The sequence below is a fragment of the Taudactylus pleione genome, unplaced genomic scaffold, assembly GCF_031769625.1.
Source record: "Taudactylus pleione unplaced genomic scaffold, aTauple2 ptg000019l, whole genome shotgun sequence".
Classification (NCBI taxonomy): Eukaryota; Metazoa; Chordata; class Amphibia; order Anura; family Myobatrachidae; genus Taudactylus; species Taudactylus pleione.
In genome coordinates this window covers 33,364,116-33,508,294 of record NW_028284421.1, presented here as the reverse complement: position 1 = coordinate 33,508,294, position 144,179 = coordinate 33,364,116, and the positions used below count along the sequence as shown (strand labels likewise).

The 144,179-nt window shown below is 43.6% G+C and overlaps 2 protein-coding genes across 5 annotated transcripts in view; both read right to left on the bottom strand.

Moving 5' to 3' along the window:
- Positions 1–51, bottom strand: part of LOC148540508 (stimulated by retinoic acid gene 6 protein-like) — a 110,506-nt gene extending 110,455 nt beyond the window's left edge. For all 3 annotated transcript variants that reach the window (XR_015869553.1, XM_088444096.1, XM_088444101.1), the window contains exon 1: positions 1–51. This exon is cut by the window's left edge and continues 22 nt beyond it. Coding sequence is in view for 2 of the 3 variants with exons in the window: in XM_088444096.1 (XP_088300222.1) it covers positions 1–4 (4 nt within the window). In the remaining variant the exon portion in view is untranslated.
- A 50,488-nt stretch (positions 52–50,539) lies between these two features.
- IREB2 (iron responsive element binding protein 2) lies at positions 50,540–131,047 on the bottom strand. 2 transcript variants are annotated; one of them, XM_088446711.1, is made up of 23 exons: positions 130,821–131,047; positions 115,235–115,295; positions 115,033–115,122; positions 102,955–103,120; positions 100,698–100,835; positions 99,453–99,668; positions 99,297–99,366; positions 96,910–97,093; positions 96,334–96,473; positions 88,714–88,885; positions 84,897–84,994; positions 80,518–80,634; positions 78,768–78,927; positions 69,854–69,989; positions 68,675–68,759; positions 68,426–68,582; positions 63,901–64,025; positions 63,702–63,806; positions 63,253–63,395; positions 62,982–63,129; positions 58,015–58,137; positions 51,427–51,612; positions 50,540–51,138 (listed from the first exon to the last, which is right to left on the bottom strand). In XM_088446711.1, exons 2-23 carry the CDS (start codon positions 115,257–115,259, stop codon positions 51,028–51,030), a joined length of 2,895 nt encoding a protein of 964 aa, XP_088302837.1. In that variant the 5' UTR covers positions 115,260–115,295; positions 130,821–131,047; the 3' UTR covers positions 50,540–51,027. The 2 variants fall into 2 exon arrangements, with proteins under 2 accessions (XP_088302837.1, XP_088302836.1); XM_088446710.1 differs by lacking the exon at positions 130,821–131,047 and adding an exon at positions 128,544–128,627.
- Between the last annotated feature and the right edge of the window lie 13,132 nt (positions 131,048–144,179).

Genomic DNA, 144,179 nt, shown 5'->3' with positions numbered 1-144,179 from the left:
CCATAGTGTCGCTGCTGCTGCTGCTGCTGCTGCAATGGGTCACAAGGTGTGACTGCAATCTGCTCCTAGCCAATATGAAAACCAAAGGACAAAGAATGTGTTATCAGCAGCGAACCAATGACAACATTTCCAGAATGACTGACTAAAGGCACTGGGGACAGATTTACTAAAAGTGACACCCATGTGTGCTTTGTGCATTCAAGTGAAAATTGTATAGAAATGAGACATAAATGTCCTATATAGATGTAATCTCAAGATAAAATCTAGAATTCTAAATATACAAACATCAGCAGATGGAAGAAGTCAGGAGCTGCTGTGTGTACTGCATATGGGTGCTAGCAAAAATGTGCAACAAGCCCATGGTTAGGGTGCCCAAACTGTAGTTAGGGTGCCCCCAACCAGGACTTTAGATGGATTTAGCTGTTTTACAGGGCTTAACCCGGTCTAATTGGTTGCGATGACTGCGATAATTAATGGGTACCCAAAACAATTGAATTGCAATACTGGGTCCCCATTAATTATCGTTGCCCACAAAACAATTGCATCACCCCCTAAGAGTCTTGTTAGGTCTGCACATGTTCATTAGACTGTAATAACCATATACATGACATTGATTCATTTTATACTCAGTAAAAGAAAAAATACACTCTACAGCATAATCCAGCTCAGGATCAGAATCAGGTTACTACCTAATATTTAGATAATTTATATACATGCCGTTAGGTATACAGTGGTTAACGTGTGACTGCAATTGATGCTGCTCATTTCTCAGGGTTTTGACTATGTACCTGATTCAGAGCCGGACGCAATTAGCGCTCGCTCGTCCAGAAAATAGGGGTGGCTATTCAAATGAACCGTTCGCTCTTTGCGGTCTGTTCACACCTCTAGGTCTGAACGAGCTAACAAAACTTGCGGTCATTTTTTGGAAAAATACACCCCCTGGCCGCTCGCATCCTACGTCATGTCCACTATTTATTAGATTAATCGAGTACATCGACCAGCGTATGAACTGCTCGCAATTCTTGTGGTTGGTTTGTGCTACCACAATCTTGTGAGCAGTTCTGGCTATAAAATAACCCAGTGACGTGGTCAATGACGCTGCTGTTTTAATTATGCACACCCATAAAACGCCCATTTTGACCTTTAAGCACGCCTGCATTCGGATCTCCACTCCCCGTTTTCAAGCACCTTCCCCTGTTACCACCCACATACGCCTCATTCTGTCACTCAAAATAGCAGGCATTCGCTATTTAGCGAACAAACGAATTTCGGCCGCACTGACTGGTTCGCGCATGCGTATAACGATCCGTACGCATGCGCAGTTGGGCAAACATCGCTCGGAGCGAACGAGCGGCCGCTTATGAGCGGCTCTGAGTCAAGCCCTATGGTCATGATACTTTATAGCTCTTTTGTCCCAGCAGAACAAAATAGCTACTTTAATCATTTACAACCCCCTCCTTTTGCAACACATGAAACACCTGCCAGGCGTACAACAGCCAATCAATCTCCATGGTTCAGGGCAAAAACAGGGCAAAATCCCTTTTGGCCCCCACGGTGATGAGCGGCGGTACACTCTGCCAATGCAGAAAATAGAAATCCAGATAGAATCTGGGATAGCAGAAAAAATGTTAGTCCTGCACTGAACCAAATTACACTGAATATAGCTTGTTCCCCGCTCCCTAATTCCTTAAGATTCCCTTTTCAGGTTGTAAGTGGTAACCAATTTTACATAAATTTCATTTATTATGTCCGTTGCTGTAGTAAAGGAAGTGGTGCTACCTTTTCCACAATATACAATTTTATACAAAAATAGAAAGGAAGAATGAGATTCATAGGTGCACTCTGGGAGCTGTTTATCTCTTAGCTCTGCTGATATTTACTTTTATTTTGTGTATGTATTTTAATTTCTAAAAGATAGCTTTTAATATTTAGTAATTAAAATAAGGATGGGTACGATTTTTTGCCCTGGGGAAGCTGGATATCCGGTAAAATGTGCATCTGCTGAGTCAGTCGTGTGTATATAATTTGTTAATAACTGTCAATCACTATAGCTAATGTGTGTGTATATCATAATGTATTGGAAGTGCCCGAGTCCCGGCAACAGCCAAGAGGTAAGAAACTGATATTTAATGTGCGGCGCTATAGTCTTATGAAGGAACAGTGTGTAGCGGTGGACAATACGGCCACATTTAAGAGGGGTCTGTGCAGCTTTGAGCCTAACGGGAAGCTCCATTTTTTGTCAGTTACAGACGCTGTGAGTAATTGATAATAAGGGGCCCATTTATCAATGATCGCTTTTGCAACGTGATCAGGGCACGCCAGTAACACCCATCGCAAAAAGTGATTCTATCGGCCGGATGTATCATCCGGGACATGCAGGGACACGGGCTCCGAGAGGAGCCTGTGAAAGAGCTCCAATATTGACTTATCTCAGTGCCATTAGATAGGTATGCAAGGGCCAGAAGATTTAGATTTTAAATAGCTCAAAACTTAAACAAAGGAACAAGCATGAATATAATAGGAGCTACAGTAGGATATAACACCTAGCAGGGTCTCTTGTTTTAGGCCATGTGGATGTGTGGGGGTTTGAGCTGGTGCAATGCATGATGGGAAGAGCCATATAAATTTAATTCTTTTATCTTCTGGGCGGAGAGATATGTAAGGGAGAATGGTTTAGTGCAAACTGCAGAGAGACAGTGGGGTCGGATTAGGTGGTTGGGAAGGAGAGGAATGAAGTGGGAACAACTAGACACAAAAATTGCTAGGGCAGCTAGGCAATACGAATATCCAAGGAAGATAATATTGCACTTGGGGGGATACGACTTGGGCAAGAAAAGTTTCTGAAGCCTAGTCAGGGCAATCAAAATAGACATAAGCAAGGTGCACTCATAGTTCCTAGAAGGCAGTGGCAGGCAGCAGCAGGGCCAGCTATGCACAGGACAGGGTGGAAGGTAAATAAGATAATAGGCAAATTCATAACCAAATTAGGAGGTAGGGTGATTACTCATCCTCGAATAGTGGCTTCGCTGGAATCACTATACAGGGCGGATGGTGTACATCTGTCAGACTATGGAATGGCCTGGTTGATAGAGGATTTACTAGCAGAGGGCGGTGAGTAGGCGGTAAGTTGGTGGCGGGCTAGTTCCTAAAGAGGCTCTAGCTGTGGCCGGAAATGCAATTGCAAACTAAATCATAATTAAGTTACAATGATAATCATGTGGTGCGAGGATGATATGTCTTCCGAGGACAGTGTAGTGATTTTGCAAGTGATTTGGCTCGTCTGCCTAGCAACGGGCACCTATGTCGATGTGTGACACCTTCGGCTGTGTATGCAGCAATGCTGCTGTGATTTTCACGGCCCCCATTGATATTGAAGATTGTGAAGGCTCCTCCCAAAATGAATCGGTGCTTGAGTCTAGATACAGACTTTACACTGCGTAGCGAGGGAGGTTTTGACTGACTTCACAATCAGTTGGATTGGAAGAACCCAATCCGTGGGTAGGAATACCCACTTGGTTGACCAAATTTTGAGTAGTACAGTTTGCAATTGCTTATCCTAGGCCACCAACGTTATGGAAGTGATAAATAAAATTTGGACCTTCTTCCTGCCAGCTATGGTGTGTAGCATCTTTATTTTATTGGGTATTAAGAGGTAATGATGAAGGAATCTATAGGTGGCTGACAAATTATGCAAAAACACGGAAGCCATCATACTTAAGCGGCTTATGCGTAAGCAGGGATCTGCAAATGATACCGATGCAGATAAGCGCTGTAGGATTGTGGGGATAGTGTGTAAGAGTTGTTCGGCTATCTGTAGTACACATGAAAGGAAGTAATGATTAGTGTGTCAGGGGACAGTGACTGCAGGAAAATGCAGGGTTAAAGGTGGAATTACTAGACAAGGGAGGTCCAAGGGGGAATGGAAGGGGAGGTGACTTTGAAGGACAAAAGGCTGATGCACGGATTCATCATCCTCTTTTACAAGAAATCTTTTAGAATGCAACTTTTAGAATGTAAGCTCTTACGAGCAGGGCCCTCTACCCTCTTGTGCTTCTCCCTACTTAGTTTCATCTACTTCTTACTCCCCACTAGGGCACCTAACACTTGGCTGCTTTGCTCTGTTGCTTATCTGGGTGTTATGGTCGCTAATGTAGCAATATATATTATCCATGTCCTGGTCCTGTATTGTTCTGTAAGTCGCTTGTCTACAATTTGTTTATGTACTTTGTAAGGCGCTGCGGAACACTTGTGGCGCCATGTAAATAAATTATAATAATAATAATATCTACATTCTAGTATCCTTCTAAGCATAAAGAAGGATAAAACACACCTGGTTAACAATAAATATTTTGTGAATTTTCTTGGCAATTATATAATCAGAGGAATTTCACCACTAACTGGATATCAAAGAACATATCCAAGTTACTTCTCCTCATAGAGCAGTCAGATAAACAGCACAATAGTGTACAGTACACAATTGGCAACATTGACTATTTTAGTAGGAGAGCAACAGTGTTACCAAAACATTAGCTATTGAGACAGTTATCACCATAATAGGAAAAACGGGATGTAGTTATCCTGACAGCGTAATCCGGGCAAGGGATTTAACATAGGTGTCGAAAAACCAACGCCTATGTTAATCCCGACGCCAGCCCGAATGAAGGTAAATCCGGGGCGCCCTTAGTGTTAGCCACGGGGAGCGGGAGGTTTAGGATTAGGGGCTCTAGCGGGGTTAGTGTTAGGTTTGGGGGGGCATTAGGGTTAGGCATCCCTAGGGGGCAGGGTTAGGGTTAGACACCACCAGGTGGAGGTTAGGGCAAGGCACCCACCCGGGAGGGTTAGGTTTAGGGTGCGGGGAGGAGGGGGGTTAGGTATAGGCACCCCTAAGGGAGGGTCGGGAGTGGGGGGAGGGTTAGGCAACTTTCCTGATGCTGTCGGGATCATCCTCTCAGCTGACACCGCCGGCATTTCAATCCCATTCCGGAAAAACAGCATAATAGTGGAAAGCATCAACTGAAAAAAAATAAGCATTGAAACAAAGGGCATAAAATATAGTAAAACATGTTGAATCATATAGCTCTCACTGTATATAGAGAACTGTGGGCTGTATATAGAGAACTGTGCAATAAAATACACATAAAGACACAAACTCAGCCGTTGGTGTAATTTTAAATCACTTTATTTCCATTCTATATACACTTTTGTTATATCTATATTTTTATTAAGATATGTAATAGGGATATAGTACCCCACCCTTATTTTAATTACTAAATATTAAAAGCTATGTTTTAGAAATTAAAATACATACACAAAACAAAATAATAGTAAATATCAGCAGAGCCAAGCAATAAACAGCTCCCAGAGTGCACTTATGAATCTCGTTCTTCCTTTCTATTTTTGTATAAAAGAGTCTGGGATAGTGTAAACAAGAAACGGACCTCCAGTGTCCCAATGCCATGATCAGATATACCGGAGGCCTGTGGAGGAGCAAACATAGTGACCCACCCCCAGGAGATTAGGGGGCTTCATAATCTTTAGGACACACTGTTGAGACAGCATACCATGCTGGAACAGAATACAATGCTGAAAGACCCGACTGAGCAAAGACCGTGCCCGGGGAACCACCAAGATGCACCAAACATGAGCGTGATTCAATTCAATGCGATGTTGAATAGTCCCGGGAGGGAGCTCCTGGAGCTTTTCAATTCAGCGTGCTGTTAAGTAGGAGAATGCCGGTTGACGTGACTCAACCTGGGTGTTTAGTCGTGAGAATCGGCATTCTCCGACTAAAGTGCCGGCCGTGAGGCTGCTAGTGCCACGCTAAGTTGGAAAACATATTGTCGGATTTCCCCTCGCAGCCCAGGAGGGTGCGAGAAGAAATCCTTTAGCCCGCCCAAACATCGCGTTGAATTGAATAGCTTCCAGAGCTCCCGGCGCTATTCAACAGCGCATTGAATTGAATCGCCCCCCCATGTGTCCTCAACTGAAAATCCAGCCAACAACCAACCCAAGACAGCACCATCAGGCAATAACAGGAGTCAGCACAGGGATGCAGAGTAGCCCCATGACCATAGCCCAGCTGGCCAGGCCCCGAATGTTGCAATAGCATCAGGCCAGTAGACCACATCAAAGGTGGGATGGTACACCAGAACTTGGCAACAAATTTGCAGATGCAATATGCCCCAGGACAGGCCACCGTAAAGGCGAGATGCAACTAACTGTACCCATAGGGAAAAACAAGTGGCAAAAGGGCAAAACCAAATGAACCAGCGATAATGGGTTATGAAGAAAACAACGCCGCGATCCAACTAAACTGCAAGACTGTGACCGGGGATCCAACAGGATGCATCAACCAAGTGCGCTCAACCGTATATACAGACACCAAGAGGCCTGGGAATACATGGATGTAGGAATTGTTACATGTTCATTGTTGATGGAGTAAATCACTGAAATATGTGTGTGATATGCTGATTTTTAACTATTGTACATTGTGAGTGCAATTTATTAAATTAGTCAATTTTTTTTATACAAAACAGGATTGCGCTATTTGTTATGTTTTTTTTATATTTTTGGATATGCTGGGAGATATGAACATTATAGCCTTTGGATCTTTGAGTGATATGCCTATAATTCAAGACAAGTGAGGGTATTGAATCTAGCTATCCTTCATTCAGCTTTATTCATCACCTTCTGGGAGATGGAGGACTTTTCCACAATATTATTTCTAGTGGAATCACCAGTGGTGGAATTTATACAGGTATTGTATATAACCTTTGTTGGACATATTACACTATTATATTTTGCATGTACATGTGGTGCTTTATTGCATTTCATTGGAGAATTTTGTAGAGGGGACACAACACTGAGTGAAAATCACCATATATATCACCATATATATTATAGCCTTCAATTCAGGTGTGTATCACCAGATTTTTTTTTTACACATACTCCCACACTGGTTATCCAGTTAATCCACTAAAGGCTATTGTAGTACTTGAAGTGTTTATTTTAATTTATGGCAGGGATGGTGACTGATTTAAGTGCAATATAAAGTGCATGTTGCTCCCGCTAGACTAGGGATGGGCAATAAGGGGCAACCCAGCTGTTGTAGAACTACACATCCCAGCATGCCCTGCCACAGTTTGCTATTTGGCCATACTAAAACTGTTGCAAGGAATGCTGGGATTTGTAGTTCATCAACAGCTGAAGGGCTTCAATTTTGCCCACCCCTGCGCTAGACTGACTCGAGAATGAGAGGGTTATAGAAGCAAGTATTCTCCCTTCTTCCGGGTTTCTGCTGGTCTTGTGGATCTGTGTGTCCAGTGAAAGGGAGAGACAGTGAAACCTGCAATGCAAGGAGAGGAGCTACTGATTTATTAACACGCGCAGTATAGTGTTGAAGATGTAGAGGATCTAAGTAATGCGAATGTTTAGGTGACATGCTATTGAATCTTGAAGGGCACATTGTTTATTTCTTAGCATGAGACAAGTGACTGATAACAGAGAACAAATAGTTTATCTTAGCTACATAGCAAGGTTATATTCAATATCAAACTTTGTATTTAAGTTATGTATTCATTGATATTAGTTGCTCTTTTATGTAAGACAGCTCATATTTTATGACATGTACCATTAAATCAGCCAGCGCTCTCCCCGCCACAAGCATGTGCACTACATAAAGTCAGAGTACGTGGGCTGAGGTCCTCTAATAAAGGATCAGTACACTCTTCTGACACTGAGTGACGGAGGCTGAGTGATACATGAATCTTTACAGTATCAGGAAGGAGGAGGAATAAGCAAGAGGTGTAGGAGAAAGGAAAAGAAGGGTAACTCCACCTGCTGTCCCTTGGTTCCCTACACAGAGAATTATTTGACTGGGCCTCATTGAGATCCTGCCTTGTGTGAATGGATGGGCCTGCAGACTTTTCAAATGTAGTGCAATGATACCTGTACATGGTTGAAGCAGAGAGAAAAGGTAGATGGAATCGGGTACTCCAGACAGGCAAGTAATTGTGTTGAACTGGATTTAAGTGTATTGACTGTGCCCATCACTAGGATGTTTCTGTACTGTTAACTCATCACTAGGATGCTTTCTGTATTGTAGGACAGAAACTAGGATGTTGTCTGCATTAAATGGCTGTCACTAGGATGCTCTTTGTATTGTTTGGCTGTTCCTGCAATGATCTCTGTGCTGTATGGTGGTCACTGAGATACATGTGTATTGGATGGCAGCAACTAGTATGCTCTTTGCATTGTATAGTGGTCACTAAGATGTTATTTGTATTGTATGACAGACACTAGGACACTGGACCTCATTCAGAGGCGATCGTTAGTTGCAAGCGGTCGCCCTGAATCAGGGCGGCCGCTTGCATCCTGAACGACTGCCTCCTTGTCGATCGCTAAGCTGTGGGTTAACACCCACAGCTTTAGCGACCGACATGGGTGATGACCATCGGGGCTTATGACCAGACCCTAAGGTTGGGTCTGGGCACTCGTAAGCCCCAGGGAGCTTCCTGCTCTGATCGAGCAGGAAGCTTCCGACTGACATCAGCAATGATGTCAGTGGGACCGCCCCCAAATGGCAAGCATTCAAGTGGGAACGCCTCCATTTGGGCAGGCACACCCCCTGCCCACCTCCCAAACAGGGCGCTGTCACTCACCATCGACAGCTTGCCCCGTCTGCTGTGAGACCCCTAGCAACGGAGTGTCCGTCTCTAGCCAGGTCTTGAGCATGCGCACGCTCCATCATGTGCATGCCCAGTGGGGCAGCATCGAGTCGGTTGCGAGCGCTCAGTGCTTGCAACCGACTCTGAATTACCCCCACTATTTTTATTGTAAGGTGGTCATTTAGATGCTTTCTGTATTGTTTGGCAGTCATTTGTATACTCTCTGTATTGTATGGCGATCACTGATGGTCTCTATAGTGTATGGTGTCATTGAGATTGTCATTTAATTCTATGGTGGTCACTGGGATGCTCTCTCTTGTATGGAGTTACTGCAGTGCTCTCTGTATAGTATGGTGGTCACTAGGGTTCTCTACTAACTTTAGGGTGGTCACTGGGAGACTCAGTTTATTGTATAGCAATCAGCAGGATTCACCCTTCTCTATTCAATATATATCACTAGTATGCTTGTTGAGTGTGTATGTTTGACTGTGTATGTATATATATATATATATATATATATATATATATATATACATATATACACACATACACACACACACACACACACACACACACACACACACATATATATAACTAGGATTGTCTCTGTCTTGAATATCTGTCCGCAGCATACAGTACACTGCAATAGACAATACGATGCAATGCAGGCACTGAGGTTATATTTCTAATATAAATTAACTATTTAATTTTTTTTTAATTTCAGTCCATTCCCAATTGTAAAACTTTCCTTCCCTTTTCCCTTCTTTTTTTCTGTACACCTTGATATTTTGAAAATATATTGGTGAAGATGTTGACATGTTGTCTGTCGACATAATATACCAATCCCATTAGTCCAGGTCCAATTGTGAAAAAATCTTTCCCATATGTATATTATGCTCCTGTAGTTGTTAATTCACAGTGCAAAGCAATATATAGACTTTTAATAAATCAGTGGAAAGAAACTTAAAGATAGTCCAGAGTCTGTTACATAGGTGTAACTACCATTGGTGCAACGGGTGCGACTGCTACAGGAACCAGGCAGCCTCAAGGGCCTGCCGTTTCCCCTGCACTCAGTAATAAGGAAAAAAAAGAGGGAGAGCTGGGAGAGAACATAAAGATAAAGAGGGGAACGAGCAGGAGGAAAAGGATGGAGGAGGAAACACATTGGGGTAGAGACACAGAGGAGTACATTTATCAAAGGTTGATTTAGCATTTCGAGTGATTTGAGGTGCTATTTTCATTCGATTTGTATTCGATTTTGCTTTTGGGTATTTACTAAAGGCCAAATCGAATGTAAAATCGAATTTCAAATCTAATTTTTTGTCAAATTGACCATCGGAAAAACATTGGTACTTTTACATAGCCCAACACACAGAACCCTTATTTACTATCATTCGATTTGAAAGCGACTTCAAAATCGGACTTCAAATCACCAAATGAATAGACCTGCTTCATGCTTTCGATTTGAGCATGATCAGGTCGGAGTTACACAGATACATGCAGACATCAGTGAGATGCCTGCATGTATCTGACTGTAAAAAGTAATTAAACAGTTAAAAGTAAAAAAAAAATTGACGTGACTCACAGACGTGGCTTCCTCCTTTGAAGGTCCGGGTCTGAGCGTTCATTGGCTGAGAGAGGTCAGGTGCCGCCTCTCAGCCAATGAACGGCTCCCTCCATTGAACTCAATGGTGGGAGCCGCAGGGTAACTAAAGTTTATCTTGCGATTCCCACCCCCTGGAGAGGGAGACCCCTTTATTGGATGGGTCTCCAACTCCCCAGGGATCCCTGGCCTGGGCTGACTAGTGGTCAGGGCTGATGCTGTGGCTGGGGGGCCCGGTGACAGGGCTCCCCTGGCTGTGGCATCAGTCCCCCATTAGAAAGGGTCCAGGGCTGGTTCTGTGAATTATAGGGAGACCCTACACAAATTTTTCTCTGTAATTCCAGAACCAGCCCTGCTTCCCACGCAATTTTTTCCCTGAACTTAGTCAACTAGACCTGAGTTTTAACAGTCCGGGGCTGGTTGTGTTTTGGGGGGGACCTCAGGTCATTTTTTTTTAAGTTTTAACTCTTTATTTACTAATTACAGTCAGATACATGCAGGCATGTCACTGATGTCTGCATGTATCTGTGTGAAAACGAACTGCTCATGCTGAAAGTGAAAGCAGTTCTATGCTGTCGGGGATTTGCAGTTCGTTTTGAAGTGTGATTTGCCGTTCGATTTGTAAATGAACATGCCAAATCGAACAGCAAATCACTGTTCAAAACTGACTCAAATCGAATTAGTTTTGCAAATCGCAAAACAAATCGAATAATAGTAAATCTGGCAAAATCACTGGCTGCCTCCACAATAGGAGGAGGTTAACACAGCCCCAAGTAGGGTAATATTAGGGATAGCTGTTGCCGCACACCCTTCCCGAGCCCTGCTTCCCACTTTTTCCTAAAAAGGCTATTAACACAAAAGGCACTATTAAAATTACAGTGACGTTTTATGGTATATGCTTCAACTGTTTTATTTAGTTATTTTAAACATTTTATTTTTTTATTCTTTTTATGTATTTTATTTAACCTCTTTTTATTCCTTTACATTCTTTTTAACCCTTCACCTATCTACCTCCCTATAGCGCTCAATAGCATTTGAACCACTTAATATTAGATTGATTTGAGTTGCTTCACAATACACGAGCGCAGCACTACTACCTTCCCCATAGTGCATATACTGTAGTTAGTTAACATTTTCTGTTAGTAGATCTTGCACTGTGCGTGTGTTTGTGTATTACAAATATATATATATTGGGAGGACCGAAAATGACACAAAGTAAATAATAAAATGATGGTTTTGGTGTAGGAGAGAAACTGACACTAAATCAATACATAGAGGTGTGTGGGGGTAGATGTGGATGTGGACATTGCGTACATATTTGAATCAGGGATTGGCTATTTTTCTGTACATTCTGTATATTATTCTCAATTAGAGCACAGAAATATGTTCCATGTCCCTAAGAACTTCATCCAGATAAGGGTAACCACATAAGCCTATCCAGTATCTCTTATCTTAATGATACTCATGAAGTCATTAGTCATAACCGCTGTGGTAATACTGCAGTTATAATTGTAATATATTCTCAATTATGGCTATTTATAGGAATTATGTTATAGATTCTCAGTTAGAGATATTATGATCCGTAGTACTGGTTTGGTATGTGTGCACCTGCATTTTCTTTTCCATTCATGGCACTACAAGTCTCAGCATGGTAGCACCTCTTACATACTTCTCCTTCTACCAGTGCAATGCTTTACCTACTTGTTTGAGCTCCACCCACCAAGCTCATCCTACAGTTGCTTTGCCATCACCTACTGAGTTACATTTGCCTTGCTTACCATTGCTAGAGAGAACACTGTGCTATCCACCACCTACTATTTGTGTAGACCACCAGCTAAAGTTGATTTGAGCCTGCCAGCATGAGATCACTTTCACATTGTTTCCAGGGCCACTTTAAAGAAACTTGGCTCATATACAGAAAACAACGTTGGGCCTGATTCAAATCTGCACAGAAAGCGGCCATGGTCATTATTTTTTGCCGAGTCTGTTGAGGTGCACATTCCCATCTTTGCGGATCTGCGGGGATATTCAGAGGTGCACAGAAGTCAGCTGAGTCTCCACATGTAGCTAAAAGGGTGCAGCTGCTGTGGGGCATTCGCTATAGCATATGTTTGCGTGGGAGTGTCTTCGCCAGCTAAACAAAATCGCAGGCCTTATATATGCAACAAAGACCTCTGGATTTCTATTACCATGTAGTATTCAAGCCTTTTTGCTGTTTTTTTTTGCAGTGTGCTGTAGGGAAACTTTTTTCTGTAGTCCAGAGTAAACCCCTCCCTTTACTATTGCCTTTCAGAGTTGAACCTATGCAAAGATGTGGTCATTTCTGATGGAACTTTTGCAACCAGGATAGGGCTGATTCAGATCCATGATGATAGTGAGGACAGCTGCTCTAACATGAGGATGTAAAAGGGTGGGGCGGCCACAGAGATGTGAACGACTGAATTCAGGCAAAAGTCTGTGGCTATTTTCGAGCATGCAATGTGTCGGGAGATGCGGACGCTCGTGTGCTGCTGTGGAACATGCCTTTTGTAGTTTTCTGGAACGTGAGGTCATCATTAGAGTTTCTTACACACATTTGGTACCGCTATGATTTATAGAATCAAATTTCAGTTATATTTTCTGGGTTAAAATAATTGTGTGAACGTAGGAAATGGCACAGTTATGGATGTGTATTTTATTTTGTTTTGTCTGATTTTTTTTCCATGTAATCCCCATAAATTAGAAATAGGTTTACTTAAACATACCCTCATCTCCCACAATTTCTTATCTATTGACATCACCAGCATCTTCTCTAGCCCACAAGTTCACTGTCTTGGAACTTGACTCCTCCCTCTCCTTCAACTCACATATCCAGTACTTCTCACATTCCTGCTGTTTCCAACTGAAAAATATCTCCAGGATTAGACCCTTCCTCACCCTGGAGGCAACTAAGACCCTCATCCACTAACTGATCATCTCCAGACTGGCTTACCGCAACATTCTCTTATCTGGCCTCCCTGACTCCCACCTGTTTTCACTACAATCTGTCCTCAGTGCTGCTGCCCGGCTCATCTTCCTCTCTAAACGCACTACATCCCTCTCCTTCATAATTCATGGCTATGTGGCATACAATAACTTTGGTGCACAGCTGTGTGGCATATGTATTGGGGGCACAAATGTGTGGCATATTATGTATTGGAGGCATTGATGTGTAGCATAATTATGAATTGGGGATACAGCTGTGTGGCATATAATGAATTGTGGAACATAACATATTATGAATTGAGTGCAGTGTTATGCGGCACAGTATGATTTAAGGTCTCTGCTGTGTGGCATATTATAAATTAGCATCACTTATTGGAGGGAGCAGGGGCGGTGGGTGAAATGTTGCCTAGGGTGCCCTTCACACTCCCGCCTGCCCACTTTGCTTTGATTGGCCCATCCTCCTTGCTGAATAATTCCTCCCACACGCACATTTTGTCAGTGCTGCTCCTTACCTCTGGAACTCTGTCCCTCTCCCTATCAGACTCTCCACCATCAAAATTCAAATGGATTCTCAAGGCCCACTTCTTTATCAAGGCCTTCCAGCTCTTATCCTAAATCACTGCCCCATGATCCTTGCTCACTGTCTCTCCACTCTGTCACCCCTGTCTGTCTGCCCTCCTTTAGACTGTAAGCTCTCACAAGCAGGGCCCTCTTCCTTCATTTCTACCACCATCTCCTCCCCACGGCCTACAACAGCACCCAACATTTGTGTTCTACTGCCCTGCTGCTTATTCCATGTTCTGCATTGTATGTCACTTTCATTACTGTTTTGTTCATACAGTCTCTGTTTTTGTACTATGTAAGGCATTGTGGACCCCTTGTGATGCCATATAAAGGATAATAATAAACATGGTTTCAACAAAAGGCACACCAATCCTGAAAAAATCTATATGGTATTAGCTTGGGTAGAATTGTTTTCTGCCTGGTGAAACCTATGTAGCACACAATTTGCACACTTCTGCCAGCGAAAAGGGTTAAGTGCGATAAGTAATGTGGTCGCTTTGGTGGAATTCCCAGTGGGAACAACTTTGTATATCATACAGATATTTCCTCATAAATCATGCCGTTTCTGTTTGCTAAGTTATACAATGTTATCACCTATTAGCAGCAAATGCCACATACACAGTATTTCTCATATTTCTTTGTTGACTTTTCTGATGTGGCAAGAAAGCTTAACATCCGCTCATGTTTGACTAATCTAATGACTTGTCCTACTCTATTCATAAACTCCAAACCTGCTTGATAGATTCATAAAAAAATACACCGGAAAAGTCACACATTTGAAAAGCAACATTCTTAATGACTTAAGTACTTTAAATAACACGTTAACTATAAAGATAAATTTGCAGAAATATGGAATGCATGTTTACATTATGGAATACACATTAGTAACAGGACTTAAAAGGCAGTAAGCACTATTATTATCCAGGCACTTAGCCCTTCAGAGTAACAACTCTGCAATGAAACATATGGTGCTAAGGGCCTGATTCAGACCCGGACGCAAGTGGCCGTTCGCACGTACGAGCGGGAAAATGTAAATTAAACCGCTCGCTCGTATTTTCATTCGCAGCTAATCTTCCGCCCCATAGTCTCCCAACCCCTCCTCTAGCTAGCGAACGTTCGAAATAGCGACCGTCCGTCTCCTCTTTGGTTGCAGGGAACGCTCGCACAAGTCAATTCCGGAAGTGGCCTTGTCAGTTTTCGATTGCCTGCTATTTCATTCTGCCCACATACTTGAATCGATTAATAGCAATCAGTATATTCATTGGCTTAATTGGTATTCACATCTTTGCAATCCGTTTTTTTTAACAATGTCAATAAACTTTATTATTGTTCGTGTGTGTGTCATTCCTTCCGCAGAATACGTACGTTTGTACCAAGGGGATGGATTTTCAAATTTTATAGTTTGTTTGAATGCTACTATTGTTTTGCGTTAGTTTATATGCTGATTTTTCATCTTTATTAATATTATTTAAATTAGCTTACGCATGTCACTGCATCAAGCCTATCATAATTCACATTATATTTGTGAGGGTGTAGGTCACATGACTCATACAATAACCAATACAATGCGTTCTGTTATTTTTCAAAGTACATTAGCCAATCAAATTTTTTCTGGGACCTTTATTAAAACTGTTTTTTGTTGAAAAAATCATTGCCATCATGAGAGCCGCAGCATTTACACTTAGAGAACTCCTGGTCCTCACAGATGTGATGGACCGGAGAATCACTGATCATCAGGCCCCCATCACAAACCTCCGCAAGCGGCTCGCCTATGCGTAGGTGCGGCGCCGGCTGCGGAATTTGGGCTTCTGCCGCAATATCGACCAGCTTGAAAGGCGGTGGTCGGATCTCCACCGCAGGTCCCCACGCCTTTTGGCGAATTTGCGGGTGCAAATTAGCGAAAGTAAGTGCTTTTTGTAACATTTTAAATGCAAGCATACCTGCATGTGCATGTTTTCCGTTTAGCCCTGTTTGTTTATTTAGGACATACCTGCGTGTGCATGTTTTCCGTCTAGTCCTGTTTGTTTATTTAGGACATACCTGCGTGTGCATGTTAACATTTTTTTTTTTTGGGGATATTTAAAATTTTGGGGTGTGTAAATTGTTAACAAAACCAAAAGAAAAAAAAAATCCTTAAAATTTTATATCCATCATTTAGGGATGGAGCGCAGACTACGACGTCTAATCCGACAAAGTCGTCAGCCTCATCCCCTATCCCCCACTCCCACCCAATCCTCCTCTCCCCAACCTTCCCCAAATTCCCCCTCCACCCCAGACCGGCCAGTCCGTGAGGCCCCTCCCTCTCCTAATCTTCCCATCCCTCAAAATTCACCCTCCCCTCCACCCCCTCTCTTTTCATCACCCTCCCCTCTCTTTTCCTCCCCCTCCACACCTAGTCAAATATCCCCTCCTCCATCGGACCAGCACTGGCCCACCTCAGAGGAGGACGATGTCGGGCCTACAGGACCAGGCATCAATATGACCAGTAGGTTTCCCTTTTAAACTATGGTTGCTTTGGCATTTTTTGGTTTTTGGGTGATGTTGTCCTTTTGCCTGTGCATTTCCAATTTGTTAAGTATTTCTAATGTTTTGGATATATATCTTTGCAAAACAATGTCTAGGATGTTTTCCCCTTACACATATCACACATGTCCAAACACTCATACTTGTGTCTTTCTAGTTTACGGTACCAACAAATGTAGTGTTTTTGCGTACTTCGCCCTTTTTTTGGTTGTCTTTTTATGTGTAATTTTTATAGTTTGTATTTATACAATCTTTGTGTTTGCCATTACTTTTTTTTTTTTTGAATTTTAGATCTTTTTTTAAAGTATTGTCTGAATTTTAAGTTGTTTGGTAACATATAAATTAAGGTGTCAGTTTAGTAATCCACACTTTTTTTTAACCCACAGAGGACCAGAGGCATTTGCAAGCAATGCAGGGAGGCTTGCACACGTTGAGGGGCCTTGTCATAGGGATGCTTGTGGTCCTGGATCACATGTTGGCGGTCCTGCGGCACTCATTTTTTTGTTTTTTTCCCCCTTATAAATGTTAAAAATAAAATATATTTTGATTTATTAAAGTCTCATTCCTTGTCTGTAAATATTAGATTGTTTAACCTTACATAAGTCAACTATTGGAGCATGTTTTTGTAAGTATTGTAAATTTGATTGTAGAAAGTTCAAGTAAGTATGTAAGCTGGCACATTAAACACCTAACAATACCAATAGGTTTGTAGAATTACCAGCATTTTTTTTTTATTTTTTTGGGTGGGTAATGTAAATATTAAATCAAACCTGCTTAGGCCTTGATTAGAAAACATACTGATTCACCATAATACCTTTGGTGTTTTGTTTGTTTTTAGCCACAAAGCATGGTAAAATACTTTACAATTTAACACATTACAGGATTAGCCATTAAGAAAGTTTGCCTTTTTTGGACCAGGTTACACTTGCTTGTAATTTTCCAAGGAAAAGTCTTTTTAACGTAAACCAAAAATTTAATCCCCACAAATAATAAACACAAAGTGAATTGTGACAATCAATTCACACAGTGAAAACACACTCCAAAAAACAACCAACACCAAAAAAAACCCAACAACAATCAAGAACTGTTTGAAGAAGTAGCAGGCCAACATGAATCCACAAATGAGGCGAAGAAATAATTGTTCCAGAAGTTATATCCAATGTGGCCACATGAAGACAATTTTTGGGATCAGGTAGTAGGCATCGTTTTTTCGGGTAATTTTATGGAATAAAAGACACAAAAAACAAACAAAACACAAATTAAAATTGGGCAGTAAAAATATCTGGCCACCACATCATCGCGTATGGCCCCCCCACATACTGACCTCCGACCAACCTCGGGGGGGCCATCCTCAGGCAAGGCATCCTCTGGCTGCATTGGGACACCACTCCTTATGGCGATGTTGTGAAATATCCCACACAGGACCACAATTTTTGAAACCATATCCGGCAAATACATGAGGTCACCACCAGAGCGGTGGAGGCATCTGAATCGGCCTTTTAAAAGGCCGATACAGCGCTCCACCACCTGCCTGGTGGCTGTAAGTGCGGAATTATACTCACTTTGTAGCCCTGGTGTGGGAGCCAAATAAGGAGTGAGCAGCCAGGGCGTGCAAGGGTAACCACTGTCTCCTGTCAAAAAAGAAAAACAAACATCAGGACCAGTGTGTAACAAGCATTGCAGTGATTGCAACAGAAGGTGTCAACTTACCCAGAAGCCACACATCACCAGCTTGTAGGTTGTCTAATTTGTGCCAAATCCCTGATTGCCGGGTGACGAAGGAATCATGTTCACTCCCGGGGAATTTGGCATTCAGGGACAGGATCTGGAGGGAGGCATCACATACCACCATTACATTCAGTGAATGAAAGTGTTTGCAGTTCCTAAAAATAGCCTCCAGCCTTGCTGGAGGCTGAAGTGGTATGTGAGTGCCATCCACAACCCCTATGATGTGTGGGAAGCCAGCTATTTGGTAAAAATTGCCCTTCGCCACACACATTTGATAAAATGATGGAGGTGTTTAAAAATGGCCTCCATCACTGCCCTCAGGATCCTTGAAAAAGAGGATTGGGAGATTCCGGCAACTATTCCCACCGTGGTTTGAAAGGATCCTGAGGCACAGAAATGTAACACCGACATTAATTGCGTAAGTGGTGGTATTGCTGTAGGACTGACAATTTGCCGTTCAAGATCACTCTCTATTAATGAGAGTGTCTAGGATGATTTGTGGAGGAAGACGGTATCGTCTTAATACCTCATCATCTGGCATTCCAAAAAGGGTGACATGTGTTCTATATATCTGGGGCCTTGCATGCCTACGAGGCCTACGCCTGGGACAAAGTTGAGGTTGGTCGGGTTCTGGAACCATGGCCAATATAATACGACCAACATCAACCTGAAATGGTAAGCCAGGTAGTTATTGTTTTAGACAAATGTGTAAAGAAAAATATACTTATCTTTTTTAAGAAGTCCAAAGATGCTTACAGGCTGGGGTCTTGTCATGAGTAGAACAACTTACATTTCAAAAGTAGAAAATATTTTTAGTTTTTTTGGGAAACTTGGATTGTTAACACATTTTTTAGGGTAAAAAAAAAAAAAAAAAAGAAGGGAGCACACATTAGTTTGGAAAATCGCACGCTACATTTAGTGGTAAAACATGATTTTACACTGCAAAAATAAAAACACATCAGTTCGCTAAATAGTACACATTTTTTACAGTTAAATAAGGGGACAGTGCGTTAAATAGTACGCTACTTTGACAGTTAAAACAAGACACATTAGTTCGCTAAATAGTATGCTACTTTGACAGTTAAAACAAGACACATTAGTGCGCGAAATAGTACACACTTTTTACAGTTAAATAAGGGGACATTAGTGCGTTAAATAGTACGCTACTTTGACAGTTAAAACAAGACACATTAGTTCGCTAAATAGTACGCTACATTTAGTGGTAAGACATGATTGTTCCCAGAAAATAAAACATTACTTTGCGAAACATATGCTAAGAACAACACATCTAATTTATAAAATCATGACAACAAAAACACTTACCAAAACCAGACAAATATCCCAAAGTTCAAAAACGTCATTGGGGCAATGCCAAAATAACTGTCAAGCAAAATAAAAAAATATTACAAACATTTCTAAACTATTTACTATTATTTTTGACGGTGGTTTTTTAAAATACTTACTCAAAAAATCACCAAAAAATAGCCAAACACTAAAGAAAATAAGCAACGGAAAATAAAGAAGCTAGAAATAAACCAAAAATTTCCTCCTTCTACTCAGTCAACAGCAAAACCTCAAAAATATGCCTACACCAAACCTCCAACAAACAACATGCCACATCGACTCCAGTCATACCAAGCCATAAATAGTCTTTATTTTCCCGCTCAAATTAAGGACGGACAATAGGAGCGCACAGTCAATGATGCGGCCGAATAATGCTGACGCATGTATAAAAATGTCACTGAAAAGCCAAATCGGTCTGCTGTAGTGAGACCTGAAAGTCCAAAATTACTACAGAGCAGCAAAGCACTGGCCAAGAGGCGCCAGGTAAGTATTTCTCTTTTTTAGGCTAAAGGATTATGTTTAAGAATAATTGTGTAAAAATGTTACATTTAAAATTGTAATCCCATTTTAAAAAAAGGAGTGGAGGATGCCATGGAAGAAGCTGCTGGGCCTAGTAGGCCAACTAAACCCCCCAAAAAAGGCAGCCACAATTCACAAGAAAGGAGATGGAGGTTTTGGTGCAAATGTGCAATGACAACCTGCCACAGGCACCAAGGAATATGGGTGCAAGCCAGAAATGGAAAATGTGGGATGACAGCCAGTGGTGTCAATAGGGTGGGTGATTGTGAACGTTCAACCCGGAAGGTCAAACGCCGGTACGTAAAAACTACATTTTAGTAAAAAGTGTTTACAGGTCCAAATACTGCAGGAATAATTCCAACTTTTTACCCCACAGATGGAGCGACTTCAAATATCATCTTAAGCAAAAACTGGCTGATAGGGCTAGGCATGCAGGGGGGACAGGTGGGGGTCCCACTCCTGTGTCACTGGAGCTCACAGATTTGGAGGAGCTGGCCCAGGGGTGTGTGCAGGATGAGGAGGTGTTTGGCGTGTCGAACATGGATACCGACATGCCAGACTTTGCGGCTCCTCATGTTGCCCCAGGTAAATGTAATGTTAACAACTCAGAAATGTGTTTGGGACAATATCTAGATTATAATGTTACTCTTTTCTCTTTTTTCTCACAGAGACACAGGCGGATGAGTCTGCTCCAGAGGGGAGCTTTGGCCACATAATTTCTGCTGGCTCTGCAGGGGAGGAGCAGTAGATCCGGCTGTGGACCCTGTGGAAGACAGTCCAGGGCATTCTCCCTCGCAGGCAGTGGGCCTCCTCAGTGATCTCAATATTAAAACGGATCAGCAGACAGAGATTCTGCTGAGGATGGACACCAATCTGCTACGGGTGGCGGACGCCCTGGAGCAAAGTGCTGCGGCCAACGTGACCATTGCTAAGGCCCTGGCGGAAAATACTGGGGCCAACGTGCGAATAGCAAATGCCCTGGAGCAGCTCGTTTGCCAGCACATGTTGGAGCCGGCCTCACTTCCTGCCAGAACATCAGGACCTTCCACCTCTGGCACAACAACAGCCATCCCTCCAAATGTGCCTAGCCCTATGCCTAGTCCAGAGGCCACAACATCTGCCTCTGGCCAGGCCAGCAGAAGGACATCCCGGACCCGTTCAGGCTCCCTCCCTACCCCCGCCAAATGGGCCAAAAGGCGATGACAGCACTGGCTAATTTTCCCACAATCCTTCTCTGTGTTTGCCCCATATTCCTTAATGCCCAAAATCTCCCTCTCCTTTCTTGTGAATTTTTTATTAATTGTGTTTGTTTGTGGATTTCAAATGCCACTTATTTTGTTTGTGTGCTTTTAAAATCAGTTGTTATTTGTTTTTACGTTATCAAGTTTTTTTATTGCCCCAAAATTGGTTGAGAAATAAACAAAAAAATATAAAAAATACTGTTGAAAATCTGCACAATTCTATTGTTAATTTATTCAAAAACTGGTTAAAAGGTAATCCCGCAAACAACATTACAAACAATACCACGGAAATCTAATCATTTTTTAGGGAAAAATAATCCAAGGGTTAAAAACAATTTATGAGTTTTAATTAACACTTAGCAAAAAACAAAAGGACGATTGTTTTCTTGGGCCCTAAAAAATGAAGAAAAACAACAAACCTGCGTACAATATTGTTGCCCGGAAAAATAAAAAAAACAAATTTGGCAAAAACACGCAAATGTAAAAAAAATTTGTAAGCTAATTGATTGTCTAACCCAGAAATTAGCAGCTGAGTAGTTCACCTGCGTACGGTTTTTTGCTATTAAAAAAAGGCTATTGGCTAATTCAAAACTGATTGTTTTTGAGGCCTCAATTGATAAATTGGGAAACCATCGATGAGCCTCGGGAAGAACGAAGAGACCATCATCATTACGGTAGAGAACACCAGACCACAAGCTGAGCGAGCAGTTTGAATGGAAAGTGGATCAGACAGTGACGTAACACTTGTTCCGTTCACATTGGCCGTTCGCATCAGATAATTTCTGTACGCCCAAAAAACGCCTCGACACGCCTGCATTTTCCCATCTCCACCCCCATCACCGCCCCAAAATGGACAGTTCTGTCAATCACATTTGACATGTCACTTCCTGTTCGCTATTCGACGAACGACTGAAAAAATTATCGCAATCAGCCGTACGCACATGCGCACTGTTACACCGACGCATGCGTGGTTTGACAACATCGGATGACTACGAGCGAACGTCCGTTTACGAGCGGCTCTGAATGAGGGCCTAAGTTCAACAACACAGTTTTCGTTTGGTCTCTTTTAGATCCAATTAGAAAGCTACTCACGGTTAACAGAGTCCAGACCAATGATTCATTGGCCAATGCTTTTGAGCATAGTGCACACATGTCCCAAAATGTTGGTGATACATTTGTTATAACGTAATTAAACCTTGTACAATCCTGCCTATACCTTTCTAAACCTTTATATGCTCCTGCCTATACCTTCTAGGTTGACGCTATTTGCGTATGCAGTCATACAGTAAAATAAAAGCCTTCAGACATTGAGAAAATGTGTTTCCAACGCACACAGTATATTATTCCACAAAAAAACAGTAGGTTACACGCTGTGATCTAAAGACAATTTAGCGCAAAGAAATTATACAGACCCAAGGTACAGTTATACATACGCACATGCACTGGAACCAGTTTCCGGCATCAACAAGAGACCTCAGTCAACAGCATCAGCAAGAAGACTCCAGATTGAAGTCTGTATGCACATTTATACCATTGCAGGGATTGGGAATACAATAGATAAGTTTGGCGTGATTCCATTGGTTCTTCTTAAAGTTGTCTTGGTTACAGGATCATTTACTGGACAATTTCAAATGGATACAAACGGTCTCCAACCTTCCTTTGTATCTTTTTTCCCGCCGCATGCAAATCTAGTCTGCCAACATCACAAAGTACGTTTTAGTGTTTTAACATTCTACAGTCCATAAGTTGAGAATGCATGTTGCGATCTTCTCCCTAATGACACCGGAAAGCTGTTGAGACAGTAGATCAGTACAACACCAAATACGGTTTGCTTATCATGTACTAAACCTTAGTTGCAGAAAACAGTCATTTCTTTACACGCTGGCATTGTGAATGAGTCATGTAATAATAACCCTTTTGCGCTACGGAACTATTGCTTTAAGTGTATGTATGCAAGGGAGAACGACGCTAAATAGCGTTGTGGGGTACTTAGCGAGCAACACTAAGCTAGAAAGGTATCTCTGAGTGTACGGGACTAAGTCGGTATTGGTTGTGTTAAAAAGCTGAACGTGCTAATAATTAGCTATTTTGCGTTGTGCACTGTTTAACAGCACGTGTATGTGTTAATGTAAATGCAGGGAAAACACCACTAATTTGCTATTTTTAGTGCTGTTCATATTTAAGTCTGTGGTGATTTTAATGTGTTGGAAAGTCATTTTTATGTATGTCTGTGTTTATTACACAAAATGCAACCATATAATTATACATAAAAACACATTTTACAGTATTTACATATTTACATATAATACAATACGTTGCTTCATCAAATCAACAATGCATCCCAATACATCATATCAATAACCCTTACTCCTACCCTCACCGCCCCCAACTTCACACCCCTGACCATCCTCCCTCCCCCTCACCCCCCCCACCAACTCTCCCCTCCATCACCAACCCAAGTAGCGAAAAGGTAAGTCAATCATCCAGATGTATGTAAAGCACTCCTCTATAATTTAGTTAATACAAAGTGAAGGATAGGAAATGACAGAAACCAGTTACAAAGGACTCAGGACCGAACTTTCGCTACCCATTCAAGGGGGCCTCAGATGTCGCCACAACCGTGACCAACTGACGGCGTCCATTCTTCCTTTGTCCATGTCCATCATCCGTTTCACCTCATGCAAGATTTCCCCAACAACCGATATCCAGGGAAGGACTTTACCCCTAATACCCAATTGACAGCGTGCGTTCCATGTGTAATACCGTACTACTAAGCTAACTAAAAATATTGTGCACAAATCAAATCTCCCATACCCCTTGAATGCCCCATAAGCCCATTCAGGGTAACTCAGCCCCGAAAGGCAAGGAATACGCAAGCGCCTTGAAACTCCTTTATAAACCTCTATGTTATAGGGACACTTACAGAAGAAGTGGTCCATCGTCTCCTCCTCCCCTAGACACTCCTCATGTAGACAACCACGATCATCGGCACTTCTTACTTTAAGGTTACCTCTAACGTAGAGCCTTCCATGGAAGGAGAGCCAGGCGATGTCTCTAAATTTCAGAGGAATCCTCTGAGAATTAATCAGTGCCAATCCCTCCGAACACATCTCACCTGGGCAATCCTTTAGGGCCAGCGGAACATAGAAGTAGGTCTGCAGAATTCTTAACCCCATCTCCCTCCTGGCCAAGCCTCTCACATCACCAACTTCCAAGCCCCACCGTCTCATCACTTTCAGACACAGGATCATGTAGATCGGGAGGTAGCCTCGCCTAACTCGGGGTATCTTAATTCGACCTCCCTCCATCCATTCTTTGAGAAAGGGAAACGCCCATTCCCCGAGACCTTCTACCCATTGAGGGAGAGTCTCTAAAAACAGACTCCCTATGTTTAGCTTACAAAAAGTTGTCACAAAAAATACTACGGGGTTGACCATACTCTGGCCTCCCTCTTCCCTCAATTTGTAGGTGATACCTCTTTTGATAATATTCATCCCATTTCCCCAAAACATCAGGAAAAACAATGAAAAACAGACATAACTGACATACAAAAACACTGGAATCAAGTAGGTTTTGCATAAATCAACCCTTTCCCTATAGGAAGACTTCCATCTTCTCCAAACAGATACTTTCCGGGATGCAATTTCCAGCTTTTTCTCCAAATTTAGGGTGCCATAATCACCGTGGTTGAAATAAATTCCTAGAATTTTTATCTGTGGACTGGCCCGAGGGAGGCTGTCCGGAAGGTCAAATTCTGTCCCTTCCTCCCCCATCCAGAAAGCTTCACACTTCTCCTGGTTTATCCTGGAGCACGATGCCTCAGAATACATCCTGATGAGTTCTTCCACCCGCCGTGCCTCTGCCTCTTCAGACAGGAACACCGTGACATCATCTGCGTAGGCTACAACTTTCAGTGCAGGCCCAGGGCCCAGCTGCACCCCCTCCACTGCACCATACTCCAACCTCCTTATGAAGGGGTCGATAGCAAATACATACAGAAGAGGGCTCAAGGGACACCCTTGACGAACCCCAGAACCCACACCAAAAGTAGCACCCACCCAACCATTCACAAGTGGGAAGCTTTCAGCCTTTCTGTATATTGTTTTTAGCCAATTCACCACCCTCACCGGAAATCCATACCATTCCAGTACCCTCCATAGGTATTCATGATTGACTCTGTCAAAGGCCTTGGACTGATCCAATGCTAGCAAATACTTTCCCCACCTCTCAGCACGGCACCGCTCAATGGCCTCCCGGACACCAACGACAGCACTAAAGGTACTACGGCCTTTCACCGTACAATGCTGAGAGGCTGCAAGCAGCCATTCTGTAAATTCAGTCTGTTAAAAATTATTTTTGCCAAAATCTTCCTATCTGTGTTGAGAAGAGCTATGGGGCGCCAATTCTCAACACACAGGGGATCCTTACCCTTGGAAAGCAATATAAGTGCAGACAACCTCATGGAAGGGGGAAGACATTCTTCACCCAAACACTCATTAAACACTTCCACAAGGCGAGGGGCCAAAATATCAGAAAAGGTTTTATAAAATTCTGACGTTAACCCGTCCGGGCCCGGAGATTTTTTAACGGATAACCCATCAATCGCTATCCTAACCTCCTCCACACCTATATCACTCTCCAAGCAGTCGAAAGAGACATCAGGCCTCACAAGCCCAGGTGTTCCCCTCAGAAAGACCTCCATCCTTTCTCTAATAAGTAATTTCTCTGATAAAAGGTCAGAGTAATAATCCACAATGACCCTCAGAATACCCTCTTTTGTTTCCTGAAGGGTACCCTGGTTATCACGCAAACCTCTGATCTCTCTCATCTCAGACGTCATCCTACAGTTCTGATAGGGATCTGGTGAGTGGTAATTCCCATAATCCCTCTCCAGAACCAAAGATGCCAACCGGTTATACTGAAAATCTTTCATCAGAGCCTTTACTCGGGAGATTTCCCCACTATCTCCCTCTTCAGAGATTAAGAGGTCCAATTTCCTTCTCAAAAAAGAGTAGGAACTATTATTTCTCAAGTTCTTCTTTGCTACGGATCGCCTAAAGAAACTCCGAGTTCTCTTTTTGACCTCCTCCCACCACTCTGATCTACTCCATCCTGCCTCCAACAGCGATTCCTGTGCCTGGAAGAAATCTCGAAAGGATTGTCTGACTCCCTCCTCCTTTAGGAGGTCTGAGTTAAGACGCCACATCCCCCTGCCCTTCTGAAGGGATTGTGCCGCATTCAAGGTTACACTCAGAAAACAGTGATCCGAAAACTCCACCAACCTTACCTCAGGAGGCAAGGTCTTCAGAGTTTCCTTAACAAAAAACCTATCTATTCTTGACCTATGACTGCCACTAAAATACGTGTACCCGGTGAGATCTGGCAAATGGCGAATATGCACATCGACCAGACCAGCCTCCCTAATCATCCTAACTAGATAATTTGAATCATAGCTCAACGTTGTCCTTGCGCCTCCCCTGTCTTTAGGCCGAATCACAGTGTTAAAATCACCTCCAAAGACAATTTGCTGAGCTGTGAAGAGGAACGGTTTTATCTCTCTGAAGAGGCACTTCCTATCCCATGCCTTCTGCGGACCATAGATGTTAATGAACCTTAGGTCGTGCCCCCTCAGAGTGACATCCAAAATGATACACCTGCCTACTTGTAACTCTATAATCTTGTGTATGGTTACCATGCCAGTAAAAAGCACTGCCACCCCACCGTACAGCTCGGCCGCAAGAGACCAGTAAGATGGACCCCTCCTCCACTCCCTCTTAATCCTATGGAGGGCGTCCAACTTACTTATCCTTGTCTCCTGCAAAATCAAAAAATCAACCTCAATTGTGCTGAAAAAATCAAAGGCCATAAAGCGAGCACGATCGGAAATAACGGAAGCCACATTAATCGTGGCACATCGTATGGGCTGGGGATCCATATTTCTAGATTATAGAAAGCAGAACCGACTTTACCTTTTCCTTACTTTTCCCTAGGGGGGGAGCCCTCCCCCACACCCTCCACTCTCGCACCATCACCATCCCCAACACACATCACCACTCCCAGCTCTCCTGGATCCGGAGGCTTAGGATCCACAGACCCCTGAGGAACTTCCTCAACAGGGTCTACATCAATTCCTTCCTCGTTCCTTTCTTGAGGAACTTTCTCCTTCTCCTCCCATTCTGCCACTTTACTTTCCCTTCTCCCTACATCACCCTGCAACTCTGTTCCCATTTCATCCCATTCCAAATCATGTGGGTCCTCTTCCGCCCTCCCTTTCTTCCCTTGCCTTTTTTTCCTCCTTCTCCCCCTCCTTCCTCCTCTTCACAGTCCCTGATCCCTCTCCCACACTCTCTTTCAAGCCACTTTTCTTTCCCCTCCTTCTAGCTACTTTAGGAGAAAAAACCAGCTCCCCCTTCTGTCTTACTATTTCCCCCTCCTCCTCTTCGTCTGTTGAAAACACGTCAAATCTATTTGCCATAATTAAACCCTCTTCCACCTTCCTTTTCTTATTATTTTTCCTCTTAACCTCCTGAAAACCACCCTCCACCTTTTCATCTTCTTTCCTCTGCTCTGCTGCTCTCCATCTTGTCACCCTCCTTTCTTGCACCTCCACCGACCCCCTCAACTTCCTACCCTCCACCTCTACCTCCTGTTCTGACCCTTCATCCTCACATATGTCAGCCTCTGGGCACCTGCTGTATGGATGTCCCTCCTGCCCGCACAGGTTGCATCTGACACTGTTACACATCCTTGAAGTGTGCCCTATTTTCCCACATAGTGTGCATTTGGTTACTCCGCAGTCTCCACTCAAATGACGTGTATCCCCGCATCTAAAGCACGTTTTAGGTTGACCTTGATAGAATACCTGAATTCTGTCCCTTCCTATATAAGTGGCAGATGGTAGATGATTTGCCCCAAATGCAGTGCTTAAAATTCTCACCTGAACCGTATACCCCCCCCACACCCCCTTTGTATAATCTGTTTTCGTTAACCCTGAAAGAACCTCGCAGTGCCTGGATAACCAGTATTTTATGTCGTTTTCCGGAATCGACTCGTTCCGGACTAATATAGTTAATTTTACAACATCATGCCTGGATACTAATGTTGCAACATAGTCACAATACGGCTTCTTTTTACAGTTAACCACATACTCCAAAACTTTTGCATGCCATAGTTAGTTTGGAAACTAACGTCAAAGTCTCTTGACCTAGGGGGGTGAATACATGCAAACAGATCTACAGCAGAGATATTCAGAGTAAACATCATATTCAAAAATCCTTCCTTTCCCGGCACCTCCCCCTCCCCTTCCCATTTAAATTGGATTACATTCCTTCTTTTAATTCCTTTCCCACTCTCGGTTCTATAAAAAAATTTCCTCCCCTCACTCTTCTCCCCTGGTAACACACCAGCATAAGATTTTTTAGTCACATTTTGTCCTTCCAGGGATTCATCATTCTCAGCATGCAGACCCGCATCAGTCTTATTCATTCCAGATACAGATGCTCCTTTATTAACATTACTACTGTTCATCTCCTTCCGCGTTTGGTTTTTACTGATAAGTTCTAAAGCAGCTTTAACCCTGGCTGGGGTCTCCAACTCCCCGTACATTATATTCAACAAAGCTCTTTCTTTAGGCTGTAATAGCTCCTTTTCCATACACGGCATTCCTTGTGCCAGAATACCAGATTTTGTTTTACTTGCCACCTTCAATGTATCTTTAACTGTCCCTATAGCCACCACGGACCCTGAGGAAACCACAGGACCCGTTGGCCCAATAGGGAAACCAGTCTCCACATCTGCCTGCGCCCTTCTCGTCCCCTCTCCCCCGGTCCGCACCGGGCGCCCTTGCCTACCTATCGGAATCACAGCAGAGGTATCTGGACCCTGGAAAACATCCCCTAGCACGGTGGAGACACCCTCCGCAATCCAAGCGGACCTCTCCACCGTGCCACGGGGGTCCCCCACTCCTCCACCTACCTGCCGTTCTGCCGCGACGCCCTTCACGATCAGCCGATCCAGACCTCCAACTTCACTGGAAACCTCCGCACCTCCGCTGCCATCAGGACCTTGGACGCCAGATACTCCCCCAGCGTCAGGCTCTCTCATTGCCGCTGTATCATCACCGGGAACAGGTACGTTTAGACCGTTGCTGCTGCTACTTCCCAGGATCTCCGTCCCGACTTCCACACTAACCGGGTCTCCTGCCGCAACAGCGCACACACTCGGGGTTCCCACCACGTCACCATCTCCAGGCTCAGCAGTTACAGGTACGTCCGCGTCCTCCTCTAACCGCTTAATCTCGGCCATCAAGGGGTTCTCCTCCTGGGATGCCGCACTTAGCTCCCCCGCTGTCAGGTTTGCTGGCAATCCGCTTGAAGCAGCTATCCTCTGCCTCTCCTGCCTCAGGGACTTCACTTTCTCCTTCACCCTGTCCAGGGTGTCTGTGAGCTCTACAATCAGCCCCCGCAGCCGTGTTCTCCCAGGTGTCCCTTATTTCTTTTTTTCTTTGTGTACCCAATTTTTGTGTTAAGCTTTCTTGCCTCCACAACAGCCTCCTCCAGGCTCAGCTTTGCCACATAATATTCATCCCCGCTGAAATAATATTCTTCCCCTGCTGAGAGCATAGGGGCTACAGTCTCCCCCTCTGCACTGCCCTGCGGATTATCGGCAATGCATGCCTCCTCTCTACCCGTGGTTACCTCCCCATGGGGAGTCTCCGCAGGCAGTTCGGGGAATCCCGCTCGCGGCCGCCGCGCTCCCGCCAATGCTCTCCCGCTTCAGCACCTCAGGCTGGCTGGAAGCATCAGCCCGATCTTCCGCCTGGGTGTCCGGTTGCAAGGTAATTTCTTTCCTTACTGGTTGGGTCCGCGATCCCTTCCGCAAGGGACCTTTCCCCTTCCCTGCCCCAGGAGGGCGCATCTTTCCTGGGGAAGCCCGCAGAACCGCTGGCTGTAATTTGATACTCCAATGGAAGTCAGGAGCTCAACAGCACACGTCCTGCCTGCACTGTCACTTTTACATTTTTATGTATGTCAGACACCGTCGGTATGTGTTTGGGGAAGATTGTTAAAAAGCTGGCCGTACTACTTATTAGCAATTTTGCGTTGTGTTTTGTGTACTATGTGGTTTTGACAAAATGGCCCTGTGTAACCTATTTCTAAGATGGAGTCTTGTCGCCATTCGCAAGATGACGTCGCTCCGATTTAATTTTAAAACGGATTCTGTCTCAGCCAATTATCCAGCTTTGACACATTACAAATGGGTAGGGACCAATGACTGTGCCCTATACTGTTCCCCTACCTTAAATACACCTTGTAAATGCTGAGCACACAGCACCTGTTCGCCTAAATCAGGACATATCTCCCAATGTTCTGGCCCGATGGAGACAGGGCTTTGGGATGAAGGATCAGAGCATTCAAAACAGGATTGAAGACCTAAATCAGGACAGTTGGGAAGTATGATATGCAGTCCTCTCAAGGTTTGCAGTAAGTACAGTAGTAGGTTACTCCTGGTATTTTAGATAGATCAGGGCCTTTGTGTTGCGGCTTCTTGTGCGCTCCTTGCTAGGCTATGTGGACAGCCGCTGGAAAAGTCCTCTAGGGGCTGCAGCCCAAGAAACAAGACTGTACTGAAGCTGCACCAGCCTCAGGCTACATGTGCAGCTTCAGAAACGTATATGCTGCATGCTCAGCCTCAGAGCCAGATTAAGACCCCATGGAGCCCTAGGCAAGGTCTTGTGCCCCCCCTCCTCCGTTAGCATTATGAAAGATACCAGGGCTGGCAACAGAAGTCTTGAGGCCCAGTATGCTCCCTCCTGCCCCCAAGGTAGAGGCCAGTCGGATTGAGACTTTTCTTACCATATGGGGTATTCTCTGCCACTGAAAAAAATGATCCTCCATGGGCAGATGGTAATTTCAGTTGGTAATCACTATTTATGTAGGCAATCATATGGTCCATAAGACATCTGTTTGTGTAGGAATATAACCAATATCATCATCATGCAACAGAGGTAATATGTTTATTTTATAGAATTGATAACTAAATGATGATTATTGTGCCCCAGCCTTTTCCTGCTACTGTAGTTGTGGAAAATCTCCAGCCCCTTTCCAGCAGCCTCAAGTTCTCCTGTGTCTCTCAAGACTCAGCTACCCCTTTTTCTCCAGCAGCATAAGCATCCCCGTTGTCTATCCAGCAGCCTCAGCTCCCCCTGTGTCTTCACACCAGCCACACTTGCCTGACCTGCCCTAGTCCCTGGATCTTTTGCCTGCTCTACTGAGCTTCTCAAAGCCACAGCGGTGGCCCCTGCTGTTCTTCAGTTGCAGCACACAGACATTATGATGTCACACATGCTGCCCCGAAAGTAAAACAACCTAATTGTGCTGGGAAATGTCCCGGCAACTCCGCCCCTTCATGTCTGTGCCTGCTGATTACCCCAGCAAGTACCTAGAGAAACACTGGACTTTTACAGGGACAACACCCTCTCAGAAACTCGGGACCCTTTACATGTGTCCCCCTTGTTTGTAATCTAGATCTGCTCCCATCCACAAACCAGCTCTGTCGGGGGCATGGATAGGTCCTGCTCGATGCCCAGGGAAGACCATAGTAATACTTGTACCCACCCCCACCGGTAGTGCTGATCTTGGATGGTACTCCATTTAACACTTGCGCAACACAATGGAGTCAATTCAATTTGGAGCAATGCATCACAGAGGTGTTTGATTAGTGGAAATGGCACTTTACGTTGTGCATTTTAGTTTGCAGCCCCATAGGGGTACATATTAAAATGCATGAATTAACCCTACAGTATGCACCACAAGAAATGATTATGAATTGTTCCTAATTGAATTTACACCAATATGTTATGTAAGACTTATGTTCACTTGCAATGTAGGATAGGTGCTTGCTCTTAGCAGTGGCATAATCCGTTAGCCACCCTTCTTCGGTCAGTCTGGCCCACCCACATCCCGACTACAAAGGAGGTAGGCTGCAGAGCAGAAGAGAAGACCGGCTGGTGATGCACTGACTGTGATGTTACTGGTTCTGCACCCCGCCTTGAGTATGTTGAACACCACCCATACGGAATTACTAAACCTCCGGTCAGCTCTGCTGATTTCCAGACTGTCTGGAGGAATGGGTGACAACTGTAACCGGTGAACAGATGCATTTGTTCGTACAGGATGGTAGGGTCTGTTTCATAATATATTAAAAAAACACTACAATGGGCACACAGACCCATTATTGCCCAACCTTGGCTATCACAGATACATCTGCTGCACCCCCTTCCTGTCTGCACCCTCCCTGGGTTCTCTCCTGCCCCTGGCTCACATTAGCTAACTTACCTTGGGACTCCTCTGCTGGACTGTCAGTCTTCAGTAGTCCCAGCTCCTCTGGCTTCACTCATAGCAGCAGCATTGCAATGTAATTAGGTCATCCAATGCTGCTGCAGGAGTAAGGGAGCATAGTAGGATGTGGACCTGTCCCTCTATAGTAGGAGGTGGGATGCTCAGGCAGCAGGGCCCATAGGGGAAATCCCAGGCACCCTGTTAGGACAATCTAACAGAGCAGCCCAAGCAGCTACATAATGATATTACTACAGGCAAGGTACATTGCTGCAAATTCGTGGGCAGTGTAAGGGAGGAGGAAGAAAGTCTTCTACACAGGGACATCGCTCTAATCAGAAAGTCTGTTTGCATATATGTGTGATTTAACCTCAGAAATACAATATCAATGTTTTTTAAATTGATTTAAATCAACCTATAGTAAATATACCCCTAAGAGTGGACAGGCTGTAAGAGCAGAGAAAGCACAGTAAAATTTCTGAAGGATAAGCTGAGTCACTGTATTATTAAGAGAGGACTTTAAGTACTCACCAATAAATCAGCTTCTCTCAAGGGCAGAACTATGGGAGACAATGGAGGCGCCTGCTGCTGGGCACCAGCACTGAAGGGGCACCTCCTCCATTGCCCACAATATACACCCCACTTAGGCTGTATATATGTACTTGGAATGTACCGTCACGGCCTCCCAATATGTGGCACCTCTTCCCGATACCTGAGAAGCTACCATAACCATATACTAGTGGAGGGCTCCATGTCACATCATCAGATGTCACTTTCATCTATCTATAGCCTGTTCCCACGCATTAATGTTGCTGCTCTACAGCAGCTTCTCATGCCAGTGTGACTCGGGCACCCCTTCTCACCCACAACTCCCCGTCTCACTCCTCCCTGGTTGCAGCTCTAGCACGGACCTGTGTGGCAGGCCCCAGCATAAGGGTGGCTGCAGATCTTCCAGTAGCCAGATGTCAACAAGGATTCACCAGACGGAGCTGCGGGTAAGAGTGCATGGGGGCCTGGGGTACCAGCTACTGAGTCTGGGGGGCGGATCTTTGGTGGAGCAACTTCCCGGCCTGCGAAGCAGTCGGCAGTAGACTAAGCATTTTGTGATTTGTAGTTCCACCAGAGTAGCAGTCTTACAGTAACTTGACAAACTCAGTCCCCACATCAGGTGGTTTTCCCCTCTATCTGGGGTATCAGGAGGGCTCCGCACCCCACAACAGGTGGCTTTCGCCTCCATCAGGAGGACTCTGAGCCTCCTCTAATTGCACTATACAGGTCACTATTTTATTGGTGACTAACTCATAGCTGTTTATATTCCTAATTAACCCCAGGGCTGTAGCTGAGGTCGCTCTTCATAAAAACAATCCTCAGTGCAGTCCGCATCTTTATAATAGACAATGTTGCAATGTTATTTCTCATCTTTGTCTCTGGTATACAATGGGAGAGCTGTATACCTTTGCATGTGTACCCGGCGCATTAACTGAAGGGGATCTATACAAAAACTGTAATGCAAACCCTTCAGTTCTCCTTCAGCACTACTGTCCATGTGTGGTCTAAGTGGAGAGTGCCAGGGAGGGTTGCTACGGATCCAGAAGCGCTTTAAGAGAGGAGGGGGCCCGTGTGTAGGCTCTGATCGGGCCCCCCTACTCTCTGGCAGTGCAGTAGACTCTGGCACTGTGCCAAAGTCTACTGTGCACCTGCAGGTCTCCGGGAACATGGCTAAACAATGGTGGAGAAAACAGCGCAATGTATTGTGTATATCAGATAATACTGCACAAAGGTAGGTAGGATATAGATATATACATACATACATTTTATCACAATGCATGAATAAACAATGAGCATAAAATGAAGGCGATAAAATGAATAAAATTCTGGCCAATAATCAAATATGCATTAAATATCTGGATCCCAGTATTGTGGGTAAATGTAATAAGAAGTCACTGGTTGGATTGCAATTTTAGCCTGACTTGCAGGTAGGTTTTATCAAGTGTTAATTTGTGTCCAAGGACAACAATTCATACCCTTCCACAGGTGGATTCTCATGTGTCCAAATCTTGCCTGCAGCTCTATGCAGTCCTGCTAGGGTGATTCCTATATCCCTGTGTCTTTAGAAGGTGAGAAAAAATTACGACCAGAGGCAAGTGTCACTTGGTTTGAATCCAGATGAACCAGTGTACTTCTGTGCAACAAAAGGTCCGGGATCTGTATCAGGGTTCCGCCTAATGCAACATTTCCAGGATATATCTCTACTGTGCATGCGCAAATCACAGGGGAAATGGCCATTTTCCCATTGATTTCTGCAGTGCTGCAGCCAGGTTGACAGAGGTTTTTTTTTTTTCTTGTATACATCATATATAATATACAGAAAGAAAACAGTAACTGTTACATCAGTTCAATAGCTGAAAACATACTCAGACAAAATATTTCTAAATCATCACAGTAACACTACATATTTATAATATTTAGCTGAACAAAAACTAATTAAAATCATTCTACCACACTGAAGTAATGGTCTTAATAATGTTCCCATTTTAACTTTGTCAAAAGTGAACTATATGAAAAGTAGAATACTACAAAGCCATAAATATATACCCCTAATTCGATAATAATATAACCACAAATACATAATATATGTAGAAGTGTATTGATGCTTCCCTCGATAGACTTATTAACATTGCAGAATGATTGGGGGGGGGGGGGGGGGTCATTGGATATTTCACGTAGATTATACCATTGAGTGTTCCTGACTGACGCATGTATATGTTTCCGAATATCAATGGATAAGATTGAGATATAACTCTCCCATGTATCAAAAAATTTAGAGACCGAACTTGCCTTTCTAATGTGGTTTCTATCCATTCCATGTTAAATACATGGAAAAGCTTCTCCTTAGATAATTTCAGAGTAGGAGGGGCAATACTTATCCAGGCCTGTAAGATAGCTTTACGGGCTACTGCACTAATTATCAGTAATAGTTTTTTACAGGCTTTTGTGACTATCTGACCCTCTGGTAAAATCCCAAACAATGCCCATTCATTAGTAAAAGGTAGATAATTTACCAAGTTATCTAAAGCATATTTACGCACTTGTAACCAAAATATTCTAAGAAGAGGGCATTTCCAAAAATATGTGTGTCAGCTAATGGAGATTGGCAGCAGGGACATGAGGGCGATGCCAACATTCCTGCCCTGAATTGTCTGTGGGGAGAAAAATATGCCCAGTGAAATAAATTCAGGAACACCTCTTGGTATTGTGCTGCAGGAAGTGTTTTCCTAGAGGTGGCTAGCATTTTATTTAAAGTTTCACAGGAAAGAGGGAATATCTACTATCCATCTACTCATTCCAGTGCGTATTTGGGCATGGTCAATTTGTGTTCTCAGAAAAGAATAATAGGTGGAGAGAGCATGACTAGATATTGGGGGAGATAAAAGTAGCTTATCTAATGGGTTGTCCCAATCCACATCAAAAAACCACTTAGTGGTTGCAGAAATGTAATATTTTGCTTGCATGTACAGTATGCGAGTGGGTAAAATTGGAACATGGGGTATTTTTCTATCGTTGAAGAGTAGGTTAAAGGTCGTTTGGCCTGTTTATCCAATAAGACCTTAATCGTTGTCAACCCCTCTCTATGTAACTTTGTAAAAAGGAAGGACGCCCGGCCAATTTTGGAAATCAGGATTCCCCAAAAAAGAAAAAATGGATTTATAGGAGTTTATATTTTGTTTATGCCTTAAAATGTGCCATACTTTGCGTGTGGACCACAAAAGTGGATTGTCCCCGAAGTTTTGATGAAACCTCTGCATCATGTAGATGCAAAAATCCTATTAAGCCATAGTCTAATAAAAAAATGTTGTACAAGTGAAGTGTTTGCATATATATCTTGTCCATGTAGCCAATCCTTAAGGCATCTCAGTATGGCTGCATGATCATCATGCAATACATTTGGGAAATTAATCCCCCTGTTATGTTTAGTCTGCTGTAACTTAAGACCAATGTGTGGTCTCTTTGCCCCCCAAATAAATTTACAAAATAATGAATTTAAGAAGTGTATATCCCTCTGAGATAATAAAATTAAATACAGTAACCTAGGAACTGTCACCATTTTAATCAGACTTGCTCGGCCGATATAAGATAGTAAAAGATGACCCCATCCCTCCAATTCACTAGAAATTTGGGAAATAACTCTAGATATATTAAGACAATATATCTCCAATGGCCTTTTTGGAAGCTGAACTCCCAAATATTCAGTAGAGGATTTGGCCCAAGCAGAGCCGTAGCAAGACTTTTTGGTGCCCTGTGCCAGAAAGAGCATTGGCGCCCCCCTCATTTTTCAAAGGGACATGATGCACCCAAAAAAGGGGAATTGCCTCATGGCGTAGGGCCATGGAAGAGATAGGCCAGGAGATGCTGGGAATGAAATAAGAGGAAGTTATAAGTGAGAATGATAATAAACAGAAATTTGACAGGTCCAAACAGTGCTCCCTGACCTGTGGTGCCATGTGCGATGGCACCGGCCTCACTACCCTAGCTATGGCCCTGGGCCTAAGTGACAGGCAAATGATAGCTCCATTGTGGTGTGTGAATGTGTGGGTTCAAGTAAAGGCCAATGGTTTTGGATAGATTAACTGTATAACCCGAAAAGGCTTCAAAATCCCCCAGCCTGTCCAAAATCAGCTCCCGGGTATCCCTAGGATTGGCAATGTATAACAGTACATCATCCGCGAAAGCGGACAGTTTAATTTCCGCCCCATCTATCATCCCTTTAAATTCAGGCCACGTCTGAAGCAGACGAAATAGCGGGTCAATAGATAGATTGAACAGGAGAGGGGACATTAGGCAACCCTGATGTGTCCCCCTATACATCTGGTCAACGGGATTCGTGGCGACCCGTTGCCGAAGTGTTGTAAATCGTGAATAGAAATATTGGATTAAATGAATAAAATGTGGGATCAAAATTACGTCTTTCCAAAACTGAAAAAAGATGGGACCAGGACACAGTCTTAAATGCTTTATGCGTGTCTAATACCAATAGCATTCCTTCAGGATTATCATTTTGATATTGTGCTATCACCGCAGCTATAGCCATTCGCATTGCACTCACCGAATGTCTGCCATGCACAAAGCCCATCTGATGAAGCGTTAATAAATCTGGTAGACTAACCTATTAGCTATAATTTTACATAACATTTTGAAATCACAATTTAAAAGTGAGATAGGACGATAGGAATCAACTAAGAGCAGGTCTTAGTCAAGAGTTTGGTATATGCCTCTGTGAAAGAAGGGAATACAGGATGATCCCTCAACATTTTGTTATACAGTTCCAGCAATGTGGGTGTCAAGTCAGGTTGCAGTAATTTGAAATACATCCTGGTGAACCAGTCAGGCCCAGGAGATTTATTTGGTAAAAGGCCTGTAATTACCGCTTGGATTTCAGTAGCGATAATCTCAGAGGACAAAAGGTCATAGTAGTAGAAAGATTAGCAGCAGATAATAATTGTTCCTGAAGAGTACTATCTACCTCAAAAGATTTATACAAATGAGTATAAAATTCTTGGAATTTAGATAAAATATCCTTGGTGTGGGAACGAATCCTATTTGTAATGGCATCTTTTATGGCAGTTATAAAAGATAATTTTCGCCATGGTTTTGATATCACCGACAGCAGCAATCTCCCCGATTTATTACCCCATTTGTAAAAAGTTTGTTTAGTACAATCGAGTTTGGATTGAGCCTGTGACGTCAAAAAAGATTCCAACAGTTTCTTATTCTGAAGAGAAGAACGGAAGGATTCATCAGATTGGTGGGAACTGTAGTGACAAAAAGCCTCAGCTACTGATGACTGAAGCACCCTATATTGTTTGAGTCCTTCTTAGGTTTGGAATAAAACCGGATCTTCCCAATGTTCCAGATTATCATCGAAATAGTTTGCCCAGGAGTTAGCTAGAAAGCGTTTAAAATCCTCTGATTTAGAGAGGTAATCTAGAAAATACCAGAAGAAGAGGGGTGCCACAAGTCCAGAGTCACAGGGGCATGGTCAGAAATTATTATATCTTTAATGTCGACCGCCCTCACCTTTGCCTTCAAGGAATTTGCTATCAGGAAGTAATCTATCCTTGACTATGAGCAATGAGCCCTAGAAAGATGTGTATGAGTGGTCATTGTTATCCAAGGGTCACTTAATTGTAGAGTATTCTTTAAGTTATGACTATAACACCAGGACAAATTAAGGGGCCTTAGAGCAGGAGGGGACCTATCTATGGTCGGGTCATCTACTATGTTCTAGTCGCCTGCCATAATTAAAGTATATAGTGTCCGCCAAACTAAAATTTGTGTCAATTTAGATAAGAATTGGCCCGGGGAAATATTAGGTACATACAGATTAATAGTAGTATATCTATGTCTCTCTATTTCCACATCTAGTAACAATATTCTCCCTTCAGGGTCTGGCAGTGAATCTAAAATTGAATAATGTAAATTCAGATTAAATAATATGGCCACCCCCTGAGATTTAGAAGTGCACGAGGCCAACTTACATTCCCCTATCCTTCGAGCCCTGAGTGTCGAATCATCTCCCTGTACCCAGTGGGTCTCTTGTAAAAAAAACCAATATCTGGATGGAGCCTACGTGAATGCGTCACTATTTTTTTCCATTTGATTGCGGTATTGAGGCCATCCACATTCCAAGACACCAATTTTAGGCAGGGAGGAATCAATGGGTCAGTCATAGCATCTACCAAAGGGGGCATAACATTTTTTTTAAAAAAAGCTACAGAAACCACAGAATATAATGTAAACAATAGACATATGAAAAGGGGATTTACCTGGATCCAGCCTCTCCTCATCTCGAAGACCATAAATCCCCAACAAATGAGTACAGGAAACAGTGTAGCATGAAATAACATTCAAAAAAAGATTCAGATATAGGAATAACAAAATCGTAACACGGTGATCAGTATTTTTTGTATTTTTTCCTTAGAAAAAGGTGGAAACCATCCACCGAAACCATCTGAGGATCCCATCCCAAAAAAGGATGGATACTCCGTTGGAAAATAAAGCCGTTAAACAATAAACTAACGATAATTAGGCCTTGAAACATAATACGAATCTAATGCATTAATAATTAGCCCATCTGTCCAATTTAATTAAACATGTCTAAAGACAATAGAGTAGCTTTTTCGAAAGAGAATACATAGCAAAGCCATGAATCAGAATTACATCATAAAAGTATCTCTAAATCCGCCGTTCTAACCTCTATCGTAGTAAAAAGTGCCACATTCGGAAGGTAATACAACCATGGATATCAATATGATAAAAATCTATTTACCATGGCAAACCTTAATAATACATCGTAGAGTATATTTTCAAAACTATAAGAAATGGAGAGATAGCTAATATATTCATTTTGTAGCCTATCAATCATTAGAATGGGCAGGGGAAAGTGGAAGACCCCTGGAAAAGTGGTCTTTAGCTCTCTGGGCATTAGTGAAAATTAAGGGGCGACCATTCTCGTAATTTAGCCGGGTACATGAGTGCAAATAGTTTATTCTGATCCATCAACATTTTACAGATGTCCGAGAATTCCCTTCTTTTCTGGGAGACAAGTACCGAGAAATCCTGGAATACCAGGATTCTGACCGTCTACCACCAATGGTTGAGAGGTCCGGTACGTAGGTAGGAGTTTTTCTTTTGCCCGAAAATCCAGAAATTTCGCAATAGTAGGATGTGGTCTACCATCACGGTCCGGGCGATCAGGACCCAACCTATGCGCCCTCTCAATTTGCATAACAGAAGACTCGTCATAAATTCCCAGAGCTCGGGGTAAGTTAACACTAATAAAATCCGTAAGTTGAGGGCCTTCTCGGGGATACCAACAAAACGTAAATTGCTTCTCCTATCTCGATTTTCAAGTCATCCATTTGTATGGTCTGAGTTTGATTTGCTATGGTGGCCTGCAAAGCATGGACAGAATCTTCAGTGTCACCAGTATGCTGCTCCAGCGATACTATGCGAGCAGTATTAGAATCAATCTTTGTTAGTGACGCCTCAAGCCTTGTATGGAGATCTTCAAATCTTTTATCAATTAAAGGCATTCATTTTTCAATTACCATCCTAGCATTATCCTCAGATATTGGAACAGATATCCCTAAATTAGTACCAGTAGATTTGTCTAACGGAGTCACCTCGGCTAATTATCGCGGGGGGAGGGAGAATGCGAAGAGGCAGTAGTTTTGTGTTTTGACGAGTCTTACCCATTGGAGTATCCAATGCTACACTAGAACTACAGGGGAAGAAGTAGATTTATCTATATATTTGTCCATACCACAGTGTGTTCACCAAGTAAAAGTGTAGAATGGATGTCCCAGATAGCAGTGATACTAGGTTCAATACAGATTAAAGTATAAGAGAGGCCTAGATATTTAAGTACAGCTCATACACCTCCTGAGATTGAAGAGACTACATGTCCCTGAATTACCATCCCAGCAATACAATCACAATTTCCCAAATTATATAGGATTATAAAATAATAATTTCATAAATTACCCGGATGTACAGAATAAAGCACTAGAACTGTAGCTACAATATATCACTAGATGGCAGTGTTGTAACAGAAAATGTCAGTACATTGGAGTCTTCTAAAAAAAAACAAAAAAACAAATATATTAGCAATATACTGTATAACGGTTGAAAGTACAACCATAAAACAGCAATACAGTCAATATAAAATTATTGTGTACCAAATGTATAGACTGAACAGTAATATAATACAATAAGCTAATGACCTAATAGGTTGCACGGATCAGTGATAGGATATAAGCAGTGTAATTAGCTTTAAAAAGGGGCATCAGGAGTACAGTTATGGAGGCTAACACTGGAAAAGGACTGTATGGGTGGAGGTGATAGAAGGAAAACACATGAAGAGGGTATGGAAAGTTGGTGATAAGGAAAGTGTACAAACACCGTAAAAATAGGAAGAGATAACCTCAGTGGAAAAGTCTCTTAGCAAGAGACGCTTATTGAGCTTCCAGGAGGATTGTCCCGCACAGGAGATGAATCTTAGGTGGCAAACGGGCAGCACAAAAAGATGAATATGATCAGTACTGTATCAGAGGCAATCAACAATAAGTCGCTAGCAGGAATCCAGATTTGCACGCTCTGTAGGAGAGGGAAGAACAGGGCTGCTAAACCACACAGTGTGGGCACAGGAATTTCTGCCACTCTACCTCCAGCAGGAAACCTCACAGCCGCCGGTCACGATGTTCAGGAGAGGTGCCACGGGCACAGGTAGACCCCACAAGCAGAATTTCTTGTGCAGGGGACTCAGACCAGATCACAGTGGGAGTCGCAGCGTCACCGATAAATATGCCTGGGTAGCAGGAACACACCAGAGGGATTCCGCAGGCACACTATCTCCGATCACGAGCCCAGACTCCACTAGCAGGCATATAATGGGTCAGAGGGAGAAGAAGTCTCCTATACAAGGATACCACTCCATAAAGATCCTAGGCGATTGTGCAGGTTATCAGCGCATTGTTGGATGTTTATATTCCAGCAAGCCACTCAGGTCCAGGCAAGGGGACTCCGGAAAGGCACCAGGTAATTTGCAGTAAGTGAATTTTAAGTCCAAAAGGACAAATGTGAGAGTAGTCAGCCTCCAGCGGGATACCCACAGCAAGGGTCGCTCAGCCCCAGTCAAGCAGTGTAGTACAGATGTAGCGGGCATCCGGAAGCAACAACCCTCAATCGTGTGGGTTAAGGTAAGTTGTCCAAGCCGGTCTCCATTCAGCAGTGGTGACCCCTATCACCCAGCAATAAAAGGGATCACTCCAAGGGGCGAAGTGGCAGGTTTAGCTTTCAGTGTGTAGCGCGTCTGGCAGGAAGTCTGGCAGATCCCGACAGCAACTTCACTCTGGCAACCGCCTGCTCAGACCTCAGAAGCGCTGGCGATGCAAGGGAAGGACCTCACATCTCCTGGTTAAACTCCGGAGATTAGAAGAGAGAGCTATCAGAGCTGTAGGGTCGAAAATGGTCCCAGTGTCACGGCAGACAGGAAAGCTCTTTGGGGGAAGTTACTTCGCTGTAGCACCGAGCACGGCTCCCAATGAATAGGCACGGGGGTGGGATGGGGGGAGTCTGCTAAAGAGGAGATTATCCCCGATTTCAGCTCCAACGCCCCACACCGGTCATATAGGCCATCATAATATACAGCCAGATTCCGGTGGAATTGCGACCTCAGAGGAAATATAGGTATTTATCGAGTCCCCACTACCAGGGCAATATATGGAGTAGGGTAATTAATCAAAAATGCCCTGATTGCAGTGGATTAGGACAGATTTCTAGATCCTCTTTCAGGAGGAGAGATAAAAAGTAGCCATGCTTGATGCCCCACCCACTGGAAGTCTCGAGGTAAGTATATTTAATTGGGTGCAGGGTTTATCGGTGTGTGGCCCCGCACACCTTGCACCCATTATAAATACGCCCGTGTACGGATCCCACGCCTGGTACTTTTTGCGATCTGTAGCCCATAGGAAACAGCAGCTAACTCCACTTTGAGATAGTGTTAGCTACCAGGGCCAGTCTCCGGAATGCAGATACATGCAAGGGATTCTATAAATTTGAAGAGATCTTTCGATAAAGGGTGTTTTGGGGGGATATTCCTCAAATTTACTTTGGTAAATAGGCCTAATAGAAACAAATTCACATTCTATATTAGTGTTTTTGTGCGTGTGTATAGATGGATATGCACCATATTTATTTTCCCTTTTTTTTTTTTTTTTTTTTTTAAGGTGCATGTATCTGTGACACAACGAACTGCTCATGCTGAAAGTGAAAGCATGAAGCAGTTTGTTGTGTCTGGGATTTGAAGAGTGATTTGCCATTCGATTTGGACATGAACTTGCCAAATCGAACACCAAATCACTCTTCAAAACTGACTCAAAAGCAAATTTGTTTTTGAAAACGCAAAACAAAATCGACTAATCGTAAATGCAGTGAAAAAACGGTTTTCACTGCATGCGATTTGAGAAGTGCTAAATCACTCCTCAAATCGTGCTGCAAATCGACCTTTAGCAAATTTACCCCCTTGTCTGTTAGAAAGATCCTCTGAACCTGAGAGTCCAAGAGGGCTCCTAAATGCACCATCCTTTGAGAAGGTGTCAGGGAAGACTTTTACCAGTTGAAAAGCCACCCGTGCGTTTGTAGGAAGGCAATTGTTACCTGCAGATGGCGGTGAAGAACCTCTGAGGAGCTGGCTAACAGCAAAAGGTCATCTAAGTACGGGAGTAGTCTGATCCCTTGACAAAGGGAGGCCACCATCACTACCATGATTCTGGTTAAGACCCAAAGGGACTGTTGAGAGGCCAAACGGCAGGGCCTGAAATTGGTAATGCTGCTGTAGGATAGCAGACCGGAGATATTGTTGATGAGAAGGCGCTGTAGGTACATTTAGGTAAGCGTCCTGAATGTCCAGAGACACCATAAAATCTCCAGGCTCCATAGCCAGGATAATAGAGCGGGGGGTTTCCATACGAAACCTGGTCACCCTGATAAACTTGTTCAGAGCTTTGAGGATTGGCAGAGGAGACATGTTGGGCTTCTGAACCAGGAAAAGGGTGGAATTCAGGAAGACAGTTGAATACTTGACCAGTTGCATTATTTTTTTACCTGTAATCTATTGTTTAGTGACCAGTTTATCTAAACTGTAATAAATGTCACTATGGTTACTCCTATATGGTTTGCAGTCTATAAATTTATCACACTGACCCTTGCAGTCAGTGCATTCAGAATTGAAGCCTTGTGTTGGTGCCAACCGCGCATGCGCATTGTATGGGTGGTACTCTTTGTATTTCTTTATGCAAATAAATCTTTTGGACTTTGGAACTCCAAGTAAGCTGATGGGACTTCAACAATTATATTACTTTAATAGGCCGCATCCCAACTCTCAATGGCTTTTGCCACCCAGGCCGTAGCCCTAATAGCTCCTGTAAAGAATATATGGATTTGGGGCAAGCTTTTATGCCTATCTGTAGTCTCCGTCAAGGAGGTGGCAGTATGTAAGGGTAGGGTGGCATCCTAACCAGACATGTTACAAGACAATCCACTGCTGGGGGAACTTCCTATTTAGTGCAATCCGTAGCCAAAAGAGGGTAAAAGGAATTTAAAAGTTTTGGAATTTGAAACCTTCTACCGGGCATATCCCGAGCTTCACTCATGTGATCAGATAGCTGAGCAGAGTGAGGGAACTCTGGTAAAACAATCTTTTGTCATTTAAAAAGTGGTTGTTTTTTTCTTCTTAGGATCGGGTTCTTCGTCTTCTATTCGTAAAATAGATTTTACAGCTCTCACAAGAGCAGGTATATTTAATTTAGAGGGAGGCTCCTCGTCTCCTGAGACGGAGTCAGAGTGAGAGAGGTCTGCGTCTTCTCCCTCCCCAGATGATATATCCGAATCAGATAACTGGGTGGACTGGGAAGAGAGCACAGCACGTTTAGTAGGTAAAGGGCTTTTCCATTTGCAGAAAAACTGTAGAGGTATTAGCCAAACTCTGTACTGAGGTAGAGAGAACGTCTTCCTATGGGGGAGGCAAAGGATTTGCAGGGAGTACCTGCTGTGGCCATCCCAAAGGGGGAGCCACCACAGGGACTGCTAAGTGGTCCGCAATCTTTGTCAGTACCTGAGAAAAGGCAGCCCAGGGTGGGTCCTGAGGAGGCAGCACTGGGGCTGAGGGGCAGAGTCTGTGCAACAATTAATAGAGACCATGCTGAATGAGGTCCTCTGGTGCTCAGCCCACTGAGCAGGACTTACAAGACACCAGAGGCATTCAGTATGAAATCCCGGCTGCCCCATGGCCAGCAGTTCGATTCCCGGCAGCCTGAAAAAAGAGCAGAGCCCAACAGCGGAAGCCCGACAGCACTGGAAATCACGATCGTCCCTAAGGTAAGTAAAAACTAACCTAACCAACCGGCCTAACCCTAACCAGCCCCCCCCCCCCAGTGCCTAACCCTAAACCCCCCTTCCCCACTGCCTAAACCTAAGTCCCCCGGTGGGGTGCCTAAACCTAAGTCCCCCGGGGGGGGTGCCTAACCCTAAGTCCCCCACGCGGGTGTCTAACCCTAACCCTCCCTCCACCTAGCCTAACCCTCCCGGGGCTAACCCTAAGTCCCCCCCGGGTGCCCTAAACCTAACCCTCCCTTCCCCGCGGCTGTCAGCTCGCGGCACCTGGCATCCCTTCGATCGGGATGCCAGGCGCCTGTCTCCCGGCGTCGGGAAAATGACAGGCGTCTAGATCACAGGTTCTCAAACTCGGTCGTCAGGACCCCAAACAGTACATGTTTTCCAGGTCTCCCCACAGAATCACAAGTGAAATAATTAGCTCCACCTGTGAATCTTTTAAAATGTGTCAGGAAGTAATGACTACACCTGTGCTCCTGCTGGGTGACCTGCAAAACATGACCTGTATGGGGTACTGAGGACAGAGTTTGAGAACCACTGGTCTAGATTTTAGACGCCTGTCATTTAACCCTCGCTGGTATTGACGATTCGGGAAGCCGGCGGTCGGTATTGCGGCCGCCGGCTTCCTAAACGTATCCGCACCAGAGTAGAAGCGCAGCATCAGCCTGCTTGTTATTCTTTCCTCTGCCAGACATAGCCACAAGAATAATAAAATACACAGTATAATACAGTGCAGTAACACCCTGCAGTATGTGTAATATGGCACAGTGTAGTGTGCACCCACACTACATAGTATGTGGCAGTCATCACAAATATACTAAGGTATAGGGGGTTCATTGTACCTCACATCTCCCATATATGTTGGGGTAAATTAGAATAAAGGGAAAGGTATTGAAAGTAGAGATCAGTGCTAGCACAAGTCACATACAAACGCAGAGAAAAACATTATACATCTGCAATTGGCACTACAATCAACTACACAGACCACAGTAGCTGGTAGGATATAGCGCTGTATAACCTGGCCCGTGGGAGAGGTATACAGGGAGACTGGACCCAGCAATCCTGGAGAATTGTGAAGCAGAAAATGGCTGCCGCGCATCTGAGGGGGCGGAGGAAGGCGCAGCTCAGGGAAAGGCCAGACCGCAGTGGAATGGCGCCCTGAGCTGGGGGAGGGGCTGCAGGGAGAGCGCCTTCTCCCCGTTCCGACGTGAACCACTGGGTCCCCTGGCCTGTCAATATGCCTCTGCCCCAGTATAACAATGCCCCAGTGGTCTAGTGGAATCGTGGGTGCACCAGTCCGTCTCAGGAGGCTAGATGGCGTAAAGATGCGGGTACCAGCAAGCGGAGGTCCATCTTACCTGTCCCCTGGATTCCGGGCTGCAGTCTGGGATTCGGGGGAGCCTGCTAGCTAGTTCCCGTCGAGAGTACCTAGCCGGAGCTTGGTGTCACGGCACCGCAGAGGGGTGATGGAGCAGCAGCACAGGCGTCCAAGGGACAGTCTTTTGCTGTTGCTCAGTTTAAAATACTAGAAATAAAAATAAAATCATAAAAATAAGCTTGGGCAACTTGAAGCAGCCCCACTATTAAAAATGGTGGCCCAGCTCCTGCCGGACAGCAATGAAACAGAGTTGCTGTCGGGCTGTGGGCGGAGTATAGGGGGAAGGACCGGAGCATCCTGGGATTGAAAAGCTTTGCTGTTGTCCGGTCCTCCAAGGTCCCACCAACACCCCATTGTCTCCCTGTGGAGCCTGAAGAAAAAGGAAGTACAGGAGGAGGGGACAGAGGCAACTAGTCATCCATAGGACACTGACAATCTGACCTGCCCTTAGGAAGTCCTAAGAAACTGAAGGCACAAACACCCTCACCCAGTCGATTTCCTCTATCTCAGCTGCAACATATCCAAACCGCTGCAAAAGTTGCTCCCTTATGGTGTAAACAGCCACCCGGTTGAGGAGAGCTTTGAGTAAATTTAACCTAGAATTGTCGGACGTGTATTATGTAGTACTTTGACAAAGATTTATTTTCAGACATAATGTAAGAATAGAAATGAAACACCAGTGAATCTGTAGAACACAATCAACACAAAGTGAAAGTGGCCTAATAGATTTAGATAGTAATTGAATAAATCCCCCTTTTTTTGTCTTGTTGGGAATAAATACGAAAAAAACCTAAAAAGGTATCAGGTGCATTACTGCAGGCATTCCAATGAAAAAAAAATAAAATATAATTATATATATATCTATCTACACACACATACATATACACACACATACATATACACACACCAGTAAACTACACTGTAGTGGAGCGCAACAGGGTAACTTTAACACATACTACTGCCACAGACCCTAGTACAATCCTGTACTAGCGGCAGGATTACTACAAGGGACCACTCAGGCAATGATGTGCTGTGCAACTAAAAGAAAAGCCATCACTTCATTGAAGAAAGATGGTTTCTGCAGAGCAATCAGTCAAGGCAGAGAGGAGCTTCTGGTATTAGCTCTTCCCACAAAGTCTGAGCCAGAACTGAACCACAATGCAAATATGGTGCCCATTTCTTGTGTACAAAATATACTGAGGTGCTTAGCACTACGAGATGTAGAGGGGGAGGAGGCTGCCCATAAACAACTAAACAAGTTTAGTGTCCTAGAACAGCACCCCCAACAAATTGTAATTCTGGCATAAAAATATTACCTTTGCCCTGAAAATGTTAACATACGCTACAAATAAGCATCAATAGGCAATTGCTTTCAGCCGCATGCAAGAGACAATACTTGACAAAGAATTCTACTAGTAAAGCAATTTCTGTAACATACCCTGATATTCGCAACACGGCACAAGAAACCCAAACCAAAATAACGTTGCATCAGTGAGCTATTCAGTATAACAATAAGTGGGCTCTACTTATACCAGATCACATGAACATGTCTCAGAATGCACAATGGTTGTGGTAGATTAAATGATCTAAACCATCAAAATAATATCAAACTTGATCCAACTGGGATGAATTGAAATTTCGTTGATGACTCCAATGAGGACTTTGTAAAGCATGCACAGCCATTGCAATGCGATTCTCATGTCTGCTGCCTGAATGACCAGATCTCTGCAATTTGTTTCTCATATTGGATGCAACTAATTTTTAAATGGGAAAGCAGTCATGTGACATGTGATATCAAGACAATCTCAACGTGTTGTGTGTGTTAGTGCCATTGTCATTAATGTGACTTCTTGCAAAAGAAAACTTAAAACCAGAGAATGAATAACGATACGTTAAAATGAAGAACACCATGTTTTTCTTATGAAATTCTGTTTGATATGCCACGACAAACAGAATTTCCCCCCCCCCTCCCAATAGATCCTGGGAAGCTAATGCTGTAAGCAGATTTGGTTGATCTTTCAAAAAACATGCCTAAACAGAGGAATGGTGCTATGTGCACAGGCCACATCATAAAGAAAGCAACTGCCAGGCTAATATGAGCATTGGAAGTAGAGCAGCCTGTCTCTGCACTACAGCAGTTCTCTACACTCACTCTTGAAGGACACAGAGTATGGAAAAAGGATGGAACCGAGGCCCTGAAAGAGTGCTCGCTCTGAATCAGGGTGTGTGTTTTTTTTTTTTTTGTGGAGCGGCCTCCTGGCCACTCGCATAGCTGTGGGTGACCACGCACAGCTATTGCGAGCGGCCAGGATGATGGTTGCGATGGTCAAGACCATCGCGACCATCGGGCTTGCGACGAGACCCTTGTGGTAGGGTCTCGTGGCCGCAAGCCCCAGAGAGCTTCTGGCTCTAAGAGCCGGAAGCTCTCCCACTGACATCACTGGTGATGTCAGTAGGGCCGCCAACAAACGGCAGGCATTCGCTTGGTAACGCCTCAGTTTGTGAAGCCACCCCCATGCCACGCCTCCAAAACGGTGCGAGCTGTCGATCAAAATAGACAGCCGCCCCCTTTTGGTGCGAGACCCGGAGCGACGGAGTGCCCGTCGCTAGCCGGGTCTCGCGCATGCGCACGTCGGAGCAGGCTCCGGCATGCGCAGTGGCCTAACATCGACCCGCTCGCGAGCGCATAGCGCTTACGAGCGGGTCTGAATCAGGCTCCGAGACCGTTCCCATACAGCTATTAGACACCTGCCAAAAGGTAAGCCCTAGTGTTAGGGGTGTTCTAACTTTGTGGATTTAATGCATATTTAAATTAATGACAAGTGTATATTTTCACTACCCCTGTATTACTTACAGGGAGGAACAAGGATAAGTCACAATGGAAGGTTCTGCTCAAAATGAAGGTGTATTTTGTAAGAAGCAATCCCAGACTACAGAAAAAAAAAAGTGAGCCTCAAAAACTATTTATAGAACTATTGTACTACTGTATGGATGAAAGTAGCTTTTGTTTCACTAAAGAAAGTTTATCTTACAAGCATGGAAGTGGTATACAAAGGGATTCCTCAGGGATAGTGGAAGATTCCTCTAGTGAGGACTCCGGGAAGAGACTCCTAGACAATGTTATTTTGGTAATGTCGAACATTTGCAGAAAAACAAAATAAATATATCCTTATGACTGAAACATCCTCCATATCAGTAAAAAAAAGTTATCTTTTTGAGGAACACAGCAGATGGTAAAGCCTTTAATCCATAAGGAATGAGAACAGGTGGATAACAGCAGTCTATTCAAAGAAAAGAAATGATCAATAATTATAATTTACGTTTTATTTCCATTTTCTGGTACTTTTCCTTCCTTATTATATGTATATAGAAAGCCTGGTCACATTCCAGAGCGCTCTACAACCCTCACCCATAAACCTGTCACTCAGTTGTCATCCACGTCCCATATGATGAGCTTCCCATCCTACTGTTTTGATTGACAAGAAGCCAGATAACGATCACAGTGAGTTCTAGTAATGGAAAAAGAGGATGACAAATACAAACATAGCAGGCAATTCTAGTCAAGGCGCACAGAATTAATCCGCAGCAATTACTACTTGTTTGCCTTTACAAACTTTAAAATCTTACATTTGTGTAATGTTACCATCATCATAAGCAGCTATTTCATTTCAGCTGCAGACTTACCCGTTTCAAACCTGAAATTGAATACCCTGAATGCAAAATGAGAATGAAGATTTAGGCATTTTTATTTTATAGCATACTCAACAAGGAGTCCGGTGTTCACACAACCAAAAGTAAATAAGTCTTTACGCCCATGACAGAATGGAAACTAAGAGCTCATCATATGGAAGAACAGTTTGTTTTTGTTTTTTTAAATAAAACGGTGCCACTCCTTCAATGTAACCACTATTGGAAGTCCACAAAATAGCAGTTGCGGGTCTTGCAAAGTAAAACAATGCAATGTATACACGACTTCAAGCAAGTCAGAGAACTCCACTTGCAAAGTGATGTGCAAGTCTGTGAAATTGGGATGTTGGTTATCCCTCAGTAGGATTGAGGAAGGCATGCCCATAGCACCATTCTTCTACTGAAAGTGCTGGAAGAGGCTTCACTGGTGTCATTTCCCACCAGTCTTTAAGGAGGGAATGAAAGTACAAGAGTACAGGAAGCATATGTGCAATCCATAAGAGTTTATCATTTGCTGACATTACTATAAGTATTTTCGAGCCACGTAGCTTAATATTCCACCATGTTTATAGAATGCAACCTCTGCTTCATTATTAAAGGCGGCAATCACCCGAAATAACTTCCCGCTGCTTGTCTGAAAGCAAAAACACAAACGCAATAGTTCAATAAAAGTGATTAGAATTCATGTAAAAGTGCTCAGGTAGTAATAACTATAGTACAGCATATTAGACATTCACTAAGTTTACATGCTGGGAAGTTATACAATGTCTTCTACAGAAAACAGATCCTAGTTGGATAAACTTCATCCAAAAAGCTTGGGAAAAAATATTCTTCAGATGCAACACTTTGATCAATAGTATAAGAGACGAATTGGAATTAAAACACAAAACAAGCTACGTTTAAGTGTACAAATGAAACCTACCTTGACCTCCAGAGTTTCTCCAGGTGCCAGGTTGGCAGGAATATGTATAAAATACTGCTCTTTTCCTGAGAGGCCAAGTGATTCTGCACTGTCTCCAGGAAGAAACCGAAGAGGAGCAATGCCAATTCCCACCAGCTGGTCCTTATGTATCTTCTCATAGCTTTCAGCTATCACAGCTCGGACACCCTGAAAGGATGAGCAATATTATGAATAATATTGTAGAGGAGTCTCCAAGGTTGCATGCTACTGCCTGCTTGAATGCTTGAAAGTTTTTGATTGAAACCTCCTTTCTTTAACCCTTTTGATTAAATTTCATTTTCCATTACCTCTTAGTGGAAAAATAAATATATTAAAGATGATTCAAACATCTGACATCTCTGAACGCAGCTTGATCTGTATTATTCAAGCTGCAATTAGGAAAGTGGGATATCAAATAGAAGTTAAACATGCAGCCAGCAGTGGATAAAAATGAAACGGCCGACTTCCCAACATGACTACTTGGGCCATGCCCCCTTCCCAGAAATGTGCTGTACATATATGATATGATTAGACTAATGTCAAGCACAGTGCACCTTGTAAATAATGTAAAAATGCCATGTTTTAAAATAAAATTAGAAAGCGCTTTAAATTAATAAAACACTTTTAGCAAACTGCCCATGTGCACAGGTGTGGTATAAGATGGACAGTTAGACAATGTCTGGATAGACACCAGATGTTAGACAAGGATAAAAGTCTGACACAGACAAAAGTCAGACACTAAAGTTAGACATGTAAAAAGTTCGACAGGTACAAAAGGTCGACAGGGTCAAAACTTCGACATGAAAATGGTCGACACAAAAATTTTCAATTATTTTTTTTCCAGCCCTAATCTTCACCCTAACCCTCCCCATGGTACCTAACCCTAACTGTCTGGGTAAATGCCTAACCCTACAGTAAGTGCCTAACCCTAAAGAAAAAAAAAATAAAGAAAAAATGTGTCGACCTTTTGACCTGGTCGATCTTTTGTACATGTCTAACTTTAGTGTGTCTGACTTGTTAGACAAGGATAAAAGTTTGATACTGACATCTGGTGTCTATGTAGACATTGTCTAACTAATTACTGTCTATCTATAGTCTGGAACCCGTGCAGTATACAATGTAGGCATTTTCGCACATCTCCAAGCAATTCGAATGGATGTGTCCGTCCGTGAATTGGACGTTTCTGGACGGCAACACTGTGGACGCACTCAAGAGATCAGTCTCGTGGGAGTGCCATGAACATTTAGGTACAGTTCCGTGATATTCTGAGCTGCGCGTATTGTAAAAGGAGACATATTTCTGACGAACCCGGTATGACGCAGGTGCCAATGCCAATGATGACTGTTGCAGCTACAGACGTGGGTGGTGCGGCTTTCTGTTAGAAGCTGTATGGTTGCTGCAGCTTTCTTTGCTTACAGCCTTTGTGTGCAACTCAAAATCACACCCATGGTGTGCAGATGACAGTGGGCATTACTGTCTGTAGGAACCCATAGGTATATCCACTGCACCGGAGCTTAAATATAACTAATGTAGTTATTACCACGCCTTCCGAAGGACACATCAAAATAGAACAAATATATTATGATAATCCAAGAGTTCGATGGGGAGGGGTGCTACCAAAGATATTGCATAAATATATACCATTAAGTAGGGAATAGGGAAAGTGGGAAAAAGAAATCTTTTAATCGGTGTACACGGGTAATTGGTCAGATATTAAAATGTAACTTTTATTATGTTGCTGAATAAAATACCGTATATACTAGAGTATAAGCCGAGTTTTTCAGCGCATTTTTTGTGCTGAAAAAGCCCCCCTCGGCTTATACTCGAGTCATGCCTGCATGGTACGCAGCTGAGTAGCGTGCCATGCGGGCCGCAGTGCAGACTGTGTCTGTGTGACACAGCTGCAATCGTGTGTAGCGCTGACCGGACAGAGTTCGGTCAGCACTACACACTGCCAAACACACAGCTGTGTGTTTGTTGTAATCAGCAGCCGATGAGAGTCTGTCAGACTCTCATCGGCTGCTGCTACTCCCACTGCGGGAGCCATCTTCCGGCTCTCGCAGTGGGTAATGGGAGAGACGTCGTCATGACGACGTCTCTCCCATAATGCAAAGCAGCCGGAGGAGCCAGTAGCAGCGTCGGGACCAGGAGCGGGTTTCAGGTAAGTGTTTTTTTTTTACTCTACTGGTGGGGCTACTACTGGGGGTAGTACCAGGGGGTGGGAAATTACTACTGGGGGCACTACCAGGGGGGGGTTACTACTGGGGGCACTACCAGGGGGGGGGGATATTGCTACTGGGGGTACTACCAGGGGGGGGGGATATTGCTACTGGGGGTACTACCAGGGGGGGGTATTACTACTGGGGGCACTACCAGAGGGGGAATACTACTATTGGGGGCTGTACCAGGGGGGGGGGTATTACTACTGGGGGCACTACCAGGGCGGGTATTACTACTGGGGGCACTACCAGAGGGGGAATATTACTACTGGGGGCAGTACCAGGGGAGGGATTACTACCAGTAGCTGCTGCATTTCCCACCCTAGAAAGAAATTAACGTGTGTTTAAAACTTGTTCGTATTCCAAATGTTATATTCTGCCACACTTTAATCCATGCTTATTTCACACGAAGATTAAATGTTCTACAAAGATCCTGTTTGGCTGCTGCACCAATATTAACATCAGTTCTTTCAAATCCCAAAATATGAGGTTTCTCCACACTTGTTCAGTGCTTCTTCAGTCTGGTCTTTATTACCAACTACAGTATGTATTCCTATTTAGAACTTCTACTTATAACAGTTACAATAGGAATATAGGATAATTACACAGTGTTCACAATGTATTACAATGTTACAAACATATGACATTCACTGTGTCTTGATTTTTATTCATCAATCTGACATCATATTTCCAAATATCGCTAAAGCCATATAATGATAGCATTGTTTAATTATAATATTGGCTACAATGCTGTTGCTTCATCACTATTTAATGTGAATAGTAATTGATGTATATTTGAAACCCCTCATAGGGTAAATTCCTTATATATCGTATTGAAATTAGCAGTCACATTCAGCGACATCTCCATTCATTGCAGTCAGAGATCAAACATATACACCTGCCAGTTTATAAGGGATATTACATCTATAGCACTAGTAATTGCCGTATCAAAAAATGATGTGGGTGAATGAGTCACTAGTCGTAGGGTGTATCCCCAAGTGTAACTAGTGTCTAGCAGCAGCCATTACCGCTAGCGTTATACATATTATTGATCATTCTGGTCTACTAAAGACAGATATAATAGCGCATAGCGTCTCCGAGTGCATTAAAATCGGTGTGGCATTTATGTATATATTCTTATAATGTGATGTACTGACGCACGTTTCGCTATCAGAATAGCTTTCTCACAAGCCAGCCCGACTATTGAAAATAAGCGCCCTTTTATTCTGTCCTTTGTCTCAATGGACCAATCGGTATCTCCCTCGTTCAGTTCAAAACAGATTTGTCTGTTATTTACATACCTATGCAGTATATTAACCTTAGATTGATTATCTATCCATAATTCCACACATCCAGATTCTATATATATCTAATAAAGATGTTCTCATTAGTACTAGAGATGGGGTAATTTAATTATTTGTAAATATGAAAATAAATATATATATATATATATATATATATATATATATATATATATACACACATACATACACACTATATATATATATATATATATATATATATATATATATATATATATATACACACACACACACATACACAATGTTTGAGTTTTATATACAAATGCCTAAAATTTTAATAACTTTAAATATATTTAGATAGCACTTATACTTAGTTTATTTCAGTTTATTCAGCCATAATAAATTAATTAAAATGTTCAGATGAATATATTCTTTGCTCTCAATATAATGTTTAATTATTCATAATACCAGATTGTTGAATTCAGACACTAATTATTCACAGTGATAACATACTCTAATTAGGTTGTTAGTCATCGATTCAAACATTATTTTAAAGGGTACCAAAAAACCAAGACCATATAACATATTAATGTATCTAGTTATATTAAATAGTGAAAAGCTCTTAATAAAAATGTCCATGTGTTAGTATTTAACATTTGAAGATTACAACAAATTAACATGGAAGGAGAACTATGTGAATTTATAAAGTGAAAATAGCAATGAAGAATAAAAATTAGGAGAAAAAATTGGTGAAACCTATGTAGAACTAATTTGCCTTTAAGTGATCAATCTATATATTTCCTTAGTGATGCGCTTCCCTAACTAAAGTGAAATAGTGTTAACAAATTATAGTAAATAGTAAAAATAATTGTTAAGTGTGAAATTATAACATATGTTGTACTGCATATTCCTTTGAAAATAAGAGAAAGAAGTGTGAATCAGCCTATGGCTGTGAAGTGTGAGAACATGTGAATAAAATACACTCTGAACACAAACGTGATAACATAAAAATGTGCAAAAGTGTATGATTACTGGGGAATTTAGACCCTTATTTGGCTAATAACCAATGTGTAATCCTGTATTACAAAATGATATCATTAGTCGTAAAATGAGGATTACTCTATTCACCTCTTCTGCATACTATATGTTGTGTGCTAGAATTACATACATACATATATATATTTATATTTACACACACACACATAATAAAGTAAACCATGTGTGGTCAAAAAAATTAAAAGGGACACTTTTAAACATCAACATCCAGTTTACACGGGATACAGGTACAAGTTGAGTCTCCCATATCCAAATATTCCAAAATACATTTCGAAATACAGAATTTTTTTTAGCCTGACTGAGCTAGAGAAACCTTTGCTTTTTGATGGTTCAATGTACATTAACCTCGTTTAAAGCACAAATTAAAAATATTGTATACAACATTGTATACAATTACCTTCAAGCTTTGTGAATAAGGTGTATATAAAACAAATGCATTTCATGAATGTACACAAACTTTGTTTGAGCTACAAATTATTGAAAATATTGTATACAATTACCTGCAGGCTGTGTGTATAAGGTGTATATAGAACATAAAAGCATACTGTGCTTAGATTTGTGTCCCTTTCAGAAGATATTTCATTATGCAAATATTCCAAAATACGGAATATGCCGATATCCAAAATACCCCTGGTCCCAAGCATTTTGGATATGGGAGACCCAACCTGTAATTCAAGATTTTAACATCCAAACTATAAATAAATCTTGGTGTGTTGTTCCCCAAGTGTAAATGTTCATTACTAAAGAGTCTATGACTTAAGTGTTATCCATTTATAACTTAACTAGCTCTAAAATAATATTAACAAGGTCCATCTCCTTCTAATGATTGTTATATATAGCTACTAGATGTAATAAAATTAATCACAATATAATACATATTTACGTAATAAGATTCTACTGGATATTCTTGATGTTGTTGTGCCAGGGATGGTACTGTCCTACTTTAGGGACTTAAAGAAAAACTGAGAAGTTGTTCCCCTTTTGCACAGCCAATTATTCAAAAACAATTGCACCTCTATTGCAATATACCTTGAGCTATAATAAGTTATGATACCGTGACTCTGGTATATTTTTTTAATAATAATTGGCTATTATACCAATATTGTTGAATCACCCTGTTATATTTCACCAGTTTTCTCTCATGTTAAATGATTCTTTTAATCTCATTTTTATAATGATTTGTCTCTGATTTGTATATTTTGGCAGCTTAATTATCAATATTTCCAATAAATGTTAAGTTTTCATATGGAATATTTCAAAAGAGTGCCCCCAAACAATGAGAGTTTCCTTTTTCTCCTAAGATGTTCATGTACAAAAACGTATAGGGGCTGATGCAGAGTTGAATGTATGCCCATTTGTGGAGCGCATCTTGCATTGGTATATTCAGAAGACACACACACAAAGTGCAGGCTATGCACAATCACATCTACACTTATGACTGAGATGAGTAACTGGGTTGTTATGGGGTGTTCGCACACAGGCAAAGTTCACATGAATGGATGTAAATGAAAATATGCCTGTTTGGAGGAATAGCTTTTGCACCTAGTAAAAGACAAGTGGACACTGGCTATGATGGTGAAGCATATGCCATGTACGCAGATGTGGTTGAGGTGCATATGGGCCAATATACACATTCATTCCCATGTACACTTCTCTTGAGCCATGTAGGCCAGATTTATTCCGCATCAAGCCCATTTGTTTTGAGTAGATATATCTGGGAAAGGAGTAATGTACCTATGTATGAATTATTGCTTTCACTGCCTAACTAAATGTTCCCTGTAGAGGTGCAGCTGTAATTACTTGCACCCTGAATGGCATCTACCACACTTAGGGGTCTATTTACTAAGCTTTGTTAGGAGATAAAGTTAACGAAGGTAAGGTACCAGCCAATCAGCTCCTGTCATTTTTAAAACACAGCCTGTATCTCACAGTTAGGAGCTGTTTGGCTGGTAACTTATCTTCGTTCACATTAACCTCTAACAAAGCTTAGTAAATAGACCCCTTAACCTTCAAGCTCATAATAGATAACATACCAACAGAAACGGTCCTTTGGCTGCCCAGTCTCTTGAGTTCCCTGATCCATACTTTTTACCAGCAATAATGATGAGGGGAATATCGGCTTTTTGGTAAAGTTCTGCAGCTTCAAATACATCTAACTGCAAAAAAAGAATACACAACTGTTACTTTAACTTCTGCTTAAATGAACCTCAGTTTTTACCTCTAGACCAATCAAACATCAATCTCAAGAAGCAAAACTGTTGGCTATCTGGTCCCCTGCAGTGCTTTTCCATCACTCAATGCTCAGCTTTTCAATCCCAAGGCCATCAAATGTAAAAGAGAAAGAAAAGCCCAGTTTTAAAATAAGAATTTATTCACAAAAGAGTTTAATTGGGCTTGCGGTCTATATATTACAGCGAGCTTGTAATGGGAACACTTGTGATAGTCTATATTTGGACATGATACAGGGAATTGTGTTTGTGGTTCAGCCGTGTTCCAGCTTTCCCAAGAATCCAAATAGGTCTCGGAAACAGAGTGCTTTCTCAATGGCTTATAGTTTATGGATAAAGCACTTTTTATTATACTGAGATGTAAGAAAGATATTACATACTTTTGTTAATAAAATCCTTATTTGAAAACCAATGTTTTCTTTCCTTTATATATACACATTTGATAAAAAAAAAAAAAAAAAAGATTTAAACACACTTTATGCGTTGTAACAGTGTAGACTACACTATCCCAATTTTCACTAGATGTTACACCATGGGGTAGATGTACTAAACCTTGGAGACTGATAAAAGTGGAGAGAGATAAAGTACCAGCCAATTAGCTCCTAACCACCATTTTTCAAACACACACTGTAACATGACAATTAGGTGCGGATTTAGCTCTCTCCACTTAATCTCTGCAAGGTTTAGTACATCTACCCCATGTCTGTTTACTCAGAAGTGTTTACCTAGCAGCTGCCCACTACTACATAACTACAACATGGCAAGCCACTGGCTGAGGAGTAAATCAAATGCATTGTTACCAAATGTGCATATAGTTCATGTTGTCAGTCTTCTTAATGATTGGACAAGATCATTTTTATCATGTACACTTTCACAACACATCATTTAACCATCAGAACAAAAACACAAAGCAAAAGGCCTAGGCAATTCAGGTGAAAAAATAGGCCTGACTAAATGTGCATATGTGGTTTGGTCAATGTGGGTGTTTTTTTGTTTTAATATATATTTATTGATCTTGATTGATTGATTTATTGATACTTGACAAGAGTCACAAAAATAGCAGTGTCTGCAAATATAAGTTCAAAGAACAAACTGGGGTAACAGACAACAGGCGTTCCAACCAACATGAAAATAGTATCATTCATAGAAGTGCAGTAACAAGGAAATATGGAAAAGGCATGCGGGTTTCACAATAGTGGAGGAGTAGTATGAGAGCAGGAGAATAACATGAGCACAATCCGCCACTTTCCCAGGTACATCAGAAGGGGGGGGGGGGGGGGAACCCCTGGACAACATTTCTAAATTGTACCAAGATGTCAGTCTGACCGTTGGGTGTATTCCCATGTAGTAGCGGGTAAAGTAACAAAATAAGGGAGCCATATAGCAAAATATTTCACAACTCTAGCTGTGAACATTCTAAACAGTCCCTTTTGCTATAAAACTGTTAACCTAGGAAACCTTAATAAAATGGGTACAACCTCTCCAGCAGTCCACTGGGACAATATTGTTTTTTTTAGTTGCTGCCGCAATACGAGTTAAGAATAAGGCTGTGTGCTTTGAACAGCGACGTGTGGGTGCCCCATGGGGCCCATGCCATGTTTACAGTAAAAGCTATGGCCAAATCCCTAGTTATGCACGACTGAACATTCAACCAAAATTCCTGAACATACAGTGTAGTAGGACCGCTTCAGGCTGAGCGCATTTAAAACACTTAGAGTCCAATGTTAAGCATCGCAGCTTTATAATATAATAGGCTCTATGAAGAAATCTGTAATGCTTTTCAGCATATATACCGTATATACTAGAGAATAAGCCGACCAGAATATAAGCCGAGGTACCTACTTTTACCCCAAAAAACTGGGAAAACTTATTGACTCGAGTATAAGCCTAGTGTGGGAAATGGCAGCAGCTGGTAGTGCTCCCAGCAGTAATTCCCCCTGGTTGTGCCCCCAGTAGTAATCCCTCCTGGTAGTGCCCCCAGTGGTAATCCCCCCTTTCAGTGCCTCCAGTAGTAATCCCCCCCTGGTAGTACCCCCAGTGGTAATTCCCCCTTTTAGTGCCCCCTGTAGTAATCCCCCAGTGGTAGTGCCCCCTGTAGTAATCCCCCAGTGGTAGTTCCCCCAGTGGTAATCCCCCCTTTTAGTGCCCCCTGTAGTAATCCCCCCCTGTAGTAATCCCCCCCTGGTAGTGCCCCCAGTGGTAATCCCCCCTTTTAGTGCCCCCTGTAGTAATCGCCCCCTGATAATGCCCACTGTAGTAATCGCCCCCTGGTAGTGCCCCCTGTAGTAATCGGCCCCTGGTAGTGCCCCCAGTGGTAATCCCCCCTTTTAGTGCCCCCTGTAGTAATCGCCCCCTGATAATGCCCACTGGTAGTGCCCCCTGTAGTAATCGGCCCCTGGTAGTGCCCCCTGTAGTAATCGGCCCCCTGTAGTCCCCCCCCCCCCCCCAGTAGAGAGAGATGTGATACGAATAAAAAAAAATAAAATAAACACTTACCTGAAACTCCCGCTCCTGGTCCCGCTGCTGTCCACTCCTCCGGCCGCTTTGCATGGGAGAGACGTCGTCATGACGACGTGTCTCCCATCACCCACTGCGGGAGCCGGAAGATGGCTCCCGCAGTGGGAGTAGCAGCAGCCGATGAGAGTCTGACAGAGACTCATCGGCTGCTGATTACAACAAACACACAGCTGTGTGTTTGGCAGTGTGTAGTGCTGACAGACTCTCAGCGGCTGCTGATTACAGCAAACACACAGCTGCCGGCTCCGGCGGCTGTGTGTTTGGCAGTGTGTAGTGCTGACCAAACTCCATCCGGTCAGCGCTACACTTCACTCGAGTATAAGCCGAGGGGGTACTTTTTCAGCACATTTTTTGTGCTGAAAAACTCGGCTTATACTCTAGTATATACGGTACACTGTTTGTTCAGTCATACACAACAGGCGATGATAGCTCTTAAGTCTAAACCCTGAAAAACATCCTGCCACTTAACCATACCGCTCTTCAAGGGTTGCAAATATAAATCGACATATTCCGAATAGGTGTATAAAATAAAGTCCCCAGTTTAGCGGTCTGCCTGTTTGTTCAAGCTAATCCAGAGTTTCCCAAACGTAGTCCTCAAGGCTCCCTTCAGGTTCAAGATATCCATGGTTGAGCACAGGTGACTTAATTAATACCTCAGTCAATTTGATATAAAAATCTGTGCAGGACCAGATTATAGGAGGGCGACAGAGGCGGTCGTCCCGGGGCCCCCACACCTAAAGGGCCCCCACGCAGCAGCAGCTGCACAAGAGCAGGCACTGTTATTAAGCAACGCCCACCTTGCGGCACAATACCGCAATTCGCGGGTCAATCGGCTGGAGGCGGAGCCAGTATGATGTATTTCCATTAAAATTGTGTCATTTGGCTCCGTCCCTTTCCGATTGACCCGCAAATCGTGGCCAAAGCCGCGAGGGGGCGGAGCTTAACATGGTGCCTTCCTGCCAGGTCCCCTCCCCATCCACAACATTCTTTGGCCGGAGTCTGAAATGGTTATCAGAGAGGATGGGAGGTGCAGTTCAGAGGGCAATAATCTGTTAAAGTGGTGAAAGATATATGAGAAAGAAGAGTTGGTGAGGGATTTAAAGGGGAGCAGCTTGCATTGGATTCCTAAGACAATGAGTAGACGGTACCGTGATTTGCAAAGTGGTGCAATGGAAGTGGAGTGATGAATGACAAAGAGCAGTCTCCCTGCGGCATTAAGGATAGATTATAGCGGGGATCCATAGATGCTTGCTTTTGGAGGGGAGCATACAAAGGGTTTAAAGACGGCATATTATTCATACCCTGTGCACAGAAGTCAGCACGTGAACATATCTGTACAGTTCTTCTGCCATTTATAGAAGCACTAAACTAAATTATATACACAAACTGGATCATATTAGAATACTAAGAGAATAGTCCAGCAGTGCTGATGTTTTATAGAATTAAATAGCATGGGCTATAAAGTCTGCATGCTTTGAGTTCAAGCTCACACAGCTTGATGGGCTGACGCTGAAAGGCCATTACTAGACTAAAGACGTTCTTCTAGCTGGAATTATTCACCGAAGCACTACATGGCAGATGAGCAAAGGGAATTGGAGGCATTTTGGCAAGGCAGAGCACTTTCTTAATGTAGGTTTATATTTTTATTATTAGATCACTTTGTCTCCCCAAGTACACATACTGAAGAATAGAATAGCACGATAAAAAAAGAGTAATTTATAAGAATCACTATATAATGAAATAATTCTTTAGCATTACATGACAACTGCTAATATTCACAGGGCCGTCATCTGTAAAAAAGTGGTAACAGCTGACATGGCTAAACCTAAAATTTACTGTAGAATCTCTATTGTCATATCAAAGAATACAACTTTCTTTGATTTTATAAAGACTGAACAGTGAATCAAAAGCAATGAAAGATCAGATCAGCCCTGAAAGAAATACCAAAGGAATCCATAATAGAACTGTAACAGTAATGTGAACATCATAAAACCAAAGCTAGGAATGGAGATTATTCTGGTATAATCTCTTATAAAAAGGACTATATGCTATAGCTGAGCTTTCATAGCCTAGACATACTGTATAATGGGCTGAAATTGGAATACATGTAGTTTGAATGGTTTTACTATTCTATACTGGAGTGCTAAACGCCATTAAAAACAAAAGATTTTGTTTTTCTTGTTTCCAATAGGCATTTACCTTAACAACACTGCTAAATAGAAATATGATTCAAGAATGTATATAGTTTTACTCACCATCTGTCCAGATGGAAAATGGATTGTTCTTGGCCCCATTTTTCCAATAAGTTTATTAAAAAGTTTCATGTTTGCAAAAGTGCCTCTAGTCATCACGGCATCGTTGCCTCTGCGAGCCCCATAAGAATTAAACTCCCTGGGTACCAGGCTACAGAGAAGACAAAGTGACACTGTAAATGCTCACAGGTGTGGTTAGGCAATAAAAGTGCAAACAATGCTGAGATGAGCAAGTGACAGGATGCAAATACATTGTACAATGCAGACAACTCACTTCTTCTGAGTCAAGTACTTGGCAGCTGGGCTTGTACGAGGGATGCTTCCTGCAGGGGAAATATGGTCAGTAGTAACGGAATCCTCTAGATAAAGCAACACATGAGCCTTCTCAATTGGCTGAAATGGCGTAGGGACCTTTCTCTAAAATAAATAAAAAAGGCAGAGAAAATGATGCACGACAGTAAGGCAGTAGAGATACACAATCTTACTCAGTTAATGCTTCAAAACGTAAAACGGATATTGGAAAAAGATTTTACTCAGATCATCAAGTTGATGAGCAAGAAATATTCCAAGAGAGGAAAACATTGAAGAGATATATAATCCCAAATGTACACTGCAAAAGTGCTTCAATTGCAATTTTTTTCTATTAGCTTATTATGTAGCCAATTTCAGACTCATGTAAGCATCAGCCTCTATTTGCATAAAGAGAAAGTCTGATGTACTCACTAGTTTATTGAAAAAAGCGGGACTTCTGATATAGGTAGATCTCTGATCCCATGGGAATACAGTGCTTTCCGGTGCATCCAAAAGGTTCCACCGTGTATTTTGCTTCTGTCAAAGATATTTAACAAACAAACAGTTTGAACAGGTATCAAACTAAGCACAGCTTATGTATATCTTTTTCCTGCTGTAGGTAAGGATTTACCTCTATTTTGACTTTCAAATCTTTGAACATGGACGGTATAACTAGATGTTCCTCCACTTGTAAAACTTCCTCACGGCTGGGCCAAATGTCATGTAGGAATATCTTCTCCCCCTTAGAATTCTCCCCTAAAAGGAATAGAACAGATTATTCTTTGTAGAGAGAAGGTATACAACAATAACTATACTAAAAATGTGTACCACTTTATTAATCTACCCACTGAATAAGTAAAATTAGCTAGATGGCAACGACATTTGGAGCAGTATTCAACACAAACAACAAAAAATGACAGTGCTAGTCAAAATTACAATAAGTTACTTCCCTGGAAATGACAACCTAAGTAGCTAAATAATCGGTCTGAAAACCGACCCGGCACACAACACCCCTTGTTCTGAATTTAGATTAATCAAGTATGTGCGATTGCCTTTCAACTTATTTTGTGTCACCTCTGATCTCATTAAGGCAAACTTCAACTGGAGACAATTTTAGCTTCTATCAAAATTACTTTGTTCAAAAAAATAGAAATTAAAACACTACATATACACGGGTTTGCACATGCAGTTGAAGTTATCGTAAGCTAAATATGTTGGATGACCTCCCATGTTGTTCAATGTGTCTGGTACTCCATTAGTTGCTGGAAAGGAAGGAGGAGCTGTCATCTGGGATATAAAAGACATACCAATATTCCATGACAGCAATGTGACTAAGATAAGCTATACATTGTTTGAACTCTTGTAGGCATACTATAAAGATTGCAAATAGAAAGTATGGTGGTCACTCACATCAGCTTAATGATATTGCTCAGGTGCTTGTAAAGGGCGGGGTTTATACTTAACCACAGAAAAAAGAAGATTCCCTCCAGCACACTGCAGCAATATTAGCAAAAATACTTGAATCCTACATGATAATAGAAATTCAGAGGTATTGGTTACATACATTTGCAAATATATGATTAAGCGCCGGGCCAGCGTCAAGGCTCCTCTATACCGGGGTCCCTAACATTAAGGGGTTCACGTCCGAGGCGCAGAGCAGTCCAAAAGAACCCAGCCAAGGACCACTCCCAGGGTATCACACGAAAAATGGATGAAAGGTCACAGTGAAGTGTAAAGTATAGATGTGTCAAGATAATCAATAAGTGTTAATATAATAAGAGATATTTTTTGATCACCTTTCCATTTGTTTGTTTATTATTTATGTAATTTTAATTCTCTTATTATATTAACACTTAGTGAAGTGTAAAGTATAGATGTGTCAAGATAATCAATAAGTGTTAATATAATAAGAGATATTTTTTGATCACCTTTCCATTTGTTTGTTTATTAGTTATGTAATTTTAATTCTTTTATTATATTAACACTTAGTGAAGTGTAAAGTATAGATGTGTCAATATAATCAATAAGTGTTAATATAATGAGATATTTTTTGATCACCTTTCCATTTGTTTGTTTATTATTTATGTAATTTTAATTCTCTCTTATTATATTAACACTTAGTGAAGTGTAAAGTATAGATGTGTCAAGATAATCAATAAGTGTTAATATAATGAGATATTTTTTGATCACCTTTCCATTTGTTTGTTTATTATTTATGTAATTTTAATTCTCTCTTATTATATTAACACTTATTGATTATCTTGACACATCTATACTTTACACTTCACTATCACCATTCTTCCATTTTTCGTGTGATGCCCTGGGAGTGGTCCTTGGCTGGGTTCTTTTGGGCTGCTCTGCGCCTCGGACGTGAACCCCTTAATGTTAGGGACACCGGTATAGAGGAGCCTTGACGCTGGCCCGGCGCTTAATCATATATTTGCAAATTTATGCAACCAATACCTCTGAATTTCTATTATCATGTAGGATTCAAGTATTTTTGCTAATATTGCTGCAGTGTGCCGGAGGGAATCTTCTTTTTTCTGTGGTATACTATAAATATTGTTTGTTGGTGAAATAACATTTCGAATGATTTTATAACATTGTACCAGAAGTGCTTTTTTAGTATTTATTCTATCATTGGAGACATGAAGCTGTTGACCTTTTTTTGATTGGTGTGGGCCTCAGGATTTCTATTGATATCAGATAAGCATTAATTACTTGTAGAAAGTATGCATCCAATTGGCACTTTGTTTATAGTGTAATATGTGTGTAAAATTCACACTAACACTCTCCCCTTCTTGATGGTGGGACTGCCATCAGGCATCTACCCTGTGACACAACAGACTCAATAAGATAACTAAAGTCACATTCCACCGGTAAGTGAAGCTAGTACAATCACAAAACCCTTGTCAAAATTTTAGACCTCAAGAGGAAAATGGAGGATGGTACTATGCCAAAAACTCCACCAAATGCAAGTTGGAAGAGTACCCTGGCAAGTAGCTCAAATAAATAAATTTTTAGTCAAAACCTTAGCTCCAAAGTTAGTATCTCAAATAAGATGACACAGTAGCTAAGGAAAGCATACTAGGTATAATGTAGACTAGTGACCAGTTTTTGTTGTTGTTTTTTTTTAAGCATGGAAGACTGATCTAAACAGAATGAATAGAGAGTACTCTGACAAAACTATATTGTCAGGAAAAAAAAAAAAAGAAGGGGAAGAGAAGAGGGAAAGAGGAGAGAGAAGAGAGCGCTAATATGTGAGCCAAAAGAAAATAAAACAAGGACTATCTGAAATAGAGAAATAGCAACATGACATTTGTGGGCTATGACAACCTGTACCTAAGCTGACCACTGAGCATGAGAAACACCCGAGCTAGGACGCTAGTACTCAAGGTAGAGAGTATAATGACAGAATATGTGTACCAGGAAAATCAGAACTCAAACCAAAACATGGAGTGTGAATGATAACCCTATAACCAGGTAAACGACGTCTCTGTCTAGATTGCATACTAAAGACATAACCTGTGAGCAAAATAGTAAGTATGCAATATAATACGAAAAGAGAAGCATGCTCTAACATGCAAACACTCGAGTCAACAAATCAGTACTCAAGCAAGTAAAATGTAGAGTAACCGGAGAAACAAAGCAGCTTAAAAAGTCAGTAACGATCTACCAATGAAGTAGTAATGTTGCCAAATTTGTAAGCAGAATATTGCCACACATAATTCAGCTAAAACGTACCAGTACAGCAGTGCATGGCAGTATTAAATTTCAGTCACAATGGTGAGTGTTCACTAGACCCCCTCCCCCGTATAGTTGTAACCACAGGCTGCAGGGTCTAAAAACTCAGACTAAGTATAGAAGGATCACTAGATAAATTTAAATCTTCTGAAAAACAGTATGTTAAAAAACATCACCAGGCATCAGCGCAGCTCAACAGCAAGACCATCTTTACTGGTGAGAAATGTCTGGCAGGTTTCTCCGTATAAACCTGCCAAGGAGGCACCATCCCCCCCATTTCCAAGCCAGACAGTCACAGTAGTGTGACAAACTGGGCAAAATTTGGCACCCAACCTTGTGCAGGATCCCCACTAACACTCCCTTGGCATTGGAAGTTCTGCACCACAGCTCTGGCTGCATGGAATGAACGGTTAGTAAGGGACCAGTGGCTACCATTCAGAGAACACGTATCACCAAGCAGAGGGGACTGAGCTACCTCCCTCCACAGAGAGCTGTAAAATACAGGGGTGGACGGCACGTTGATGAGCTGTCTGCCCCCTCCAGCGGATTTCTCCTAGAGAACTCCGCAACCACAAAAGAAATCAAAAAAGTAAAAATCCATATGCTCTGTCAACTCTGGAAAAAGTGCCCACGCCTGTGAGGCACAAAAATAAAACTAACTCCCCTTTGCCTGATGGGGTGTAGAGGGGGGAGGAGCAAACTTTACAATGTTCCAAACAGTTGATTTGGCCACACCTAATGTTTTTGCTATCTCTCTGATGGGTTTGTATTGATTTTTCAGCCTAATGATGGCTTGCTTCACTGATAGTGACAGTTCTTTGGATCTCATATTGAGAGTCGACAGCAACTGAATCCAAATGTCACACCTAAAATCAACTCCAGACCTTTTACCTGCTTAACTGATAATGAAATAACGAGGGAATAGCCCACACCTGTCCATGAAATAGCTTTTTTTTGAGTTGATAGTCCCATTACTTTTGGCCCCTTAAAAAGTGGGAGGCACATATAGAAACCATTGTAATTCCTACACCGTTCACCTATTTGGATGTAATTACCCTCAAATTAAATCTGAAAGTCTACAGTTAAAGCACATATTGTTTGTTTCATTTCGAAGCCATTGTGGTGGGGAATAGAGGCCAAAATATGAAAATTCTGTCAATGTCCCAATATTTATGCACCCGACTATTATATAAAAATATATATATATATATATATATATATATATATATATATATATATATATATATATACATATATACACACACACATACAAACACACATAATATATATACACACACACATACACGTGTTTGTTTTGTAGCACATGCAATTAACTTCACAAGCACACGATAGAATAAACATTGTGATGTCACATACAATATACACATTGACAATCTCAATAAAGATCTCACCCAAAGCATCTGTTTGCAGGTCTATGTTCACTGTGCCTGCTAAAGCATAGGCAACAACTAGAGGTGGAGAAGCTAGGTAATTGGCACGGATACAGCTACACCGACTGCCCTCAAAGTGCTTGGTTCCTGAGAAAATTCCACACGCCACCAGGTCCCCCTGAAAATAAATACGTTCAATATAGCCAACATTTCTTTAGTGCAAATATGCTGTACTCCAAAAATAACGGAGCGAAAATACTGTCAGTTTACCTCTTTAATAGCAGTGACGATTTCCTCAGGTAAAGGATTGATGTTGCCGACACATCTTGAGCAGCCATAGCCAATAATGTCAAACCTGAATTTAAATGCAATGCAAATGAGACAATATTTTACACTGGTGTAATCACAGCTAGAAGAAAATACTATCCATTCTGATTCATTTCAATAACACCAACCCTCTGTGGAAGAGACTAGGCAGTACTGAACTACATTTTTTTTTCAGGTCTATGCTAACAGGCCAAGAGGGTTAACCATATTAACAACAGTCAACAGCTTGTACATTTTACAAAGAACTATCTGGCCTTCTGTAGTTTGTACAGTATTTATATTATCACACAAATGTTGATAATGTGGGCATAAGAAAGAGAGCACAGCACTGATTGGTCTATATCCTGGGGCAACAAATATACATGTGCGATTACATATATACAGAAATGTCCAATATGAAGACATCATTTTGACTGAATACATTGATTTTGCTTTCTAAGAGGGTAAGTACAAGACAGTACAATACATTTCAAGTCATCAAAAGGTGCAAACCAATTTTTTAAAAAACAAAACAAAAAAAACAGCTGGGAAATAAAGGAAGGATGACACATGGCACTGTACAGTTTAGGTATCACCAAAATAAAGTTGGAATACATAGAGTATTTCAAAGGCATTGCTTATTTGTATACAACTTTTTGAGGTGGATTCTGATTGGACGCAACAGTGTCTGTGGCTATTGGGTGCTGCCCACCTGTGACTTTATGCAAATGCAGCTACACAAAGCTCTTCCCTGGTGTACATTTGTATCCTAATGTGCCAGGTCTGAGATGCCCACGTCAGTGTACATAGAGGCAGAAATAGAGCTGGTCACGTCTTTAGAAGCACCATCCAAACTTGCACCAGCCCTATTTGTCCTTCCAAGTGTGGCCTCCTATATGAGCATCACTGTACCAAACTTTCAGCGACACTGCCATATCACACCCATAAGATGGACCTTCTCAGTATGTTGGCTAAGCCATCTCCCTGTCACCGCACATTTCTGAGACTGTGCTTCTCCATCACAACTCTGCACAGGTGCAGAAAAAGAAAAAGTAACTTCACTGCGTCAGACATCGGCAGTGTGTGCGACTCAGAGCTAGGCCCTTTGCCCCTGTTACGGCTACACTGAAACCTGATACTTACCCGAGCTGGTTTAAAAAAGGCAGAACTCCACTGGCAGTGAGGTAATGTGTGACCATACCGCTTCCAGGCGATAGGCTTGTCTTTATGTATGGCTTCACCTTGAGTCCCGCTTCCACAGCCTTCTTAGCTAAGAGACCTGTGAGAAATACAGAGCTATATGAAAACTGTTTTACACGACTGTCGCCTTTATATCCACCATGAGTTCAATGGTATAATTTAGTAAAAACAGGGCAAAAAATGGAACTTAAAAAAAAAAAAAAAAAAAAAGTCATTGCACCAGATTGACCAAAGCTAAGGCAACTAATCAACAATTAGTTAACAAATGGTTACTCTGGTACATTACAAAATGAAAGCAAAGTTCCAACAGATTGTATCTGTTTACTGCACATTTGCACTTTTTAGTAAAAAGTCACACAAGTCTTCGATAGGCTGGTCCATGTTTTTTCCCACCCTTTTAACCATTTCAGTTCATATCTGGCTGGTACCATCTGCCTTCTTGAATATCGGTTTTTACAGACAATAACTTGTATTTCTTAAGTACACAGGGGAGTTTGCCTTTTATGACAAGGCTTCCCTTTGACTATACAGCACAATAAACATTGTTCTAGATTATGGTATTTAGAAAAGAAATTATTTCATTTACCAGTAAATCCTTTTCTCAGACGCCCATAATAACAAGAAATATGGTAAGAACTTACCTTTGTTATCTCTGTTTCTACGAAGTCCATAGGGTCCACAGGGTGACCTTGGGGTATAGCTGGATCCTGGATCCTCGGGCACCACGGAGTTAAAGCTTTTAGCTGCTCCCAGGATGCACTTGGGTCCATCCTCCTCTATACCCCGCCCCCGAGCCACAGGCACCTCAGTTGGTAAGCAGCCAAGGCCGGAGGAGGAGACGAAACAGAGAGAAGGAAGACTGGAACACACAAGAACCATACTCACAGAAATGGGAGACGGAAAACCGGTGACCAGTCACAGAGCCCATATGAAGCCAGGTGCGTCAGGGCGGGTGCCCTGTGGACCCTATGGACTTTGTAGAAACAGAGATAACAAAAGGTAAGTTCTTACCATCTCTCTTGTTTTCTACTTCAGGGTCCATAGGGGTCCACAGGGTGACCTTGGGGATGTCCCAAAGCAGTCCAACTAAGGGCGGGGACGCTCCTGTGCTGATAGGAGAACCCGGCGCCCAAAGGATGCATCCTGAGAGGCAAAGGTGTCAAACGCATAGAACCTCAAAAAGGTCTGAATGGAAGACCAGGTGGCCGCCTTACACAGGCGCCACGGCTAGAAGCCCAAGAAGGGCCCACAGACCGAGTGGAATGAGCCTTAACAGAGGCTGGAACAGGTAAACACTCTTGCATATAAGCCTCAATAGTAACAGAACGAAGCCAACGGGCTAGAGTCTGTTTGTTGGCAGGCCAACCCCTCTTGTGAAAACCAAAGAGGATAAACAAAGAATCCGACTTCCTCACAGAACTAGTCCGGTCCACATAAACCTGGAGTGCACGGAAAACGTCTAAGGAAGCCTCCCCAGCCGAAAGATCAGGCGACTGGAAGGCTGGTACAACAATTTCCTGATTAATGTGGAACCTGGAAACCACCTTAGGCAGGAAATCAGGACGAGTGCGAAGCACCGCTGTGTCCTGATGAAAAACCAGAAAAGGGGGACGACAGGAAAGCGCCCCCAAATCCGAAACCCTCCTAGCAGAAGCAATTGCCAAGAGGAAAACATACTTAAAAATTAGCCACTTGAGCTCCACTGACTCCAAGTGCTCAAAAGAAGGACCCTGTAAGGCCCGAAGAACCACCACCAAATCCCACGGGGCCACAGGTGGCACAAAGGGAGGCTGGATTCTTAAAACACTCTGGAAAAAGGTGTGTACGTCCGGCATAACAGCAATCCTGCGCTGGAACCACACCGACAGAGCAGACACATGCACCTTCAGTGAGGAAAGACGTAATCCTAAGTCCAAACCCGACTGAAGGAAAGCCAGTATACGCGAAACCCGTGAAACCTGGGGATCATATTTTCTGGCCTCGCACCACTAAAAGTGTGCCACACTCTGTGGTAGATCCTCGCGGAGGCAGGCTTGCGCGCCCTCAGCATGGTGGTAATAACGGAGCTAGAAAAGCCCCGAGACCTCAGGACGGCTGTCTCAAGAGCCACGCCGTCAAAGATAGTCGACCCAGATCCGGGTGAAGACAGGGCCCCTGAGACAACAGGTCCCACCGTTGAGGTAGGAGGTACGGAGCGTCGATGGACAGGCTCCGCAGATCGGAGTACCACGGCCTTCTGGGCCACGCTGGGGTCGCCAGGATCAGTGTGCCTCCGTCCTGCTTGAACTTGCGCAGGACCCGAGGCAGAGGAGATATCGGAGGGAACAAGTAAGCCAGGTGAAACAGCCATTTCACCGACAGCGCGTCTATCAGACTTGCGCCTGCGTCCCTTGTCCTTGACCCGTACACGGGCAGCTTGCGATTGTGACGGGACGCCATCAGGTCCAGCTCTGGCAGCCCCCACTTGTCCACGAGTAGTTGGAATACCTCTGGATGAAGCGACCATTCCCCGGGATGCACGTCGTAACGGCTGAGGAAGTCTGCCTCCCAATTGAGGACTCCCGGGATGAAGACTGCCGAGAGAGCTGGAAGATAGCGCTCTGCCCAAGCCAGGACACCTCCGACATTGCAGCTCGACTGCGAGTCCCTCCCTGGTGATTGATGTACGCTACCGTGGTGGCGTTGTCTGACTGCACCTGAACGGCCCTTCCGTGAAGAGCGGTGCCGGTCGACTGCAGGGCTCTGTACACTGCCCGCAGTTCCAGGATGTTGATGGGAAGAATCGCTTCCTCCGCCGACCAACGACCCTGAAGTGACAAGGAGCCTGTCACCGCCCCCCAACCCCGGAGACTGGCATCTGTCGTGAGCAGAACCCATTCCGGGATCCAAAAGGGGCGCCCCTCGAGGAGATGAGCTGTCTGTAGCCACCAGGCCAGGGACAGACGCACCTCCGAGGACAACGCCAGCATCTGAGAGCGGATCCTGTTTGGCAATCCGTTCCATTCCAAAAGAATCAGCCTCTGCAGGGGCCTGGAATGGAACTGGGCAAACTCCATGTCAAATGCCGACACCATGGACCCCAAAACTCTCATCACTGAGTGCACCGACACTCTGCCACTGCTCAGACAACTGTGAATCCGCAGCTGTAAGGAGGAGACCTTCTCTGGAGTCAGAAAAATCCTTTGCTGATGAGAGTCCAGCAGGGCCCCCAAATGAACCATCCGCTGTGATGGGATGAGGGAGGACTTCTTCCAGTTGATCAACCACCCGTGCGCCTGTAGACAAGCGACCGTCAGGTGGAGATGCTGGATCAGTACCTCCAGGGAGCTTGCCAGCAAGAGGAGGTTGTCTAGATACGGTAGCAACCGTCTCAGGGAGACCATATAATCCCCCGGTTCCATCGCCAGAATGATGGAACGCAAAGTTTCCATCCTGAATTTGGGAACCCTGAGAAACCTGTTCAGGGACTTCAAATTGAGGATGGGGCGATGAGAGCCATTGGGTTTCTGCACCAGAAACAGCGTAGAGTAATACCCCATCCCACGTTGAGATTGTGGTACGGGTATAATGACGCCCGCCGTCAGCAAGGCCTCTATGGCTTCCTGAACCTGCAAGGCCTTGTTTTTTTCCTGAGAAGGACTCGTGCAAAAAAACTGGCGAGGCGGCCTGTGCCGAAAAGACAGGGCGTACCCCTGGGAGACCACTTCTCGCACCCAGGCATCCGTGGTGGTATTGTGCCAGCACTGGGCGAATTGAAGAAGTCGGCCTCCCACTCTGGGGTCCCCCAGAGGGAGGCCCGTCCCATCATGCAGAAGGCTTATCTTCTTGCTTGGAAGAAGGGCGCCTAGCACTCCAGGCTTGCTTCTTTGGCTTTGAGGCGGTCGGTTGCGGACTGCCTCGGGAAGGACTGACCCTTTGCCTTGCCCTGAACCAAAAAGGAGCGAAAGGCCGAGCTCCGGACCTTAGCAGGTGTCGTAGCTGAAGGGAGGAAGGCTGACTTGGATTTTGCCAGGGTATCTACTATTTTGTCCAGGTCCGGACCAAATAGTAACTCTCCATTAAAAGGTAAGGCCTCCAAGCCTTTCTTTGAATCAGCGTCTGCTCTCCAAGACCTCAACCACAAGGATCTGCGAGCCGACACTGCTGCCGCCGAAACCCTAGAGGTCAGCAGGCTAGCATCCAAAGATGCTTCTCCAAAGTAGGAAGCGGCATCTCTCATCTGTCCTAACAACGCCCTCTCGACATCCGGAGCTTCATCCGTAAACGTATCCTCCAAAGCGTTGGCCCAACCCTCAATGGCCTTGGCCACCCAGAAGATGGCCATGGACGGCCGGGCTACAGCCCCTGAGAGAGAGTAAACAGACTTTAGACAAGTCTCCACCTTCCTGTCCGTAGGATCCTTCAGCGAGGATATAGACGGCAATGGCAAAGTAGCACTCCTGATGAGGCTTGTTACATGGGAATCGACTGCAGGCGGAGTTTGCCCATTTCTTACAATGCGCCTCCGGAAACTGATAATTGGACGCCAACCGCTTCTGTGGCAGGAATCGCTTACTGGGCGTCTGCCAGGCCACCGCCATGTGATCCGTCAACTGATCAGACAAGGGGAACGCTGCAGAAGTAACCTTAGCTTTTTTAAAACTAGGATACCTCGACTTGGGAGCGGGTGCCTCATCCTCAATCAGAAGAATGGCCTGCACCGCCCTAACCAGAGCCCGCACATTGATGGAAGACTTAGTGTCTACCTCCTGGACTGAGGCATCTGAGGCTGAGTCATCCTGCACCTTACCATCATCCGAGGACCCCTCAGAGTCCGAAAAATGCGCAGCCTGCGCCATAACTGTGCGTTTAGACACCCTGGAGGACACGTCACTGCGCAACATCGACTGAAAAGCCGAAGATGTTGCCGCCAAATCTTGGACAGTGGGGGAAAGCGCATCCACCCAGGGTGGAGGAGCTGCCACAGGAGCCTGAAACGACACCACAGCCTGCTGCGCCACAGGGGTGGACTGTATATACATTGGCAACCCCGCAAAGGGACCAACAGGCTGAGACCCCGGGGGAGTCTGCAATAATTGTGGGACACCCGGGGAATGGGGGATGGTAGGCTGGGGCAACGGCCTAGTAGGGACGGCAGTCGGGACCGACAGACGGTCCGCGATGGACACCAACACCTGGGAAAACATCGCCCATGGTGGCTCCTGCGACATAGGAGGTTTAGACGTATCAGGGACCGCCTGGCACCGTCCGCACAGGCCGTCCTGTGACAAATCCTCCCTATCCACTCCTGCAGAACAGTGCCTGCAGGAGAACAATAACGGAGCCACGGGGTGCTCAATCTCCTCCTCAGACATGACAGACTATATAAATATACAGTTATGACATAGGAAGAAAACGTGCGCACTCACCAGTGTGCTGGACAACAGCCCACAATATGGCCCTGTGTAGCACACAACCGTATGTGACGGACCTCACAAATACGTGATCTATATAAGTGAGGTCAGTAGAAACACCCTTCCCCCGCACACCTGTAGGGCTTGTAGGAGAAGAAAAGGGATAGGTATAGGCTGACAGTAAGTAGAAATTAACACAGACAGGCAGCACTAGCAAAAGTCACATACCATGCAGGAAGATATACTCACTGCACCTTTCCACTACAATCAACCTGCCCAGATTCAGTGTCTGGGAGGGCTATAGTGCTGTGTACACTGTCCTTTTGCAGGGGCATGGGACTGCGTTTAAAAGGAACCCGCGCACCGCCGCTAATCAACGGTGCGCGGCTTACCTTGATCTCCCCGGCGTCTCCGGCAGCAGTCCCGGGGGAAACCAGAGTCCGGCTAGTACAGACTCTGGCTTCCCCCGCCGCGATCCCCATTTCAGTACTGGCGTTTCAGCGCAAGCAGGAAGAAGGAGCGGCAGCGTGGGCGTCTGTACAGACACCCCAACGCTGCCGCTCTGGAGAAAAAAAACCTTGCTCCTGCAGCCGCCCCCCCCCCCGCAGGGTGACCCGACTCCAGCCGGGCACCAGTTTAAACTGAGGTGCCTGTGGCTCGGGGGCGGGGTATAGAGGAGGATGGACCCAAGTGCATCCTGGGAGCAGTTAAAAGATTTAACTACGTGGTGGCCGAGGATCCAGCTATACCCCAAGGTCACCCTGTGGACCCCTATGGACCCTGAAGTAGAAATAAGAGCAGACTGATGGTCTGTTCCTTCAGCATTGGAAGAGAGGATAACAAAGAGGGCATGCATGTTATATTATATGTAATAACTTAAGTTAAATCAATTGCTCTGATCCCATCTTGGGGATGTTTGAGCATGAGGTTAGAGTTGGCAGTCTTTCCAGTTTTTAACGTACAAAGCTTCAAAGGAATTGGTAATCTAATATGTCAAGCAATATACATACAATATACAAAAAAGTAACAGGCTAAGCAATGCCTAAACAGTGCAACTTGCCAAACACAGTGTAAAGCTGGCCACACATCTAAAGGTTATCTGTCCAACCAGCCAACTAGTTGATTGGTTGGAATGAAAATCTGGTAATGTATGGGAGTAAATGATGATCAGCAATTTGTTCCTAAATGGAAGAAAACAGATGAAAATGGACGTTCAAACAAGTTTGTTAAATGTTTGATCTAAATAATTTGTTCAAACAGTTTTTGTCCATTTTCCAGCATTTTGGAGCAAATTGCTGATTGTCATTTCCTTTCATACCTTACCAGATTTTCATTCCAACCAATCAACAAGTTGGCTGGTTGGATGTAAGTTGGTCTAGTGTGTGGCCAGCTTAACATGGCAATTAAAATGCCCAGTAAGATACCCTGGCAGATGCCTAGGATGTGCATAGCAGGATGCACCATGATATCCTTAGCTGTTACTAAGTTAGTAACAAACAGTATATAAAGCCAGAGTGTTTTATCTTTTTATGTGTTGCTTCCTAAGAAACTGTTCCATGCAAGGATTTTTCAAAGCCTTGTCCTTCAGTGTTGGGCCCCCACAATTTGCAAAAAACTTGCAAACAGAATGCATATGGATTAGAATCTTTTAATGTGATGCTCCTTAATAATAAATAAGTTATGCAAGTATCACGCATCTACAAACGACAGGCACACTTAGAGAGTAGTTTACTCATAACCTACTCTGTATTGTCGTGTTAGAAATAAATTGAGCAAATCAATTGCGTGACAATAGGGCTCTATCTGCCCTCCACATACTATAGGTACTGTGAGCTATCAGCAATTCAGTATCCTATTTTGAAAACAACTAAATACATTGTAAACCATATCTTAATACATTGTTGCAACACGTCTCATATGGTTACTATTTCCACATTACTCAGTCAGGAAGTAGCAGTGTCTACAGATATAAATAACAATCACATCTCTTGTAGTTAGCTAACTAATAACAAGAACCAAAGAAGTTCAAAGGATAGAGAAAAGGTATTGTATGGTATGGAAGTCCGGTTTCTTCTACTTTCTGAGGTCATCAATGGAGCGGACCTAAAATGAAAGAGGAACTCACGGCACCACTGATGGAAACAATAGGGAGTTGTGGGGGACACTGCACCCATGTATGGTGTTAGGCAGCGCCTGTTACTAGCAGCATTGCAGGGACCGGATGTGCCATCGGGGTAAGTCGCTACCCACCCGAGAGAGAAATACCTGTGGGATATGAACCAATGAAGACCTGCCGCGAGCACTTCCCCCTCCCCTCCCCCCTGCAGCGGGGAAATGTCAGAGAGACAGTACGTGTGTTTCACCACAGGCGGGCTTGTTCCCCTGTCACCCCTTCAATCTATTTAGAATTAAGTTGCACATGCACACTACCACAAAATAAAAGTAACCCAACCAACTGAAACCTAGATACAAGTGTACAGGATAGTTTTTGCACACGCCTGCCCCAGTGTCCTCCCTCTCTCCCCCTGCCGAGTCCTAAAGTTCTCTAGACACAAAGACTTCACCCCTGCACAGGTAGCCTCTTTATAATTTATTTCTTTTGCCCAGCCTTGCAACTGTGTGCACTGATAAAGATGCATCCTGAGAAATAAATTAAACCATGCAAAATAGGGGAAAGGCTTCTGAAAGCCATTCTGGCAGCTGCTCACGACTAACTTGATCTGACCCTATTTCAACTGTAACAACTATTCTGTGATTATAATTAGTATGTTGGAGCATGTAAAGGATACTTAACTGTATGTTGGAAGCCTGAATCATATCTAAACACTTAGCAAAACTTGTTTCACATAACCTAGAAGCTGGCAAGTCAACGATTACATCTCACTGGAAGCAAATGATCCGATTGGTCAAAAACTGCATCTGGCATGACGCATGCATGAACAAGATTTCCAAATACCTTTATGACAGAGCAGACTTTTTTCACTCTTTAGAAACACTGGACATCACCATTCCACTCCACAAACCTTGGTCTCCTCCCCATTGTGCCGACTGCCTCTTTGGATTTAATACAGAGGTATAACCACATGCTTTACCCTCCTTCATTATCTTATTCTGTGAATCCTCCCTCCCCAAAAACCTTGTTCACTTAAGCAAAAAATATATGGATCTTGTATACTTTGTTTATATCATTCAAGTCCCCATGGAAGCAAAATTGATGTGTACCGATGTACATTTTCAGACATCTGACCTATCTACTCTATATTTAATACTCAATGCTGTGAATTCCACTGTGTGAATTGTCTTTACAAAGCTATATTATATTGTAATCACTTTGTTCCTTTGTGCCTGGTTATTCCAAGAGTTACCCTATTGCTGCCTGAGAACACCAGCTATACATGGCTGCAGCACTAACTGATTTCACCATAGGACGTGTCAGTGTGCTAAGGGAATTCTGGTCTCATTACCTGCAGTTAGCATGACAGAGGGGTTACAGTTGTTGGTACAGCTGATCACAGCAGTGGTAAGGACACAGCCATGTGACAAAAGATATTCTGAGTTTCCATATGTCACAGCAACCTCTAATTTTTGCTTTTCTGCTGGAATTTGGAATCCTCTCAAACCCACCTGGAAAGAAAAATAAACTTAAATAAGAAAAATTACCCCGTTACTGTACCTCCCTGTTTTTCATGCAATTCATCACCAGGAATGCAAATGAATACCCAACACAGTAGAAATAATTCTTTTTTTTTTTATGATTAACATGCACAGCACTAAAAGCAAAAAAAATCTTCACAACTCTGCTACTTCACAAAAATAATTGTATAGTCCCAATTGTGTACATAGCTCAGACACATTTCTGGTGGTTTGGTCCAATGGAAATAAGAATTTAGTCAACCACATTAGGAAATGCTGAACTCAGTCCTGTGTGACCCAGCAGCCTCACTAGCGGTCACCTTTCTTATACTCCTCTGAGAAAGGCCACTAGTGACTCACATATACGAAAAGGTAGAATCACACAGGAAAACTTCTATTTATATCGTGTTGAGGGCACTGAGGAAATGTACTTCACATGATTGCTGTAATATTCCATTTGTTTAATTGATATATATCCAATACAGATCTTTTCATTTATTTTATGCAAGTCCATGTTTCTATGCAAAGATCATATCTATAGAGGAACCTACAATAAGTTCACGTGCAAAAACAGGACAAACTTATGTCATAATACCTGGATTTTACACAGGCTGGTTTATTTTACATTGTGACATTTTCCCCATTTACAGACTATATGCTTTTACTGTGGCTTCTTTACAACAGTCTTACGGCTTCCCTGCAGGAGGCAAAGCATAGTTTAATCGGTGAGATCACCTGAAAATAACTCAAGTTATTCTCATCTGCTTTTCCCGTTTATTATGAATTTGTTTTCAGTGCCGCTAGATCTATATACATTTTGCATTACATTTTAGTAGGAGAACGCTTACCGTTAACCCTGCCTGGCAGCTTCTTTTCTTCCTTCCCTAAACCGCCTGTCCCCATATCCCAAATACCACACAATCAGTGGTGAAGTAGTGCAGCTTCATACTTTCACAAGTCCATGTGTATAATTTATTCAAACTGTTTAACGTGCTAAGAAAATAAAGAGGCAGCTGCAGAGGAATCACAATAGCTCAGCAGGTGTCTCCATGTCTATTCTGGTTAGAGATAGTAGGAATGGACACAGCAGTATTAAGCTGTTGTAACCAGATTTCCAAAGTGCTAGTTGGAGGGCAGCAGCAGTGGAGCCCCTTCTGGTAAGCATCAGAAGGATTCTAATGAATGGCAACTGTCCTCTTTGGGACCACCAAGTTACAGTGCACAGTATATTCTTGAAGCCAAGAAATAAGAGTGAACACTGTAATCCATACCCACCATCTGTGCTATGCTTGGATAAGGAACCCGATTTAAATTAAGTGAAGAGGAGGATTCAGCCACAGTAACCAGCACAGATATGATGCTGCAGCAATTACACAGACACACACCATTTAGAATCAAGTGGTTCAAAATGGTCCTGAAGGAGTGTGATGGTAGCAGCAACTATCCTCCTACACCTGGTGCACAGCTGATACAGTCAGTGAAAGTTTGCGGTCCAAGCAGCACCTCTAATGAGAAGTGAAACTCCCACATTCTGTAAAATCTGACCCGAAGTGGCAGAGTATTAGTCAGCTTTTCACCTACCTTATCACTTAAGCATGCTTCAAAATCCTTCTTCATATTGGTTACAGATACCCGATCTTGTGATCTCTTGGGGCCACTCACATATGGGACAATGGTGTTCAAGTTAAATTCTAAGACCTTTAAGAAAAGAAAATTACATTGAATGACAATACAAAAGCAGCAATGAATGATTGGCATTATGTGGCAATAGCATATGGTTATGGATTCATCTAGATCAAGCACTTGTCATCAATCTGTATTTCTTGCTAGCTGGAAGGTGTTTTTTTTTTAAATGGCATATTTTTATTAATTTTTAAAATTGCACCCTACAAAAATAATACAACCACCATATGTGGGAGACATGGTCAATGTACAGTAATAAAGTGATTAAACACAGCATTTTGATAGACATGAATACCAGGCTAAGATAGCATGATAAATGGTGACAGGTCAGATGAAGGCAAAACACATTAAAAGGAAACACACATAGCGGGCAACTCCGTGATATTCAGTAACAGAATAGAATATACAAATATTAACAGCCAATTAGTCCCACACATCCAGGAGAATAATGGGTAACGTTGTGATGAATATATATACCCAACTCTAGAGGGAGGATCAGGACAATATGGCCATACATTACCCCGTAATCTGAAACAGAGTCACCCTGATGTGGACTAGTCTATGGAAAACTGGCTTGATGTGAACAAATATCAGATTGATACAGAGAAACTAAAGCTGGCCACACATCTAAAGATTATCTGTCCAACCAGCCAACTAGTTGATTGGTTGGAATGAAAATCTGGTAAGGTATGAAAGCAAATGACAATCAGCAATTTGCTCCCAAAAACCGTAAAGTGGCCAAAAACTGATGTTTGAACAAACTGTTTAGATCAAACATTTAACAAACTTGTCTGACGACCATTTTCTGGCATTTAGGAGCAAATTGCTGATCGTCATTTACTCCCATTCCTTCCCAGATTTTCATTCCAACCAATCAACAAGTTGGCTGGTTGGATGTAAGTTGGTCTAGTGTGTGGCCCGCTTAACTAAACATACACTAGCCATTATCACCAAAACATGGATAACAATAGAATTATTAACCACCACCCTCTAGTTCCACCTATTCTGTATGACCGTACCCCCAGCTTACAGCATATCTGAATCCACTAAACAAACCACCCACAATTACTCTACATTATACTACCTAACCCCAAACGCAAGAAAATTAGGGCAACTACACCCATGTACCTTAAATGGTGCGCCTAGCCCAGGTAAACAGGGCCAAAAAAGAAAACAAACATTTCATTTCCCAAATATAAATTTCACACAAGAACAAACAGAAAAGCTAGGAGAAATAAGATCACAAATTAAAACTTAAGCCCTAAAAGGCTTAATAAAGTACAGGCGAATAAGAAAAAGATGAAAAAAAGTAAATGACAGTAACAAAGTATATATAAAGCCACTAAAATAATCAAATAGAATGAAAAGAAAAAAAGATGTAAATTAAATAACAATTATATGACAGACCTGGACATAGTAACACATGGATATTAAATAAAACACAGTTAAGACAGTCTAGGAGAGGCACCCCATCCCAGAGTCTGCAGTCCAAATCAGGCATCAAGGAGGACCATCCTATCTCAAGGTCTGTAAATAAAGCCATGTTGCAATATCTTCCGGATAATTCTGAATATTAGCAATAGATGTCCGCAAAGGGTGTCCCTACAGAAGTGGCCTTGGCAAGATATGGCGGGCCCACTCAACAAATGGACAAAGAAATTAGTCTTTTTATTAAAACATCTGGTGCCAAATTCAGAGTATGCTACCCTTTAAAGCTCTAAGGGGATGAAGCGGCCAGTTGCAGGAGTAGCACAGTCCTCCAGGACAGAAATACAAATCTCCATCACAGTAATCTGAACCTGCATTTGTTGCATATCTTGACATAGAAAAGACAACTCAGCATGCAGTCCTGTCACCTTAGCCGCCACACACTATCCAGAGTCGGTAATGGCTTGAAGAAGTTATTCCATCGTGCCCGAAGAAGGTACTACCACAGCAGGAGGGAACAGTAACAGTTAAGTATCTGCAGCCAAATAGGGTAGCGCTGAACAGAAGACCAGTGCAATAGGAATTTCCACAAAATAGTCCTGAACAGGAGTTTGGAGATGCAGTAACAGCAAACAAATCAGGGCAGGTAAGTAATGAGCAACAAAAACAACATAGTAGCAGGGTCTCCAAGGAAAGCTAAATACAGAGATGACAGCAGGAGAGAAGAAGTTACTCTCCAGAGGCACCAAAGGTCCCAGCAGCTTGAACTCACTAGTGTTACATGGCATCAGCTTCAAGTAGCAGAAGGAGAAGATGGTGGCGGACGGGAGACCTCAGCCTCAACTGCAGCCCCAGCTGCAGGTGGTCCACAGGAGTCAAGAAGCAGCACCGGTATCAGGGAGCAGAGACTGAAATGAAATGCGGAGGAGAACCGCAACAGCACAGAGTGGGTGTAATGGCGGCACCAGGCTAGATCCAGGATGAAGGTCACAACTCAAGCTCTGGAGCAGGTGGGAGGGAGACACCACCGGAATGATCAGCACAGACCCAGAGCTTCAGACCAACAGCCGAAGCATTTAGAGAGAGGTCCCCACCAGCTTCAGGATTTATAAACTGAATAATCTGTATGGAGAGCACAGGACTAGCGTCCTACTCTGGATGAATTTATTTATATAGCACGTACATATCCTGTAGCACTTTTGCAGAGAAAATTTGGCAATTCACACAGTCCCTGCCCCCGGGCGAGCTCACATCAGTCCCTTTTCCCGGGCAAGCTCACATTAATCCCTGCCCCCAGGCAAGCTCACATCAGTCCCTGCCTCTGGTCTCTCTTTCACCTGCTATTTTACTTAGCAAAGCAGTGGTCAATGGATGCTATGCCAGAGAGGGACTGAGTGCAGCCCAGCAGATTGGGAAGTGCTAGGATTGCCCCCAGTGTGACAAAAACCAGGAGTGATGCAAAATCACACCCTCGTGATGTAAAGTCACACCGCTTTTTCAGACTCAAGTCTTTGGCGGGCGCACAGCGCCTCTCTGAAAGTTGGGAGGTATGGTATGTCATTCTGACTCTGAGCTCTTAGTGTGTTTGATTGCTACTTAGAACTACTGACAGATGTACAATGAAAAAGAATAGCATTTTAAGTAGCAATTCACTTCGTAACATCAACCAAAGGCCATCTTTATGGTAAATGTATCTTGCTGCATGCTTTCTGCTGTGCTGAACATAACAGAAACACACTGTGACAGATGCAACAAACTTCACTGCAGGTAAAATGTTAATTTTATAGTGTGTAAAATCCATTTTATCCTTTTAGATATACTACCAATATCACTTTATAATACTGTGTGAAAGAGCAACAATGAGACTCAACGGTACTTATGTATCAGAAATTTATCTGCAAAGAAAATGTCCTTTTTTGGCTTATTGCAGTTTTTCTTAACCGTCCTCCTAAATCAAGCATTTGGAAACCCCCTATAGATATTGTGCTTGCCCCTGAGTGTGCATGTATTATATGTAAGTTAGTTACAGGCTCTGTTCGTGCTTTAACTAAAATAAAGCGTGTGTGACATAAAAACTTAAATGTAGATTCAGAATAATAAACTTTGTACAAAATTTAGATGAACAGTGTTTCATAATTGCATGCTACATGACCTTGCTATGGCTAACAGGCACCTTTATCCAATTTAAAAAACAAACAAACATAAAATTATACTCTCATGGTACAATAAGTTAAGCATAGGATAGTAATTTCTTCAAACAAATAGCATAAAACGTTTAGGAGGTAAGCAAAGGCCGGAATATCATTTAGCACAGTGGTTCACAAACTCGACCCTTGGGAAACCAAGCACCCATGTTTTCCAGGTCACCTAGCAGGTGCACAGGTGTATTTCATTACTCACTGACACATTTGATTCTGTGAGAATACCTGAAAAACATGCAGTGTCAGGTCTTGAGGACAGAGTTTGAGAACCTATGATTTATAAACAGTTACTTTTGGGGGAGAACCCCCCAAACCCCCCCCCCCTCCCCCCCCAAAAAAGGATTACTATACCCTTAATACTACAATTCTGAGCAGTTTAAAAATGTAGTGATAGGAACCACCGAGAAAGTAACTTCAAATAAAACCGATTACAGAAAGTAACATAGGAAACATATAACCTTAGTGGTGCTGCTGTTTTTTTCGCCCACAGTACATTAATTACTCAAACTCATATAGAAGAAACTCCTCACTTGTTGTAAGAAATTTAAAAGGATCAACACAATGAACATGTAAAGTAAAAAGAAATAAGTAAAGACGGGAGCTGGAACATGTTCATAACAAGTTTCCAATTACTAATTTGTCTGTTACCTTGGAATATGCTGGTGTCCTCATACACTTATCTCCTCTAAGCAGCTTTACAGCTTTCAAGTAGGCCTCAAATGTCCTTAGTCTGTGCTCATCAACACCTAATAAGGTAGAGAGAATATGATGGAAATGCAGAGATTACATGTAGCATATGTTTATTCAGTTGAAACAAAAAGCATCATACAATGCAAATGTGATTCTTAAAAATGGTAAGACCCAAGCTCAACAGCTTATTTTCATTCACTGGTGATGTAAATGCAGAAGAGGAAAAATCGGATTTTTGTACTTACCGTTAACGCCTTTTCTCTGAATCCATCTGGGGGACACTGGACCATGGGGGTTGCTTGTGGGGACCAAAGTGAGCTGGCACTTAAATTAGACTAGTATAACTTTAAAGGGAGTACCTCCTCCCCACTGCAACCCGTGGTCTTCAGTTTGTTTTAAGTGCACAGGGTGGCTGGGCTGTTTACTTAGGGCTGCTGTGCAGCCCTGTACTTTAGATTAGTTTTTATTTTATTTATTAACTTTATTTTTATTGGTTGCTATTTAATTACTTTAGTTTCCTATATAAAATGCTGGGCATGCACTGCCAAATAAAATGCCTGTCAGACCAACAGACATTTTATCAGGCAGATATCACAGGCATACACTGTAAGGTATCTCAGTGTATTGGCCCAGTTATCTTCGCTACTCCCCAGAAGAGGAGACATTTCCCCGTTCTTTCCCTGTGAAGGAGCAGAGGAAATGCCTGTTGGTCGCAGCTGGGCATACACTGCCCACTGCAGAAGACTTTCACTTTGAAACAGCGGATCGAACAATCATGCACAAAAGATCAATATTTTCAGATTGGTGGCCAAATACACTGTGCAATTATATGGCCGATCAGTCAATCAGCCAGATCATTGTATGGTGTATGCCCAGCATAAGTGCAATGGATACAAAGAAAAAGATTTAATAATAACACAAAAAAAAACAGTTTTCTCTTACATTCTACGAGGAGCAAACAAAATGTGGACTTCCCAAAGCTGCCATTACAAGGGTATGCTCAGAAGTACCTTTCATTCAAAACTAGCAACTATGGACAAAAACTTGGAACCTGTGTGACTGAGTCGCTTCTTTAATTGACAGAAAAGATCTAAGTTCTTCTATTATAACAACATTATACAGTTCTGGACTTAAGACATTGGCAAAAAGAAAAAAGCTAGCACCGATAGACAATATACATAATTTAATACACAAACAATAAATATAAAATAATGGCAATGAATAATTGCAAATATTGCACTAAGCTATACTGTTGGCCATTTGTATATTAATTATTGAAGGGAAATAAAAGGGTGACTACTCCGGTGATCTCAGGTATACTTTCCGGGAACACAATGTCTCTCCAGGAAATAAAGTCCAAAATGATCGGTATGTTTCCTGCAATGTTAATTTCTCACGATATGGAGGTGTAATATCAAATACCGGTCACTGCACAGTCTGATCCCCCAGGTGGATAATATGAGAGGATAGTACTTCAATTGCACGCCGCATGGAGGTCTGCAGATGTAAAGTGAAGCTCCGCAATGACCAACTGCAGCGTGTAGATAAGGGTGATCGAGATACTTAGTTAATAAACTGCGATAGTGTGCTTACTGTCAAATCCATCAGGTCCCGTATATCCCTGCGGGCACACAGAGAAGGCAGCTGCTGATGATCTGCAGCCAAATGTAGCCAAGCAGCAATGTATTGATTCCCTGGCTTCAATAGATGTTAATAGTGGCGACAGTATAGTGGGAAGGCAACAGTATCGATTGCCCCAGCAACTTAACGCGTTTCTCCAGGTCCAAACTCTCGGTTTCTTCAGAAAGAGGGCCTTGAACCAGAAACTCAAGCACTTGAAAACCACTGAATCAGATATTCAAGCCACAATAAGAGTAGCATGCATAGTGAGCCCTGCAGATATTCAGATGCCTCAAGACTATGCTCTATTCTATATAGTCACCAATTCATACCAGGATTTACCTGAATGCAAATTGTCCAACAGCTGCTCCAATCACTTCTCCATTGTCTTGTTAACACAAGCCGAGGCTTAGTTATGCCGAGGAGAGGCCTTAGATGTAACAAATAGGCTTACAGAAGCCTCGACCAGAAAATTCAGGCCATTCCTCACAGGTGCTGCATTAGGGATATGAACAGCCACAGTCTTAGATAAGCGTGCTATAGGTGGAACCCTAATTTTTCCCATATCCTTACTAGGGAAAGGATAAAGTGTCTGCAGTCGGTGTGAAACACATAACCTGCTATCAAGTTTGTTCCACGTATGTAAATCCTCCAACTGAATATAAGAAGGAAATAAGTCAGTGGTTCTCAACGCCAACCCTCAAGTTTTACCAACAGATCATGTTTTGAGGATTTCTGCCTATGGAAGCAGGTGGGATAATTACTGACTCCGGAACATAAATTCTCACCTGTGCATGATTAAAGAAAGTCACAAAGCATGACCTATTCGTGGTACTTGAGGATTGGAGTTGAGAACCACTGAAATAAGGACACTTTATTTTTCCTCTTTAACAGCAAACTGTAGAAACTACCAAACATCTGTACAAAATAATCTTCTCATTACTGCCTAGAAAAATCCTTGTCAAAGTATGGAGAATATTCCAAGCCTGAATCCTTGTCCATCAAGAATTTAAAGTCTGATACTCTTCTCTGGACCACTGCATTGCTCTGGCACATATATGGCCTAATGTGGACTCTAAAATGGCACTCTAGATGAGGAAACCTTTAGTAGGCTCATTTGTCAGGCTTTGCATCCATGTCGGATCCTTCAGTGGCGCAGCTATGGGGCCCGAAATGCATTGGCCAAGCACCTTTGAAGGAAAAACGTTTCAGTGGAGAGCAGAAGAATAACTACTCAGCTCCCTCAGACTGGTTCTGCAAGATTCCCGGAACCACTAAGCGCACACAGTTGACTGGCTTGCATGCTGTGCTCAGAGTGTCTATGCCTAACTGTCCAGTTCGTCTTCTAATCGCTTCATCTTGCATTACAGATACAGTAAGAATGATGTAGAGGGACAGATGTACTGCACAATCAAGAAACAAAGAATGAACCAACTCTGCTAGAACAAGAACCCTGACAATTACCAAAGCAAATCACCAGAGTTTGAGAAGAGGAGAGCTGCAGGCATAGATTTCAGTCTTTTTTGGTGAGAAGCCCACTAAGATAGAGGTGCTGGTTGTCGGATTAGAACCTCTATTTCTGAAAGACAGTTCCCTAACCTGTGTATTGCGTAAGGATATCAGAGCCACAACTCCAATCTGACCAGCCTCCCGTAATATCAGGGGGACCCTCTCTTCTTCAGGAAGAGAGGAGCCATTCACCTGCAGTCTTGTTCCAGGTGTGTGGGCTGGTGCTTGTCATGCTGCACCCGATGGCAGCACAGGGTCAGTGGGACGTTCCAAAATGTCACCTCAGCCGACCACTTCAGGCATCACACAGCCACAGAAGCTGTATGGATGGCACCAAACAGCTTTAGCGGTTCAAGTAAAAATCCTACACTTGTGGGCACAAATTAAATAGCAAGTTCCCTGTGGAGGGAAGATATGAATGGAGAGGAGCTTCAATTTTCACGCACATTTTGAATTAAGCGCCATACTCCCGTCTGAAGCTTTATATCCCCACTAATCAGTGTCTGCAACAGTCAAGGTCAGGACTAGAGCTAAAGTCTGATTGGTATAGTTTAGCATATGCTATTCAGTATTTTCACAGTTTGTCAGATCACCCAACCTACTCCCTCCTAAGATCCCCAAACACACAATCAATCACAATTCTTACCAGTCTGTTGCAGATGGCTAAGGGTTACTTGATCCACTGGGAAGAATGCCACAGAGGCCCCATACTCTGGACACATGTTGGCTATAGTGGTGCGGTCAGCCACAGAAAGCTGTGAGACTCCTTCTCCAAAAAACTCAACAAATCTCCCAGACAAGTCAGCCTGTCTTAAGTGCTGAAAGAAAGGGAAAGCTAGACTGTTTATATTCCTATTACTAAATGCTATACATCTTATAAACATGTGGACAGGACTAACAAATATGAGGCAAAAGGACATGCATGTAATTTAAAAAAACAGGATTTAGTCAGCATCCCGGTGTGCAGGATGCCGAATGCAAAATACCAGCGCCGGAATCCCGAAGTATTGGGGGTTAGGGGGGACTGTTAGGTTCAGCGTTAGGGGTTACGCACTTGGGGGAGGGTTAGTGCTCTGTTTCTTACCTTATGCTGTCCGGATGCCGCTGTCTGTATTCTGACCAGCGGCATCCCATACCCAACCCAAAAAAAAAAAAAAAAACACGATTTTTGTACTTACCAGTAAAAACCCCTTTCTTTGATTCCATGCAGAACACTGGAAACATTAGGGTATAGATTGTGGTGTGTGGTGCCTAGCACTTTAAATCTAGATTTAAACATGGCTCCTCCTCTATACCCCTCCAGACCTCAGTTAACTTTAACCAAGCCCAAGAAGAGATGGAGAGGATAGAGGGAAGAGGAAACATTCCCCCCCAACAAAGGGACAGAACACGTCACCACAGACCTAAAACGGCAAATAATTAACAAAACAGTGCCTCGAACTGAGAAAGTTTGGGAACCACTGGCCTAAGGAACACTTTTCACCCTTAGGATGGCAGTCTCAACAACCATGACGTAAAATGCATGGTGGACCTTGTTGAAGAAGGACCAGACGAGCGGAAAGAGTCCAAGAGAAGGCTATTAGAAGACCCCAAAGGTCTGAGTACCATGACCAGCTTGGTTAGTCCAGAGTCACAAGAAGAACAGTCGCCCGTTCCCGACTGAAGCGTTTCAGAATCCAAGGGAGGAGTCCAGAATAACTCCAAGACAGCGCACTTGCGGGCCAAATAAGATGGTGGTTCTGTCAATAAATAATTAAATTGAGGGACGATGACTCCCCACTATTAAAAGGTGAGCCACCATGACTGCCATCACCTTCATAAAAGACATGGGGGCAGGGCTCTGAATTGGTAATGGTAGTCCTGTATCGCAAACCGAAAGAGGGATTGGTAAGGCTCCCAGATAAGGATGTGGGGATAAGCAGTCTGAATGTCCTTGGACACAAAAAATTCCTCCGGCTCCATGCCAGCAATCACTGAGCGCAGGGATTCCATCTTGAATCTCAGGAAACTTAAATTAACATTTAGAGATTTAAGATTCAGGATGGGTCGTAACAAGCCACCCGGTTTTGGCACCATGAAAAGATTGTAATAAGAACCCCTTCAACTTCTGGACGTACTGGGACCACCACACCACATGCAATCCGGTTCCTCACCGCCACCCCAAAGGCAAAATATTTTTTACACGAGACAGGGAGATCCGTGGGAAAAAGACCTTCTAGGCCCTACTCCTCAGAGGTTATCTTGTACCCCACAGAAAGGATACTCCATACCCAGGCATAGGAAGAGGTTTGAAACCATATTTCTCAAAACTGAAGACGACGTGTTCCAACCAGAATAGCCCCTATGTGGGTGTGTAACCCACCATGTGGAATGATTAACTGAAGGTCTTGCATAGGGACGGCCGAGACTGGTGGTCCTTGGACTTACCACCTCTGGTAGATGTAGACTGACCCCTGGACCCACAAAATAGCGTTTTAACAGGGGGTTGAAAGGAAGGCCCAGAAGAGGCCCTGGGCTCTGGAACATAAGAGGGTAAAAAGAAACTCTTAACCTGCCGTAGCCAGAGAAATGATCGGATCCAGATTACATCCAAATAGAACCTTCCCTGAAAGGTAAAGAGCCTCCAAAGATTGCTTTGATTACTCAACTGTCTGCCAGGCCCACAACCAGAGGGCAGTTATAGCCAAATCAGAGACTTTAGAATAGACCAGGCCTGCATCAATTAGCTTCCTCACCCAGGTAAGAAGCTGACTCTCTAGCGGGAGCAGATCCGCCCAAGGGGTAGCAAAGAGTCTGCTAGCCAGTCCGCCCATTTTTCCACTGCTTTATTTACCCAGGAGGAGACCAAGATGGGCCTAAGGAATGTCCCCGCCACCACGTAGATAGTCTTCAGAGTAGACTCCAATTTGCAGTTGGAACTGTCCCTGGGAGAGGAAGATCCTGGTACTGTAACAGTTGTCTTTTAGGACAACCTTTTTACAATAGTGGTGCTATGTGAATGTTAACCATAGATAAAAATATGCATAATCTCGGCATGGTAGAAAATAGGTCAAGACACCTATATTACAATACAACAAATTTCATATAATTTAAAATGATTTACCAGTTCACACACACATATATATATATATATATATATATATATATATATATATATAATGTATGTATGTGTGTGTGTGTATCTGTTAAAAATGACAAATTCAGCATAAATATTTTATGTTCTCTTATTTCCACTTTCCATTAATACATTTACAATATGCAATGTAAATATAGCAATAAATTAATGCACCCAAGCCTTTTCAAAGTCTCTGTGTTAACTGAGGGAGATCTAGAGAATTATAGTTCCTACTTCGCAAAATGAGTCACAATGCTTTAATTACCAGTGGGATTCCAGTTTTAATAATGTGGCTCCTGTATTGCAAATAACTGTAGGCAATGATGCAGTTATTGTTTCAACAAACAAGTATAAGATGGTAAGTCGAGTAGGTTCCCTCCACAAAGAAATATCTGGATTCACAGCACCGCTCTCCTCTACTGGCTACATGTAGCAAGAGAAGCAACGTGTTTTATCAGTGTCCCCGCTCAGCTCTGGCTGCAGTAGATAACTTGTGAGTGGCAAGGCAAATAGTGGTTTTCAGGCGATTGCAGGTATCCTCTGAAGCGTTTTGCTTCACTTATAGAAGCTTTATCAAATATATGACAACCTGTGGGAATTCCCATTTCCATCTATCTGCAGCTGGCAGTGAGGAAAAGAACAAAAAAAAAAAAAAAAAAGTCTAGAAATCTGGAACCACAACCCCCTTGAAGTCAGCAGGATTATCTTCCATTACCAAAGAAAAAACAAGTCCGACTCATCCAGATGATAAACCTCACCCTGAGATAAAGCCTCTGAATTTGATTCCTCCCAAGAATGAAGGATACCCAGAAGTCTCCGCTTTTGAGGAGCTCTGACTGGACGCCACACCTGTACCCATGGAAGAAGGGTCAATAAGTCTCTCTAGGAATAAGGAGACATGCACCAATCCTTCTACCGAACAGGCCAAGCCCTGAGTATATAAACCAAAAAAACAGTGCTAAATGCAATAGTATGTCAATTAATAAGTCAATTTAGTATCTTAATCATAACACAATAATCACATTAAAAGTTCATAGATTGGAACTCCGAATAGATAATAAAAATGGATACAATAACTTTGAAAAACCTTGGCACTGTGTCAAAGGCAGTTCATATGCACCTAGCGGAGTCCTGTGGGTATTAGTAATCCAGCTAATTATGGTATTGTTACCGGCTTGTGGTGTTGTTGAACAAGGATCCTAATTAGCAATGGTCCTGAAAAGCAAAAAAGGATACCAACGTAGACCAAATGGACCTTTTAGCCACAGTCCTGGAATTCAACTGCTGGTATGCAGCTTTTTCAAGTTGTCTAGCTGTATCGGAGGTATCCCTTAAGTAAGACCTTTCATTAGTGCTGGCTGGCCAAGCCCTCAGCCCAGGGAGGCTCAAGGAAAAAAAAAAAAAAAGTCGGACAGTCAGGAACTAACCCAGAGAATGGACCTTCAGGGGGTAATGCATGTATAAGAGGCGCAGAGGACCCCAAGGAAGCAGGATTAGAGGAGCCGTGCTGCCTGCTAGCAGCCAGATGTTGCAAAAGTTATGACATCGCCCTGGCAAGTGTCACCACACAGGCAGGTGTATCTAGAGGCGGGGTCGCACTCACAGCACCACTCAGCCTCCCCAGCACATGCCTCAGAAACAGCCCCCCCCAGTAGGACCATGCATGAAGGAGGCAAAAACAGCACCATTCTTATCAGGTAGCCTCCTCACAGCATTGCCCTTCCTAGACATAATGGTGAAAAGGAGGGGAGCAACCAGGGATTTGAAATTACAAAACACAGCATGAGTGTTGCAGAGGTAATAAATCTATGCAAAATAACTGGAGAGCAGCAATGACAATGACAGCGGTGCATAGGCAACAGAGTTGAGTACACTTGCAGCAGTTTCATAGTTAAAGTAAAAAAAAACTCACAGAAAGACTATGCTATGCTAACCACAAGTCCTGGCTACTGTAACTGCAATGTTGCCCCAGAACATACACACATTAAAACAATCGCAGCCCCACCACCGGATAGAAGAGACCGGAGGAAAGTCGGCCTCAGTCAGTGACCTCTTGCAGTGTGTCAGCATCTGGAATGCTTTGTGTACTGCTGCTGTCAGAGGGCAGTCTGTGTGTAAACACATGAACGAAGAGGAGGAAGCACGGAGGTCAGGAGGAGTATAGAAGGGGAGGAGCCTTGTTCAAATCAATCAGGATTAGAAGCTCCAAGCTCCACACACCACCATCTATACAATTTTTCCAGCGTCACCCAGTGGAAGGAGAAAAACTTTTTGGTATTCACCATTAAACCTGTTTCTCTTACTCCATATGGGGGACAGTGTCAACCATGGGCTGTAGAGTGTGCTACGAGGAGCTGGAATATCAAACTACAATTCTTTGCAGCACATCGAGTCACTCACCAAACTTGTAGAAGGATACAAAATCGGGTCGGAACGGGACCTGTTCCGAGACATATGCCATGATTAATTTGGCCACTGATTGTTTTGTTGTTGGCCAACCTTGTTTGTATGCATTATACAAGATGAGAAGACTGTCAGTCTTACTCAACAGAGCGGATTTATCCATAAAGATCCTCAAGTCACGAATATCATCCAATAGTGATAAGTCTACCAAGGGACAAAATCTTGCAGGATTACAATGTCCCGATTTAAATTAAAACCTGGACACAACCAATATGCAGAATAGGTCAGTCCTGGTGGAAAACCATGGATGGGGATCTGCACAAGAGGGCTAACACTTTGGACACTAATCTGGCAGAAAGCCAAAAAATAAATAAATAAAAAGAAACCTTCCAAGCAAAGTACTTGAAGTCCACCAATTCAAGCATCTCAAAAGGAAAAGCAATGCAATGCAGAGAGACAACTTCAAGAGATGAACGATATTCCGACTTCTAATTTTTCTACACCTGGGATGAAGACCACTAATATCCTAGCAACGAACCTCTCTGCCATCACTAAGAGCTTCAGATCTCCCATTCGGTCCAATCTGGTGTCAGATTGGATTCAAAGGAGTCTGCCTCAAAGAAATGGCTGAGTTTTGAGCAGAGCCTGTGGTACGGCTCTTACAGTTGTCCTTATTCACCTAGCATTTTGCGCTATATGATGAGAGACACACGGTACGACTTTGATGCCGTACCATGCGTAGCTAGTTTAGGAACTATTGCACTTTAGCATCTTTTTCGCATTGCAGCCACACACTAACAGGATTGTAGTGCATCGAAGGCTTAGAATTTGTACTTTTCTCGCAATCGTGGCAGTGTAAACTTGCACAATGTTGCGTGGTGGGACACATGGCACTGCTCAGACAGGTCAGCTCCTGGTCTCTTGCCTTTTGTTAGATTAGTGTCCTTGTTGCAGTGCTATAAGCACTCAAGCAAAAAATTCAGCAAAAATACTGTCCGACTGATGCATGGCACGGTTTAGTCATATTTTTTTGTGGTGTGCCAAATGGGCCTATTTGGCGTGATTTGAAGATATGTTAGAGGGGACACATCTGTAGCTAGAGGACACTTATTGAAAAAGAACTGTCACTGCTCCCCAACTGGAGATTGGCATCCGTTGTCACGATGACTCGGGTAACAAAGGACAGGGTTTGGTCAGGGTTGAGGTGTCGTCTGTTCAGTCACCACAGAAAAGAACAGCGACTACTGGAGACAGCTGGAAGAGCTGGCTTGCTGTGCAAGATCCACTTGCAACAAGCAGGCTAGGAGCCGTATCTGAAGGGTCCGCGATTGGAAGCACGCTAATGAAACTGATTCGATGCAAGATACCATTCTCCCCAGCAACAGCATGGACTTGAGAAATGACACTCAATTGCAAGCCAAGAGCACCTGTTGCAGGCAGGCCAAAACCTTTTCTGGCAGGAATAACTGGAACAATCAGGTGTCAAAGATAAGACCCAGGAATTTGAGATGCTGCGATGTGACCAAATGAGATTCAAGGTAATATTATCTAGTCATGTGTCTCCAAGATCTCTATGGTCAAATGGACTGAAGAGCAGCAGAATTGGCCTTTATCAGCAGGTCGTCCTGGTACGGAATAACAGTCATCCTTATACCAGAAAAGCAACGTCATTACGGTCATAGCTTTCTAAACGATCCAAGAAGCTGTCACCAAACAAAAGCGTCTAGAACTGGAAATGAGCCATTCCTGAACAATATTTTGCAGTGTGACAGGGTGCATTATCCTGCAAAAAGAGGATACTGCCATGAGGGAATACAGTTGCCATGAAGAGGTGTACTTCGTCTCCATCAATGTTTAGGTAGGTGGCACATGTCAAAGTAAAATCCACGAATGCCAGGACCCAAGGTTTCCCAGCTGAACATGGTCCAGAGCATCACACTGCTTTCTTTCTTCTCATAGTGCATTAAGGTGCCATTTCCTCTCTAAGTACACGACGTACAAGCACCAGGCTGTCCACATCATGTAAAAGAAAATGTGAATCATCAGAACAGACCACCTTCTTCCACTGCTCAATGGTCTAGTTCTGATGCTCATGCACATTGTAGGTGCTGCGGCTACGTAGCAAGCTGCGATGCACTGTGTGTAATGACACCTTTCGATCATAGCCAGCAATTTGTGCTACAATAGTTCTTCTGTGGGATCGGACCATAAGAGCTAGCCTTTGCTGCTCACTAGCATCAGTGAGCCTTGGGTGACCATGACCCGTCACCAGTTGTTCTTCCTTGGACCACTTTTGGTAGGTACTAACCACTGCATAACGGGAACACCCCACAATACCTGCCGTTTTTAAGATGCTCTGACCCAGTCACCTTGCCATCACAATTTGGCTCTTCTCATCACCGCTCAGATCCTTAAGCTTGCCCATTTTTCCTGCTTCTTATACATCAACTTTAAGAACTGAGTGTATATTCCATGCATCGACAGGTGCCATTGTAACAAGATAATCAATGTAATTCACTTCACCTGTCAGTGGTTTTAATGTTATGGCTGATGGGTGTATGCATCCATTTCCAGTTCACTAGGAACTCCTGAATATAAAAGTCAGGCTTCATGAATATTAATGAGGCAGTGCTTCAATGTGGTCATTGATTCAATGCAAACCAATTGGCCACAACCTGGCTTAGGCCACAAAATGGATACCTACACTGCGTTTTAGCGACATGTCAATTTTAGAGACCATGAGCTCACCTTGGTGATGCTTAAAACAACATCTATGGAAGTAGTAAGTGGACCGACAGAGCCAACCACCTCACAGCCAACAACTTCCGGTAGAGTTAATGTAATGGGTATGCCCAGCATAGCGGCTTCAGATTCTATACCTCCCACACCTAGGAAAATGAAATAAAAGTTTTTAAACTGATTGAATAGATTATCCGACTATCATGCAAACAACAACAGGGGTGAATAGCCCTTTTACTATGCTGACAGTACACTGAGCACTCCCATACATTTACTTAACCTGGGCATAGGCATGCTAGGTTAGGCACAAAACAGAACACACCCATCTTAGGGGAAAATACTAAACAAAATTTTCCAGAAAGAAATCCAGCAGCAACGAAAATAAATTGTCCAAAATCCCACTCTATTTTGCTAGTGTAGTAAACTAGCTTTCTTTAGGTGGCAAAGATGTTAAATTATATATAGACATACATACATATCTCCACATCCATCTCCAAATGCACACACCTATTATTGATATACATACACACTGACCAAATGCAAGGAGGAGTAATTAAAAATGAAAAAAGCATGTACAGTACTCACCCAATCCCAAAATTCCAAGGCCATTCACCATAGTGATGTGAGAGTCAGTACCAAGTACACTGTCTGGATAGAGGACATCTCCCTCTGCCATGACTAACCGGGACAGGTACTCTAGGTTTACTTGATGCACAGTCCCTGTTTCTGGGGGAATCACGGTGACATTCTGGAAAGCCTTTGAACACCACTGACGCAAAAAGGAAGACATGCACATTGGTAATTGTACATTTGCTATTCTCTCAAGCCAATCTTTGACAGGTACAAGAAAATTATAAGAAATAAAAAGATATGCAGAATTTGGGAGCCAGAAGTCACTTACAGAGGTGTTGCAACTGCAGAGCTCTGCATAAAAAGGTTAGTTTACCATATTATTCATCATATTAAGAGGATACTCGCACCTGAAGTTGGTCCCTGATTTACTCCTGAGTTATACAAGTGATTCTTCATGGTAATCTAGGAACATCTCCCATTTTGTCTTGGTTCAGTTTATCTGGGAATAACTTTCGTTTTATTTTACTCAAGCATGTTTGATACTGTTTTACTAGACAGGAAAGACTCTTTTGGTACAATGGATGAGCATACACAATCCTTTTTTTTTCTATTGAATCATTTATTGATTTTAAAGTTATTTAATATATTAAAACAGTACATTAAAACATATATAATATGGCTAGTATGAGGAAACAAATGCAACATACAATATATATTGACATAGGACAGTGTACAAAAATGACTGACATATGAAAGACAGGATATACAAAATAGTCCACATCATATGTGCAGAAGATAGTGAGAACACGAAGGTGCCTTTCGGGCCCATATAGCCAGATGAGAGTACACAAATATCTTCCCACTTCTAGATATATCAGTTGCAAAACATAATAAAATATGAAATAGAAGAAAAAAACTTCCACAACTGCCCGGATATCAAAACTACACAAAAGAAAGAAAAAAATAAAAATAAACCTAAAAAAACAAACCTCCCCACAACCCCCCACCCTGTATGACTTAACCCCAACCTAGGTATACCTGGATCCCTAACCCCCCCCCCCCCCTCTACTCTAAACTATCTTAAAACCACCCAAAGATAGGATAACAAAAACCATGTAACTGATGAAAGCAATAGACTAATGACCCTAAGATCGGTTTAGCCCAGCTCTCCCACATTATAAAGAAATGGTGTTTCAGCCATATAAAATACTTTGCATTATACGAATATTTTTCAGACAACTGGATAATAAAATAATGCCCAGAAAATTTTAAACAAAATATTGGGTTTCAAAATATTAATCTTAATCCGGCCAGGCCTCAGCCTCTTGTGAGATTGTAGAAACAGTCCCCCCCCAACGATATAACAGAGTATAGTAGCAATAAGTTCTGTAAGCTCCCTGCCATCAGAGGATAAACAAAAAGGATCATGGAGTACTTTAAGAATAAATCCTGGAACTTCAACTCGTCTGGTACAAGTGGAGAACGGGTCTTTGGAAGAACCACAACAGAATTGAGACATCCAAAAACTGGGAGGGCATCAGACATATAATCCTTTTTATTCCTGGGCATTGTACATGTAGATAAAAAATTATTAGTTTTTGCTGGGATGTCCTCGTTTTATTCTGGCACTTCCAACATTTACAGGGATACCATTTTCGTTAACTATCTTAAGCATGTATGCTGTGTCACCTGTATATGCTAGTACACAGATCAATAGTTCTAGCCACTGCTTGTGAACTGTACCTCATTTAAGAAACCTCCCATGGAGCAGAAGGTCAAAAGCTCGATTATTCATGATTTTTAGTACGAATACAGACCAAAAAAGCAGGGCCTCACAATCCCTCTTACTTTTTGGATTTTAAGCAGGGGTTGTCTGTAAACTCAGCAATAGGGGCCATTCTACACCTTGGCAAAACCATGCTGCGTTTAAAATGATGCAAATTTAAAAACTGTATGGACTTTAGAGGGACATCCTAGATCAGGGATAGCCAACCTCGGTCCACGAGAGCTACAAACAGTTCACGTTTTCCAGACCACCTAGCGGGTGCACAAGTGTAGTGATTACTCACTAACACATTTGAAAAAGATCCACAGGTGGAGCTAATTATTTCACTTGTGATTCTGTGGAGAGACCTGGAAAACATGCACTGTTGGTAGCTCTTGAGGACCAGGGATGGCTTCCCCTGTCCTAGATCAACCGAAAATTGCAGTATTAAAATAAAGATGCCCAGTATGCTTGCTACATACAACAGAGCAGGGAGTATTTTCCCTACATGGCAAAAAAATAAAAAATTATTTAATTTGCACAACAATATGATTAGTCCTGGTGCAGATTTGTACTCTTGGGTTCGATTTGCTTCAAACTCTATATAAAAAGGTCCAGTGTTTTTTTTGCTTACCTTGAAAAACTGAAGCCGCTCTTTATTTCTGCTAAATTCAATCTCAAGACTTTTCAACACAGCTTCTGGTCTATAATAGGAAGGAGCAGAAATAAGTTTGTAAAACAAAGTGACTTGGGCTCTATTAAGCACAGTAAAAATAAAAAAGACCCTTACTCTGGAATTGGCTGCAAGTGGAAAGGACATAACATCGGGGTATTTTCAATCTGCTCCCGAGAGTTCCTGCTTAATGTCCTTGAATCACAGGCCCCCTTACATCCACTTTGTCCTCTACACTGGGATTTAGACGGTACTGATTTAGCAGGAGAGAGTTTGGGTGCCTGTCGATGTGGGTCAATGAAGGCTGCACCAGGGACACTCTGCGCAGCACTGCTGTAAGAAAAAAATAAAATAAAAAATACTATGTAAATCCTCTTACAGAGGTTAGAATGATTCAGGTATTGAATTTATGAGCCAAAAACATGGCCCTGCAATGGATATGTATTTACTATCAACAACCAAAACAAATTGGATTTGTTTTGAAATAGAGGTTAATCATGTACTCTTGGATTGGACATCCATTAAGGAAGCAGATAGTTTAATTTATTAACGTACCAAAGTGCTGTACATTGAAGACGTCACTTTTTCAATTACGAACTGGTCTATTGTAATTTTCCTAGAGCAAGATCAGGTTGTTCCTTTGTGAAGAGTAGCTATTTTACACTATTTGAGGCAGATTAGATAATCAAATCTGAGAGAAGACTTCAAAATTTGCTTTATAAAAATGTGCCTAACCTGTCAAGTGTTAATATACCATGGTACTATACTGTGCAGGGAAAGGAGCAGCTTCTTAAAATGTTGCTATGAACCTCCTCAGCACAGAGATCCAACACATTGCTTGAAATCAGAGGTGGCTACTACAAAAACAATCATGTGCTCTGTAATTTTTAGTAATGTGCCCTAATACTCTTCATTACTCCATCTGTCATTTATCTGTGTGGCCACAGTCTAATTTAGTGTTTCTCAAATCCCAGCCCTCATGGACCCCTAACCGTGTGTTTTTAAGGAATAATTAGTACCAACTGTAGATCTATTGTGGTAGTCAATTAACTCACCGATGCTTGTGCTAGATTATCTGGAAAACATGCGCTGTTAGGGCTCCATGAGGCTGGGGTTTGAGAAACACTGGTCTAATTTATACTTCCTTCACTGATCAAGAGAACAACAGAATGAGCACTTCATTCAGATGGCTGATTGCTGGTGCTGGGAGAGAGCATAAGCTATACAATATTCCCAAAGAGGTGACAGGCCAGGATATCTTTTACATCTCCACTTCAAATAATTTAGAAATATCAAGTAGAAATGTAGGTTTTCTGGAACCTCACATACAATTGATATTCATTCATTATGAAAGCACAATACCATTTAGTGAAATCCAGCTGCAAAGAATGATCTGCGATGAGGTCTGTGGGACAGACTGGATTCACTAATGCAGCATCTTTGTCCAGTTTCTTCACAGCATCTCGCATTGCAGCAAAATCAACCATTGCAGGAATGCCCCTACAACGAGAGAAACCACCATGTCAGAACAGTAAACAGACAAACATGAATTTACGTTAAAGATCAATCTGAGCAAATTCTTAGAAAAAGCTAACAGAAGGTATCTGAGATAAGACAGGGTTACCTAAGGGAATCATTCCTTCTATGTAGAACTAGAAGTCATATTACAAATTACATTAGGTCTCTCAGTGGATTTATAGGGGACACATTAAAACAATAGTACGAAGAAGACAGATATAACTATGAAAGTTACCCCCTATAGATGGCTAACTATAGAAGGTAGATTGCAAACATATTGAACACAGGCAAGACTAGGACTCAGAAGCCAGCATCTCTGAGTTGTAGTAACAGACACATGAAGTGAAGGTGTTCTCTGGTGACTAATGTTGGAAGTGAAGTAAACTTTCTCACTGAACCACTGCCAATTGCCCCCCAAAATTTAATTTTCACATGAATTTACAAGGGTCAGCATACCCTGTCAGAGCATGCTTGGACCTGTGGTTCAGGATTGTAGTAGTTCATTCAAAGTCTATGAATAAAAATGAGCCTGTGACTCCACAGTAGGAGCGGCTTATCTCCGATTGGTTAGATTGTGGGGGAATCTGACATTAATAGTTATTTTCTAAGCCCCCTAGAAGATAACTATTTTCATCAGAATGGTTAGAATGTGAGGTCACTTATTGGAGACAAGACATTATGATTGTTGAGCCACAGAAACACCCTTTATTATTGTAAAGTGCTGATCGTCCTAGCGCAACCCAAAATGCAGCCGGGGTGCAGATGCTGGGGAAAACCCGGAATCCCCTGAATAATAGGATACGTAGGAAATGTTAGTATCGGCCTATTGGCGCATCTTTCAGAAATAAAATGAACCAGTGGGGATGGAAATTAAATAAAAAAAGAATACATACTTCCCTTAAGTGAAGCGTTGCATAGGAGGGATTACCCACATGTAAAAGGATAAACATAAGACAAATGTAGTGTAACTCAGTTTTAAAAGTCACACATTTTAATGAAATGGCAGATAAGAACGGTGGACCATATAATTGGTCCTGAAATGATAACCACATGAACAATAAAGAAAATAGATGACTATGGCTCAGTCAGTCAGAGCAAACAGTGAAATCACAATAAATGCACATGCAGTGGTAAAAAGGAAAGTCCAAAATGGCACCCATACCAGAGAGCAATGTAAATAAGGCAGTGGTGTGCAAACAGAGCAGTCTCCGGATACTGTAGATTGCTGATCATCATTTACTCCTATACGTTACCAGATTTTCATTCCAAATAATCAACTAGTTGGAAGGTTGGACAGAATATCTTTGTGTATGTAGCTTAAGTCCAATTAAGATAGAGGTTATTAAAACTAACCAACATGCTGGGCATCTTCTGACATACATGCGCGCCCTCCCCAGAAATACATTGTTAGTTGTCCCTTCACACAGCTTATCAAAATAGTAAGCATTCGCTGTATTCATAGGTGTATTCATTCCATGTCAAGTGGACCAGGGGCCCCCCACTTCACCATTTCCAACTTTGTAGAAGCTTTCCATGAAGGTTGGTATATATGTAGAACTAAACTTTGGTAAAGTTTCAGGTCACATTATGCAATAGTGGAGTTGTGGCCCTGGTAGTGGAGGTAGGTTAAACTGTCACGATTCCGTGGTGCACAATCAGCAATGTTCAAGTAATTGCTGTGTCAGACCTATGAAAGCAAGAGTTGTAAAAAGTGCACATGCTTATACAACTTTGGATGCAGATTTCAAAAATTACTGCCTCAAGGCTTTCAAAAAAAAGTAGTTGTTTTTTTTTGTACAGTATGAGGCCAAAAGTAAGCCAAAAATTTTATCTGGAATTCAGATGCCCATATCTCCAAAGGAAACATTTTAGTACGACATTAGTATAGCTAACTATCCAAGTGGACACCATCACAATATAACAGACTTTAAACTTTGTTCCTGTGATAATGTCATCTAAAATTACTTTCACAAATCGCGCGTTAAATTTTCCGCCATCTTTGAGATCCAATAGCAAAAAAAAGCATTACCGATTTTCTATTTATATCACTGTAACATGGTCATAAGTAGAAAGAAAAAAAAAAAAAAAAGATGATGCTCACGTGAAATCCTGCAGAACGACGCGAGCTGGTAGGAAGGGAACTTCTCTGCATTCAACGTTAGTTTTCCACTTCAAAACATTCATGGCATCTTCCTGCTTCACCAAGACACCATCACAGTTACGTACTACAGATTCCAGCACCACACGGATACAGTAAGGCAAAGCATCTGTAGCAAGACAAGCAGCATTACAACACAACCTGGTCTGACAACTCATCTGCTTAAATATAGTTATTTGCAATAGTATGAACCACACTACTACTGGACATGACATCTAATCACATACATAACTTTTTTTTTTATTCAAAAGGAAAAAAAAAAAAAAAAGAAGTATAACCTTGACATTTGTGTAAGGTATACTGCAATAGTAGCCAATTAATAATTCCGACCACTCGTACAATGGGATATTTTGCCAGGATCTTTCTATAATTCGGGCAAATTGGATAAAATCTAGCCATTGAGACAAAAGGGATAAGCATCCAGAGCTCTTCCACGTTCATCAAGAAAAGTCTAGTAGGAAACCGCATTTTCTGTTAATTATTTCTTTGGATAGTTTTATTTGCACCACAGCATGTATGCAGAAGACAGCTCAGGGATATTCACAAATTTGCATCTACACTATGAACAAATATACAATGGAGTTGCTCTCTGAACTTGAGAACACAACAAGTGAATAGCGAAAGCAATAATAGGGCGGGCAAAATTTACTAAGCGGCGGTTTGACGCTGGTTTCTATTCTAAACCCCGGCGGTTTGGTGGCGGTTTCTATTCTATTCTAAACCCCAGGGGTTTGGTGGCGGTTTTGCAGCGGTTTCTAAATGACAGCCCTCAATGTTAACTGCATAGGATTTATTTTTTTTATTAAACAATAGTTTTTACTGCAAGAAGAGGAATGCAAACACACATGTCCAATGCACAGCCAAATACAGAAATAAGGAGGCCCACAAGCCTGGTGGTGGATATATAGTTTACTGGAGAACCGTGAACTCAATGGGCGGAATTCAATTGTTTTCACGGCCCGCATCTCCCGTCTAAAGTGACAGGAGTTTGCGGGCCACTATGCAATTGTTTCAGATTTTCGTGCTGATCGCGCCCAAAGTGGTTGGGTTAAGCCGCGTAAAGCAGCTAAACCCGACCAAAGTGCTGGGCGCGATCGCGAAAAGTGATGTTTGGGCGCCCAAACATGTCACTTTTCGTACATTTCAGCTCTCACCCCCCTGGGGCTGCGAGCTGAAATGTAGCGCTGTCAGCATGATCGTGACCGACAGGAGCAAGAATTGAATAGCTCCGTCGGGCGCGATGGGGGCAGGAATCAATTAAATTCCGCCCAATGTGGTCAGTCAATAAAAAATATGAGATATGGTAAGAACTTACCCTTGTTATCTCTATTTCTACGAAGTCCATAGGGTTCCACAGGATACCTTGGGGTATAGGTGTGACGTCAGTCGCAGGGCACCAAAGAGTTAAACTTTCAGCCTCCCAGGATGCACTAGGTCCCCCTCCTATACCCCGCCCCCAGGCCAAGGCACCTCAGTTAGTTACCAAGCCATAGGCCGGAGGAGGAGAAGGAAGAGAGAGAACAAAGATCTGGACACATACAAGAATCACATTCTCACCAGAGGGAGACGGAAAACCGGTGACCAGAGCAAAGCCCATCTGCAGCACAGGTGCGACAGGGCGGGAGTCCTGTGGAACCCTATGGACTTCGTAGAAATAGAGATAACAAGGGTAAGTTCTTACCATATCTCATATTTTCTACTTCAGGGTCCATAGGGTATCCACAGGATACCTTGGGGATGTCCCAAAGCAGTATCCTTTAAGGGTGGGGACGCTTCTGTGCAGAAAGGAGAATCCGCCGCCCGAAGGAAGCATCCTGAGAGGCGAAGGTGTCAAACCTGTAATACCTCACGAAGGTATGGACAGAAGACCACGTAGCAGCCTTGCAGATCTGAACTGCCGAGGCACCACGTCAAGCTGCCCACGAAGGACCCACAGACCTAGTGGAATGAGCCTTCAGAGAAGGAGGGACCGGTAGGCCTTCATGAAGATAAGCTTCAGAAATAGCCATACGGATCCAGGCTGCCAAAGTTTGCTTTGAAGCAGGCAAACCCTTTTTACAGAAGCCATAGAGGACAACAAAGCGTCCGACTTCCTAAACAAAGAAGTGCGGTCCACATAAGTCCTTAAGGCCCGCACAACATCCAAAGAGGCCTCACCCACGGAAAGACCCGGTGAGTTAAAGGCCGGAACAACTATTTCCTCGTTAACCTGAAACTGGGAAACAACTTTGGGGAGAAACTCGGGCCGAGTGCGGAGCACTGCCCTGTTCCCATGAAAAAAACCAAGAAAGGGGGTCTACAAGAAAGAGCCCCTAACTCAGAAACACGTCTGGCTGAAGCAACGGCCAGAAGGAAAACAGTCTTAGCTGTTAGCCATTTAATATCCACTGAGCCCAGTGGTTCAAACGGCGGTCCTTGGAGAGTCCTCAGGACCACAGCCAAATCCCAAGGCGCCACAGGTGGAACAAAGGGCGGCTGAATACGGAGAACACCTTGCATAAAGGTGCGCACATCCGGGATTGTAGCAATCCTACGGTGAAACCAGACAGATAGGGCCGAAACCTGTACCTTCAAAGAAGCAAGGCGAAGCCCATGATCTAGTCCCGCTTGCAGGAAGGCGAGAATCCGAGACAGACGAAACTCCCGCGGTGCATAACCTCTCGGTCGACACCACTGGAAGAACGTATGCCACATGCGATGGTATATCCTCGCGGAAGACGGTTTCCGAGCTCGTAACATGGTACACACCACAGAGCTGGCAAACCCCCAGGACCTCAGCATGGCCGTCTCAACAGCCACGCCGCCAAAGACAGCCGAGTCAGGTCCGAGTGAAGACAAGGACCCTGAGACAGAAGGTCCGGTCGTAGCGGCAACCGCAGAGGACTGTCCACGGACAGACCCTGAAGGTCTGAGAACCAGTGCCGTCTGGGCCACGCGGGAGCTATCAACAGGAGCGTCCCTCCTTCCTGTTTGAATTTCCGGATTACCCGTGGAAGAAGGGAGACCGGAGGGAACAGGTATGCGAACCTGAACGTCCACCGGACGGACAGAGCATCCACCAGAGACGCCCCTTCGTCTCTTGTGCGAGACCCGTACACCGGCAACTTGTTGTTGTGCCGGGACGCCATGAGGTCGATTTCTGGAAGACCCCACCTGTCCACCAGTAGTTGAAAAACGTCCGGGTGCAGGGACCATTCCCCTGGATGAACGTCCTGGCGACTTAGAAAGTCCGCCTCCCAATTTAGCACTCCCGGGATGAAGACCGCTGATATGGCCGGAAGATTGCGCTCCGCCCAAACCAGGATCCGAGAGACCTCTACGAGAGCCGCCCGACTGCGAGTTCCTCCTTGCCTGTTTATGTAGGCCACGGTGGTAGCATTGTCCGACTGGACCTGCACCGGGTGACCCTGGAGAAACCGCTGTGCCTGCAGGAGAGCATTGAAGACCGCACGGAGTTCCAAGATATTTATTGGAAGCTCCGCTTCTGTCGGTGTCCACCTGCCCTGGAACAAGTGTGGACCCGAAACTGCTCCCCAGCCCCGAAGACTGGCGTCCGTTGTCAACAGGACCCAATTTGGAACCCAGAACGGACGTCCCTTGTTGAGGTGGGTCATCTTTAACCACCACGCAAGGGACAGGCGAACCTCCGGGGTGAGCACAATCGTCTGGAACTTCAGAGACTGAGGCAGCCCGTTCCACTTGGACAGGATCAGGTGCTGCAGAGGTCTAGAGTGAAACTGGGCGTATTCCACCATGTCGAACACCGACACCATGGAGCCCAGTAACCTCATCGCCGAGTGTAAGGACACCCGGCGGCTGTGCAGACAACTGCGCACCCTTGACTGTAAAGCAGAGATCTTGTCCTCCGTCACGAAGATCCTTTGCTGTCCCGAGTCCAATAAGGCTCCAAGATGCAGAATCCTCCGAGACGGGATTAGAGTGGACTTCTGCCAGTTAATTAGCCAGCCGTGCCGTTGCAGCAGTGCAATGGTCAGGTCCAAGTGGTGTAACAGGAGCTCTGGAGATCCTGCCACCAATAACAGGTCGTCCAAGTACGGCAACATGCGGACTCCTTGCAGCCGCAGAGAAGCCGCCATGACCGCCATAGCGTCCTGTATGTCCAATGACACCATGTAGTCCACAGGTTCCAGCGCCAGAATGATGGACCGTAGGGTCTCCATCCGAAACTTCGGGACCCGCAAAGACTTGTTGAGTGCTTTGAGGTTGAGAATCGGACGATATGACCCATTGGGTTTCTGTACCAAAAATAGATTTGAATAGAAACCCTGGCCCCTCTGGGAGAATGGAACAGGCACTATAACTCCAGCCTGGAGCATAGTGTGCAATACCTTCCGCAGCTCCGTAGCCTTGTTCCGGTCTGATGGTAGACCCGTGGTGAAGAATCGAGCCGGGGGTCTGTGCCGGAAGGAGAGGGCGTACCCGTGAGAGACCACCTCCAGAACCCAAGTGTCTGTCGTAGTGAACGACCAACACCGGGAGAACTGCAGCAGGCGGCCTCCCACCCTGGGATCCCCCAAGGGGAGACCCGGACCGTCAGGCCGCAGGCTTGTCATCTGGCTTGGGGGCCGGACGTCTGGTACTCCATGCCTGTTTCCGGGGCTTGCCCGATTTCTTAGGGCCAGCCTGTCGAGGAAACGACTGTGGTTTGGACCTGCCCTGGGCCCTAGATGACCGAAAGGACGATGGTCCAGAACCAGAAGGAGCAGCGGCCGACGGGAGACAAGCAGATTTGGCTGCCGCCAGCGTGGCCACAATCTTATCCAGATCCGGACCGAAGAGAACTTCTCCGGTAAACGGCAACGCTTCCAGACCTTTCTTGGATCTGCGTCCGCCTTCCAGGATCGCAGCCACAAGGTGCGACGAGCAGCTACCGCTGCTGAAGAAATTCTAGACACCAGAGTACTAATGTCTAGAGCCGCCTCGTTGATGTAGGTGGCCGAATCACGGAGATTGCCAATCAACTCCGCTTGTTCGGCCGGACAGTCGGATTCAAAAGAAGCCTCCAATGAATCCGCCCAGCGCTCCATCGCTCTGGCAACCCAGCAAATGGCCATAGCCGGCCGTGCTGCCCCCCCTGCAAGGGAATAAGCAGACTTCAGGCAGATTTCTACCTTGCGGTCCGTAGCATCCTTAAGGGAGGACATGGATGGCATCGGCAATGTGGCACTACGGACAAGACGGGTCACGTGAGAATCCACCTGTGGAGGGGATTCACACTTAGCAAAATAATTATCCGCGAACGGATAAGCCACCGCCAGGCGTCTCTGCGGCTGGTATCTTTTGCCAGGTTGTTTCCACGCCTCCTCTAAATGGTCCACCAACTGACCCGAAAGAGGAAAGACTGTGGCATCGCCCTTCACATCTTTGAAAAAGGCATACTTAGATTTAGCCGCTGGGGGAACTTCGTCCTCAATCACCAAGGCTGTGCGGACCGCCCGAATAAGTCCAGGAATATATACTTTGGACTTAGCATCAGCGTCCTTAGTATGGAAAGGTTCCTGATCGTAAGGATCCAGAATCTCCCCATCATCAGACGTCCCTTCGTCATCCTCATAAGGAGCGGACAGAGACGCCACCGGCCTTTTATGAGGCCGCATCACAGACTCCCCTTGCAATACATCCGACAAGAGCTGTAAAGAACTCGTCAGGGAGTTAACCCACGCTGGCTCCTGAGAACCCGGGAGCGGGGAAATAGGGAGACTGTGGGGTACCACCAATTGTCGTGGGAACCCCTGCATGGGTGACGACACCACAGACTGCTGGGACAAACCCATCGGAGTAAACGCGGGCTGCGGAGCTAACTGGCCCACTAAAGCTGTTAACGCCTGAGCGAAACAAGCCCAGGGCGGCTCCTGTACCGGTGCTGTAACCGTAATAGGCCGCGCCATGGACAACACTGCCGGCAAAGGCCCTCCGCGCTACCCTCCCCCTCCGCTAACGGTACTTTGCACGTGGTACACTGTAGCCGGAGGGGAAAATCACTTTCAGACATGATGGCACCACGTATGTGACCTCTCTCACCAATTAAGTATTAAATAGGCGAGAGACCACCCTGCAGCACCGCACCGCAAGGGCTTTAGCAGAAAGAACAGGGACAGTAATAAAGCTGACAGTTTAGAGAAGAAAAGATTACAGGCAGCAGCGCTAGCACAGTCACATACAATGCAGAGAAATAACAATTCCTGCACTAACAGCGCTGATCACTCAACTACACAGACACAGGGCCTGGTAGGACACAGCGCTGCATACACAGACCTGAGCCACAGCGGAGGAGAGGTATGCGGGGGGACCCAGACCACGATGCTTCCTTCCAGACTTCCAGCAGCGTTCACCATGCGTTGCAGAGAAGATGGCCGCCGAGGAGCAGAGAGAAGCTGGCCTGGGGGAGGAGCGCTGACACAGGACCAGTCAGCACAGTGCAGAGAGGGCTGTGTGCAGCGGGGGAGGCGCCGGCTGTGAGACAGGGAAGGCGCGCTCCCCTGGCATGCATTTAACCCCTGGGACGCCGCAGCGCTACAGCTCTGCTGCGGTCCGCTGTCCCAGGGGGTAGTGGAAGCGCAGGTTGGTCGCCTGGCTCCACGCTGCAGCCAGTCCCCAGGGAGCCCCCTGCCTGGGGACTTAGGACCATGTGATCAGCGGGGACCCACCGCGGGACCCCGCTGCTTACCTCTGTCCCCCTTGAATCCGGCCATGGTCCGGAGCATCTGGGGTCACCGCTAGCTGTGACCCCAGACGCCCACCAGCATCCCCGGATCAGTACCGGCGTTCTGGTACCGGCGGGGTGTAGGGAAGACAGCATGGACGTCAGGACTGACTGTCCATGCTGTTCATCCAGATGTGCAGCCACAGCTGCATGAAGAAAAAGCTTCAGGGGCTCTTCTAGCCCCCACTCCAACAGGTGCACCCGACTCCGGCCGGGCACCAAACTAAACTGAGGTGCCTTGGCCTGGGGGCGGGGTATAGGAGGGGGACCTAGTGCATCCTGGGAGGCTGAAAGTTTAACTCTTTGGTGCCCTGCGACTGACGTCACACCTATACCCCAAGGTATCCTGTGGATACCCTATGGACCCTGAAGTAGAAATAAGAGTTATGGTATAACATACCTTTGTTAACTGTTTTTGTTCGAGGTCCATGGGGTCCACAGCCATTACGTTGGGGTATGAATCCCGGTCACCAAACAGTTAATACAAACGAGCTCTCTGCTCCCAGGATGCACCGGGTTTCCTCCTCATATACCCCACCTCCAGCCTCAGGTAGCCAGTTCGTTACCAAGCTCAAGCAGGCAGAGACAAAAAGGGTAAGAAAGGAAAGACCCATACTTACGAGTCCAGACTCTCAAGAGAGGAAACTACGGAAAAGCTCCCCCAGAACTACAGGTGCATCTGGGTGGGTGTCCTGTGGACCTCGAAGAAAAAGAGTTAACAAAGGTATGTTATACCATAACTCTTATTTTCTTTCTTCGGGGTCCATGGGGTCCACAGCCATTACGTTGGGGATATCCCAAAGCACTAGCCCTATGGGCGGGGATGCTCCTGACTCTCGGTAGAGAGGAGAATCCTACGCCCGAAGGAGGCATCCTGAGAGGCAAAAGTGTCAAAGGCATAAAATTTGACAAAGGTATGGCTGGAAGACCATGTGGCTGCTTTACATAATTGCTCAGCAGAAGCACCCCGTTCGGCCGCCCATGATGGACCTACCGCCCTAGTAGAATGTGCCGTAGACTGAATCCGACACACGCATACCAGCCTGTGTATAAGCCAATGAAATTGCCATGCGAATCCACCTGGCCAGTGTCTGTTTATTGGCTGGCCAGCCACGCTTATGACAACCATAAAGCGCAAAAAGTGAATCGGACTTCCTCCATTTGCTCGTGCGTTTAACAAATTCTCAACGCACGGACCACATCCAAGGAAGCCTCACTGGTGAGAGACTAGAGCCCTGGAATGCTGGAACTACTATTTCTTCATTAATATGAAATTTAAACACCACTTTCGGAAGGTAACCCTCCCTAGTACGTAGTACTGCTCTATCTTGATGAAATATCAAGAACGGCTCCCGGAATGAAAGCGCAGCTAAATCCGACACTCTACGTGCAGATGCCATAGCAAGGAGGAATACCATCTTTGCTGTTAGCCACTTGATGTCTACTGAACTTAAAGGCTCGAACGGAGGAGCTTGTAAAACCTTCAGAACTAGAGTCAAGTCCCACGAACAACCGGGAAAACGAAGGGAGGCTGAATCCTCAACACCCCCTGAAAAACGTCTTTATATCCGGTCTCAGAGCAATTTTATGTTGGAACCAGACTGAAAGAGCTGACACCTGTACTCTTAAAGAGGCCAGGCGTAGCCCTATTTCCAGACCGCTTTGAAGAAAATTGCAAAAAAAAAAAAAAATGGTAGTTGCTCAGATCAGCTTAATTGCATACCACAGGTGCTTGTAAAGGGCGGGGTTTACACTGAACACAGAAAAAAAAAAAGAGATATGCCCCCCAGCACACTGCAGCAAAAAAAATACTTAAATCCTACATGATAATTGCGATTCAGAGGTATTAGTTACATACATTTGCAAATATATGAATAAGCGCCAGGCCAATCGTCAAGGCTTCTCTATACTGGCGTCCCTAGCATTAAGAGGTTCACGTCCGAGAAGCAAGGCACCCCAAAAAAATTCCAACCAAGGGCCATCCCCAGGGCATCACACGAAAAAGGGAAAAAGGTGATAGTGAAGTATAAAGAAAAGATGTGTAAGTATAAATCAATAAGTGTTAATGAAATGAGAAAGAATTAAAATGACACAAATAATATACAAACAAATAGAGAAGTGATAAAGGTATTCTATGTGAATTAAGTGGTGATGCCATGAGAAAGGCCCAGTCAGAACCCCCCCGGGGGCCCCACTCCCAAACGCTCACCCCAAAATAATTATTGCTACATAATGGTAGCACCCACTCTGGGTCATATAATTACAATTGATGTACTGCATGATAACAGTACATATAAAAGGTGAGAGCTAACTTACCTTGGAGGTACCCCAAAAAACTATAAGCATCAGCACATCCTCCTAATGCTGACTGCCTTCATGCCTCTCCAAACTTGCAGAAAAAATGGTAGTTGCTCAGATCAGCTTAATTGCATACCACAGGTGCTTGTAAAGGGCGGGGTTTACACTGAACACAGAAAAAAAAGAGATATGCCCCCCAGCACACTTCTCTATTTGTGTCATTTTAATTCTCTCTCATTTCATTAACACTTATTGATTTATACTTACACATCTTTTCTTTATACTTCACTATCACCTTTTTCGTGTGATGCCCTGGGGATGGCCCTTGGTTGGAATTTTTTTGGGGTGCCTTGCTTCTCGGACGTGAACCCCTTAATGCTAGGGACGCCAGTATAGAGGAGCCTTGACGATTGGCCTGGCGCTTATTCATATATTTGCAAATGTATGTAACTAATACCTCTGAATCGCTATTATCATGTAGGATTTAAGTAATGTTTTTGCTGCAGTGTGCTGGGGGGCATATCTTTTTTTTTCTGTGTTCGCTTTGAAGAAAATCCAGCACTCTGGATATCAGGAATTTATGTGGATCATACCCTTTCAGTTCACACCACTGAAAGAAAGTATGCCAAACCCTATAATATATACGGGCTGAGGGTGGTTTCCGTGCCTTCAGCATCGTCCGTATAACAGACTCGGAAAACCCCTTTTCCCTCAAGACGGAGGCCTCAAGAGCCATGCCGTCAAAGATAGCCGATGAAGATCCGGGTACCAGCAGGGACCCTGTAGCAACAGATCCGGTCTCAATGGCAGAGGCCATGGAGTGTCTATGGAGAGAGACCATAGATCTGTGAACCAGTGCCGTCTCGGCCACGCCAGAGCTATTAATATGACGGTGCTGCCCTCTTGTTTGATCTTTCTGACCACTCTGGGCAGAAGAGACAACCCACACACCTGTAGCAAGGGAAGGGGAGAGACAGTGACAGTATACAGGAATTACAGTTCTTTTACAGAAGAACCAGTATCCATAAAACAACAATCACATGTCATGCATAAATACTCTGCGAGCCATATGCATTATAAGCTCTCACTACCATAATCAGCCTCAGCTTAGGTAGGATAGAGCCCTGTAAAAACCTAGACCAGCAGTAGGCAAGGTATACAGGGAGACTGCCCAGCGTCCCTCTGGTAGGAGCAGCGTTCAGAGAGCAACTGACATACACTCTGGCTGCCCTATATGGAGGCTGGGAGGAACAATCCACAATCAACTGTGCCAGAGGACTGAACTAGACTGGACCTGCCCGGTAAACTGACCTGGCTGCCGCCACAAGCCCAGGCTGGTCAGGAACATCAAATCCCGGCGTTCTAGGCTAGGAGAACAAGCCGTATGCCTCCTAACTGCAGTGCGCCTCCGGCCAGTTTCACCGCCGGAGGCCGGACCGCCACGTGGTCCTGGCGTCAGCGGCCGCCGCGACCACCTGCTTACCTGTCATCCCCTTGATCCGGTTGCGGTCCAGGGCCAGAAAGCCCCTGCCGAATCCCCTGCCAAGGAGCTGCCGAGGCTAGCGGCGCACCGCCGGAGGTAGTTGCAGCACGTGGCTGGTGCGCCTCCAATCAGGCGCGAGGCTGCTTCCAGGACAGCTCAGACCACCCGCTGAGATAGAGAGTAAAACTCTCTCTTTTTTTTTTGTACTCGCCTGCAGGGCTGCTCCAGCAGTCCCACTGTCTATGTGGTGAACACACCAAACAGGAAGAACTGGCTACCTGAGGCAGGAGGTGGGGTATATGAGGAGGAAACCCGATGCATCCTGGGAGCAGAGAGAGCTCATTTGTATTAACTGTTTGGTGACCGGGATTCATACCCCAACGTAATGGCTGTGGACCCCATGGACCCTGAAGAGGAAAGGTTGATTGCATATACAGTAGTTTCCTGCCCTGAGCTAAGCTCAATCGCAAAAAATCTGTTAAAATAATCAGTTGATCTCTATCAGAGAGCAGTCCTAAACCATGAGATAGGCCAAAGGAGTGCAATGCACACCAATACATTGGGGGACATAGCTGCCTTTCCTAGTGAAAAGCAAAGGGAGTGCAGGGCATTCACAGTCTATGAAGCAGTAAGTCCATAACTGACTGGTGATGTCCTAACCAGGTTGGAATGCTATTCACATGCTGCTGCTATAATTACATAATGTGAGCTAATATTTATATGCAAACCCTATAGATGACCAGGAGTCACTTATGAGGCATACTTATCAACTCTCTCCATATGTCAGGGGGACTCCCTGAAATAGTGATCTCCCTGAAAAGTCTAGAAATCTCCCTGAGGCTGGATTATGGTTTGCATATGTGCAAAACACTAACTGCATTGGGGCTCATTTACATTTGGATGCAAGTCAATTTTATGACAAGTCTAACAGAGAACCACACACCCTCTGCAGCGCAGCACATGCAGGTGTTGCTTTCTCAATCTCCCTAAAATACTAGTACAAAAGTAGACATGCATGTTATGAGACCCAACCTAAATGTTGTCCATCACCTGTTTCGGAAATAGAACTGAAAAGGCATTAATAAGAAATCAGTTCTCTGAATAGATAAGGCAAATTTAATATTGTCTCTAGAAAGTATAACTAAGGTTTTTTTTTTTTTTTTTTTCAACTCTTCCTTTATTTTCACTATTTAAGTTGCAGCTCTTAGCAAGTACAAATCAGTCCAATCTGTGTTCCCACAAGTACGTCAACAAATAAGCATGTAATAAGTGTTTGCTGTCTCCATGGGGCAAGCATAGTATTAGGGGGAGAATACATTATCACATTATCAGATTACTGGCTTTAGTATCTATTGGTTTGTAACAGTACAGAACCAATGGCATTATTAGTTTGCTAGATCATTTAAGTAGGTAGTTCTAACTTACAAAATAGACTCTAAGGTTGTATACAATAGAAGCACAAAAAGCATACACAAAAAGGACATATCTAAATACTCTTTAAAGGCAGCTCACTCACCATACTCTGAGGCCTGCAGTTTAGATATATTGAAGAACATCTTGTCAGGACTGCACTCAAGAGGCTCCACCAAGTATTTAAAGGGGCTCTCTAATGAAGGATGAGACAATGATTCACAGTTAATGATGTAAACACATTTTAAGTAAACACAAAATCAGGAAACTTGTGTTATTCATACCCCAAAATAGTATGTTTAATGTACCTTTAAGGTTAGCTGGATTACCCATCTTCCTCTTATCTGCTTGATCATACCAGTCAGAAACCTAAGAAAATATAACATACATAATTAAAATGAAGAAGTCTATTTATGGCCAAAACACCAATCATACTTAACAAAATATAATACTGGAAAAAAAAAATCAATATGGGAACCTTAAGACAAACTATCGCTGGTGAATTACAACTGCTAGGCACGCTCAGGAAAACATATTGGATTATTCCAGTAGCACAAATAGAAACTACAAGTACTTATGTACCAAGCTATCCAGAAATGTAAAGCTGTATTACCACCCATTCAACAAAAAATGTAAGTTTGCCACTTTGGAAAATAGAAAGGAGGGCAGAGTGGGACTACCAATCAGAGGCCAACTTGTCCTCCAGTGCCAACTTGTCAACCAGCCACACAGTGTATTACAGCATTCGTTTTCAACTTGGGCTTTGAGACAAATCAAGGAGCCACAATAAAAACCATGCACCTTCTCCACCACCAGGTACAAGGATTATTCCAATACCTTATGTCTCAATTGATCCCCAAACCTCCTAGGCATAGTTATTATGTGCATCACCTTCTGGTTTATGTCACCAAGTTATTTATATTATCATCACGTTACAGTGGCAAACGCAGGATTTTGAAAGGGGGGTTTCCAAGTTCCAAATACAGAGCCATTAAAAAATCCTATATATATATATATATATATATATATATATACACACACACCCACCCCAATAGCCCAGTCATTGCCCTCCCACAATCTAACTAGTGTCAAACGGTGGCGATTTTATAAAAAACCAGATGAAAACAGGCAGCAGCACTCGCTGTTTAAATATATATATTTATTTGATGGACTGTTCAGCATTACACACACACTCACAAAGACACAAGGACTGCACACACTGATACAGACACACTGATAGGGCACTCACAAAGACTACACGCACACACACAGAATACACACACACTGACAGACTACACAGACACACTGATAGACACTCCCAAAGAGAACCCACACACACTGATAGGGCACTCACAAAGACTACACTGACACAGACTACACACACACACACACACACACACACTGACACAGAGTACACAAACACACACTAACACAAACATACAACACACACTCCTTTCACTACAAACATGAAAGCAGGCAAACAACTACTGCATCATTTAATATAGAACCCCCCCTGCCGGCGAAAACCCCCGCCCTGGCACCCACTCCTTCACCTGCGGCTCCAGGAGAGAGCACCAGGAATAGTCAGCACCCGGCGGCAGCTCAGCTTCTCAGCCGCCTCTCACAGTGCCCCATCGGAACTGCCTGGGAGGAGCTGCGCGCTGCCGCTGCAGCTCCCCCTACGTTCAGCCAGCAGCCAAGCCCCAGCCAGTTGTAAGCAGAACTCCGGTGCCCGGCTGCTCCTCCTTTTCTTTAGAAAAAAAAAAATAATTCAGCCAGGCAGCGATGGAGCGGCGGCCACGGGGGGTTTCTAGGTACTCGGAAACCCCCCCCTGCGTGCGCGTATGAGTCAATGTACAACACTCCATAATATCGCTGGAGAGGAAGGCCTCCTGTCAGTACTCTGACATCTCCAGTCGATGTGCGCAAGGGACCAGCAGTGAGTAAAGCTGGGCATCCACTATACAATTTTCTGTCAGATATCTGTCCAATCTGGCTGGTTGGAATGAAAACCTGGTAATGTATGGGAGCAAATGACAGTCCATCATATGGTTTTAAACACTGAAAGAAAGGACAAAAAAAATAAAAATTTCTAAATGGTTAAATTTGTGTGTTTTAATCAATTTGTCTGAACAACTATTTTTGGCTATTTTCCAGTGTTTGTGAGCAAAGGGACGATTGTCATTTGCCCCCATACATTACCAGGTTTTCATTCCAACCAGCCAGATTGGACAGATAATTCTATAGTGTATGCCCAGCTTTAGGCTGCGTTCACCTGTAAAGATTTTCTGTCCAACCATCCAACTAGTTGGAATAAAAATCTGGTAAGGTATGACAGCAAATGACAATCAGCAATTTGCTCCCAAACGCTGGATAATGGACAAAAACTGTTGCTTGAACAAATTGTTTAGATCAAACATTTAACAAACTTGTCTGACGACCATTTTCATCTGTTTTCTGGCATTTAGGGGCAAATTGCTGATCATCAGTTACTCCCATACGTTACCAGATTTTCATTCCAACCAATCAACAAGTTGGATGGTTGGACAGAAAAACTTTACATGTGTACCCAGCTTAACTCTGGTGCTGCCACACAACTATTGACGTTTTTAGTTAGTTATTTTAGTATGTTATGTGTTAAGGTGCATATCCACTACACAAGTGTAGAACGACTGTACGTTCATCATCCTGTGCAGTGGATATTGTGCCCACACTGAACGATATCTGCAGGCACCCTCCCTCATCCCTGAACATGCACAACCTGTTGATATTGGCAGGTTGGCCTGCATTTTCCGGCGATGACCGCTGCCAACAACGACCAGCGGGAGCGCGCATCGCTGGTCGTTGCCGGCATATTCACTGCATGATTAATGAACGACTGAATGAGAACGATGTCTTAATCGTTCATTTTTATTGTGTAGTGGATATGCGCCTTAAGTCAATACATGTCTTTTTAAACAGAGAAGCCAGCTCTGTTTTTGGTCAATGAACAGATAATTTGATTTATCCATTTCCCCACTAGCACAGTCACTATTGCATGTTTTTCCTAAATCGGGTTAAAAAACAATTAAATCCAATTTTGAATATCTATTTTTTTTTTTTATTATTATTATTATTATTATTATTATTATTATAATGAAATGTTTCTCTGGATTTACAGTAAATACATTTCAATATCTTCCTAAACTATTTTTTTTTTATTGTTTAAATGCAAATAGGATCTTTTCCTTTTCTTGATACTAGTTTAATACAAAAAAAATAAACAAACATTTTCAACATAAACAAAATGAATACAGGACTTATATGTTTATATTATTGAAACTTACATCCACAGAAAAAAGGACTATAAAACATTATTCAAACAAGAATGTTTCAAACTCCAAGTGATAAGTAAACATCTGCCACAAAAATTTGGCCGTGATAGGAACGTATTTTGTTACACAAGGTTACAGCAGCGTGAGAAACAACCAACAGTTCAACAGTCAAAAAATCTCACTAAAAACCTTTAGATGAAGCACATCCTTATGGTGCCCATACACGGTGCAATATAGCAGCCGATCCGACGGATTGGTACGATAACGCTGCTATATCGTGCTGTGTGGGGGCATGATATCGGCCAGTGCGCGCTACCGTGGGGTCAACATCGCACCTCCAGATCTTTCTGCATGTTCACTTGATCTGGGGATGCGATGTACGATCCCATGCAGTGCTATGCGGGTGGGGGAGGGGGGTGCCGGCATATCGCGTGGTCGGGCAGCAGATCGCTCCGTGTGTTGGGACCGCCCAATATATCGGTCATCGGATATGCCGTTGCGTCCCAAGGTGCATGTAGCTTTACACAATATGCATCATATATGCAATAATTAGTTTTTGCATAACACTATCTGTTGCCTTAGTGGGCCCCAAACATTCATATCTTTCCTTGGAATACAGTATCTTCCAGCCACAAGTTGAAAGAAACTGACATATGCTTTTAATAAGCAAATATTTTAAAGGGCATCAGGCCTTCTACAGAGGGTTGTTCACAGACACAGCTTTGCAGAACAATAAAAAAAAGAAAGTGCCTAATGGGTTTTGGGCCCTACTGTAAACAAAAGACTTCGAAATTACTATTGTGACCCAGGCCAGTGATGCACAGGGGAATGGTCTTTCGCTCTACTCTCTTCTCCATCTCTGTGAGAGAACACCTTGCCTGCAATCCAGTTATCCTGCAGTTTTACTCAGGCAACCCATTTATCAGTTGGGTAACTATCCCAACAGGGACTATACTCTGGAAAGGACATATGGAATGCCATTTTTATTGCCAATGTTTACTGCAAGTATAGAGAAGTGAACCCGCAGGTTATTGAAGTAATTTTTTTTTTACCACCTCAGGTCTAACAGCTGAAGAAGTTCATGATTGGTCTCTAAAGTGAAAGTGACATCTTAGCAGATATTTTAATGTTTCTAAAGCTGCAAACTTTCTTTCTCTAGGGGACAGTGCCCTGCTCAGGAATACAGGGGCCTATCCATTAGCAGATGGTTTTCTGAACGATGAAAGACAAAAGATATCTATTGAAAATTCCGGTGGCTGTGCTGAAAGATATCTGGTCATGTACATGACAGATTTTTGCAAAAGACGAACGATGAACAATATTGCATGACATCATTCAGGGAGTGGATTTTTTATCTCCAGTGCTTTGTAGCTGCTGCCAATATCGTTCGTCGTTTACCGCATATGAACTGCACGATATTTCTAATATCTGGCAGCGATAATTGACCAACATGTTGGAGAGGCGAAAGATATAATTTATCGGCCGCGGGAGTGCGCATCTGTCATCGTCAAGGGCCTATCCATTAGCAGATAAATTGAACGACTGAACGATATATCCTTCAATTTATCTGCTAATGGATAGACACCCCTTAAGACTTGATGTGATTTCCCTATTATTATTTGTGATAAAACAGCTCCCAGAAAAATTTGAGGGCATCTGTTTGCATCACACAAGGCCCTGTCATTTCAGCCAGTGACACTACATTGTGTCTTATTGCAGATTGAATCTACCCTAAATATTCAAGCACCCCTAAATTTGCCTTCACATGCTTTTTATTTTGACAATCTGGACAGTTTTTAATGGCATCAATTTTATCAATTCAGGGACTACTATGTTCCTTTCCCACAACATAGTCCAAAATATTTAGACTGATATCCCTATGGTGTAATTCAGAAAAATAATTGTCTTAGGAGCTGAGCAGTAGAGCACAAATGGGAGGAGGGAATCTAGTTACTGTGACAAAGCAGCTGCTGTAAGGTGGCTGCCACCACATTTAAACAGAAATAGCCAAGATGTGGTTGGACTCAGTGGCGGAACTCCCGGAGACAATGGAGTCAGTTGCCGCCAGGCGCCCAGCCCTGAAGGGGGCATCTGGCTCCATTGTCTCCAGGGTCCCGGCCGTTCCACTTCCTTCCACCGCATCTATACCTACCCATATACCGCTACCGCCGGCTTCACTAGTCTGTAAATAAAAGAAAGCCAGAGAGAGGAGCCGCTGAGCTGAGCGCCAATCAGCATCAGCGGCGCTCCTCCTCCGGCTCCACTACACACTCTGTGCTTTCGGCGGGCCGCGGACGTCACCACGTATCATGTGACCGCCCGCGACCTCACCCTGCGCCTGCCCCGTGCTCCTCTGAAGAGCCGCCCGACACTGCAGAGAGCAGACGGACCGTGGTGGTTGAGACACTGTCTGTGGAGAGTGCGGCTGGGACCCGGGAGACAGGATCTGCGTGGTGGACCACCTCCCAGAGAAATAAAACAGGCTGATCGGGAGCCGGCAGCCCCTGCTGTCTGAGAGCTCAGCCACAGGTAAGAGCTACCCTCCCTTTGCCCCCCAGTACTATCACCTCCCTCTCCCTTTGGGTTCTGCCATGTTGCCCACTCCTATTACCCTGTACCTCAGCTTTTGCATGTCCCCGAATATTAGCAATGCCCCCTCTCTGCTAGTCCATGATAAGTTTCTGAAGCCCCCTCTATTGCCAAGCCCCTGCCTCACACCTTGCTGGCAGCCCACTTTGCACCCTCTTGCCAGTCACAGTCCTGCATCACCCTCCTGGCAGCTACCCAGCAGTCCCCATTGGAATGGTCTTCTCCTCTCTATGCGTCCCCTAAACCTGGGAGGGGGCGGTGGGAGACAGGATGGATGGAGAGGCGGCCCGGAATAGCTGTTTACCTGCACCGGGGACGTGGGACAGCACCTTTCTGCGAGGGAAGGAAAATTGTATCTGTGGCATAGTGTAAAATCCATCAAAGGCTGGAGAGGAGGAGAAGATGAGAGGGCGGGCAGCAGCAGCAGCACACATAGCTATCTACTGTATGTGCAGGACAGGCAGATGATCTATACCTACTATATATTATATGTGTGGCACGGAGATTATATATATACATATCATGGGCAGGGTTATGATTAATCTTTATACTGGAGAACCGAATATAACTGTTCTGGGTGCGATAGGACGTATTGTGATACTATAGGACAGTGACAGATACAGGGGCAGAACTATGGGAGACAATGGAGGTGCCTGCCGCCGGGCTCCAGCTCTAAAGGGGGCACCTCCTCCATTGTCCACAACATATTCACCCCACTTAGGGCTGTAACTATGTACCATCATGGCCCTTCATGGCACCTGATAAGCCACCATACACTAGTGGAGAACTCCGTGTCAGACCATCAGCTGCTGTCTTAGTCTATCTATAGCCTGTCTGCATGAGAACTGCTACATTACAGTGTCAGCGGCTGTGACAGGGGGGCACCAAATTATAACTTGCCTCCGGGCGTCTGGGATGAACTTACGCCACTGGTTGGACTGCAGCGCTAAGTCACAAATACAGTTGAGCTACATGTAGAGGTATATCGAAATATAATGCGTGACAGATGGAAAGTAAATCCCAATTTATGGTTAAAAAAAGGGGAGAGTAAAAAGCACATGTAAGATCGAATACAATTTAAAAAATTAACACCATATATACAAAATCAATTGATAAGAATACAAAAAAAAAAAATTTAAAATGACTTGGATCCACAGAATAGAATCACATGTGTATTCATTGTTTCTAAGCAGTGCAACAAAATATATCAAACATGTTAATAAGTTGCTTTCTAAAGTGCTTGTTTTAGCTTTTTGAGGAAAATGTTGAGGCCAATTGATTAGATATAGCCAGCATCAATTATATAAATATTGGTGTAATGCCTCTCAAAATGGAAATAATACCCCTTGGATGTAAAAAAAATAAATAAAATAAATAAGGGGGAAGAAAAATAAGAGAAGTGATACTCAAGTCCCAAGAAGTGGAATGTTAACTGACAGCATAAACTCCAATTGCCGTGTTGTTGCCCCATAGACTACCTCTCAAGCACACTGACATCAAGAAAAAGGGATTTGACCAGCAACTCCGAGATTCTGCAATCACCTCGAGTTCAATATTTAATATTTTTTTTAACTACTAGAGGTACTAGGGGGAGAATTTAGTTAGGTGCAAGTTTGCAAACGGCATTAAACACACACATACGCACGATTCAATTAGAAATGCCAAATCGCACAACTTGCAGCAAGAGAGTGTGCAAATTTTGTCAAAAAAGCAAACAAGAGAAAATACATTAAAAAAAAAAAAAAAAAAAAAAGTGTGGAGCCTTTCCTGGACCCCAAAAAAGTGACAACTTTGTTAGAAGACTGATACTGCTTTCATACCTAAATTCTGGGTCTGACCCGGAGGTTGGAACAGGGTTCCAATCCAGAACAGACCCGGAATTTCCCCAGCGCTGACCCAGGATATTCCAGAGTCTGCGCTGTTCACACCAGAGCCGGGTCTGCAGTGACCCGGCTTTAGAGGCGTTTAAGTGGACACTTGGAGATGACGTTATCTCCAAGCGCCACTGAAGCCGGCCAATCGGCCTGCATGCGGCACGGTCCAGATCATCGTGACCCGGGTTTACACTGCAGGGTTTCACGGGTTATTCCAGTATTAAACCCTGCAAGTTACCCGGGTTGGATTGCCAGGTCACTCCACCCAGGAATACAATCCTGTCCCCTTTTACACCAAGGAGCTACCCGGGTTAACCCTGCAATAGCCCGGATGTTAGCTCTGGTGTAAAAGGGGTATAAGTGGGCATCAAATGGCTGCTTTGTGCATTATAAAAAAAAAAAAAAAAAGTACAAAAAGATGCTTTTGAGGTAATTTGAGGCACCTTTAACAAATGAAGAGATAAAAAGCAATTATTTTTCATTGAAATAAATACTTTAATTAAAATTGGGGTGTTTTATTTAGCTAAAAGCTTATTTTGGGGTAATTTGAGGCCATTTATTTTTTTCACCCAAAAAGTACATGTAATTATTGGCCCAATTAAGCCAATTGAAATCTTGTACCTGAAAATAAAGATTTTCCCTTCCTTTTCACCTGCTTAGGGGGGTGTGAACAAAAAGAGGTGAATGTACTCTGAAAAAGAAATGAGAGTTTGGAAATTAATTGCAAATTTCATTCACAAAGCGAATTTGCAGTGAATTTGCCTTGCGGGACCAAACTTGCACCTAATTGAATCCCCCCTAAAGCCACTAAAATGAAAAGTGGTGATGTTGCCCGTAGCAACCACCAGATACTGCCTATCATTTTCTAGGATGCACTAGAGAAATGATAGCTATAATATGATTGGTTGCTATAGGCAACACCACTTTTCATTTTTAACTTTAGTAAATATATCCCTGATGTTCTAAAGGCCTAAGAGTCCACTGTCAATCAAGCAGTTGTCATAAAATTAATTAAGCTAAGGGGTTTGCCAACAGCCTACACTTCTGCCTCTGACTTTAACCTCACGCACAGCTGTTCTGCTGCAACACCCATGTACTATCTGGACACTTTAGGGTACATTTATTTAAATGCAATATTAGACATGTGGTGATAGAATAGTGTAGGAACGATAACTGTGGCACATCGCAACCGTAACATTGTTCATTTTACCTAGGAGTGCACAGTAAAATCAGCATTGTTGGGCTACTATATACAAGTATTGGCAAGCTGCACATCCTGTTCAAACATTGCATTCAACTGAATTGCCCTCCTACGGGGGTATTTACTTAGTGGGGATATACGATTGTGATGTGCAGCTGCAGACATCACTTTTTACGGTAGACCAACATCCTGTGATGTGCAATGTAAATCTGAAATGTTTGTGGTCATAAAAGGTGCCAGCAGAACTGAAACGCCTCCTGTTTATTTTAATGTTGTAAGCCAGTGATTTTCAACCTTTCAACTCGCGGCACAGCAAACAAGATATAAAAATTGCTAAGGCACACCATCAGTCCCCCATGGGAAAAAAAACTCACAAATTGGCCCCGCACAGGAAAAAGAACAGACATTGCCCCCACAGAAAAATAAAACTCACACATTGCCACCCCAGAAGAAAAATAAAACACCCCCACAGAACAAAAAGTCACTCAGTGACTGAGAACAGTGCAGAGCTGCAGGCAGAGTGCAGGAGGGCAACACGGCACGTGTGACCTATGTCATGTCGCCGCGTCTCCATAGGTCACGGCCTGGGCGCGCCTGAGTCTCCCAGAAGAGCCCAACACTGCCCGGGCCAGCAGTTCAAGTAAAGTCAAATCTGACTGCGCTGATCTCACGGCACACTAGTGTGCCATGACACAGTGGTTGAAAAACTCTGTTGTAAACCAACTAGGTCTGACACATGCCACATTATTGATACTTTTTTTTTATGCTTACATATGTTGCATTCCTGGTCCTGTGACCCCACCCTGTTTCTGTCTTGCTACCGCTCGTGTTCTGAGAAACTACCCTGGGTATTACCAGGCTTACAACTTGCTACCGACTTTGCATACCATACTAAGTTTTTTTTATCCAACAACCTGATTGTGTGTGATCTGTAATACTCCATTCTCTATGCACCTAGACAGTCTATAAAACTACATAAGCGCTGTCCTGAGGGGCTGGGTATGATAGCCTGGCAGCTGAATAGCCGCCGGGTGAAATACCGTCGCTGGAAGCCCGACTCTTCAAGATTCAGACTACAAATGGTAAGTACCCTTACCCTCATCCTCCCCCCCCCCACACACACAACCCTCCCTTGTTGGTGCCTAACCCTAACCTCCCTGGGGGTTGCCTAACCCTCCCCCCTGTGGTGCCTAACCCTAACCCCCTTTCTCCGTAACCCTCCCCGGGGGGTACCTGACCCTAAGTCCCCCCGGGGGGTGCCTAAACCCCCCCCCCCCCCCACGGCTAAGAGATGGTTTGGTAAGCTGTCTGTCGAGATTCCGTTGGGATTTCAACGCCTATATTTGGTCCCGAGTCAGGATTTAGACAGACGGCTTCCCAGCTGTCGGTATTTCAACTGTATCCTGTCCTGAGATTTACTGCGCATATAGCGGATGTTTATTCTGCCACAATAAGTTTATTATTTTGACTTGTATGTTCCCTCTGTGTCTACACCACATTACTAAGCAGAGAAGCTAGAAAGAAGCAGACACCATATGCTCTGAAATAACGTAATGAGATGAGGGAAGTTCTGGGGTTCTGGAAAAAAGGATCGGTTATATTCTACAAGTCTTTTAGCTTCCAGTCTTTGAGAAGTGACTATGGGTTTACTTAATCTAATAGGCTGGTACAGGTCTCAACTAACACAGAACCAGCAAGTAGCTTTCAACTTCTCTTTCTCTCCATGCTTTTATGCGCTTTATATAAATGCTATTTTCTCAGTTTAGCTGCTTTTGTTAACAATTACTAATTATATAACATATTTAATAGCATTACCTACAAGGCTTCAATTATGTCATTGGAGCCCTTCCACTAATATGCTCTCATCCTGTGCAAGAACAATTACAATATTCCTTGGGGCACGTTATCTGCCTCTCTTGTGCCTGTTATATATGGTCTCTTAGGAGGGTCTTGCATGATGCTGTTTCACATTGCTGAGATTTAAACCATCGTATGTTTGTTTCTTTAACTGAAGATCATTTCTCTATACTTTCTTTTTTTTTTTTTTTTTTTTTAACAATATCCAGGACAACCCTAGGGCAATGACCAAACAATTCAAATGGTAAAAATCCTGTTGTTGGTTGGGGTACTTTTCTTACAGCTAACAGATGAGGATTACTACGTTCTTTAGAATCTTCAACCAGTCCTCCTGTTTGGGGAATGAAATATGATGATATGCTAGTGCAGGGGTGGCCAACCAGTCAAGTTAAAAAGCCGATTGCATGCTTCGGCGTGCGCGCTAAACTGGAGCGTGGCCTAGCTGTCACAGGTTCACGGACCATTTTTGTGCTCACGCCTTTGGTATGACATTCGCAGGAGCATGACCTTGTGTCACACCCCCGTTTTTAGTCACGCGGGGGGGGGAGCCCAGCACATTGAAAATACAGTTTACATAAACTTCCCGATATCATTTTTTCACTGTTGAAGTGAAAGAAAAAGCTAAGGCAATATAGAAAACATTGAAATAGCCACGTTCACATAAAATACACAGAAACAAGCCAGATCCACATAATACATTTAAAAATACACATCCACATAATACATTGAAATCCAGAACCACATAAAATACATTGAGAAAGCCAGTGCCCATTATGCTGTGCCCCCTGTAGTTGTGCCCCTTCTTCAAAACCCCCAGTAGTTGTCCCCAGTAAGCAATGCACCCAGTAGGTGTGGTCCTTATGCAATGCCCCCTGCAGCTGTGCCCATTATGCAATGCCCTCAATAGTTGTGCCCCTTCTGCAATGCCCCCTGTAGCAGTGCCCATTAAACAATGCTCACTGTAGCCCCCTAAGATAGTGCCCCCAGTACTAGCTCCCCGTCTCCGCTCACCTATGAAGAAATTTACCTGTCTTCATGCTGGCACCGTTCCACGCCATCAGGGCTCCCGAGTCCCGCCATAGCTGCTGCTTCCTGCTGGATCTAACTAGATCCAGAACAGGCGCGGCCTCCTCGCCATCCAACATGCCTGGCCACAGGAACTGGTAGTAAAGTCATTTTCAGTAGCTCCTGTGGCCAGCATTTGAGTCGATCGGCGGGTCTCCCATACACACACAAACAGATGTACCAATATAGATATATCTGCATCTGCCGTGCGGCACAGCTGACGCGATATGCCTTAATGTAGTTCACAGACATAGCAGTAACATGAGCAGATACACTTAGCGATATATCATTGGTCAGCAGTGTGAACGATATATCGCATAGTGTGTACCCAACTTTAGTTGTCAAATGTTATCTTAAAACTCACCTCTAGGCAAGTGTATAAAATGAGATCCAACATCTTAACTTCCTTAGGCTATTCTGTCCAATTACCAACCACACTACACAGTTCACTCATTCACAAATGTATTTTTCTTCCATATTCGAAAACTGACTGGATCATTATAAGCCACTAAGCACTTTTTCCCCATTGCAATCTGGATGACCTGATTCACAATAACAATTTCATGTATAAAACTACTATTTCATATACTTGGTAAGCTGGTGAGCAGGGCCCTCTTAACTGCTTTGTCTGTGTTTTAATACACAGTCTTGTATTATTACAGGGTTTGTCTCCAATTGTAAAACACTGCAGAAATAGAATGGCACTATTATTCAACCCCCACAAAGCCATGAAATAAAGATGTAATATATCAGCAATTTTGCATCAAAAATGCTCCTATCAAAAAGCCTCCTTTCATTTTTATTATCAGTAATAATAAATGGTATGATACAGACTTATCAGCATATCACTAATGGTGTATACACACGGTCAGATCAGACAACTATAAAGATATCGTTGTCTGATCATCCTGCATGTGCTAGATGATAGTTATCGGAAATCCAGCACAGCAACAACCCCCAAACGACTTGCGATCAACGATCTACGATCGCGGGTCCCTATAGTAACCTGGTAGATATCAACCAGGTTGGACTGCATGCACAGACGATGGTCATTATCGTTATCGACCATCTGTGCCTGCGCATCGTCCATTGTTTGGGGGTTGGACGTTGCTAAAAAAATGGACGATATAAACGATCTAACGATGTTGTTTATATCGTCCTGCTATCTGACCGTGTGTATGCACCATTAAAAAATAAGTTGCGCGCTGAAAAGTATAGATCAGTGACGTGGGTAATAATTTCATCCTTGCCAGGAAATGTACTAAAAACACATTACGTTCCTGGCATGTGTCACTACAGGATATCTGCAGGAGGCACAATAGTTCATATTGTGGAGGACGAAATTAGTAAATTACGTGAAACAATATTTTGGGGTACTTGTAATAAAGAAGAACCCACCCCCCAAACAAAAAAAATCATGCCAGCCCTCACCTGACTGCCTCCCTGGGGATGTATTTATTTATGGCTTCGCTGCAGGTATACATACAAATAAGAGGGATAAGCACAGCAGTGGGTGACAGTATGGAAGACATAACAGGGAAGTGGAACACAACACCTGGGGACACAGATAAGGGAAGGGGGGTAGAGTGGGTGCTGTGAAGGAGATAAGAAATCAGATGATCGCGGTGATAGTAAAAACAGCGCTACAGACAGGACCGGGGTGGGTGCTGCAAGTTGGGGAAACATGCACGGGTGTGATCACGGAAAGACATCTCACCGAGTGACCGGAGCCTGGCTCGATCCCCCCGTCACCTCCCCGACCAGCAGCCGCCATGTTGACTCCGCCGGAGCCAACAGCACAATGACGTCAAACATTTTTTTTTTTTTTTAAACAGCTTTATTTAAAACAGCGCAGACAGTGTCACTGCTTCCGTCCCATCCAACAGGAATAACTTTATTTACAACATTACATATTCAATATGACATACACATTTTTCAGGGAGCAACATTTGCAATATTTTCTCTTCACCAAACGGACATTTTCTGTCCTCAGTAACTGGTGATATTATCGTGGTATAGAGCAGATCTGAATCCTTTTTAAGAGTAAGAGTTACCACAGTATGTATATCATTTTTGATAAATACTTTTACTAAAATGTGATAATCTCATGTGACAACAGATTTTACTGTCATTTTTTACGTTTTATATTAAACCATAATCCAGATAATTTGTAAATGTGGAAACTGTTACGGCCTAGTGCAAATGCTATTCATTCTTCTATTTCTGGGCATTTTTGACCATTTTTGTGGGCACACGTATGGGTTAGTAGTAAATACCTCGAAATGTCCCAATTTAGGTGGGATATTCCTGATCTGCAGACATATGTATCCTACGGTTGGAAAGTTAGGAGTTCTATCCTCCTAAGTCCGATGGCACGTAACCATCAAGTTTTTTTTTTTTATGGCAATTGCTTTTCCATTTACAGATGTGTCCACATACTTCTATCTCCGTACACTACAAGCATACTTGCCTACAAGGCTCCCCACATCCCCGAAAGAGTAGGCACTTCTCCTTCCTAGTGAAGTGGGCAGTAAAATGCGGAGAATCTTACCAGCAATCCGTGGTCCGTGTGTAGGTGGCGCGTGTAATGGCGCGACTCAATGATAATCATGTAATTTACCTCGCCCCCTATTTAAAAATGCGTGAGTTGCAGAATTTCCCTCTGAGGGAGCGGGGCCTAATTACACTAATGCTTCGGGCCCGCCCCCATCACTGCTCACTAATGCGGGGTTGATGACATCACCGCCATTGCTGCTGAGCCAGCGCTTCTCCCTATGCAGTGCAGGGGAACCGGATAGCCTCAACCCGGGTTACCCGTTCACACCGCACCGCGAGCCGGGTTGAACTCGTATTCAACCCTGCTTGCTACCAGAGTTGAAATGCCGGGTCGCTCAACCCGGGTTATTTCAACTGGCCCCTTTCACACTGCACTGTAACCCAGGTTGCTGCTCATTCATGTGCAATGACCCAGATTATTTGATGGCAATGTGAAAGAGGTATGAAGCTGGCCACACACTAGACCAACTTACATCCAACCAGCCAACTTGTTGATTGGTTGGAATGAAAATCTGGTAACGTATGGGAGTAACTGATCAGCAATTTGCTCCTAAATGCCAGAAAACAGATGAAAATGGTCGTCAGACAACTTTGTTAAATGTTTGATCTAAACTATTTGTTCAAACAACAGTTTTGGTCCATTTTCCAGCGTTTGGGAGCAAATTGCTGATTGTATTCCTTACCAGATTTTCATTCCAACCAATCAACTAGTTGGCTGGTGGATGTAAGTTGGTCTAGTGTGTGGCCAGCTTGAGTCTCTGTGTGTGCAGCTCACAGCTGCAATCCATTCACTCATCAAGGAGGCTTACTGCAGGGCTTGCTCTCATTGGTCTCTTCTGTTAAGTTACAGCCAGCCCTACGCTTCCTGCTGGTGATATTGCCTGGCTTCCAGAGTATGTGTGTTTCCCTGTGCTCAGAAGCCTGAAGGCCCCCATACATCAGCAATTAATTGCAGCAATCGTGCAATTTGCAATCGATTGTGTATAAAAATCTTTCCCTTTTTCAATCGATTGTGGCAATTCTGCAATCAATTGAAAAAGGGAAAGATTTTTATACACAATCGATTGCAGATTGCACAATTGCTGCAATCGATTGCTGATGTATAGGGGGCTTTAAGTTTTAGCCATTCTCACCTTGTGCAGTTCCTGCATTCAGTACTTACTGTCACAAGTTTCCTGAACCTGTCTTCCTGATCAGAAGTTGCCCTGGTTTCATCTGCAGTTATTCTACCTGCTCACATCCTTGCTTTTGGTACCATCCAGAGCAGCGACTTTCGCAGCCACGGCCTACCTGTCCACAGCCCGCAGCATTTCCACACCACAGCCTAAGTCTAAGTCGCCTCAGTCAGTGATCAGCCACTTCAAGCCAGCAATGCTCTCCATCTCACTGCCTCCTGCCTGCGGTCTAAACCAAACCAGAGATCAACTATCTGTCATACCTCATTTGGCACCTCGGACTCTAGTCTGCTACATCAGCCAGTGGCCTAGCCACACTATTGTGCTCAGTCCAGTTGTTCCACAGTCCATGGCTTAAGTCGCATCACCGTCTACGAAGTAGTCGCTCTAGCCGCATCATAGCCCCCGGATCTGTCACTCTGCGGCCTGGTAACTCCAGACCATGATCCAGCAGCTCCACAGTGTTACATGTACGGCTGTCTGCCTGATTGGCTTTCAGTTGTTATCCTGTCTACTGGACTCTGGCTGCTACTTCCAGTTACTCACCTGTTGGTAGTCTCATTATCGGACCTCAGCCTGAGTGACCAATCACAGGATACCTCTCCCTTCATTAGGGATTCAAGTCAGTTCCTGCCTGCCGGTGATATTACTAAGTTCCTGCATGCTGTGCAGGTCCTTGCTCCTTAACCTTTGTTCCTGTGTCCAATATCCTGAAATTGTATTCCTTTGCTCATAGACTCTGTCCTCAGTGTCCTGTCCCTGCCAGTCCTACTCCTGTGTCCTGCTGGTTTCTACCTGTTCTCATGTCCATTCCTGCTACGTGTTTGTCCCTTGCCAAGACCCTCCAGCTTACCTTTTGTGTCACCTCCGGTTTGTGTCTAGTCCAATGTGTACCTGTGGATTAATCCTGCCTGTTCAACTACATCAAGTACTGGTTCTGCTACAAACTCCAACCTGCATTCACCTGTCATTTTAACTATATCAAGTACTGGTTCTGTTACAGACTCCCACCTGCATCCAGAGTAGCTGGTCTGCCACAATCTAATCCATTTCCAGCATTGCAGGTTCCACAGTATTCCCAACTGCATCCTGAGTAGCTGGCCTGTCATAATCAAGTCCATATCTAGCAGTACTGCTTCAGGATAATTCCAGCCTGCATCCGGAAAAGCTGGCCTGCTACTATCCAGATCTACACATCCTTTCTATTTTTGTGCTTATCCACCTGTGCCAGTTAATTGCAAGTCTTCAGACCATAAAGCCAGTTTCCCAGCAGCAGACCCTAGCACACACCTGCGTCTGTTAGCCTCTGTTATTAACCCCTACCTTGCTTGCTGCTTTACTCTAGGTAAATTATTCTCTGTGGATCCCTGCCGATTGCATGAGCCCCATCAGTGAGCTTTAGGGGTCTCATGCAAATAGTGCAGGTACATTCATAAAACACAACCCGTGGCTTAGCTGCACCGAAATTCATAGCTAGTCGTGCCATAGCCTGAAACCCTGCTGTACCACAGTCCCGGTCGCTCCTACTCCATAGCTAGCGACTATCCACCCAGTGTTTAGTCGTTGTTCGCCCGTACACGCAACACGATGGACAGATATATCTGCAGAACGACGTCGTTCAGACATATTGCTGGCCGACGGGCACCGGATATATTGGCCTGTCAATTGATCACCCAATATGTGTGTACCCAGCAATAGAGGAAAGTATAAATATTTTGACTAAAGGCCGTTAGAGAGGACTGGTGATTGAAGTTCTAGGATGACATGCTGCTGCACGTAACTATAAATGTTATCTTTGTACTATCTTTTTATTGATACGTTACTTATTTTCTGTTCATGAATTACCGTATATACTCGAGTATAAGCCGAGTTTTTCAGCACAAAAAATGTGCTGAAAAAGTACCCCCTCGGCTTATACTCGAGTCAAGTGTAGCGCTGACCGGACGGAGTTCGGTCAGCGCTACACACTGCCAAACACACAGCCGCAGCTGGCAGCTGCGTGTTTGGTGTAATCAGCAGCCGCTGAGAGTCTGTCAGACTCTCAGCGGCTGCTGCTGCTCCCACTGCGCGAGCCATCTTCCGGCTCCCGCAGTGGGTGATGGGAGACACGTCGTCATGACGACGTCTCTCCCATGCAAAGCGGCCGGAGGAGCGGACAGCAGCGGGACCAGGAGCGGGAGTTTAAGGTAAGTGTTTATTTTTTTTTTATTCTTTTCACGTCTCTCTCTACTAGGGGGGGATGACTACAGGGGGCACTACCAGGGGGCGATTACTACAGGGGGCACTACCAAGGGGCATTATCAGGGGGCGATTACTACAGGGGGCACTAAAAGGGGGGATTACCACTGGGGGAACTACAAGGGGGGGGATTACTACAGGGGGCACTAAAAGGGGGGATTACTACAGGGGGCACTAAAAGGGGGGATTACCACTGGGCGAACTACCAGGGGAGGATTACTACAGGAGGTACTACCAGTGGGGGATTACTACAGGGGGCACTAAAAGGGGGGATTACTACTGGGGGTACTACCAGGGGGGGATTAATACTGGAGGCACTGAAAGGGGGGATTACCACTGGGGGCACTACCAGGAGGGATTACTACTGGGGGCACAACCAGGGGGAATTACTACTGGGGGCACTACCAGCTGCTGCCATTTCCCACACTAGGCTTATACTCGAGTCAGTAAGTTTTCCCAGGTTTTTTGGGTAAAAGTAGGTACCTCGGCTTATATTCGGGTCGACTTATACTCGAGTATATACGGTAAGTATAAGTAGCATTTTTATTATCATCTAATTCTGGACTGGACATTGAATAATTTAAACAATATCTCATGTTACTGTTTATTTAAAAGATCTTAATCTTGTTAACCATTGTATGAATGATTGAGTGTACAGCCGTGGCCAAAAGTTGAGAATAACACAAGTATTGGTTTTCACAAAGTTTGCTGCTTCAGTGTTTTTAGACCTTTTTGTCAGATGTTACTATGGTATACTGAAGTAAAATTACAAGCATTTCATAAGTGTCAAAGGCTTTTATTGACAATTACATTAAGTTTATGCAAATAGTCAATATTTGCAGTGTTGACACTTCTTTTTCAAGACCTCTGCAATTCGCCCTGGCATGCTGTCAATCAACTTCTGGGCCACATACTGACTGATGGCCGCCCATTCTTGCCTAATCAATGCTTGGAGTTTGTCAGAATTTGTGGGTTTTTGTTTGTCCACCCGCCTCTTGAGGATTGACCACAAGTTCTCAATGGAATAAAGGTCTGGGGAGTTTCCTGGCCATGGCCATGTTTTAATTTTGACAAAGAAAAAAGTTCTTAACAAACGGACCTTTTCAGATGGTGGCTGCAAGTGTGTGAGTTTAGTCATATTTGGACTGAAATTAATGAAGTGCCTGTGATGAGCATGTTCAGCAGAATCCCTGCACAGATCAGTGTGATCTGTGTCGGCTTCTGTGTGCTATAGGGTTAAGATAGAATCAGGACCAGAATGGGCTCAAAAGTCTGATGCTGGTTATGCTGTGGGGGGAAAGGAGGACTCCCCCCATGTCAATTTTTTTTTTTTTTTTTTTTAACTCTTAACCCTAAAGCACACAGAAGCACTGCACAGATCACACTGTTCTGTGAAGTGCTTCTGTTGAACACACTGATGAGGAGGGGGTTTATTTTAAACTATTTTGGACCGACTTTGTTCTATTTACGATTGTGTTTGCAGACATGATTCTTGGTACATCCTCATGTTATATTCATGTCTATGGAAAGTACTTGCAAGTTGTTTTGATGGTGTATTTGTGTGTTCGGCCATGTTTTGCGGATCAAATCGTGTTTTTATACCCATGTATATCCGTGTTTGAAAATCAGGAGAAAACATGGACTGGAATGCAATCTCGGACAGACACGATTCTTAGTAAATATACCTTCTGGTATAGTTACCAATGCGGACCGGTCCGCCGTCCGAGCTGCCGATTTGTAAACTATACACACTTACCAAATGGCCGCTCGATATGTCTGGCCTGACATCACAACTGGATGGGCATTTCAATTTAAATTAAAAAGATGTAAATGTCGTCAGTCCCTGCATCAAGTGTAGGGGCAGTCAACGGGTCGCATGCAATAGCTGTGCTGCAGGGCCGACCTGATATGTCTGTGAAAGACGTAGTTCAGACATATTGAGTGTTCACACTCACTAATGCACTCGCAATATATTGTTCATCGATCAAACAAATGATATATCAAGTGAGTACAGAGCAGGTATGCCTTTGAAACTACACAAGATGTCTTCTTATATGAATCAGTAGGGGAAATGTTAGCATATAACAGTCATTTGAACTATCAGAGGTCAATATATTTGCAGGTTACCCATTGCAGTTAATATCTGTTGTGGTTCTAAATTTAATCTCATAACCTAAGTCAGTCTGAACTTCTTGTGTTCCTTCCTAAGATCCAGATCCTCCCTCCCTTATTGGATCTCTTTCTTTTTCCATCATACAGTGATGAGTGGGGACTGAGGGAATGGGTCAGATCTGTATACTAATGCTGATGCGTCTTTGTATGCAGCTGCAATTCAAAAATATGCAAATGTCGCAGCCACCGGGAGATGTAGTCCACCTGCAGCTTTGCAAATCCAAGCATCTGCGTAAAATGATGCAGACGCAGATCATTCGATTGTCGCATTCCTGAGTAAGCCTATGATCCCGCAGAATGGCTGTGGGAACCGAGACGCTGGAGCCCTAATTCTTGCCTGATACATCACCAAAATGACCGCAACGCGTCTGCGTTCTTTGCCACCATTCCCTGTTACCTTTTTAAAAACAATCCATGGTTTTCACACTGCGAGTAAATAGTCACTGCGAGTGACTACTGTAATGCACCTTGACAAATGCGCTGTGCGATTTATATGCATGCACAGACTGACAATTATCGCACAACTGTGAAAACATCGGCATATCGTACTACTCTAAATCATGACCTGAAATAGCAGCTCCTAAAAACTTTTACCCTCTTATGCAAATTGTTTGATTCCTCTTCTCTTTTTTTTTTTTTTTTTTTCTTTTTCAGAACTTGAATCGAGTTGGGGCTGGACAGGCTTAGTAGTGTCTTTTAGGCAACTTCTTTGGGATATATGGGAAAGATTTCTGGACTGCACAGCCTGACTATATATATGATGGGAGGTGCTACCTGATGAGACTAATTGCAGGCACAGAAACAGACAAATCTCAGGTGCACAACTCCAAATTATTAGTAATATATATAAATGCAATAAAATTTTGCAATCAATAGAGGTTTTTAGCATAATCATGGCCAAGGTTATGGGCCTACCCACCATATCCAGGTAACCTCTTTCAGGTAGGTCCCTAACATACTAGGGTTCAAATCCAGAGTGCAGGACCCCCCAAAACTGGCCCAGCCAAGCTGGCCCAGGGCACCATCATATTAAGAAAAGTGCAGTGTAAAGAGATAGGAGCAGCTGCATATAACACTGTGTGTTTAATATATATACTTCACTTTTTTATTTTCATTCTTTATATGCAGCTGTAGCTGCTCCTAACTATCTCTTTACACTGCACTTTTCTTAATATGATGGTGCCCTGGGGCAGCTTGGCTGGGCCAGTTTTGGGGGTTCCTGCGCTCTGGATTTGAACCCTAGTATGTTAGGGACCTACCCTAAAGAGGTTACCTGGATATGGTGGGTAGGCCCATAACCTTGGCCATGATTATGCTAAAAACCTCTATTGATTGCAAAATTTTATTGCATTTATATATATATATTACTAATAATTTGGAGTTGTGCACCTGAGATTTGTCTGTTTCTGTAACTTCTTTGGGATAACAGAACATTGTTGCAAATATTAAGCTATAAATAATATGCACATATAGGGGCATATTATTTACTAAGGGTCAATTTTGGTGTCGATTTTTATTTTGATTTAAATAGACTGAAATCGTCTGTGTAATGCACTGCCAAAATCCTTCATTTAGTAACATTCGAATTTGATTTCGATTTAAAAATCCAAAATCGATATTAGTCGTTTTTAGCAGGTGTAAATTTATTCAGTTTTGAACTTTCGGTTCATAACTGAATGCAAATAAATCGAAATTAAACACGTGAAACAAAGAAGAATGCACAGATTACTGTGATCTGTGCATGCTTCTTAGGGTTTAAAGGACCTAAATAGTAAAAAAATTAAACAAATTAAAATGGAGTGGGATCCCCCTCAAAACCCATAACCAGCCCTGGACCTTTTAGCCTGGTTTGGTCATGGAAAATCATGGGAAAAACCGGTGTATGGTTCCCACTATTTTCCATTAATCAGCACCAGGCTGAACCAGCCAGGGTGGTAATGCCACAGCAGAATGACACACACCATGGGGTCTTCCTGCCAAAACATTAACCAGCCCCAAACTGGTCAGCCCAGGGCTGGCAATCCTAAAAATGTGCCCCCACCCAAAAAAAAAAAAAATGTAGTATCCCCTCCCAAGCATCAACCAGTGCTCTTGCCTGCTCCCCTGGTGGCGATGGGTGCAGAGGTAATGGGTTAAATTGAGTAATAATATTGTTCTTCACAGTGGGACTACAGGTACCAGCAAACCTGCCCTGTGACACTTGTAGAACCATAAGTGCCAGCAGGCTGGTTGCACCTATATCCAAACTGTGAAAAAAAATATTTAAATAAAATCAGTACACCAAATATTTATAAGGCGCTACAAGTGATCCGCAGCGCCTGAAAGTACGGCAACATTAGAACAGCACAGGTTACACAGAACATTACACTGCAATACAATATCCGAAACCTAGAACACAGAGCACAAGTAACAATTAGCACCACAATTTTCAATACACAATACAGCTGGGAAGGTTAAGGCTGTCATTGAAGTGCTAGAGAAGAGGGCTGTGAGAACAGGAGGGAGGAGGACCCTGCTCCTAGGAGCTTACAATCTAGCGGAGAGGAGAGACAGATGACATGAGATGCATTTCTTTATTACACATTCACTCACTCATTCACTCTCCCACACTCCCAGTACATACTTAACTACTTCCAGGAGGAGGTCGGTCCTCTTCTCCAGGTTGTTCTGTAGTCCTAAGGTTTTGGTAAAATAATGAAATGGACAAGTACCCATGAACATGCACCGGACAATACACGGTGCCTCCCAATATGAAGTAAGTAAGGCCACACTTACTTCATGGTAGCCCTGAGATTGCAAATCTGAAACGTAATGGGAGTGAGTTGATGTATATGTAGGGCAGTTTTAGAAGGCTTTTGACAGTTCTATAAGACCATTTTTGAAAGTAAAAGTCTTCTACTATTTCTGCTGTATTAATAGTAGAGATATAAACAACATATGTAAAACATAAGGACAGGTTCTGTTCAATATAGTAAATTGAACATGTCATCACATGAAATTGCCACAAGGTGGAACTGTTTACCTATCTATAGATTTATGTGGTCTATCATTTAGGAAGCTATAAATCGCCACTTTCCAGTGCAAAAGGAGATTTGGACCCACCGTGTACCTTGGTAGCACCAATTATTATGTTTAAAATTCAATTCTGCAGTCCAGCTTCCCCCCCTCCTTTCCTCTGTGTGTGTGTGAATATAATGTACACTTGAAGGCAAGACTCCTTCTGCCTGGATTAGCACCAGGCAGACGGAGTCTCGCTGGCAAGCAGGGTGGTCGTCCGGAGCGCTGTGGCCTGGGGGAGTGGCCGCAGTCACCCCACTGGCACCGTCTAATCTGACGGTGCCCGCTCACTCCTGCCTGCTGCCACTGCATACTTTACAACTCATCCTGATTGTCAGGGAGACTCCCTGCAATAGTAGCAATCTCCCTGAAGACTCTGGCAATCTCCCTGATTGCACATTGCACCTATTATGAAGCTTTTGTATAAAATAACAAAACAGAGATATGTACGTTCAAATGGGATCATTAGTATCATTTCCCTGCATTGGTTATAAGGCACAATGGGCCTGATTCAGCAAGAAACAAACACAGGTTTTTCGGTGTGTTTGAACGCCATTGCATGGGCGTACATAAATTAGCCACTGCGATACCAGACGCCGCCTGAGGTCTCCTAACTTGCACTGAAGTAAGCCATTCCTGAGTGGGGTCTGACCTGCTTTAACTGTGCGTATGGGTCGGATGTCACTCAATGTTACAGATTGTTTCACTATGTTGTCAAAGTATACGGATGTGAGTAAGGGGAAAGGGGCGTCTTTATGTTAGACTGTGATCGCAATGTGAATGCAAACATTTACATATCACCGCTAATATTAGCAACTGCGTTGCGTGCGTATAAGCAGAATAGCGATCTGTAGTGAATCGGGCCCAATGATCCCTATGGCTACATACTTTTTCTGGAAAGTATCAGTGTGTTTTCATCAACTCGAAGATCTCACTAACTGCTCTGGGACTCATTTATATTTGGATGTAAGTTAATTTTATGACATGCCCCTCAGATGTAGCAGTACCCGTCCACTTTACCGACACGCTCATCGGTGGTGCTTTTTCAAAAGTAGGCAATTATGTGCCACTGCCATACTTACAAACTGTGCTGCAGCAGGACTCAGGAAATAACTCCACTCTCCCACAAGCCCTGTGCACTTCAGCCCAGCCTGAACTTCCTCTTCCTGACAGCTGCAGCCTGCACAGGAGAGAGGAAGTCCTGGGGCCTGGACTGAGCGCACAGAGCGGCGGCAGCAGTAGCAGCTACACAGCAGACAGTAAGAGATGCTGCTGCTGTGGAGAAGAGGTGGGGCAGCAAAATATGTAGGGACTCCGTCTGTCTTCCACTGTCACAGTGGCGGAACTAGCGGCGGTGCAGCCGGTGGCTTACACTGGGACTTGCTATAGTACAGGGGCCTATAGCCGCTGCACCCGCCACCAGTGTCCCCCGGGCCCCACAGTATTTAAGTGTAGTGCAGACCGCAGTGAGAGCGGTCCGCACTACACAGTAACAAACACACTGCCACCAGCGGCGGCTGTGTGTTTGTTATAGCAGCCAATGAGAGTCACTCATGAGCTCCGCCTTCCGGCTCCCCCCGCAGCGGGTTATGGGAGAGATGTCATGACTTCTCTCCCATAGTGCAGAACGGGCCGGGAGGAGCGGGGATTCAGGTAAGTTGTGTTTTTTTTCTTTTATGTGGCATCGGCACTGACACTGCAAAGAGGGGGGGCGCTACTGAGGGCACTGTATAGAGGGGGTGGCCGCTACTGGGGCACTGTATAGGGGGGACTACTACTGGAGGCAGTGCATAGGGGGACTACTACTGGGGGTACTGCGTAGGTGGGACCACTTCTGGGGGGCACTGCATAGGGGGACCACTACTGGGGGCACTGCATAGGGGGGGCCCAAAGCATGTTCTTGCACCTGGGCCCACCACTCTAGTTCCGCCACTGCACTGTTACCCTCTACCTTCCTCTGTCACCCACTCCTCTCCCTGTCACCCTCTGCATCTTCCTGCCATTGACTGACTATCCAGTCTCCCTCTACCTTCTGCGGTATACAACAAAAGAGGAAATGTAATTGCAACAGCAATCCTATGCCAACAACTGTATATTCTTGATACTGTAGAGTGTTGTGTGATGGCAGCTTCTGACTCCAAACAGTTAATAGAACTATGGCATAGGAGACTGTTTCACCTATGGTACAGTAATGTACAGAAGCTTCAAGTAGGCATGGCGACAGGGATGTTGATGAACAATCCTAGGAGATCAGGGTGTAAAAGTTGTGTGAAGGGTAAGCAAACACAAAAAGTCAGCAGCCAGAGCTACAGCACCATTGCAAATAGTGCATACAAATGTATATGGACTAATAGAAGTGTAGTCAATGAGCATTAACCACTACTTAATTATGCTAATAGACAATGTTACAAGGATGATGTATGTATACTTCCTGGGAAACAAGAGTGAAGTAGAAGGAAAATTGTGGAGTACAAGAGACTAGTAGAAACTCAGACAGGCCTGCACATAAAAGTACTAAGGTCTAATATTGGTGGAGAATATGAAAATAGAGATCTAGCTATATACCTCAAAAAGTAATGGCATACAGAACCAATTAACAATTGCCATCACACCAGAACAGAATGGCATGAGTGAAAGGACAAAGAACAATTGTTGAAAGAGCATGGACTATGTTAAGTCTGGACAAGAGATTCTGGGCTGAAGCAGACCAAACTGCAGTCTATCTAAAGAATTTAACACCTACAGTTGCAGTCAAAGACAAGACACAATTGGAAGTGTGGTCCGGGAAAAGGCCAAGTATCAATCATTTAAGTGTCTTTGGATGCAAAGCATATGCCCCTATCCCTAAGGAAAAGAGATGCAAACTGGATCCTAAGCCCATGTCATGTATCATGCTAGGATATTGTCAACAAAGCAAAGGATACAATAAAAAGCTTCTAAAGTCAAGAGACCTAGGGCCTGATTCAGAGATGTACGTTCATCCAAGGATCTGCGTCTGCACAGGACCGTTCTGCGCATATGCAGAACGGGTCCTGCGATCTCGCTCGCAGACCCCATAAGCAGCAGCATGATTGCCCTTCTGCGGCATTCGGGGGCATTGCGGGGGGTGCCGCTCCCGGAAACGGAGGTGTGTCGCCTCCATTTTCCGGGAGGGACAAAGCCAGGGTCTGCGTCGGCAAACGCAGATTCCTGCATGACTGTGCACCAGCCAGGCTGTGGGAGGCTTCAACTCCTGCAGCCTCACCAAAAGAGCAACCATCGTGACCATTAGTCGCGATGGTGATCCCATCCTGCTACGTCGGTCGCAGTGCTGGGATCGCAAATGCAGCAAGGAGGAGTCTGACGCCTTCTTCTGCATGTGAGGTGGACGGATTTGCACAGCCGCTTGTGTACGGCTGTATAAATCTCTGAATCAAGAATAAAGAAGGGGTATAGCTACTCAATATAACACTGGTAGCTATTTATCTTGGCGCTTGGTAGGCAATGTAATACAGATTAAAAAATACCAATAAAAATACCAAAAAATGTGCTTATTTGATCTCGGTAATCAAACTTCTCTTACTCAAATAAATTAATTAAAACAATTATTTATGCTAGCTTCACATAAAGGAGGTACAAAACATGAGACATCACATGTTCACACAAATTGATAGAATTATACTGTATCTACCAACTGCTACTTTCACTTGTGGACATGAACCAATAAAATGTTATATGTTTCAATAGTATTCCATCTCCTATATTGCTGGGAAGTGAGACAGTACCCATATAAAAATCCACAATTACAGACAAGCAGAGAAAATTATGGTATGCTCACCCACGGACTTGTATTGTTGCTAATAGAAATTTAGTAAAGGCGCCTATATCAAGGTGCTGATTTAAAATATTTTTACTTCAATCAATATCATATCTAAAAATATATAAAATACAGGTGGAAATCGTTTCTTTGCATGAAAATAAATACCAACAACAAACAGTGCATATACTCATTAAAATAACATTGATTTCTAGTAAGTTAATATTAAATCTTCTGCTTACGGATGAACTATCTGAATTAACTGTGCTCTGCTACCATAATCATTGCATATTAACTAACTAGAAATCAATGTTATGATATTGATTGAAGTAAAAATATTTTAGATCAGCAGCTGGATATAGGCGCCTTTACTAAATTTCTATTAGTACAAATACATCTGTGGAGTATCCAGACCTACACTGTACGGGCAGCCTAGACTAGACTGCACTGTAATATACACACACTATTGTGTTATTTAAAAGCGCTCACTTGTTTCTCTTGATTTCTACCTTGTTGTATTGTTGTTGTGTCCCAGCAATGGCCTCAATAATTAGGAGGCTAAGTTCTTGATATTATAATTGATCCCCGGGATACGAGCAAATAGCTCCTCCAGTTTTATAGATCTGGCATCAGAGCGAAATGCGTTGACAAGGGTTAATCCTAACTTCTGCTCTCCCTTTGAAACTATCATATGTAATTGTTTCAATACATTTATTTGGTTAAGAGAAGTCTGATTATTGTGATCAAGCAATCACATATTTTGTCTTTTTAGTGGTATTAATAGACAATACATGTTTATATTAAATGCACCAGCGCAGTTCTTTTTTAGTAGATAAATCTCTGAATCAGGCCCATAGTGTTTAAAGAGACCACTTCAAACATAGACAAGCAGGATATTGTAACGCCACAAAATGTGTGATACTAGATATGCCTGCAACTGGAAGCATGTCAGAGACTGAAACCATAAGTACAAGTAAAATGTACAACGAGGAATTTGCAATCCCTCCAAGAAGCAAAGTCAGCCAGCGACTGAGAACAGTGGAAATCAGCCATAAGTAAAGAACTTACAGCTTACGGTCACTTTGCCTGTCCACAATGGTCCATGTGTCATTGTAAAACAGTCAAAAACAAGTGGGTCTTCTGCAAAAAATTTAACACTGATGGAAGTCTTGCTTACTACAAAGCCCGACTTGTTTCGAAGGGTTACACTCAAAAATTTGGCATGAACTATGTGGATATTTTTCTGCCTGTTGCAACGTACAGACAAGAAAGCCAGATACCTGATGTCAAGTTGTTGCTAAGTGACAAATTCAAACTCAAAGACCTTGATCCAGTGACCAATTGTTAGGTGTGAGCATCAAACTAAATCAGAATGCTGGGACTGCTACTATAAACCAACAAGGCTACATGACTAGTTTAGGATGACTGATGCCAAACCAGTCAGCACACCAACCAATTAGGTAGCGGATAAAGACAACAGGCGTTTCTACACAGGATATCTATTTGCTTTGACAGACGCAGCCATAATCTGGGCAAGCAGGAAATAGCCAATTGTTGCCTTATCCACTACCGAGGTTGAGTGTATGGCTCTTACAGAAACAGCCAAAGAAGCATTATGGCTGAAGGAGACTCTGGGCCTGATTCAGAGCCGGATGCTATTTGCGGACGGTCGTTCCAATAAAAGGGCCGGCTATTTAAATTGAGCGCTCGCTCTTTGCGGTTTGTTGACTCCTCTATGTCTGAGCGAGCGAACGAAAAATGTGCTTGCTATTTTGTAAAGACGCCCCTTTGCCGTTCGCATCACACGTCATCTCCCGGTATTTATTAGATTAATCGGGCACATCGAAAGGCATCTGAACTGCTCACAGTGCTTGTGGTAGCTTTTTCTTACCGCTATCACTGCGAGCAGTTCAGGCTAAAAGACAACATGGTCGATGACGCTCCTTTACTAATTATGCACTCCCATTAAACGCCCTTTTGACCGTATGGCACGCCTGCGTTCGGATCTCCACTACCCCGTTTTCAAGCACCTTCCCCTTTTACCACCCACAAACAGTACATTCTGTCAATCAAATTAGCAGCCCCTCGCTGTTTTGCGAGTGCACGATTTCCGACCGCAATAACTGGTATGCGCCTTACGACCCATACGCATGCGCAGTTGTGCGAACATCGCTCAGAGCGAACGAGCGGCCGCTTACGAGCGGCTCTGAATCAGGCTCTGTGTGAGTAAGGTCTTGCATGTGACAACAATGGTGCAATAGACTTGTCTTTCAGTACTAAACATTATGGTAGATCTAAACACATTACCATAAGACACCATTTCATTAGAGAATTGGTAGATAATATCTTAGAATGATTT

Coding starts and splice junctions, on each gene's coding strand:
- IREB2 (XM_088446710.1), bottom strand. CDS start 128,600: ATGGCGGCTGCTGGTCGGGGAGGTGACGGGGGGATCGAGCCAGGCTCC. Junction 88,886..96,333: donor TTGTTTTAAGCATCACCAAG/GTGAGCTCATGG, acceptor CCTTTCTTTCAG/CACTTAAGACAGGCTGACTT. Junction 78,928..80,517: donor AAGCATGCTTAAGTGATAAG/GTAGGTGAAAAG, acceptor TTTTCTTTCCAG/GTGGGTTTGAGAGGATTCCA.